Below are 114,491 nucleotides of genomic sequence, written 5' to 3'. Positions count from 1 at the left end.
TTCAAGACAAACTTGGGCTACACAGTCTCAAAAAAAGAAGAAGTAAGTTGTTCAATCCTGAAACCCTAGCTACTCAGAAAGGTAAGACCAAGATCAAAGTTTGAGGCCAGCCAGGGCAAGAAAGTCCATGAAACTCTTATCTCCAATTAACTACCAGAAGTTTGTTTTTTTTTTTTTAAGCCAGAAATGGAGCTGTGGTTCAAGTTGTAGAGGACTAGCCTTGAGCGGAAAAAGCTCCAGTACTGGCATACACATGCAAAAATAAACAATAACCAGCAAAAACTGGGCTGGGGGCATGGCTCAAGTGGTAGAGTGCCTGCTGAGCAAGTGAAAGGCTCTGAGTTCAAACTCCAATATTGGAAGGGAAGAAAGAGGGGAAAATGTAAATATATAAAGAATTCCCATCAAGTAAAAGTCAAATAATTTTACAGTGTATTGTGCAAAGAGCTCAGAGAAGTTCGATGGAGAAAGGTAAAAGACATGAGTCATCGTACGATATATGACAGGCCCATTATGACTACCTGGGAACATATGTGGGAACACAAAAGGATGCAAAAATAAAAAAGTCAGTGGAGAGAATAATGTGTTTTTTTGGAGGAGGGGCAAAGTCTCAGGATTGTCAACTGAATTCTCAGTTCTCCTGCCTCAGCCTCCCTAATACTAAGGATTACAGATGTGTGCCACCATGCCCCACTAAAAATGTTTTTGAGCCGAGTTCAATAGAACGTCAAAAGAGGGCAAAAGTTTTGGCAGAGAGTAGAAAGGTTGGCTTCTATATTCCATTTCTAAGTCCTATTTTTCCTAACCTAGAGAGTGGAAGTTTTCCTGGAAGCCTATATCAAGCTCACATTTAGTGTAATACCTCACGTATGCAACAAAGTGTAGTGGGCACAATGACAGCCAAGAACAGAGGGTACACTCAGAGTAAGGTACTTGATACTGAAACCACAAATAAAAGGACTGGGCAGATAGTGGTCATCATTTAGTCATAACATATAGTCCAATATGCCAAATTCAAAGAGATGAGGAACTACAAAGTTCTGGGGTGAGAATCACCTTAAAAAGATCTGAGCCATTTGTAGGAAGGAAACACCCATTCAGAAGCAATCTGGAAAGAAAGACCAATACCTAACCAATACCTAAAGGGGTTCCTGTTCTGGTCCACTGTCATTTGCACACCACCCTAACAAGAGTTCAGGTCCCAAAACAAAACAAAAAAAATCTAGAATTAATATAACCTTAAATGTCTGCCAAAAACATTATCTTGTTTATAAGAAAGCATTCCAGGGCTGGGAATGTGGCTTGGCAGTAGAGTGCTTGCCTAGCATGCATGAAGCCCTAGGTTCCATTCCTCAGCACCACATAAACAGAAAAATCTGGAAATGGTGCTGTGGCTTAACAGGTAGAATGCTAGCCTTGAGCAAAAAGAAGCCAGGGACAGTGCTCAGGCCTTGAGTCCTAACCCTAGGACTGGCCAAAAAAAAAAAAAAAAAAAAAGCATTCCACTATCAAATGAATCATAAGATAAATTTACTAATTAGAACATTCTCATCACACCCTCTTTTATATTTCCCCATTATGTATGTATTCAGTAAGAAGAAAATAGATTTGTTAAACAGTCTTTCCTGGGACTAAAGATAGCATGGTTTATAGTTGCATGGCAACAAAGAGCAACTGAAGATGACAAACGGGGGAGGAAAGAACTCTTAGCTGAAGTTTAAATAAATGAGAAATCATTGGAAAATGGAAAGAGGGAAAGGAGATGAAGTACTAGAGTGTGAAGAATACAGTGATAATCAAGACTAAGTAGGTAATGAGTTTATTGAGCACCTACTGGGTGTCATTATTAGTAGTACACAGTATTTAAATGCATCTTTTCATCTATGTGTACTTGGAGGAAGTGATGTGATGTGGAGTCCAGATTTTTCTTGTCTCCAAAGTTATGTAAGTAAAATATGACAGTCAAGAGCACATGTGAAGCCAGATTCTGGTGGCTCATGTCTGTAATCCTAGCTACTCAGGAGGCTCAGATCTGAGGGTCAAGGTCTGACACTAGCCAGGGCAAGAAAGACTATGAGACTCTTATCTCTAATTAAACACCAAAAAGCCAAAAGTAGAGCTGTGGCTCAAGTGGTAGGATGCCAGCCCTGAGCACAAAGAGGCTCAGGAACAGTGCCCAGGCCCTAAATTCAAGCCCTAGGACACACACACACACACACACACACACAGACACACACACACACACACACACACACACTTGCAGAGAGAGAACATGTATGAAAAATAAGCTAATTTAACCTAAGTTTTCTGTTATAGTATGAATATGGAAAAACTGTAAATGAATTAGAGAGTAGATACATTCAAACATTCAAAAAGACACATATTATTCTAGATCATATGTACAATTGGTGGTAACAATAACTGGTGACATAAGCTTTTGAGGACTTTCAGAGTTGAGCAATTAATTTCTTCTTTTTTAATAGTATTAGGGTTTGAACTCAGAACTATGTGCTTGCTAAGCAGGTATTATACCTCTAAGCCACACTCCCAGAAAGCAATTTTCTAATATAGGCCCAAAATAATAGATAAGCAAAACAATATTTTTGATAAAAAGGACTAACCTAAAAATAATCATTACAATGAATTAAAGATCAAAGTGTAGCAATGACATACATAAAAAAAGATACAATTTCTTCCAGAAAAAAATGAACTCTGCTGGAAATGTGGCTTAGTGGTAGAGTGCTTGCCTAGCATACATAAAGCCCTGGGTTCAATTCCTCAGTATCACATAACCAGAAAAGCCTGGGACAAAGAAAAGGAAGAGGAGGAGGAGGAGGAGGAGGAGGAGGAGGAGGAGGAGGAGGAGGAGGAGGAGGAGGAGGAGGAGGAGGAATATGCACAACCACACCCAGGTAAGCAACTGAGAAGGCATCTCACATGGATGCCCAGACTGACCTGGAACCATGATCCTCCTGATCTCAACCTCTCAAGTGACTAGGATGACAGGCATGTGCCACAATCACTAGGCTCTAAATAGAAATTTGATTGGTCATCCTTCTATTTTCTTTTCAAAAACCAAGTAAGTAAACAAGTTGAGATGGTGAGTGTATATATATATATATATATATGTGTGTGTGTGTATATATATGTGTGTGTGTATATATATATATACACAAATAAGAAATCAGTGATAAGAAAATGTTAGAGCGACGATGTAGATAGAGAAGTTTCATTTTCCATAAAAGCCACAATATTATAGTTGAGGGATGTTGCAAACAGCCAAGCACCTAGTCCTGCCATGGCCAAGAGCAAGGCAATTATGGAGACAAGAGTGTAGAACTGGTTTTGGGGTGCTAGGGGGTTTGGCGCCTGACTCCAGCAACAGACATCCAAGGTCCCACGAGCAGGGATTTTATTAATCATCAAACTGGAGAGTATGTGCAGAAAGCAAGATAGCAGTCTCTTAGAAGTTACCCAGAGTGGGGGTAACTACACCCCCTACATAGCCACTACATAGCAAGACCCTGGAGAGAGGGGGTGGGGAGAGAGGAGGGGGGAATAAAAAGAGAGGGGAGAGAGAGAAAGGAGAGGTGGAGAGGAAAGAAGGGAGGGAAAGGAAGTGAGAGAGAAGGGAGGGGGGGAGGGAGGGGGGAAGGAAAGGAAATGAGAGAGGAGGGAGGGAGGGAGGGAAAGAGAGAGAGAAGGGAGGAAGGGAGGGAGGGAGGGAAAGAAGGAAGGAAAGAAGGAAGGAAGGAAAGAAGAAAGGAAGGAAGGAAGGAAGGAAGGAGGTGGGAGGGAAGGAAGGAGGGAAGAAAAGAAAAAGAAAAGAAAAGGAAGGAAGAAAGGAGGAAGAAAAGAAGAAAAAGAAAATAGAGGAAGGAAGGTAGGAAGGAAAGAAAGGAAGAAAGGAAGAAAAAGAAAAGAAAGGAAGATTGGTGGAAGGAAGGAAGGAAGAAAGGAAGGAAAATAAATACCTTAGGGTAGTACACATTCATCATTGGCTAACCACCTATTCTTCTACCTCTCTCCCAAATCAAAAGTTAGCCCCGAAGTGCTGGCGTTTTCTTAAACAGCACTACACCCTCTGTTCATAGCACTCCTGGAAATCACTTTCTCAGTGAGACAACTGATAGCCTCCTGCTCATTTGAAAATTCAACCCAAATGTACCTGAAGTGCTGGGGGAGACATAACTATATGGAGCATCTGACAACCTCACAAGAGGAGAAAGAGTAAGCAGCGTTGAAATTTTGGAGTAAAGGAGCTTATTCAGCTGTCCACATCATTCTGATTTGTTTATGGGCTCTCATGGAGACTGACCACTTCACCATGAAGCACCAAGCAATTAAGACAACCAGAGCAGCCAAATATTACTTGGTCAACTAAATGGTAAAGTTGAAACGTGCATGCCATTATTATTGGAAGAATGCATGACATAAAATATAAGTATGAAACTATGTTTCATTAATGGCTTACCACAAGTGGAAGGTGCAGGCCTGGCTCTGCACAGCATGCTGACTTGGCTGGAAATGGACTGCTGCTGCATTATATCCCATTTACGATGACCCTGAAAGATACCGGGATGAGAAATCCTGCCAGTATGCAGAGCTTAGGGCAGTTCAATTCTCCACTTTCATGGAAGAAAAAAAGGGCTGTTATCTATTTACTTTGGTCACACTATCCTTGCTTCTCTATCTGATAAGGTAAATTAAGAAAAGGCCTACAAATGAGGCCCCGTCTGAATCGATGCTTTTAGAGGATTGGGAAGAGATGGGCCCAAGAGCACAGAACCCCAGCTACCACCTAAAAACCATTTTTCCTTTTTTTTGCTGCTAACCCACTAGATAACTCCTTTGCTACAGTTTTACTTTTAAATCTTTAGAGAGCAGTTTGTTGTAATAAATTATCCGCCCCAGGTCGTGTGTGTGTGCATGCACACCCGCCCGCATTGGTCCTGGGTCTTGAACTCAGGGCTAGGCACTGTCTCTGAGCTTTTGTCTCAAGAAGTTTTTATGCTCAAGGCTAGCACTCTACCACTAGAGTCACAGCTCCACTTCTGGCTTCATGATGGTTAATTGGAGATAAAAGTCTCACAGAAGCCAAGTGCCAGTGGTTAATGCCTGCAATCCTAGCTACTGGGGAGGAAAAGATCTGCGGATCTTGGCTCAAAGCCAGCCCACGCAGGAAAGCCCATGATACTCTTCTCCAATTAACCACAACAACAACAATAAATAACAACTAGAAGTGGCACTGTGACTCAAGTGGTAGACTGCTAGACTTTAGAAAGAACGCTCAAGAACAATGCCAGGCCCTGAGATGAAGCCCTAAGACCACCAAAAAAAAAAAAAAAAAAAAAAAAGGAAAAGAAAACAAACAAAAAAACAAGAGTCTCATAGACTTTCCTATTTGGCCAGGTTTGAATCATGATCCTGAGTAACTAATGCGGGGCACGCCCGGCCCGATGCCTTGCATCATTACAAGGCTGTTTTAGCTGGCCCCGCCTCTTTTTCAGCCTCGGATAGTGTGTGAGCCAAGATGGCCGCTGGTGGTGAACTCAGAGGCGGTCCTCTTAGATGTAGGCCGCCCCTTAGGGAGGTCCCTCGGAGCTCCACCCTGATGGACAGCTCAGGCATCAAGTCACAGCCCCTACATAGGTACACGTACCCCTCCACTTCCACTGCCCTCCTACCCATGTAAAAGAACAGCTTTTTGCTGCCATTAAACAAGTCTTAGCACTTAGCTCCCAGGCTGTCTGTGTGTTCTCTGTCAAGAGCGGGGCTGGGGCTGGGAATATGGCCTAGTGGCAAGAGAGCTCACCTCGTATAAATGAAGCCCTAGGTTCGATTCCCCAGCACCATATATATAGAAAACGGCCAGAAGTGGTGCTGTGGCTCAAGTGGCAGAGTGCTAGCCTTGAGCAAAGAGAAGCCAGGGACAGTGCTCAGCAGTGCTCAGGCCCTGAGTTCAAGGCCCAGGACTGGCAAAAAAAAAAAAAAAAGAGGGTGCTGGGTGGCAGTCTGTCAGCCCTCTTTTCCTCTTCTTGGCCCATCGAGGTGGGGCATGTTTTCCGATCTCTCCCGCAGGACAGGTGAGCTTGGGAGGCTGAAAACCCCCGACAGCTAGGACTACAGTTGTGAACCACTGGTACTCAGCACTAAATCCATACCTTTCCATAATCAGTCATGAGAAGCATATGCTGTTCTATGTTCATGCCTTTACTTCTCTGGAAATATATTTTTTATTTACTTAGCAATGCTAGAGATTGAACTAAGTCTCGCACATATTAAACAATCACTCTACTACTGAGCTACATTCCCAGTGCCTGGGAATTTTAAAGCATGAATGGTATGTTTAGTAACAAGAAAAAGTACATTTAAAAGCCAACTTGATGAAATAGAACTTACATGTGTATATAATTTTTATCTTTATCTTTTTAGCCATACTTTTTTTTTTTTGGCCAGTCCTGGGCCTTGGACTCAGGGCCTGAGCACCATCCCTGGCTTCTTCCCGCTCAAGGCTAGCCTCTGCCACCTGAGCCACAGCGCCCCTTCTGGCCGTTTTCCATATATGTGGTGCTGGGGAATCGAACCGAGAGCTTCATGTGTAGGAGGCAAGCACGCTTACCACTAGGCCATATTCCCAGCCCCTAGCCATACATTTTAATCCACTATTGCTATCAAAAATAAGTGTAAACAAGGCTATAGTCGTATATGTCTGTCATCTCTGCACTTGGGAAGAAGCAAAACTGTGAGTTCAAGGCTAGACTGGTCTACATAGCAAATTTTAGGCTAGTTTGGGCTACATAGACTGAAAAAACAAATGAGCCAAGCATGGTAGCTCACACCTGTAATCCTAGCTATTCAGGAGGCTGAGATCTGAGGATTACAGGTCAAAGTCAGGCTGGGCAGGAAAATCTGTGAGACTCATCTCCAATTAACCACCAAAAAAACAGAAATAGTGCCGTGTTTCAAATTGGTAGAGCACTATCCTTAAGCTGAAGTGCTCAGGGACAGTGCCCAGGCCCAGAGTTCAAGCCCCACGACTAACCAAAAAACTTGTGAAAAATAAAATGTTTTGTGTTAAAGAGTTAGTAAAGTTTTAAGATTTCACAATACAAAGTTAGGATTCCTAACAAATGGCTGATCTTCTTAATCTTACTAAAGCAAATGACTGTTTAAAATTCAAAAATAAGGAAAATAAATTCCTTGCAGCCAACATCTGATACAATTATATTTGTAAATAAACATGAACTATCTGAATTCCATTCTGAAATGTTCAATATATTATAAATCACAGTATTTTGGCTCCACCTTGGTACAATAATAGTTTGTAGTTCTAAACAATAGTTTATATTATGCAAATTTTGTGGTTTTGCATGACAAGAGATGACATAATTTTCCTCAAACTTCGTGAAAGTAAGCCTGTATAAGCTGCAAGTTCTTTTTAAACAATACTAAGGCTCCCTTATTAGCCTGATTTCCAATTTTAACTTCTAAATAATTTTCTCCAAAATTTATTTACCAGATATTCCAGGAGAAAAAGAACACTAAATATGTAACTATCCCTGTTATGTAATTATTGTTCTGAATTTGGCTATGCAAAATTTCAAGGTTGCCTGCCTAAGTTTGAAAGTATAATTTAGGGGCTAGGAATATGGCTTAGCGGTAGAGTTGCTTGCCTTGCATGCATGAAGCCCTGAGTTTGGTTCCTCAGCACCACATAAACAGAAAAAGCTGGAAGTAGCCCTGTGGCTCAACTGGTAGAGTGCTAGCCTTGAGCAAAAAGAAGCCAGGGACTGTGGTCAGGCCCTGGAGTCCAAGCCCCAGGACTGGCAAAAAAAGAACAAGAAGAAGGAGAAGGAGGAGGAGGAGGTATAATTTATAGAAGTCACAGTAGGGCTGGGGATATGGCCTAGTGGCAAGAGTGCTTGCCTCGTATACATGAGGCCCTGGGTTCAATTCCCCAGCACCACATACACAGAAAATGGCCAGAAGTGGCGCTGTGGCTCAAGTGGCAGAGTGCTAGCCTTGAGCAAGAAGAAGCCAGGGACAGTGCTCAGGCCCTGAGTCCAAGCCCCAGGACTGGCAAAAAAAAGAAAAGTCACAGTAAAATATGATTTCCTTACCTGAGTTATGTTTCTGAAAGCACTGTGGTAGGGAAATGATAAGGAATTTAAGTTGTTCTGGGAAAAAATGCTTTAGGTAGAACCCTAAGAAGTCAACATGGAGATAATAGTAAGAGAATATATTTTATGTAGTTACAATGAATTTTTATGGTTTACCATTCTTTGTCCCAAAGGTATTTTTCTTCTCTCACCATCTCCTTTCTTTTTTTTCTTTTTCTTTTTTTTTTTTTTGCCAGTCATGAGGCTTGGACTCAGGGTTTGAGCACTGTCCCTGGCTTCCTTGCTCAAGGCTAGCACTCTGCCACTTGAGCCACAGTGCCTCTTCCGGCCTCTTCTCTATATGTGTTGCTGAGGAATCAAACCCAGAGCTTCATGTATACAAGGCAAGCACTCTTGCCACTTTGCCATATTCCCAGCCCCTCTTTTTCTCTTTTACAGATACAATTTCACATAACTTAGGCATCTTTCATTTTCAAAATTAATTTGTATTATTTATACAAAATATCTTTGTTAATGAAAGGTAAACCCTAATTATGGATTATTACTGATGTTAATTTATTTAACAATAAACTACCTTTGTAATTGTTTCAAAAGTTGTAGGTTTATAACCTGCATCTTCATAAATGACAAAATATTCCAAACAAATATACTAAATTAAATAGATTATAAAAAGAAGCAGGCAAACAAACTTTAAAAGAATGTGACCAAGTCAAAATTTAGGAACATGGGACATGAATTGCATACTGGGGAAAAATGTCATTGACACAAGCATTCTCAGAATTCTTTTATGCATTTGTACTTTTTTTTTTTTTTTGGCCAGTCCTGGGCCTTGGACTCAGGGCCTGAGCACTGTCCCTGGCTTCCTTCTGCTCAAGGCTAGCACTCTGCCACTTGAGCCACAGTGCCACTTCTGGCCGTTTTCTGTATATGTGATGCTGGGGAATCGAACCCAGGGCCTCATGTATACGAGGCAAGCTCTCTTGCCACTAGGCCATATCACCAGCCCCATATGCATTTGTACTTTACAGACAACTGAGCCTCCAATTTTCTTTCTTTTTTTTTTTGGCCAGTCCTAGGGCTTGAACTCAGGGTCCGAGCACTGTCTCTGGCTTCTTTTTTGCTCAAGGCTAGCACTCTACCACTTGAGCCACAGCACGACTTCTGACTTTTTCTATATATGTGGTGCTGAGGAACCAAACCAAGGGCTTCATGTATATGAGGCAAGCACTCTACCACTAGGCCATATTCCCAGCCCCTAATTTTATTTTACTTTCAAAATTCTTGAAAATACTTTGCAAAATACTTTCCAATAGCATCATGTGTTTTATGAACATAAAATATCATAGAAAAAATGTTTAAAAGGTTGAAACACTTAATGTATAAAATTTATCTACTCAGTCAAAATTTAAGTTTTATTTTAAAGTAACAAGCCACATATTTCTAATTTCTAAGGGAAATTATATATAGTTTTGTATATACTATATTATATATTACATATACATGAAGGCAGAAGTATAGGCAGTAAACTACATAATTAAACATTATTGACTAAAAATTGTTTTTGGATTAAATATGAGGTTTATTCAACTTTAACTGTGAGATAGTCCTTGGAATGCAGGATTAGTCACATCTAAGCCATTTACTGAATCCAATCACATATACTAATACCATTTCATCCATCATAACCATTCAAGTAACAGTTTCCTAAAAATAAGCAGGGACATTTTCAATTCCTTGCTTCCAACAGAGGTTTATAATAGGTAAGAGTGGGCTGGGAATATGGCCTAGTGGTAGAGTGCTGGCTTCGTATAATAGGTGAGAATAATGAGCTAAAGTGGAGGTGAAAAATGCAGATGTTTTCAGAAACCAGATACAAGTGAACTACTTGTTAGCAGATCACGTGCCTTACTTAGAAATAATCTAATTAAAAGCATTTTTAAACTAAAGAGCTGGCCAAACCAAAGGCTTCCCTTCCATCAATAACCCTAGTCTAGAGTAGCCCTTTTTAACATAAGTAACTTGTGGTTTTTCTTACAGGAAAAATAGACAAACATCTTTACCAATGAGTTTTCTAACAACACTTTTGTTTATCTACATTACCTCAAAATTATTCAATCTGTAAGAACTGGTTGGAGGGCTGGGAATATGGCCTAGCGGCAAGAGTGCTTGCGTCCTATACATGAAGCCCTGGGTTCGATTCCTCAGCACCACATATACAGAAAATGGCCAGAAGTGGCGCTGTGGCTCAAGTGGCAGAGTGCTAGCCTTGAGCAAAAAGAAGCCAGGGACAGTGCTCAGGCCCTGAGTCCAAGGCCCAGGACTGGCCAAAACAAAAAACAAAAACGAGAACTGGTTGGACTAAATAACTTTTTTAGGGGCTGGGAATATGGCCTAGTGGTAAAGTGCTTGCCTTGTATACTTGAAGGCCTGGGTTTGATTCCTCAGCACCACATATATAGAAAAGCCAGAAATGGCGCTGTGGCTCAAGTGGTAGAGTGCTAGCCTTGAGCAAAATGAAGTCAGACAGTGCTCAGGCCCTGTGTTCAAGACCCAGGACTGGCAAAAAGAAATTTTAAAACTGAAAGTATATTCATAAGTCAAATAAATGTTAAAACTTTTCTTTCACTATTAATATGAATCCAACATTCAACAAATAAAAATTAGGCACTAGGTATATACAAAGGCATTATTAGTATTCTCTAAGAGATTTGTATTCATTTTTGTAAACTTAGCTATGTAAATTTATCATTTAACTACTAGGATTCTCTACCTCAAATACATTTAAACAAAGATTATTCACATATCTAATCTTTAAATCCTTTAAAACATTCGATCAAGAAAATTGCTATAAGTAATTGTGGGTTTCAGATAGAAACTACACCCACCACTCTGTTTTCAGCTCTAAGTCTTCAAACTTGTGAGGAAGTTACCATGATGTTCACACATCAGTAAACATCCTTTTATGTAGTAAAACATAGTTATAAGGAAATAATTTTATTATTTAGGTAGAACAAGAATGATTAGCTCAATTCTCTGGCATTTTTTCTCATTTCCCATTTGCTACTGAAGTATATGATTATTTCCAGCAATTCTATCTTAAGTTATATGCTCACACAAACTGAAAACTTATATCTACTCCAGAACTTACACATTATTTTTTTCATTTTGATAATTATATGGTCAGGTGTACATAGGCATTGTGCCTTTGTGACCCTCTCCTAAGAATATCCTCTTTTGGTCTCAATGTGTTACACATAACTTTTCATAGTAGTATGATTCATAACAACTAGTAAGTGGAAATAACCCAAATGCCAAAACAATATACAAATACAAGATTTAGCATATTCAATAATGTCATAAAAAGTAATGAAGTACTATTGATACAGTGTGACTTGAACGGACCTTGAAAAACATTATACTGAATAAAAGAAAGTCATCAAAATGAAAAAGCAGGCCACATGGTGGTACAAACCTGAAACCCCAGCTACTCAGAACAAGAGGATTTCTAATTCCAATCCAGCCTAGACAAAGTTAGTGATACCCTATCTTAAAAGCAGAATAAAAACAAATAAGCAAAAAGTCAGAGTCCAAGGCCCTGAGTTCAATCCTTAGTTGCACACATGCAACTATACTTTGATTCCTTTCATAGAAAATAGCCAATGTAAACAAATGCATCACATAGATTAATTTTTCAGAGGATAGAAGGAATGAGTAGGAAGTGACTGCTAACACACACTGTTCTTTTTGGAATGATAAAATACTCTGGAATTAGGCAATGGAGATGACTGCATAATTCAGTGTACATTCTAAAGCTACTAAATTGTGAAGCTTAAAATGGTAAACGGCTGAGCGCCAGTGAGTCACCCCTGTAATCCTAGCTACTCAGGAGGCTGAGATCTCAGAAGCACAGTCCAAAGTCTGTGAGACTCTTATCTCTAATCAACCACCAAAAAGCCAAAAGTAGAGCTGTGGCTCAGGTGGTAAAGCACTAGCCATGAGCACAAAAGCTCAGGGACAGAACCCAGGCCCTGAGTTTAAGCCCCAGGACACTAGCACACATGCACGTGCACACAGACACACACACACACAGAGTAAAATAAGGTTTGGGGTACAGTTCTGTAGTTGAATGAGTGTTTAGTACTCTATAATACGTGATATGTCAATAAAGCTATAATCTAAAAACTGTTGAGTTTCTAAGATTTCATATTCTACTGAAAATGTTATAGGACCCAGTAAACCAGTATACCCTATACTCTGTATACCCAGTATATACCGTGTATGTGAGAGTACCCAGTATATACCGTGTATGTGAGAGTAAGAGATAGAGAAAGAAGAGAAAGATAAGAGCAAATTATTCTAGAAGTGTTTTTTTAACCAAAAACTGTTTCAAAACATCATTTTAATAGTTATTAAGCAGAAGACAAAAACATTTTTAAATGTAAATATATTTAAAAAATTAAAACACCTAAGAAATGCAATCTATACACATGAAAAAGTAAAGTATTTATATGCATTATAAGTAGTAGCAATATTATCCATAAGCAGCAGTTAGTGTTCTTTTCCCTATATTTTGTTTAACACCATAGTGGTAGTTCATTAATTTTAGGGAAATTACATAAGATACATATGCATATTGTAACTGACAGAAGACTGTGTAATTGGAAAATTCCAAAAAATAATAGTACTTTTCTAAAACCACATTTATTATTAAACAATTTATTTTAAACTAGTGGATAATAAAATGAGCCTATAATTTATTAAGTCCAAGATATATATAATCAACTTGCACAAAATTACATATGGCATTTTAAAAAGTCTATTTCTAAAATATCAGTAATTCAGGCTATTGGGATTTCCACAGGAGATAATTTGCCATATTTATTTTTATGAAGAAAAGGTCTGCTTTAAGAAAATTACAGCTATGTTATTAAGAAATGCTACAGCATACTTTAAAAATCAAAATGGTGAAACATGTGTATCAGTATATTCTTTTATCGGTACCAGACGGATAACAGCATCTCAGAATATGATTTCAGTCTAACAATCACATTTCCAAATTACTTGGGCCTTTATTCTTTATACGTTACATGTATACCTTAGTGAAGAATTTTAATATCCATTATGGGAACCTATCATTGTGAGCATCTAATGATGTAAGAAATAAAGCATTTGGGTTGTCTAGTACTTTACCACAAATATAACTACTAACTCTACAAAATTAACTTTTACACATAAGCAAAATACTAAAAATTTCTGGTTTAGGAGAAAAGAAATAAAATATAGTGAATGGTTATCACTTTATCTCTAACTGTAAAAATCCCTTTTGCCTATATATTTGACCCGTCTTTATTCATGCAATTTAAGAGCCCTCAAAAGAATTTACACATCTTTATACAGAATTCACATCTATATCAGTAAACTGCCAGTCTCTATATTTTCAGTGTCTTATCAAAATATGGATAACAAAGTTCTTCACTCTATGAGGCAGGAAGATGTTTCCTAAGAATTTCTTTGGATGATGAAGATATAGTATCTGGGAAGGACACATCAAATTCTATTAGAAGATCACCACGTTGGTCAGGATTTTTTGGAAATGGCAGCCCATATCCAATAATTCTTCTCCTCATTCCAGGTTTCACAATATCACTTATTGACATAGGTATGTTTCTTCCATCCATTGTTGGCACATTAATTGAGCAACCACATAATGCCTAAAATGGGTCAAATAAAAAAATCAAATTCCAAAGCTTAGAAATATAAGTAAAAATACTGCTAGGTGGTAAGGGATAATACTATTAATGTTAATATTAACCTACAAAAAACAATAATTTTAACATTTCTTCCCTTTTTGAAAAATCCTTTCAGGAAATACATTAAGAAATATCACAAAAGAAAAAGGAAGGAAAAGGAAGAGAAGAAAAAGAAAAGTAAAGGAGATCTTCCACAATGTCTTGGAATGAAATGAAATATTCAAGACTGGGGGCTGGGGATATGGCCTAGTGGCAAGAGCACTTGCCTCATAAACTTGAAGCCCTGGGTTTGATTCCCCAGCACCACATATACAGAAAATGGCCAGAAGTGGCGCTGTGGCTCAAGTGGCAGAGTGCTAGCCTTGAGCAAAGAGAAGCCAGGGACAGTGCTCAGGCCCTGAGTCCAAGGCCCAGGACTGGCAAAAAAAAAAAAAAAAAAAAAAAAAAAAAATTCAAGACTTAGGAACTGCAGTAAGAGAAATTTAAAACTGGAAACTTCACAGTAATTGCACTACTACTACTTATCTGGAAAACTATTAAACATGTTTGTTTTAGACAACAAATGTTTACAAAGTGCCACACAATTCCTGACATGAACCAAGACCTCAAAACAAGGAATGCATAAGGAAGTCACAGAAACATACACACAAACTCTCAATTATAATACAGTGTTGGGACAGAGGGTGACAGAGATCTTTTGTGAAATAAAAGGTACCTGCATTATCCCTTTACCTTCTGGGAAAAGAGAATGCTTGAGCCAAGCACTGGACTAGTAGGTATGGGGCAAGTTAAAGAACAATAATGTTCCAAAGAGTTCAGACAAAGAAACAGAATTATGTAAGATGATACTAGCACCAATTCAGGGAAAAGAAAAATTTTAGGGGGTAGAAATCAAATTTCTCCACTTTATTTCAAATGTAAATTTTTACAGAAGAGGCTAGATAGAACCTTTACTGCAATTAAAGATTTAATTTCTGTAAATTAAATTCTGTAAATATTGTAAAATTAAAGAATTTTAAGTGCAGGACTGATATGGTCACATTTCATGGTTTATAACTGAATTTAAGAACTGGTACCATTTACTCTAATATTAACATTTAAATTGTTAATATAAGAAGTAAACCTAGAGTGTATAATGTAAATGGCAATCATGAAAAAAATAGTACTTCCTCAGAGAATTGATAAAATAATGTACAGTTGGCTCTTAGGTTCCTACTCAGATAATTCCCTAAGATTAATCAGCTGCATAAATCTATTTGTTCTCAAGACTAGTTAATACTAACTTACCTCCCGTAAACTAATTTTAGCAGTATAAATTATATTTGATCCATCTCTTTTAAATTTGGGGTGATCTTTGTCTTTAATAACAAAAACAATGTCTGCTGGAATATTATTTGGTGTTTCATCTCCTTCCTTTGGAAAAGTAATTTTGGTGCCTTCTTTCCACCCTTTTTTAATCTCAATGGTGAGAATTTTGTCCTCAGTTCTGTAACTCCTCCCATCAGGATTTAATCTTTTTCGAGAAATCTTCATCCGTTTGGTACAACCACTATATATTTCTTCAAGCGACACTCTAAGTTCATGAATAACTGGAGGATCTTGTTTGACACGGGATGGCCCCACAGAATTCCTGTCTCTTGGATATCCATTCATGCTGAATCCAAAGGCACCAAAAGGGTCTCCATCTATTTCCATCTCTTCAGTATCTCTACCACCAGCAGCCATTCGTCTTCCAAAGAAAATTTCAAATGGGTTGGAACCTCCAAAAAATGCTGCAAAAGTGGCATGAGGGTCTCCATGGAAGGTGTACCGGAAGGTACCTCCTTGTCCATCAGCACCTCCTGCTCCTCCTTTTAACCCTAAGATATAATCATTAGATTAGAAAAGAAAAAGAAACAAAAAGTTTGCAAGACTTGACAGTTAAACTTTCAAAAATAATAGGCTTTCCTAATGAACTTTGGCCAAGTTAGGTTGTAATTATTAGTAATGAAGAAAGGTCATTATAACTAACTCCAAAACAGCTATATGGTTTCTCACAAACCACTGTTAAATTAAATGTTAACTCTCAAATATTAGCTTTACCTCCCAGCCAGGTGCCAGTGGATCATGCCTGTAATCATCCAATTATCCACCAAAAGATGTGAAGCTGTGGCTCAAGTGGCGAGCAACTAGCCTCAAGCAAAAAAGCTCAGGGACAGTGTCCAGGCCCTGAGTTCAAGTCCCAGGATAGGCACCCCCCCAAAAAAAAAGTTCCTCGGAATCCTTAGCATTAATAATTTACTTCCAAATCTTTGTTTCATAGTAATTAAAAATAAATAAAATAAAATTGAGTCTTTTATCTTATAAACTACTAGTTGGCATACTGAAATATATAAATTTAAGTTTTTTAAAGATGTCACTGGAAGCCAAGCACTAATACAGCTCATGCCTGTAATTTTAGCTATTCAGCAGGCTGAGATCTGAGGATCAAGGTTCAAAGTCATCCCAGTCAAGAAAAATCCGTAAATTAAAAATTGAATTAACCACTAAAAAGCCAAAAGTAGAGCTGTGGATCAAGTGGTAGAGTACCAGCCTTGAATGAAAAAGCTAAAGAACAGTACTCAGGCTCTGCATTCAAGCCTTAATACTGGACATAAAAAAAAAAAGAAGGAAGATGTCAGCTGAAAAACTTCAATTATCAATACAGAATCTAACTTTTAAATTTAATATTTTAAAATTAGCGTACACTATTAGGATGAGGGGGTTTAATTGGAATAATCACATGGATGTAAACAGTATGCTGTGAACAAGTTCATCCCTTCTATTATACATAATTTAAATCTTTTAAGTACCATTACAATCAAACCCACAATCAAGAATATGTAAAGCCATATTCATACTACATAAATATTCAGGCCATCTTTTACTGTTTAAGAATTAAATAAAACTTGCTGTGGCAAAAAGGAAAAATCCTAACGAGGATATACAGAGGAAAAACAAATTTAAATATTAAAATAGCCATTCTCAATATAGATGTAAACTTTCTAGGGATACAATGCATCAGAGCACTAATTCAAAGCTTATAAAAACAAAACTGAAGCTAGGTCCACTCTGGAGGTACAGAATCAGGAGGATCTAGTTTGAGGCCAGTCTAGGCAAAAAGCGAGACACCATCTTAACCAATAAAATGGGCATGGTGGTATGTGCCTGTCATTCTGACTACATAGGAGGCAGAAGTAAAGAAGACATTGGTGCAGCCTAGCTTGGGCATAAACATGAGATCCTACCCCAATAGTAATGAAAGCAAAAACTTGCTAAAATCGTGGATCAAGTGGTTGGTTGGCTGCCTAACAAGAATAAGTCCCTAACTTCAAAACCCCATGTCACCAAGGGGGAAAAAAAAAAAAAAAAAAACTGAAATCAAGAGATGTAATCCTTGAGACTGCTTACTCTGTTGTGGTATGTAAAGTAGCATTTCCTACTGTGTACCAAGGAAAGGCTCTAACACTCTCAAAATAACAGTATAGTAATTTAGTGATGGTTTTATGGTCAGTGTTCAAATGGATTTAATTTTATATACAATTAACAAAATTGCTTAGAGCCTTAGGTGAATTCCTTTTAAAGCAAACAGGAAGAAAACCTAAATTATAAAACTGAACATTTTGAAGAGTTTAAACTAGGAGATCCATATATACCTAACAGCAGGTAATTTAAGGGGCAATAAATGCATATATTTTTGCATTGCTCAAACATCTAGGGCTGAAAAGGCTAATGAGCAATCGTGTTTATTGAATAAATAGAATTCTTAAAGTCCTAAACAAAAACTTAAAAAAAATCTATTAAGTATCCATATAGAGAAAACAAAGCAAAAACAATCCCATTATACATATACAATAATTTAAAATTCCAGGGGCTGGGAATATGGCCTAGTGGCAAGAGTGCTTGCCTCGTAAAATTCCAATGTACATAATTTTTTGTTTTCAAGACTTAGTTTTATATATTTCTTACTGTGTATTTAGCTTCTTCCATGAAAAATACATATGTATTATATAACATCTAACAGCCTCAAGTGATGTCTAAATTTTTACTTTTTTCTATTAATATCTGAAGAGAACAAGAGACCTAAAAATCTGACTTGTCAAAATACATATATTGAATGATATATGTACAATATCCAGTAAGTGTTAGGGAAATTCCTTATAAAAATAAATGACAGCCAGGAACTTGGTGGCTTACCCCCATAATCCTAGCTATTCAGGAGGCTGAGATCTGAGGATCCTAGTTCAAAGCCAGCCAAGCAGGAAAATCTGTGAGACTTTCATTTCTAATTAACCACCAAGAAGCCAGAAGTGAAGCTGTGGCTCAAGTGGTAGCCTTGAGCAAAAAAAAAAAAAAAAAGCTTAGAACAGCAACCTTGAGTTCAAGCCCCAGTTCAAGCCCCTTTCCCAAAAGAACAGTTTCAGTAATGACTTGAAAAAAATCTAATCAAAATTCACAATATTATAATATGACATGAATTATTATACAGGCATCAATTGTATTGTCTTAGCACTTGAAATATAATAAGAATGTCTTCATTCTTATTATGTGGATTTATTATGTGGATAATTCTAGGTAAGAGTCTCATAGACTTTCCTACCCCAGCTGGCTTCAAACCATTCCTCAGATCTCAGCCTCCTGAGTAGCTAGGATTACAGGCATGAACCACTAGAGCCTGCTAATTCTTAATTACATATAAGTAGGACAAGGTAGTTTTTCATATTTAACTACATTCCTTCTATCCAAAATGTTTCCTAGACACCATCATTACGTTGTGTGATCAGGAAATACACTCTAGAATAAAACTTAAATATTTTAATAATCGACATTATTAAAAAGCAATATTGGGGCTGGGATTGTGGCTTTGTGGCAGAGTGCTTGCCTAGCATGGAAGAAATCCTGGGTTTGATTCCTAAGTACCACATACACAGAAAAAGCCACAAGTGACACTGTGACTCAAGTGATAGAGAGCTATCCTTGAGCAAAAAAACTCATGGACAGTGCCCAGGCCCTGAGTGCAAGCCCCAGGATTGGGGAGAGGAAAGCAATATTAAATTGTTTTAAAAAATTTTTAAGTTATTGGAAACAATTATTTTTAAATGTTTAAATTATTAACAAATCAATCCACCCCAACTTGTGATCCAGAAAAAATATATATTTGTTGCATACCGCCCATAGGAATGACTTGGGCTAACTAGTTAACTTGACTAGAAGTTTATTAAAAAAAAAAAAAAAAAGCACTAGAAAAGAACTAGGTTTTTAAAGAAAAAAATCAATAAAGGCACATTAATAACTCTAAGAAAACCTAATGTAAAATCCAGATTTATGGCATGACTTCAGAGAGTTATAGAATGAGATTCTTTACATTTACTTCACAAAATTTCAATTGACTTTCATATTTTTAGAACACAGAGAGCTCACTGATTAAATATATAAACTAAGAGGAGCAAACACATAGAAATTAACATGCTGAATAAAGTTTGCTCACTACCTTTAAACACTACCTTTCAGTAGCTGAAAAATTATTGACTAAACAATAAGCAATATAATAAGGACAGCACAAACAAAAAGAAATGCTAGGGAGCTAGAGTAAATGAGGATGTATGTAAAAAATTAATCCTTTAATACAAATTTCTATTCACATGCAGTGATCATTCAGAAATAAACGTAAAACTTTTGGTGAAGGCAAAATCCAATTTTAAATGTCTGTGGTTCATGGTTTTTGTTTCTGAAATGGAGAAAATTTGTTTTCTTAAAAACAGATTGTTTAGCCATTTGTAAACATGGAATTCAATTATAGTAAATTTATAGAGTTGTACAACCATCACCAAAATCCATGTATGGAACATTTCCATCATTCCAGAGTTCTCTAGTTCTCATTTGTAACTAATTCTTATCCCTACCTCCAGCCTTTGAATTTCCCTCTTCTAGACATTTCATACAAATAGAATTATATAATATGCAATGTTTTATATATCTGAGTTCCTTCATTCAGCATACTTTGAGATTTATCCATGTTATAGCATATTTCACTAAATTGATCCCATTACATTAACTTATTCTACTTTATCCATACTAATTGGCAGTAGTTTTTAAATTGCTTTTAGTTTGGAGCCATTACAAATAAATGCTGCAATGAACACTCAGGTTCAAGTTATTGTGTGGGCACATTTTCTCTTTTATATATTTCTAGTAGTAGAATTGCTGTGTCATCTAGTAAGTTTAAAAGTTTGTAAAACTTTAAGAAAAAAAATTTTTTAGCCAGGTGCCAGTGGCTCCTGCCTGTAATTAATTAATCCTTGCTACTCAGAAAGGTGAGATCTGAGGAACTGGGTTTGAAGTCAGTCCAAGCATTAAAGTTCATGGCTTTTTTTTTGTGCTGGTCCTGGAGCTTGAACTTAGGATTTGGGCACTGTACCTGAGCTATTTCACTCAAGGCTAGTGCTCTACCACTGGAGCCACAGCGTGCGTGTGTGTGTGTGTATGTGTGCACTGTACCTGAGCTATTTCACTCAAGGCTAGTGCTCTACCACTGGAGCCACAGCGTGCGTGTGTGTGTGTGTGTATGTGTGCACTGTACCTGAGCTATTTCATTCAAGGCTAGTGCTCTACCACTGGAGCCACAGCGTGCGTGCGTGTGTGTGTGTGTGTGTGTGTGTGTGTGTGTGTTCTCAAGGACTTTTGCTGCCTGAACTGGCTTCTGAGATAGTCAGATCTCAGGATTATAGGCGTGAGCCACAACATGCCCCACTGAGACTCTTAACTCCAATTAACACCCAAAGTGGAGCTATGGCTCCAGTAGTAGTTTCAACCTTGAGTGAAAAACCTAAGGAACAATGGCCAGTCCCTGAATATAAGCCCCAGTACTGACATACACACAAAATTAAATTATTAGAGAATTTCATAATATTAACTGAATTAATAGTTCTCTTAATTCATAAATATATAAATTTAGCATTAACTCATACATTTCACAGGTCATGAATCTAGCCATTATTATTCCTTATTTCAAGTAAATTATTAGTGTCAGTGTTTTATTGCGATTGGAGAAACTTAAGGAACCAACATTGCATATGCAGGCACAGAACAAAGCTAAGAGAAAAAAAGGTTTTCCCACACTCTCATAGTGAATCTACAAATTTTGGGGGTTGTTTATTTGTTGTTTTTGGAAGTGTGTGTGTGTGTGTGTGTGTGTGCGCACACGCACATGCCAGTGCTCCGGCTTGAACTCGGGCCTGGGCACTGGGCTTCTTTTGCTCAAGACTAGCACTCTAACACTTGGGCCAAAACTCCATTTCTGCCTTTTTTTTTTTTTTTTTAGTTTATTGGAGAGAGGAATCTCGCAGACTTTCCAGCCCAGCTGGCTTTGAACCTCAATCCTCAGATCTCAGTTTCCTGAATAACCATGATTACAGGAATGAGCCACTAGTATCCAGCTTGTTTTTTGTTTTGGGTTTTTTTTTTTTTTAAGGGACATACAAGGGATTGAACCCAGTGTCTCCACAAGACAGATTAAGTGCTGTTCTTTAAATGGAATTTTGTTTTGCTTTGTTTTGAAGAATTTATGAGATACTCAGAATAAAGGGCAACACAAGGATTCTGGGTATATAGGTGACACTGAATTTTTTTTTTTAATTCACTCACTGGTAATGACCAGTAAACATCAAACTAGAGGAAAAAAGCATTTTAAGAAAGCATTTTAGGGGCTGAAAATATGGCCTAGTGGCAAGAGTGCTTGCCTCGTATAGATGAAGCCCTGGGTTCAATTCCTCAGCACCACATATATAGAAAACAGCCAGAAGTGGTACTGTGGCTCAAGTGGCAGAGTGCTAGCCTTGAGCAAAAAGAAGCCAGGGACAGTGCTGCTCAGGCCCTGAGTCCAAGGCCCAGGATTGGCAAAAAAAAAAAAGCATTTTAAAAATGTAATGTTAAACCAAGAAAAATGTAAATTTGAAGACAATTATCCTTAATAAACCTGAATCCTGAGAAACCAAAATGATAGGGCCAAATACATTACTTTAAAACAGTGGATATCTGTTTGTTTTTTCCATGAGAATTTATATTATCACCCATGATTATGGATTTCTTTACACAGTTACAAACTAAACCTTTTATGATGAGTAGTCAATTACAGTACATCTCAAAATTCTACTTAGGTTTGGAGATAAACCAAATGATGATATTCTTAATAGTTTAGCCATGGGGAACATACAAAATTTAAGTACTTATCATTTGCCTTCTTCAGCATTTATTTTGTAAGGATCTGGCATTGCAGATTCCCACTGTAACATAAACTTAACTCCTCAAAGATTATAAGGAGTCGGGGGAGGAAGGGAATAACCAAACTCTCCATACACAGTCATCCTCTAATTTGCTTCATCAAACTGAGTAGTCATTGTTTGACTCAATTTTCAGAATATACTTCTATTATCAATTTTTTATTTTTAAATGCATTGAACAAAGCAAAGAGATAACAAAAATGTCTTCACAGCTACAGTAACTTAAGAGACATTTGGGGGGAAAAAGAAAAAGTATCTTAGTCTTGATTTTAAAATTGGAAAATCCTAGGGCCTATAGGAATTTATTGTTGTTAATTAGTAATTTAAGATAGTCTTACTCTAAGGCTATATGTATATGAAGATGGTAGACAAATTTGATTAAAAATTCTGAATGATAAGAGAAGATTCTTAAATTACCCCAATATGTTCACTAGTTTCTAGTATCACAATGCAAGAAAGCAAAGTATGCCTGGGAGGAAAAAAAAAGTTGTCATGCTTTCCTCTATACCTAGATAGTCAAATTTCAAAAGGAACAGTTACCTTTAAAATAAAACCAGCAATTGTTCTAACTAGGTAGCCATTTTAGGTCAAAAACTGTATTTCTAAGATCTCATTTTCTTGGCACACAGTTACTGTTTACAATTGAGTTAAAAACTTGTTCTGGTATTTTATGACATCAGGAAAATTCTTTCCTCTCCAGGCAGACTGCCAAAAACAACTAGAAGCTAAATGCCTGTGCTTCTGCTTCTAAGACAGATGATTCTGTCTTGTTCAGAAAACAAGCTTTGCTCTAAAAAGGGGAAAAAAAATCTTTTTTGTTTTTGTGAATAAAGTATAAGCTACCCAGAATTTGAATTGAAATGACTGAAGATTCTCAATTCTGGCAGAAAATTAATTAGAAAACAGGTTGCATAAGACTTCTGACACCATTCATGGGTATGGAAATTTAAGGTGTTTTTTTAAAAAATATACAAAATGCTAACAAGTAAATCTCATGGTAGAAATGGGTAATGCAAACCAGTTAAAATTCCCTCAAAGCTAAATAAGAACATTTCATTCATAGATATGTATTACTCAAACAATCATAGATGAGAGCTTATTTTTACTTTTTATTTGCTTTCTTTTCTGAGATGTCTTAGAATCTAATTTAATGAAAATCAAAAGGTTGAGGAGGGAAAAAAAAAAGAAACAGAGCCAAAGAGGGACAGAAAGAAATAAACAGAGTACTTACCTTCCTCCCCAAACTGATCATATATTTCTCTCTTTTTAGGATCACTCAATACTTCATAAGCTTCTGCAACCTCTTTAAATTTTTCCTCTGCCTGAGGGGATTTGTTCTTGTCCGGATGAAATTTGAGGGCTTGTTTTCTGTAAGCCTTTTTAATATCTTCATCTGAAGCTCCTTTTTCAATTCCCAAAATGCCATAATAGTCTTTCCCCATTTCGAATGCCTTGAAGTAAACTTAGATTTCCCTTTGTAAAAGAAAACAGGGTCCCACTCTTAGCAAGACAATGATTCTGAGAAAAAGCAAGCGTAGTATTTTAAAAGTTAAAGCAAATTAGCAATTCAGCCTAGCTGCCTTTAAGGCAGTGAGCAGACAGCGTCTCCGCGCTTGATTCCTTCCCAACAACTCACACACAGATAAATATACACTACACCAGAGACGGCCTCCTTCTAGATCCTCCCATTTTCACTACGTGTCTCCGTACTTTCTAGAACAGCAAATGCTAATGGACGTCACTTTCCCAGCTGCCTCCAGTCAAAGTACTGAGCTATGTTTACTCCTCCTCCTTGATTAACTATTCATTTTCCTTCTAGTCTACCATTCTTATTTCCTATTTAAGAAACCAGCATGTCAGCACATAATGTAATAATTATATATTTACCCCACTGGAAGTAAAAAAGCAACAAAAATAACTATTATAGTCATTAAGCAGCTTACATTAAATTCTGTTACCAAGTTTTTGTACAATTAATGCCTGGAATTGGGCTGGGAATGTGGCTCACTGGAATGCTTGCCTAGCTAGCTAGCATGCATGAAGCCCTGGGTTCAATTCCTTAGTACTATACAAACAGAAAAAGCTGGAAATGGTGTTGTGGCTCAAGTGGTAAAGCACTAGCCTTGAGCAAAAGAAGCTCAGAGACTGTGCCCAGGCCCTGAGTTCAAGCCCCAGGATGGGGGAGGAGGTGGCTTCAATTTATTTTCGGTATTTTAATTTCAACTTATTTAATTATAAAATATGCAATATTGAAATATGAGATGTTTAAATCAGGAATTTCAACTAATTCGTCATTTTCAAAATTCCGGGGCTGGGGGTGGGAAGCAGGCTCTATCAGCAATGTGAGAAAGTCAAATTTCACTATCTTTTTCTTTTTAAAAAAATTGTTATGTCTCATATTTATTCAAATTATGTTGCATGGGAAAATGTAGGCATCTGAAGGTATGTAAATCTAAATGCTTTTATTTAAACTTAATTAAAAAACAAGATTGCAGCATATACTCTTAAAAACCTTCATAGAAAAAGGATTAGGAGAGGCTGGGAATATGGCCTAGTGGTAAAGTGCTTGCCTAGTATACATGAAGCCTTGGGTTCATTTCCTGAGCACCACATAAACAGAAAAAGCTGGAAGCGGCGCTGTGGCTCAAAAGTTAGAGTGCTAGCCTTGAGCAAAAAGAAGCCAGGGACAGGGTTCAGGCCCTCAGTCCAAACCAAATAAATAAAAGAATGAATGAATGAATAAATGGATGAGTGAATGAATGAGTGATATAAATACAATTTTAACTAGTGATTTTAAGTCCTTTCTAAAAAATTGGTGACACGAGAACATGGTAAATAGTTCTATATATAAGGGAATATCCCGGGGGGTGATTGAGAACAGCTATAGCCTGTTAATGTAATTTTATCAGGGAATTGATAAACTACTCCACACTTGTCAAAAGAATTGTCTTTGTGGTGATTAAAGACAATTAAAGCTTCTTTAAGGAAGTATAAAAAATAAATAAAATGAAACTTCAAAGTAAAAAAAAAAATTTTGGTGACATATGTAATGAATCTAGCCAACTAGTGTGCATTTATAAAAGCTTAGTGCCCAAATGGCATATTGAAATTCAAGTTACCTCAATTAAAACAGAATGAGACCACCACACCTATGGTTACTATTTACAGAGTTTTTGAACAACAAGAAAGTTAGGGAAAAAGCATTAAATTACAACATACTCATTCCTTGTAAGGCTTTAAGTGAGTGAACTTTAAATCTAGATATATTATTTAAAGGGGGTAGTAATAGTAAGAAATATTTCTTTCAAAACACATTTTCCTAATTATAAGTATATAATCATTGACAAGGATTTTGGAAACAAAAGAATAAAATAAAAATCATCCTATCAGATTTTGGTAATCCTTGTTAAATAATAGTTCACCTCCTAATCCTTTTTTTTTTTTTTTTTTTGCCAGTCCTGGGGCTTGAACTCAGGGCCTGAGCATTGTCCCTGGCTTCTTTATGCTCAAGGCTAGCACTCTGCCACTTGAGCCTCAGCTCCACTTCTGGCTTTTTCTATAAATGTGGTGCTCAGGAATCAAACCCAGGGATTCATGTATATGAGGCAAGTACTTTACCAGTAGGCCATATTCCCAGCCCCTCCTAATCCTTTTTCTATGAAGGTTTTTAAGAGTATATGCTGCAGTCTTGTTTTTTAATTAAGTTTAAATAAAAGCATTTAGTTTTACATACCTTCAGGTGCCTACATTTTCCCATACAACATAATTTCAATGAGTATGAGAAATACTTTTGATGTATTCTTATTCCCTGTATGGTTTTTTTTTTTTCCTTTTCCAGTCCTGGGGCTTGGGACTCAGGGCCTGATCATTGTCCCTGGCTTCTTTTTGGTCAAGGATAGCACTCTACCTCTTGAGCCACAACGCCACTTCCAGCTTTTTCTGTTTATGTGGTGCTCAGGAATCAACCCAGGCAAGGCAAGCACTCTACTGCTAAGCCATTCCCAGCCCTTTCTCATTTTCCAAGTCTTTCTCATTTCCCAGGCTTTCTCATTTTCAAATAATATTCTCATTTCTGTATTTGTTTTCCTTCAGTGCTAGAGGGAATCCTGAAGCCTGGACCTCACGCATTTATCTAAGCAAGTGCTATACTACTGACCCCTACCGAACCCATTTCCAATGTAACAATGGGGTGACAGAAAGAAAATGTCAAAAGTATTGTACTAAGCCCATACTGTAAATACCTCAATCTCTGTAAACTTGAAAAAAAAAAGTACTTCATGAGGAAATGAACATATATGTTGGAATATAATGAAAAGCTAATGGTCGTGTGTTAACTTTAACAAAATGAAAATATCTATTTCATGTGCCAGCAATGATGATTCAGCACTTCTTTCTGAACAGTACATCTTTGCATATTTTAACAGCTATGACTTCTTATTTCTCAAAATTCTAATTCTACTTTATGAACACCTTGGAATTTGAAATTTATAACACCTGTTTAGGCTTCTATATGTTCAGGGGCTTATAAGTTAGCATATCTTTTAGCCTCATTAAAAAATATCAATGTCAAAAGATTCTTTTCAAAACCAAAACCTCCAAGAAAATGTCAACATCAAAAGTCACTGAAAGACTACTACTTATAAAAAAAAAAAAAAAAAAAAAAAAACATAGCGTCAGCTGGCCACTACTGAGCTCACTACTATAATCCTAGCAACTAAGAAAGCTGAAATCTGAGGATCACAGAAGCCAGGCAGGCGGGAAAAGTCTATGAGATTCTTATCTTCAGTAAAGTAGCAAAAAAGCCTGTAGAGCTGTGGGTCAAGTGGTGGAGCACTAGTCTTGAGCAAAAAACAAACAAACAACTCAGGGATAGCAGCCAGGTCCAAGTTCAAGCCCCAGAATTGGCATGCCTCCCCTCCCCCGAGGCACTGTACTCTTGCATTCTCTTTTCCATATTGAGCTGTCCCCTCTAGTATGTTGAAAATCCATTACACAATGCGTGTACATTTAATTTTGGTGATCATGAATTGAATGAGAAGAATACGATATTTTGTTGTTGTTGCTATTGTGAAGGGAACTGTCATCTCTACAAATACCTATAACAAAAACAGGAAGTCTGTAAAGGAGACAATACAGGGGTATTGTACAAAACTTAATAAATGCTTTATAAAGTATGAACAACAGCAACATAAAAGAGTTAGGGGCATGTTGCACTGGCATGGTGTCTGCCTAGCATGTGCGAGGCCCTGGGGTCTATCCCTAGTACCCTGAAAACAAATCAAAACAAATGAATTTTTAAAATAAACAAAAACAAGGCTATAAGCTACTTAAAACACTGTTGAGAAATTATATAACCCTTGCCTTTTATTTGAGATGAGGTCTAGCTGTATTATCCAGACTGGGGAAACTCGGGGGCTCAAATGATCCTCTTTTCTCAGATTCCTAAGTAGGGCCTGACTATATAGTAGATGCATGTAACATATTCAACTATATTCTTACATATTTGCTGTCACAGATATGTATACATGTGGCAGGAAGCATGAAGAAACCAAAAACTATCTAGGATTAGAACATAATATTTTTTTCTTAAAGGCTGCTGTATTTTTTTAACAAAATATAAAATTGTTTGTATTAAAAAAAATTATTAGCTGGGGACTGGTAGCTCATGCTAGTAATCCTAGCTACTGCAGAGGCTGAGAGCTGACAAGTTTGAAAGACTCAGATCTTCAATTAATCAGCAAAAAGCTGAGGGTATGTGTGTGTGGCTCAAATGGTAGAACATCAGCCTTGAGTGAAGAAGCCAAGTGAGACCACAGAGCACTAACACTAAACTGGAAGTGGAGCTATAGCTCAATGTGGTATTGCACTAGCCTTAAATAACAGGAGCACAGGGATAGCACCCAGGTGCTGAGTTCAAGCCCCACAACTGACAAAAAGAAAAAAGAAAAACCATAGCAGGCATGGTAGTGTACATAATGCCAATACTCTGCTGGTTAATGCAAGAGGGTTGAATTTGAGGCCAGCCTGAACTACATTTGCATGAGAAAGAAAGAAAAGAAAAAAAAGGGAGGTTTAAAAGACAAAAGGAAGGGCTGGGGATATGGCCTAGTGGCAAGAGTGCTTGCCTCACATACATGAAGCCCTGGGTTCGATTCCCCAGCACCACATATATAGAAAACGGCCAGAAGTGGCGCTGTGGCTCAAGTGGCAGAGTGCTAGCCTTGAGCAAAAAGAAGCCAGGGACAGTGCTCAGGCCCTGAGTTCAAGGCCCAGGACTGGCCAAAAAACAACAACAAAAGGAAGAGATGAGGGTATACAAGTAAGAAGACAGAGGCAATCTCCCCCCCCCTTTTAAATGTTTACAATGTACACGATTCAAGTTCTTTTACTGAGGTAAAGGTATTCATATCTTTGATTAAAACAAATTTTAAAGCAATGACTTTAATCTTTCTAACTATATCAGAAAAGTTGAAAATTCATTAAAATTAATAGCAACAAAGTTTTATGAATAATACATTAGAGGGAAATGTGTTACTATTTTATTAAGACATGGACCAGAGAACTAAAAATTCTAATGACATTTACACCATTTAGTAAAGCTTTCTAACTTGGAACATTATTATTTTTTGGAACATTATTTTTTTATAAACATAGAGAAAATTTTGTACAGAAGAATCCTTTTTTAAAGCAACTACAGTTGAAGAAAATATATTTAGATAATTACAGGTACTAAAAACAGCATTTAAACTAAAAAAAAATCACGTCATTCAACTAACATCATTTTTTACTTTTGACTTTCATTCATACCTAGTACAAATAAGTTTACTATTTTTGCTTCTGTTTTTTCTTTTTTTTTTGGCAGAACCAGGATTTGAATTCAAGGTCTCACAATTGCTAGGATGGCATGCTATCACTTGAGCCTTTTTTGTTTTTGTTTTTGTTTTTTGCCAGTCCTGGGGCTCGGACTCAGGGCCTGAGGACTGTCCCTGGCTTCTTTTTTTTTTTTTTTGCTCAAGGCTAGCACTCTGCCACTTGAGCCACAGCGCCACTTCTGGCCGTTTCCTGTATATGTGGTGCTGGGGAATTGAACCCAGGGCTTCATGGATACGAGCCAAGCACGCTTGCCACTAGGCCATATTCCCAGCCTTTGAAGCCATTTCTTTAGTTTAGCTTTAAGAGAGAGTCTTGTGGAGTTTTGTTTTGTTTGGCCAGTCCTGGGGCTTGGACTCAGGGCCTGAGCACTGTCCGTGGTTTCTTATTGCTCAAGGCTAGCATTCTACACCACTTGAGCCACAACGCCACTTCCAGCATTTTCTGTTTATGTGGTGCTGAGGAATCAAACCAAGGGCTTCATGCAAGCTAGGCAAGCACTCTTACCCCTAAAGCCACATTCCCAGCCCTTCTTGTGGACTTTTGTGTCCAGGCTGGCTTTGAAATTTGGTCCTCTAGATCTCTTTCTCCTGAAGTAGCTAAGATTACAGGTGTGAACCATAGATGCCCAGCAAGTTTTTTCTTTCAATTCACAAATAATTTCTCAGTCTCTTATAAATCGGTAAACACATATTAAGATGGATACCTTCTAAAACCTAAGGTGAAATTACTATTAAAATTCAGATCATGAAACCAGTATAGTATCTGAAATCCCAACATTTAGGCAGCTGAGGCAGGAGGATCACAAATTTGAGACCAGCCAGGGGAATACAGCAATATTCTATCTCAAATAAAGCAAAATTCAGGCTATCATTAAAATATTCTAGAGAAAAAAACAACTTACTTTTTCCTGACAATATTTAATTCATTTTCTGCCAATACTTAATTCTCTCTCTCTCTTTTTTTTTTTTTTTTGCCAGTCCTGGGGCTTGAACTCAGGATTTGAGCACTGTCTCTGAGCTGCTTGTGCTCAAGGCTAGCACTCTACCACTTGAGCCACAGTGCCACTTCAGCTTTTTTTATGTATGTGATACTGAGAAATCAAACCCAGGGCTTCATGCATGCTAGGCAAACACTCTACCACTAAGCCACATTCCCAGCCCCAATACTTAATTATTAAATGAGTGATATTCAGGCCTGAATTTTATGATTCATATTAGAAAATTATGACTTCCCTTCTGTACTACTACTTCCTTATCCAGGTATAAGTGGATAAACAGGTTGTTTTACACCTTTTATTTGACTATATAACCTCAAATACAAATATGTTCAGTGGATACTACTTTTGCCAAGTTGGCACTAGGTAAGTTGACAGTTTAGTAGTTAAAGACACAGATTTTAGAGCCAGACTTTCTTAGTTACTATGTGACTTGGGGCATTTTCTACACACCTGTTTCCCCACATGTCAAATGAACACTAATATCAGCTTTGTCAGATTGCTGTGAGGACTGAGGTAAATAAGTGATACAGAATATATGATTACTCCTTTAAGAAGTTTATATAAACTTTTAAACAAATTGATAAAATTTCTATACACATAGAGCTATCTGAAGATAACTGGAGTTCAGAAAAACTTTATGCTTAAGTTTTGTTTTGTTTCTTTTTGGGAGTACAGAATGGATTCACTCTGATATTAAATGTAATTTATTAAATGTTTACTTATTAATACTTAAACATTAACTGTTATTAAAATGTCTTTTAATAAACTTCCTAATAACAACTCTCAATACTATCTTTTACAAAAAGTCACTGAAAAGCTTAGTAGAAAATATAAACATACAGTCAGCTAATATACTTTCCTACCATTCTGGAATCACTTAAAATGTATGTGCATGTTGGAACTGGGGCTTGAACTCAGCGCCTCACACTCTTGTATGGCTTTTTCCTCTCAGGCTGGTGCTCTACCACTTGAGCCACATCTATACTTTTATCATATGCTGGTTAATTGGAGAAAAGTTCCTCAGACTTGCCTATCCTGGCTGGCTTCAAATCACAATCCTCAGATCTCAGCCTCTTCCAAGTAGATAGGATTACAGGCATAGTTATCTTGGGTCTTGATATACTGGTATTTGATTATGTAACTTTATGTTCAAAGACCACATAGCCTAAGACAGTGCTATGCAACAGAAATATAAAACAAGCCACAAATGCAAGCCATGAATATCAGTTAAATATTTGTATAGATTTTATTAAAAAGTAAAAATAAATCCATGTGAAATTAATTTTAATATTTTTATTTAACCCATTAAGCATAAGACATGATTATTGTAGCATGTAGTCAACATACAAATGACCAACCAGATTCTCTATTTCCTGTTTGTCAGTCTGTCAGTACTGAAGATTAAACTTGGGGCCTCTATAAAGTGTTCTAACCCTTAAAGCCATGTATGCTCCTACTCCTTTTGCTCTTTTATTTTAAAAGCATATATTAGTTGTATACAGTAATTTCACTGTGACATTTCAACACACGTATACAATGTATCCCAACCAATCTCATTACTTCTATCACTCAATTATCACATTCCTCTTCCTTAAAATTAATTAAAAATAACATATTTTTACTGTTTTATTTTCATATGCACAAATAAACAAAATTGACCATTCACTCCCAATCATTCTCTTCTTTATGCCTTCTTCCTCAAACTGTGCCTACACTCCCACCCCCCACCCCCAAAAAAGCCTGTAACTCCTCCTTTTGCTTTTTTGTAAGTTTTGGTTTTCCAGATATGGTCTCACACTAACTCTGCCAGAATCCTATGTCCACCTCCTGAGTAGGTGGGACCACAGATGTAGATTTTCATCATGTCCAGCTTGTTTTAAAATAGGGCCTCACTAATTTTTAGACTAAGCTGGCCTCAAATTATGATTCTCCTGTTTCCACTTTCAAAATTGCTGGATTACAGGCAGGTACCACCATATTTGACTCTTTAAATTCTTTTGGGAGGACTAAACCTTTGAAATTCAGTGTATATTTTATTTATTTTTTATTTTTTTATTTTTTGCCAGTCCTGGGGCTTGGACTCGGGGCCTGGGCACTGTCCCTGGCTTCTTTTTGCTCAAGGCTAGCACTTTGCCACTTGAACCACAGCGCCGCTTCCGGCCTTTTCTGTGTATGTGGTGCTGAGGAATCGAACCCAGGGCTTCATGCATGCTAGGCAAGCACTCTACCACTGAGCCACATTCCCAGCTCCCCAGTGTATATTTTATACTTACACAACTTATCAATTCCAATAGTTATATTTCAGGGCTTAACAGCCTCATGTAAGCAGTACAGATTATCAGACTCAATTTTTCACACATTTCAGCTTATCAACTTAAGTATATCAAACATACCTCTCACATACACACTTAGGGGAAATAGTCTTAGAAAAAGTATAGAGAGAAGTTTTTTTTTGCCAGTCCTGGGGCTTGCACTCAGGGCCTGAGTGCTGTCCCTGACTTTTTTTTTTTTTGGCCAGTCCTGGGGCTTGGACTCAGGGCCTGAGCACTATCCCTGGCTTCTTCTTGCTCAAGGCTAGCGCTCTGCCACTTGAGCCACAGCGCCACTTCTGGCCATTTTCTGTATATGTGGTGCTGGGGAATTGAACCCAGGGCCTCATGTATACGAGGCAAGCTCTCTTGCCACTAGGCCATATCTCCAGCCCCCCCTTTTTTTTTTTTCCTCAAGGCATAATGCCACGTCCAGTTTTTTCTGTGTATGTGGTACTGAGGAATCGAACTCAGGGCTTCATGTATATGAGGCAAGCACTCTTGCCACTAGGCCATATTCCCAGCCCATACAGTTTCTTTTCTCATACATAGAAAAAGAAGATACCTTAACTGGTCAGTCAGAAAGAAGGAAGTATTTGGCCTAAGTAAAACCTGTAGGTGCTAAGTCAAGTCTTACAAAGGAAAATAAAAAGCAGCACCTGGGCACCTATGGCTCAGGTCTGTGCCTGCAATCCTAGCTGAGATCTGAGGACCGAGGTTCAAGGCTAGCTGGAGCAGGAAAGTCTGTGAGACTCTTACCTCCAATTAACCATCAGAAAACTGGAAGTGGCACTGTGGTTCAAGTGGTAGAGCGCTAGCCTTGAGATAGAGTTCAGGGACAGTGCCCAGGCCCAGAGTTCAAGCCCTACCACCGACCAAAAAAAAAAATAGTAGCACAAGAGTTAAGTCAGGGGAAGAAGATTGCTATTACTTAGCACTAGGCATGTTTGTTTAGCTCTCCTATTGTTTATAACTATAAACCTTTCGTTCACTTTAAATCAGCACCATATTTTTTAACTTCAAATTATCGCTAGGTTACGTCTATGAAGGCACAATTAAATTGCTGCTAAGAAGGTTTAAACTGGATCTAAACATTTAATTGGTAGCTACCAAAAATAAGTAGTTTATAAAAATAACCCAACATGTTCCATAGTTCCATAGTATTCACTAATTACTATAAAACTAGGCCACTGACTTCCTCGTTTCAAATACAATGAGCTAAAACTACTGACCACCTAAAAACATTCATAGATTAGAATATATATTATGAATACAAATATAAATCTACGAATAAAATTTATTTTTAAATGGATAGGTTTTGAGTTTTTAGTATTTTTAAAATACAACTTTTTTATTAACTAGACTAAATCAGTACATCAAGGCAAAACTTATAGAGATCCTAGTGTGCTATACTATTGTCTGTGTCATGAACAGTAAGAATGTGAAAATACAGTCCTTGCTCTCAAGAGGTTTATGTGAAAAATAATATAAAATAATACCTATTGTCTATTGGTTGTTTCCACCAGATAGGAATAGCAGACACTGCATGTCCTACAAAGTCCTAAATATTTACAGTCTTGTTCTTTAACAGGAAATGTCGGCCGCTTCCTGCTTTACACAAATTATTCTTGATGGAGGGAAAGGGCAATTAAAGGAAGTACTAAAGACAATAAAAATTTTTTGCATCTGGCAAAACTAGTTCTTATTATAATTTTACCCAGAAAATAAAGTTTTTAGACTGACTCTCAATTTGGGCATGCCTGCAAAGGGGAATGTATTAGAATATTTAGGTGATTTGGTGAGATGTTTATGGAAAAGTAGTGCATGGGTTATAAAAATGAAAGAAAGACTATTTTGTTCAGTCTGACTATTCCTAATTCACTACTTCTGGTCATAAATGACTTTGGCCATTTCCCCAAATCAAATTAAGCCTGACAAGCCAGGTGCTTGGTTGCTCACACCTGTAATCCTAGCTACTCAGGAGGCTGAGATCTGAGGATTGTGATTCAAAGCCAGCCCAGGCAGGAAAATCCATAAGACTTATCTCTAACCACCAGAAAACTGGACGTGGCACTGTGGCTCAAGTGGTAGAGTACTAGCCTTGAGCTGAAGAGTTCAGTGACAGAGCCCTAGCCCAGAGTTCAAGCCCTACGACCAACAAAAAATTAAAAGTTAAGCCTTACAGTAGTCAATTCTCATTATTGCCTTTCTTGTTATTTATATTCCATAAAATTGCTGTGGATGCTGAATTAGCAAATTCTGAATTACTATCTCTAAGGGAAATGCAAAGTTAAGTTCCTGACAGCTTTTGATTATATTTTTTATAAACCAATCAATACTTAACCTCTTTTATGTATTTCTATTTAAAGATATATTAATGATATACTGACATTAGCTTATGGCTAACAGCATTACAACTCATACCTGAACATGATTATCTAACATACATACATTCTCTACAAGGCACACTACAACCTGCTTATACTTAGGAATACTAGACAGTGCCCTGCACTATGCTTTGGGTCCATTTTAAACAGTGAAATCACCAAGAAAAGTACACACAAAAAAATAATGTGTCATGGCTGGGAATGTGGCTTAGAGGTAGAGTGCTTGCCTAGCATGCATGAAGCCTGGGTTCAATTCCTCAGTACCACATAAACAGAAAAAGCCAAAAGTAGTGCTATGGCTCAAGTGGGAGAGTGGTAGCCTTGAGCAAAAAGAAGCTCAGGGATAGTGCCCAGGCCCTGAGTTCAAGCCCCAAGACTACCAAAAAAAAAATAATAATAATGTTTCATAATAATGTTTCATTATGAAAAAGATATCTGTTTACCATAAAACAGCTGAAACAAGAATGCTAACTCCCCCTACCTTGTTCACCCTCAGGTTTGTACATTCAAATTGCTACTATAAACATGTATATCTGCAAATGAACCCGGATCACCTTGAGTATCAATTTGGAAGCAAAAATAAATCTTAGTGAGTAGGCAAATACACAAATATAGAATTGGCAAGCAACGACTGTAAGTCTTCTAAATGTGCCATGATCAATTAAAACTTTTGTTTTAGGGCAACAATAATATTAAGAAGTCAGGAGGTCTGGGGGCATTGCTCAAGAAACTGAGCATCTGCTTACCAAAGGCCATGTGTTCATCAATCTTCTACAAACAATCCTCATCAAATCCTCTACTACAAACAAAAACAATAATCAAAGTCAGGTGCCTTTGAAGTAACACTGGTTATTGTTAAAGCAACAGGGTTGTATTTATATAAGTACATTATCCTCTTCTCTACTCCAAGAATCCTTCATCTAGCTTACTTCTGCTTTTTTTTTTTTTTTTGCCAGTCTTGGGGCTTGAACTCAGGGCCTGAGCACTGTCCCTGGCTTCTTTTTACTCAAGGCTAGCACTCTACCACTTGAGCCACAGTGCCACTTCTGGCCGTTTTCTATATATGTGGTGCTGGGGAATTGAACCCAGTGGCACTCTTGCCACTAGGCCATATTCCCAGCCCCTTACTTCTGCTTTGAAACAGACTCTTACCTGTGCTGATTACCATCTTGACTCAGGTTCCCTTGGATCCATACTATTCTCAACTCTATCATTTATTATTCTACAAAATTGTTTACAACCACTGGGTTGTAACCTTCAGGAGAGTTCCTATTTTGTCCCCCCTCCCTAGAGCCAAAGAAACCTATTAACACACTGCTACTTAGTGGACCACTGGACCGTTACTGAATAAATGAACCAAATATATAGTAAGATAACTATGATACAACGAAATAGAAAAAGTAACAGAATCTGTAAAACTGCTAACCAACTAGATATATAAATTAGGATTTCTAGTTTCTGAATTGAACAAAGGGATGCAGAGCTGTGTTACAAATCAAAGTAACAAATATAAGAATAACATGTCTGAAAAAAAAGTAAGCATTATGGATATACCTACGGCTCTATTAATATTCCTTCACCTACTTCTATTAGGAAAAAAACAAATTTTTTTGCTTAGTAGCTTGGTGATGGCTCATGCCTGTAATCCTAGCTACTCATGAGGCTAAAATCTGAGGATTGTGATTCCAAGCAAGCCCAGGCAAACAAATCCAAGAGACTCATATCTCTAACCACCAAAAAGCCAGAAGTAGAACCATGGCTAAAGTGGTAGAGCAATGGCCTTGAGAAAAAAACGCTAAAGGACAGTGCCAAGGCCCTGAGTTAAAACCCAAGTACTTGTGCCCACAGCGCACACACACACACACACACACAAATATGTGTGTGTGTCAATGTATATATGTACACACACATATATATATTGCTTGTCTGCATTTCTCATTACCTGTTCCTCTGCCTAAGTCTCCCAACTAAAATGTAAGACCGTATTTTTCCATTTTAACGCCCCCCCCTCAAAAAAACATCCTAGCACAATAACATTCAATTGAATTAAATACAGATGAAGAAGTCTATGGTACAAAGATTCTAAAGTGGCTGGGCACCAGTGGCTCACTGGTAATCCTAGTTACTCAGGAAGCTGAGATCTGAGGATCGATGTTCAAAGCCAGCCAAGGCAGGAAAGTCTGTGAGATTCTTATCTCCAACTAACTAGCAGAAAACCAGAAGTGGCACTGTGGCTCAAGTGGAAGCGTAGAGCTGAAGAACTTAGGGACAGTGCCCAACGACAGAGATCAAGTCCCATAATCCACAATTTAAAAAAATTCTAAAGTGGAGATTGGAAATCCTGGCTGCTGGAGATAAAAGGTTTAGAAAGGGTCATAATACAATTGGTGTTATAAAGTGTGCAAAGGAACGGTTTTTGAAAAGAATCAATGGAAAACTTTGAGATGATCAGCATCTAAGGATCCTATCAATCAAGAGAAGAGAGTAATCAATAAAAGATCAATAAAATCAATCAAAAAAATCAATAAAAGAGAGTAAGTCATTAGAGACCATCTAAGTAAACCAATCATTCCTAACATCTTTCTAGCTATCCGTTATCTTAAATTTCTTTTAGGAATAGAGGAATGAACTCTAGGAATAAGTAAATATATTATGTATATATTTATATATATAAATAATTGCTGAAGTGATGTCTTAAACAAAACTTGATGCCAAGAGTAGGAGTTGAGGAGAGCACAAGGAAATAAAAATGTATTTATAACTCTGAACGCAAGAGGACTATAATTCCAAGTATACAGATGCTGTCAATTTTGTCTTACCAAAAAAAAAAAAAAAAAAGGGAAAGTTGAAATAGGGTGTTTGGCTGGGAATATGGCCGAGTGGCAAGTGTGCTTGCCTCGTATACATGAAACCCTGGGTTGGATTCCTCAGCACCACATATATATCAAATGGCCAGAAGTGGTGCTGTGGCTCAAGTGGCAGAGTCCTAGCCTTGAGCAAAAAGGAAGCCAGGGACAGTGCTCAGGCCCTGAGTCTAAGGCCCAGGACTGGCAAAAAAAAAATAGGGTGTTTGTTAAGAATGGTGATGATGTCACAAAACATTTATAGGTAGTAGGAATTGAGTAGAAACAAGGATTACTAAATTTCATGTGGGTACAGCTGAAATAACATGGTATTTATTTCATTTCTTCATAATATTTTATTTAGAACCTTTTATATATTAAGGCATACTTCTCTAGGTTCTTCTAACTTTTTTGTGCCAGTACTGGGGCTTGAATCAAGGACATCTCACTCTCACTTGGCTTTTTAGCTCAAGGCCAGTACTCTACTACTTGAGCTACACCTCAATTGACCAGCTTCTTTCTGGTTAACTGGAGATAGGTGTCTCACAGATTTTTTTTTTTTTCCTAAACTAGCTTTGAATGGGATCCTCAGATCTCGGCTCCCAGAGAAGCTAAGATTATGGTTTTGAGCCACCAGCACCCAGCCTCTTTCTAGGTTCTGGGATATAGTATAAATATAAATCTATGCCTCACATGTTTTGTATTCTAGAATAAGGCGAAATTTAAATTTTTCTCTTAATTCTGTTGGACAGTGATAATCTAAGAAAAATAAAATAGGACAAGGAAGTAGGTTGAAAATTTTAGATTGGTAATCAGAAATGCCTTCACAGAGAAAATGATATTTGTACTAAAACCTTAAAGGGGAAAACCCATGCATGTATGTGACAGAAAAGCCAAATTCAAAAGCCTGAAAATGAGGGGATTCCACTCATCCTTGATAACTGCAAGATGGCTAGTGTAGCTGATTCAGAATGATGACAGGAGGAAATTGAAGGAAGGGATCTGGAGATTGATGATGAGAGAAATAATAGGTGGCTAGATGACATAGACCCTTCTAGGTCACTGAATAGTTTGACTTGCATTCTGAGGGAAAATAAAGCCATTGGAAAATGTTATGCAGAATAGCTGGGATGGAAATGTTTGCCTAGCATGCATAAACAGAAAAGGCCAGAAGTGGTGCCTGTGGCTCAAGTGGTAGAGTGCTAGCCTTGAGCTGAAGAGCTCAGGGACAGTGCCCAGGCCCCAGAGTTCAAGCCTGATGACTGACAAAAAAAGAAAAAGAAAATGGTAAGCTTAAGATGCATGGGTGGGCTGGAAATGTGGCTTAGAGGTACAGTGCTTGCCTAGCATGCATGAAGCCCTGGGTTCAATTCCCCAGCACCACATATATAGAAAATGGCCAGAAGTGGTGCTGTGGCTCAAGTGGCAGAGTGCTAGCCTTGAGCAAAAAGAAGCCAGGGACAGTGCTAAGGCCCTGAGTCCAAGGCCAAGGACTGGAAAAAAAAAAAGAGTTTAGAAACAACTGAGGGGCTGGGAATGTAGCTTAGCGGTAGAGTGCTTGCCTACTACGCATGAAGCCCTGGGTTCGATTCCCCAGCACCACATGAAGAGAAAAAGCTGGAAGTGGCGCTTTGGCTCAAGTGGCAGAGTATTAGCTTTGAGCAAAAAAGAAGCCAGGGACAGTGCTCAAGCCCAGAATCCCAAGTCCCAGGACTGGCAAAAAAAAAAAAAGAGTAGAAACAATTGAAATGCACAAGGGAACAGCAAGCAGTTAAGAACTAATGAAGGGGCTGGGAATATGGCCTAGTGGCAAGAGTGCTTGCCTTGTATACATGAGGCCCTGGGTTTGATTCCTCAGCACCACATATATAGAAAACGGCCAGAAGTGGAGCTGTGGCTCAAGTGACAAGAGTGCTAGCCTTGAGCAAAAAGAAGCCAGGGACAGTGCTTAGGCCCTGAGTTCAAGCCCCAGGACTGGCAAAAAAAAGAACTAATGAAGTAACTGACAAGGAGTAAGGTCAGAAGTAATAAGATCGATAGAAAAAAGAAATCTTAAAGAGTAGAGGAAAAAATGTAGTATTTGGTAAACAAGCTAAATGAGTAAAAGATCTTCTTGAGAACGTTAATTCTGAAAATTTGTGTTTGAATTCTGAAGATTTATAGTGTTTAAATACTCTAGATAAGATCATAAAAGAATGACAAGCAGGATGACAATGACCAGCATTCATCAAATTATTTCAAATAATTTAACTTACAGAAGGAAATATTTAATAATCTACTTGATCTATTTGATCACTAAGCTTTTCCCGTTCCTCTTTTTAATCTATTACCTAATAAACTAAAAAACTATGAAATTATGAAACTACAGTATGTACATACTATACATTTTGTTTGAAAGCAAACAGAAAATCTTTGCAGTAACTCCAGATTTCATTCAGCATTCAGAGTAGAACATAAATGCTCCATGACGACTGGATATTCATTGTGTTTACTAATGTATCTTCAGCACCTAGCGCAAAGCTCAGCATTTTGAGAAGATTAAATAAATAAAAAGATTAGTAAGTACTACAGGCCAGACACATTAATCTCAAAGGGAATAAGGGAAGTAGCTCCTATCTTTTAAGAGTGTATCATTTGGCCAGCACCTATGGCTCAAGCCTGTAATCCTACCTACTCAGTAGGATGATATCTGAGAATCTCATTGGGAGCCAGCTCAGCAGAAAAGTCCAATTAACCATGCAAAAACTGGAAGTGGCTCAAGTAGTAGAGTGCTAGCCTTGAGCACACAGAGGCTCAAGGGCAAGGCCCAGGCCCTGAATTCAAGCCCCACAACTAACAACAAAAAAAGGGGAGTATCAGTGCATCATTTAAGCTTCAATGAATATCTTTCTTTTTTTAAAATTTTTTGCAGTCCTGAGTGTTATGCCCAAGTCGCGAGAAGACCACCAAGAAGACCACCGAGAGCCAGACGTTCCGAAATGCAAAAGCAAGGTTTTATTTGGTGGTCTTCTCGCGACTTGGGCATAACACTGAGGACCAAATTCTAGCAAGTGCTTTTTCCACTGAGCTTTTACTCCAATCCCCAATGAAAATTGTTTGATCTTTACATTGAAGTACATAATTAAGGAGCAAAGTTTTAAAGGTTCAAAAATACAAGCTGAGCCAGGCACTGGTGACTCTCCCTTGTGGCCCTCAGGAGGCTGAGAGCAGAGGATCACAGTTCAAAGACAGCCCGGGCAGGAAAGTCCCTGAGACTCTTATCTCCACTATCCACCAGAAAACTGGAAGTCACACGGGGGATCCAGGAGGTACAGTGATAGCCTTGAGTAAAAGAGCTTGGGGACGTGCCCAAGCTCTGAATTCAAGTTCCAACATCAACCAAAGAACACAAAAAAGGTAACAGCTGTCTGAAATAAAAGTTTATGTTAAGTTCCATTCACTTTTTTTTTTTTTGGGGGGGGGGGTTGGTCATGGGGCTTGAACTCGGAGCCTGGGCACTTTCCTTGACTGTCCCGGAGCTGTTTTGCTCAGGGCTAGGGCTCTACCACTTTGAATCACAATGCCACTTCTGCTTTTCTGGTGGTTAATTGGAAATAGTCTCATGGACTTCCCTACCCACCCCCTTAGGAAGGTATCCTCAGACCTCAGCCTCTGGACTCACTAGGGTTACAGGATTGAGCCATCAGAGTCCAGCTTTCCATACACTTAAAGAAAAAAGAAAAACCTGCCATTCTATCTTGAAAAATTATTTCTGTATCTTTAGTTGCTACAGTTAGACAATGTAGCATAAACAATGATTATAAGTCATAGAAAAATAGATCCAGAAGTTTTTGTCTAAAAGATTTAATTCATTTTTTCTCTCAAGTGTTCCTCCAAATACATTTTTTAAATGAAACAAGACTACTAATTTATGTGAAGCAACATAAAAGAGGGGTCCAATACTGGTGGCTCACATCTGTAAGTCCTAGCTGCTCAAGAGGCTGAGATCTGAGGATCATGGTTCAAAGCCAGCCTGGGTTCAAAGCCAGCCTGGGTATAGAAGTCTGAGAGATTCTAAAATAATCAGGAAAATGCAGAGATAGATGTGGCTCCTGAGACAAGTCCAACAAATGCAAGGTCCTGAGTTCAAACATTCTACTACTGAACTACATTCTCAGATCCCTTAGTAAGCTTTTACTAACATAAAAGTATTAAACAATACTGGGAAACCAGAGTAATAGCTAGTCTTTAAGTAGCCCTCTTTTACTTATTCATTTGCTTAAGTGCTATTTTTTATTTATATTTTTGGAATGATTTGGGTTGGAACCCAGGGCCTCTTGCCTGGAGCAGTCCTCTTTTAACAGGAGAGGAAAAAGATGAGGCCAAGATCTATGTATTCAGAAGACTTACTATAATCTAGCTCGTAAGCAACACTTAAGTTTTAGTCCCTCAAATATTTACTAAGAGCTCTTTGTACAAAAGAAGCAGTTTCAAACTTTGATGGACAACATAAAAATGATATAGTTCATTTTCTATTTTTTTAAACGGGAAGATTCCTCAAAATATAGTTCAGTACAGCTCAGGTATCTATATTGACAGTTCTTGGTTAGGAAACACTGTCAAGGCCTTGGATACAAACAGTTGAAAGTCTTGTTAAAATAAAAATTTTTCAGGGCTGGGAATATGACCTAGTGGCAAGAGTGCTCGCCTGGTATACATGAAGCCCTGGGTTCGATTCCCCAGCACAACATATGTAGAAAAGGCCAGAAATGGCGCTGTGGCTCAAGTGGCAGAGTGCTAGCCTTGAGCAAAAAGAAGCCAGGGACAGTGCTCAGGCCCTGAGTTCAAGACCCAGGACTGGCAAAAAAAAAAAAAAGTAATTAAAAATTTTTCACACATTTGGGCATGTAGCTCAGTGGCAGGGCTCATGCTTAGTGTGTGGGAGGACTTGGATTTGATCCCCAATGCTGGAGGGGAAAAAAATAATCAAAAATGCTTTGATACCTTAAAATTTCAGTGTTAGTTGCCGGTGACTCACACTTATATTCTTCCCTACTCAAGAGGGATGGGAATTAGGTACATCTTTGACCAGCCCAGGCAAAAAGGTCACAAAACATCCGCCCCCATCTTCCAATATCTGGGTACACTGGGATGTAAGCTAAGATTGGGAGGACTTCAACTCCAAGTCACCCTGGACATACACTCACGAACCTATCTCAATCAACAGCTAGATGTAGTGGTGTGCACTTGTCATTCTATCTGCATGGGAACAATAAACAGGTGGATCCTGTCCCAGGGCTGAGGCATATATACAATACTCAAAAAGTAAGAAAGTCAGGTGCCAGTGGCTCATGCCTATAATCCTAGCTACTCAGGATGCTGAGATCTGAGGATGGTGGTTCAAAGCCAGCCAGAGCAGTCAAAGTCTGTGAGACTCATCTTCAATTAACAAGCAAAAAGCAAGAAACAGAGGTGTGGCACCAACATTAAGAGGTGTGGCCAACATTAAGTGAAAAAGCCAAGCAAAAGCACAAGTCCTAAGTGCTCCAGTACCAAAACAAGTAAGAAAAATAACAGGGCTGGGGTATAGCCTAGTGGCAAGAGTGCCTGCCTCGGATACACGAGGCCCTAGGTTCAATTCCCCAGCACCACATATGCAGAAAACGGCCAGAAGCGGCGCTGTGGCTCAAGTGGCAGAGTGCTAGCCTTGAGCAAAAAGAAGCCAGGGACAGTGCTCAGGCCCTGAGTCCAAGGCCCAGGACTGGCCAAAAAAAAAAAAAAGAAAAATAACAAAGGCATAAAAGGCTGGGGGCAGGCCTCCAACGGTAGAGGGCCTGCCTAAGCAAGTTCCAAGTTCAACTTCCTACACTAAAAAATTACATATAGATGTATACGTATATATAATATACATTATGTGTATATGTAAAGCAAGTTATTTAAGCAATGATTCATAAATCACTTCATGAAATAGCTCTAAATTGAAAGGGAAAGAGTAGAGAGGAGTGGCTTCCACAGGATGAACACAGAACCAAAGCAAAGCAAGTAACTGATTGGTTAAGGTGGGACAGAAGCCTTATTAGTACCATTTCATGGCAATTCCTAGAGGTTCTCTTTGTAGTTTCTGATTGGTTAAGACTGAGTGATTAGATTTCAGTTTGCTTATGTAGGAACTCAGGATGCGAAGCCACAGAATGTAATGTCTTCCAAATTACTGTGCACAAATCTGTATGATTATCAGAAGTGCTACAGTCTGAACCTATGGCCTCAAGCATACTTGCCAAGTGCTCTGCCAGCCTCCATTTAATTATTGTTACTTTTTAAATTATCTTTTAGTCGTACAAAGGGGTTTCGATTCGACACGTCAATCTGAGCACGATGCATCTGGATCAGCGTTGGTCTTTCCATCACTCTCCCCACATATATCCTAATGCATGTAATTATTTTAACAGTTCAGAAATGTTTCTAGACCTTGAGTTACTCAAAACAACTAGAAACAAACTCTAAGTTATTAAAGTAAGCAAAAATCTGTGTTTTCTAGCCTTGTATCTCAGTGGTTTGGGTTTTTTTGTTGTTGTTGTTTAGTTTGGTGAGACAAGCTCACTACCAATGAATTTGGTCTCAAATCTATGATCCTCGTGCTTCCAACTCCAAAGTGATAGTACTACAGAGCTGTATACTTAGGTTCTGAATAGTGGTCTGTACTTCAGGATTAACCAAGAAGACTTTATTGAACAGGCAAACCAAGTCCTCTACCACAGAAATACATTTCTAGCACCTACCTGCATATTTACTTTTTTTTGTTTTTCTGGTGGTACTGGGGTTTAAACTCAGGGCATCACACTAGTTGGCTTGCTTGATAAACTGGCAGCCTACCATTGGAGCCACAGCTCCAGCTGTTTTTTGTTTTGTTGCTTATTTTCTTTCTTTTTTTTTTTTTTTTTTTTTTGCCAGTCCTGGGGCTTGGACTCAGGGCCTGAGCACTGTCCCTGGCTTCTTTTTGCTCAAGGCTAGCACTCTGCCACTTGAGCCACAGTGCCACTTCTGGCCATTTTCTGTATATGTGGTGCTGGGGAATTGAACCCAGGGCCTCATGAATACGAGGCAGGCACTCTAGCCACTCCAGCCCCTTGTTGCTTATTTTCAAGATGGATTAGAGAGAACTTTTCTGCTTAGGCTGGCCTTTAAGTGCCATCCTCAGGATCTCAGCCTAAATTGTTAGGATTACAGCATGAGCCATGGAGCGTAGGCCCTACCTTCAAAATGTTGTTGTTGCAAATAACCACTAAGAACACTGGAATAGGTTAGGTTTTACACACACACACACACACACACACAATTACATGTGTGGTGCTGGAGTTGCAACATAGGTCCTTGCTCCATGTTAGACAAAATGCTCTTCCACCAAGTTCTACTTCTAGTCCTAAAAAAATGACCCAAGGAGATATAAAATAAATGTGATCAAAAGAACTGATATTATTCAAGTGGGGGAAAAGGTTTTTTTCAATTACAAAATGAAGTAACCATAACAGAAATATAGATAACTCTAAAAATTTATCCTAAAAGTTATTTTTATTCTAATATTTATTTAAAATTATCTGCAGTGCTAGGAATTGAGCCCAGGGCCTTGTGCACACTAGGCAAGTGCACTACTAATGAGCTACATCTTCAATTCCTTAAAGTTCTTTAATAGGTGTGACTATAAAATAAAAAAAAAAAAAGATCAGCTGGAAAACATGGAACCAACCGAGATGCCCCTCAGTAGACAAGTGAATCAGGAAAATGTGGTACATATACACAATGGAATTCTATGCCTCCATCAGAAGGAAGACACTGCCTCATTCGTAGGGGAATAGGACTTGGGAAAAAAAAAAATCAAACTAAGTGAAATAACCCAGATCCAAAGAAATATAAACCCTATGGTGTCCCTCATAGGGAACAGCTAGTACATGAATAGGCTAGTCATGGTAGAAGATCAAAATACCCCAATAGCTACACCCATATGATCATATAAGAAGATGCCAAGTGAAATGAATTTCACATTACAGAAACAAGAGTTATACCACTGCTACAATTATTTTCAACATGCCATGTGAACTCGTACTATTTTTTTTCTCTTTTTCCTTGTCTGTTTGTTTGTCTGATTGGTTTGTTTAGTTTTGTTTCTCTTGTACTCCTTATATGTGGCTGTACCCTCGCTACCACTGTATCACATCTGAGTACCCTGGATACTGTTTATATGGGTATTAGAATTGGGGAAGGGAGAGGAATACCAAAATTGAGAGACAAAGAACAAAAAGACAAACCATTCAAAAAGCAACACTTACAAAACCATTTGGTGTAAACCAACTGCACAACTCTTGGGCGGGGGGGGGGGGGGGGAAGGGGAGGAGGAGATAGGAGGTAACAAGTAGAACAAGAAATGTACTCACTGCCTTTCATATGAATCTGTAACCCCTCTGTATCACACTTTGACAGTAAAGAAAAAAAAGAAAATCAGCTGGATAGTAAGCTAATCTTTCAAAGCATAATGAACCAAGTTTAGATTTTTAGCTAAGATATGCCTACTTTTAAGAGGATTTACACTAAAAACAGGAATTAAGTCAAGAAAAAATCTGACAGATTTAATAAACTTAAAAGAATCAGCAAAGTACAAAGGATTAAGAAGTGTGTGAACTCAGAAAACAGTTAAAGTGACCATTAGTTTTTCCACAATTGATGCTAAAGGATTCTGAATTGTACATTTAAATATAACTATTACAGTGAACTACATAGATTATCCTTTCCTGCGCATCGAATACAGATGAGTTCCATAAGAGAAATGCCTCCAACAGCATTTTATGATTTCTGAAGAACTCAAATCACCTAATGTCAAGGCAGGTAATGATTTTCATGTGGATGAGAGAAATCTAAGACAAGGCCCAAGCCCAAATTTAAAACCAACTGTAATTTAAAGGCAGTGTTTTAGTTTGTTTGTTTTTTTAAACGTTAATTCAGTCTGGGAATGTGGCTTAATGGTAGAGTGTTTGCCTAGCAAGCATGAAGCCCTGGGTTCGATTCCTCAGTACCACATAAACAGAAAAAGCTGGAAGTAGCCTGTATGGCTCAAGTGGTATAGAGTGCTAGCCTTGAGCAAAAAGAAACCAGGGACAGTGCTCAGGCCCTGAGTCAACACCCCAGGACTGGCAAAACAAAACAAAACAAAATAAACATTAATTCATTCACAACAAATATCTAGAGTTCCAAGACTATGGGCTAGAATAAATACCTATAGTTATCGGTATACTAAGGATTGATAACGATAGAGACAAAGTCCCTGCTCTCCAGCTTATACTATTAATGGAAGGACATTAAAAAGGAAACATGGACAACACAAAATAATTTTGGCAAAAAGAAGCCAGGGACCACTAGTGCTCAGGCCGAGTCCACAGCGCAGGACAGGCAATAAAATAAAATAAAATAACTAGTGAATCTCAATGAAAAGTAACTTTGTATATATGTTTGAAGTCATTTTTTGGTTTTCACAACTAGTAGAGGATAAGGATGCTACCAACACCTGTGGGTAGATCCCAAAGATGCTGCCAAGCATGCTAGAATACACAGTTACATAGCAAAACAAAGAAATATCTGGCCTCAAATAGCAATACTGTTGAAGCTGAGAAATCCTAGTCGAGAACTATTTCAATGGTTTTTATTTTACAATATTCCTGTTTCCAGGAAAATACACAAAAAAATAGAGGTTCTAACTTTCCATATTTGGAGGAAAACCAAACCATACTATTTATGAAAGTTTACGGGCAAATTATATCACTCTGCAGTAAATTGTGCTGGTTATCTGACTAGTGTATCAATCTATTAAAAGGCAAAAAATAAAAATTCAACTGCTGGTTTTAAAGTTGTTCGGCACATTTTATCAAAATACCGTTCAAAGGTTCAGCAATATTTGACTTGTATAGCTTTTGTAAATACAGCTATGATTAAATGTGTCATTTAACAAATTAATTTCCTACAAAAATGTAAAGGGACAGCTATAAACGCTGGAAACGATGATCCGAGCTACAGTCTTAAGGTGATTACAAAAAAAGCACGGGCCATTTCTATCTATATAACCACTTACTTAGCTGAGTTGCATAGGGCCTTGACCATATGGACACATTAAAGGTTACCAGGAACACTAAAGTACACCCTACAACTAGCAATAGGTAAACTACTTGCTTAGGCTAACTCACAGAAGACAAAAATGTTACAGGGTCGGCAAGGCTCATTTTACCTCTTGTAACTAAAATACCACTATGATATATGCAAGTTATAAACAATAATAAATCTAAGTATCCTATTCCTTCCTGGGTCTACTATTGTTAAGATGACATTTTAAAAAATGCCAGGGAAGACATTTCTGAAATTGTTTGGCAAATACAGTACATAACAGAAATTGCCACCAAAAAAAAAAAATCATTTAGTTCATTTGGGTATCCACTAGTGGCTTGGAGAAACGTCTTAAGTAGCCACAAAGATAATTCCGGTCAAGCCAACGAATGCTGTTTAATTATAAGGACCTCGACAGCGAATACCAAGGAAACACGACATCCCGTTGCTCAGTCTGACCAACACTGAATTTAAAACATCAAGTGCAGTCCCTTTTTTGTTTTTGTCTGCTCGCCCACCTTATTTTAAATGAAAACTATGAACACGGCTCCAGATCTAAGAGCCGCCTACGCTTGTGATAAATCCACAAATCTGACCGTCTAGTAGAACACAGGGGCACTTTACTACCCTGGAAATCATGCTGGGCTCCCACTAGGCCAGGCAGACGTTTCCCGGATCATCACGCGGCGCCCGGGCGCGCTTCCCTCAGGCCGGGCCGCGGCGCCCACGAGACTCTGTTGCGTGGTCGTCACGCCCGCCGGCGTCAAGCCCTGCCCTACGGATACACAGAAGGACCCTGCGGAGAAACCCTTCCGCACTCTCTCTCCAAGGCGGCTACAGGTAAGAAACTACAGCTCCCTTTTTCTTCAGGCTTTCCGCCACACAAGCCCAGACGCCGCAATCGCGACAGCCTCACTGGCCAATTGAAAAGAGACAATTACCCAACTTCACCCCCGACACCGCGCGGAGAGGAAGCGCCAGGATAAACCTTCCTCTCGCGAGATCTGTAAACAGCCCTCGCGATATTCGGCCTCCTCTCCTTTTTCTTTTTTTCAGTCCCACCCCAGTCTCCACCTCCACCCTAGCGTGGTCACCTCAGAAACCTCGCGGGATTTCCGTCTTCCATTCCCCGCCCCTTTACGGCACGATGGTCGCGCAAGAATGTGATAGATCCTCGACGGCCGCCATTTTCTTTCTTTCTTAGCAGTTAGCAGAGAGGAGATCTCCGTGAAGGGGGCGGCGGGTGGCTACGGGAGTGTAACCATGGCAGACTACTCGACGGTGCCTCCACCCTCCTCCGGCTCGGCTGGCGGTGGTGGCGGCGGCGGCGGCGGCGTGAACGATGCTTTCAAAGATGCGTTGCAACGAGCCCGGCAGGTGAGTGTGGACCGCGCGGCGGGCTCTCGCAGACTCAGTAATTGGGCGCCGGTGGTGTAGGCCGCTGCTACCCGTTTGCGCGTGAGGAAGCGGGGGAACAGAAGTGCCCTTGCTGGCCGGGGTGTCCGCACGCCTCTCCGCGCTGCGGAGACGACTGGAGGCCCGAGAGCAGATCCGCGGGACCCGACGCCCGCCGCTCAGACGCGGCCTTAAGTCTCGGGCCGGCTCCCGTGGCGCTGCCGCTCCGCCGGCAAGTTACCCTTGCTCCCCCACCCCCTTACTCGGAACCAACATCTTCCCTCCTCCCCCAGCGTGAAGCGCGCCTGCTTGCACACAATAGTATGGAAGGTTTGGGGCATTAAAGTTGGGAGGTAGTAACTGTGGGTTGTCTCTACCGGAGTCTTTTTAAAAAGCACCCATTAAACCACTTCCGGCTCTTTGGGGATGTTTTTATTATTTATTTTTTCCCAAATCAAAGCAGCTGTAGGGGACTATCGCTTTCACGTGTTCAAGGAAGGGACTTCACTTTTCCTCTGGGCGCGATTGGCGAGTCCTCGCTTCTCAAAATGGCCTCAGGCCCTTTATACTCGTGGTTTCAGTTTGAATCTGCCTCGGTTCATAAACTGGTCAGACCTGCCCTCTTTTGTACGCTGAGGTTGCGGGCTTTTTGGTTCTCGCCCCCCCCCCCCCACCCCGGATGAAATACTGTAAGCGGAGGGGGGGGGGAATACGTGGACTCCAGGAAACTGAACTCCGAACTTTTGCCTTTTTCGATTTTCATTTGATGTGTTCGTAATTTTAAAATGTATGGTATTGATAGGGACCTGAATGTAAAGTACAAAACGTTTTCCCATAGGACACCGCATACCATGCAAGGCATTTTAGACTACTATTAAGCGAATGGTAATTAGAAACCAGTTTTGATTATATTAGGAGTCTACTTAACTTTTCCTTTCAGTCACTTAAAGCATTACTGAGTCAGAATTCAGTTTGTAAATATAATGATTTAACATCACCCTTTTCTACTGGGTGACACATGGAGAAATGTACCTGCTCTTGATTATAATCCAAAATGTTAGCGGTAGTCTAAATAGGCTCATTTTGTGCCACACTATATATAGATACACGAAACTAAATTTGTGAGTTTATTTGTGGGATTCTATGATACTATGAAGGAACCAAATACAAATGAACAAAAGTACCAGATTAATACTTGGTTAGAGAGTAAAGAAAATACAAGCTGGGCGTTCGTGGCTCATGCCTGTAATCCTACCTACTCCGAAGGCTGAGATCTGAAGATCACGGTTCAAAGGCCAGTATGGGCAGGAAAGTAAGTGAGGCTCTTTTCCAGTTAATCACCAGAAAACCAGAAGTGGTGCGGTGGCTCAAGTAGTATAGCTCTAGCCTTGAACTGAAGAGCTCAGGGACAGCACCCGGGCCCAGAGTTCAAGCCCCACAACGGACTAAAAAAAGAAAAAATGCACTTAATTCATCCTCTTATACTGTAAACATTTGTAATATCTTGAGTCAGGTTCTGTACTGGATACCAGGGAAGTATTGTCTCAGCTTGCTATGGCAGTGTTGTTTGTGCAAGCAGGATGAGAAATGCTTTAGCTAATTAAAAAAAAAAAAAGAAGCAAAATGTACAAAGGTTTGAGGATTGTTGGAATGACCAGAACCCAAGAGTGAAGTTAGGGTGCATAGAAGTGAATGGGAAAAGGAGAATGGGAAATGAAGTGAGAAAGGGTACAATAAGTTCCAAACTCCACAAGACTTTGAGTGCTCAGCTAGCAAGCCTTGATTGTGATAATAGACAACCCATGTATATTTCTAATGTTTATGTACAAATCAAATATATAAGGACCTTGTTACTCATCATTGGTGAAATTGAATCATAAATGAAAAATTCATGTATACAGATGGAATTAAATATTCTGGAAGATACTTGATAAACTTTCCTTTTGAAGATAACTATGTAGAAAATACATGTTTTATGTAGGTAGTTCACATCCTTAGAGCTATGGAAAGCTTGTATATCTTCTTAAGCAGCCTCCAGTTACATTTATCAAATATTTACAGTCTTGTAGACCCGATTTTAGAATTGTGTTATATATACTATGCTAATGTGTTCATAATTAACAGTTTACTAAGATATGCAGTATAGTAGAGCCTTAGCTAAGCGTATTTTGTTATCATCCTATGTAAGTGTAGAAACTATTGCCCATTTATGCATATGTGGTAAATGAGGCATAGAATACTTGAGAAAATTTGGCAAAAAACAAAGCTTCCAAATTCATATCATAACCCCAAGACCTAAGGAAACATTAGGAAATAGACTTTTTTAGCATTTAGGTAATCTTCTGAGCATCAACTCTTTTGTTTGGTTTTGTTTTTTTTTTTGCCAGTCCTGGGGCTTGAACTCAGGGCCTGAGCACTGTCCCTGGCTTCTTTTTGCTCAAGGCTAGCCCTCTGCCACAGAGCCACTTGTGGTCTTTTCTGTATATGTGGGGCCGAGGAATCGATGGAACCCAGGGCCTCATGTATACAAGATGAGCACTTTACCACTAGGCCATATTCCCAGCCCCTGAGCATCAGCTCTTTTGATCATGGGGATCAACACACTAAAGTCAAGTGGCATGGTTTTATTTTTAATCTCCAAAAGGTGTTTTTCAGTTCTAATTCCGCTTTTGAAGACTAGTCATAGAAATTAGAAATGCTTGAAAGAAAGAGGGCGGAGTAAATGTTTCTTCATTCAAAAACTAGAGCTAGATCCAAGTGCAAAATGTGTTATTTCTGTAGATTAAAATCAAATAAAAGTAAGGGCCTGCCCATAATTCATATATGACTATTAAAATTGGTTACATTGGAAAGTTGGCCTTTCTGGATTATTTTTCTTAAAATTAGTCCTCATAGTAACCTACAAATGTATTCTGTACTGATCTTGGAGAATTGTTGATGAAATGTGTGTATTTTACTAAATCTCTTGATTCAGTATTCTGATTTTATTACTTTTGAATGAAGTATTTGATTTCCATTTGGGTTATTTTATCCATAAATAAGGCATATGTAAGTGTACTTTCTCTGGAAGTTCCTTGGAGTTTAAAGGGGTTCAGCTCCACAAATTCAGACCCTAAACCATTCTCTTGTTTTTTGGTACTATTTACTCTGGCCTCCAGTACTTTTCCTTTCAAAAACATCAGTACTGCTCAACTCTGGTCAGGGCATTTAAGCTCCTGTTGGACTACCACTTAAGTGGTCTAATAGATTTTTGAGGTGTAAAGGTGGAAAAGTAGTGTTGGGGGTGATTAGTATAACTGTCAGGAAAGAAGACTGAAATAGGTACTCAAGGATAAAAATAGGCTTTTAATTGAGAAAGTCCTTGAATATATGCTTACCCTGCCCAATTTCCTATTTAACAGTAAAATGGTGAGGCAATTGGGTTAATTCACATCAGGATTCCCTAGAGGGAATTTCAATAACCAAAGGTTCGATTTTTTTTTTTTTCATTTGGGTAACTTTCCACTCCTTAAAACGAGGGTTGATTGGTTTTACTTTTTGTTTGGAGAAACCTAGGGGCTTTTAACTCTAGGCTTTGGCACTGTACACTTAAGCCACACCCCAACCCTGAGGCTTTGTTCTTTCTTGGTTTTTGTTTAGTCCAATGCAAGGTATTACTTTCATTAGAGTTGCTCTAATTCCTGTTAATATTCTCAGGACATTACTTAACAGAATTGCAACTAAGCCATATCTTAACATATCAAAGATAACTTTGTTTTGAAGTATTTTTAACTATACCTTTTTTTTGGTGTGTCCTGGGTTTTGAACTCGGGACTCTGAGCTCTTTTGCTCAAGGATAGTGCTCTACCACTTACAGCCACAACTTCTGGTGTTTTTTAATAGTTATTTGGAGATAGGAGTCTCAGGAACTTTACTGGCCCGGCTGGCTTTGAACCTGCATCTTCAGATCTCAGCCTCCTGAGAGGCCAGGATTACAGATGTGAGCCACCAGCACCCGGCCTAATAGAAAAATTTTTAAGTGCTTTACATTCTTTTAGGTTCTAGTTTTCCAATGTCTAGCACACATTTGCCCTTTAAAATGCCAATTTGAATTGACCACATTTCAAGTATTCTGACTACATGTGGCTAGAATCGCAGAAAACTTTGACACTGTCCTCATCTATCTTCTGAGGAGGCTTGGGAGAAGATAGTGGAAAAGGTAGGATTAGGATCTGGTTTCCTCAAAACCATTTGCTCTTCTAAAGATTCTTAGCCAGTTACTCTTTTGTGTGTAAGTATTGGTGGTCATAAAAATTGTAGTTTTAGCTTTATAGTCAAATCCTGAACAGTACTTAGTATATGCACATGTTGGGTAAAAAAAAAAATGAAGTTTTGTATCAACTAGTATGTAGACGTTTGTTTTATCTTTAATGAGTATACTTTCTTCCCCCCTCCCCCAAGATTGCTGCAAAAATTGGCGGTGATGCTGGTACGTCGTTAAATTCAAATGACTATGGCTATGGAGGACAAAAGAGACCGTTAGAAGATGGAGGTAAGTTATAGCCATATTTAGTTGAAATATTTTCAGTGTATTTAGACATTGCTTTTACTATAAGATTCCTAAAATTGTAAGATTTGTATTAACTGGGAGACCTAAACAAGGTAAGTAAAATGTGAGTGAACCACAAAGTTTTTTTTCTAAATTAACCATTCATTTTACCTCTCTTGGGATTGTCTGATTGACAGTTTGCACAGACTTGATTATTCATACTTCTGAACACAAAATTTAAGTGGTTTAGGACACACTTCACTCACCTGCTCATACCTGAATGGATGTGTGCTATGCTTTCATTATCTTGTCATTTTAGATTTCAATTTGTATAAAAATTCTAAAGTGCTAGTCCACTAGTGTTTTCAAACTACCATTTGTATGTTATTTCTTGATTGTTTCCCTTAGGGCTTTGTTTTGTGTTTCAGGTTTAACTTGGACATGGATTAAAACTGAATTATAGTACTTTGTATTGGAAAAAATGATTATTGAAGCTTCTCTGCATTTTTTTGTTTTAGGGTTTTTTTGTTTTTGTTTTTTAAGGATTCTATTCTGACCAAGCTTATAGAATGTATTTGTAGCTTCTCACTAGGTGCACTTAGTTTACTTTTAAAGTATCTTCCACATTTATAAGTAAGGTTTTTAGTTTTTAAAAAAATGAGCTAATGGGCTGGGGATATAGCCTAGTGGCAAGGATGCCTGCCTTGGATACAAAGGACCTAGGTTCGATTCCCCAGCACCACATATACAGAAAACGGCCAGAAGCGGCGCTGTGGCTCAAGTGGCAGAGTGCTAGCCTTGAGCGGGAAGAAGCCAGGGACGGTGCTCAGGCCCTGAGTCCAAGGCCCAGGACTGGCCAAAAAAAAAAAAAAAATGAGCTAATGATGCTCCAGATATTGTATATATTCTTTTTATTTTATGTGTAGATGGTTCTTGGACAAGTCCAAGCAGTACCACACACTGGGAGGGAATGCCCTCTCCTTTTAAAGGCAGGAGTTTTTACCTGTGTTTAGTATGTAACCATGAAATAAACCAGTGGATTTTTAAATGGGCACAGTAATCTTTTTGGATTATGTGTGTGAATTTTTACTGCATAACAATTGTATACTTGCCACTTGAGTTTGTGGTAGGGAGGAAAATAATAGTACTTTTCAAGTATAGTCTGATGAAAGTGCATTGTATTCATCTATAGTGGATTTATATATAAAGGTAGGTTATATAGTTGCTTTTGAGTTCTTCTGAAGTTTCAGTATAGTAAAATGTAACCAAACAGTTTAGATTCAGACTGCCTTGTAGTTTTTTTCTTTTTCCTTTTTTGGGGGGATAGCTTTGTGGTCATAGTCATGTCAACTTTTAATATATGGAATTTTTACAATTTGGTAGTCTTCTCCCCCACCCCAGTCTTCTTAAAGTACCTACAATAGAAGCATCATTAGCCTTTAGCAAGTGATTTTTTGCTAGTAATGGAGCTAAATAACTTGTCCTGTATTATCCTAAAGTGGTCAGATTTGATAAAAATCAAAACTTGTAAATGTCTGTGCATTAACTTGGAGAAAATGAAAAGATTACTTTTCTTTAGATTGAGTCTGGGTTGAGTTCTGGCTATTTTAATTCAAATGATTCTGTCACATACTTTAAATGTTTATAATGCTATTTTTGCTTGAGGGAGGAAGCTTTGTACTAACTTTGAAACAAAATTAAAAGTCTCTTAATTTTGCAGATCAACCAGATGCTAAGAAAGTTGCTCCTCAAAATGACTGTAAGTATTATTTTAAATTATGGTTGTATTTTTTTTGTAGAAAGTTTAGTTGGTTATAGGCATTATAAATTGGTAGTTTTCATTATAAATATATACCTTTTGTCTTGTAAAAAGTTGATTTATGTCTACGTGTATTTATAAATACACGTTCCTGGGCTACTGTACATTTTATTTAGGTACTCTAGTTTTTAATCTATGCTTATACCACTTAAAGAAAATGTTTTATGGGGGGGCTGGGAATATGGCCTAGTGGCAAGAGTACTTGCTTCGTATACATGAAGCCCTGGGTTCAATTCCTCAGTACCACATACATAGAAAATGGCCAGAAGTGGTGTTGTGGCTCAAGTGGCAGAGTGCTGGCCTTGAGCAAAAAGAAGGCAGGGACAGTGCTCAGGCCCTGAGTTCAAGACCCAGGACTGGCAAAAAAAAACAAAAAACCAAAAAACTGTTTTATGCCATTGCTAATATATTTACCCTTTCACTGACTTCCTTGTTATTGTTAATGCTGATTTGAATAGTCTATAAAATTTTATTCTCCCCAATTGTGTTGTCTGCCTTCAGGAAAGATTTTTAGAATGTTTGATGTGATTGTATTTAATTAAAATTTTGGATTCTTATTTAATTTTGGTAGCTTTTGGAACCCAGATGCCACCAATGCATCAACAGCAAAGGTACAGTCAAATGCTTTTTAATGTTTCTTTGCAAGCCTCAACTGAGCTGTATTGTATTAACAACTAAGGGTGTTGTAATTATAGACATGTCTGCATGTTTATATATGTATAGGTTCTACCTAAAATGTTTTTTAAATAAGGACATTTGCCAGGTGGCAGTGGTTCACACCTGTAATCCTAGCTGCCCAAGAGGCAGAGATCTGGGGATTGTGGTTCAAAACCAGTCTGAACAAGAAACTTAACCACAAAAAAAAAAAAAATAGAACTGTTGCTCAAGTGATAGAGTACAAAAGCTCTGAGACAGCATCTACACCAAGTTCAAGCCTAGAACTGCACTAAAGAAAATTTAAATATCCTTAAATTTGGAAAGATAGGTAGACTTAGCTATGTTTTAGAAGAATTAAGGTGTACTAGAATAACATAAGATGATGTGTTTGGGGGCTGGGAGTATGGCCTAGTGGCAAGAGAGCTTGCCTCACATTCATGCAGCCCTGGGCTCCATTCTCCAGCACCACATATATAGAAAACGGCCAGAAGTGGCGCTGTGGTTCAAGTGGCAAAGTGCTAGCCTTGAGCAAAAAGAAGCCAGGGACAGTGCTCAGGCCCTAAGAAGGCCCAGGACTGGTAAAAAAAAAAAAGAAGAAGAAAGGTACTCACTGCCTTACATATGGAACTGTAACCCCTCTGTACTTCACTTTGACAATGAAGAAAAAAATAAATTGGAGGGGCTGGGGATATGGCCTAGTGGCAAGAGTGCTTGCCTCGTATACATGAGGCCCTGGGTTCAATTCCCCAGCACCAAGTATACAGAACACAGCCAGAAGTGGTGCTGTGGCTCAAGTGTCAGAGCGCTAGCCTTGAGCAAAAAAATTGAATACACAAAGTTTTTTTTTTTTTTAATGACGTATTTTGTACTCTTGAACTCCTTTGCTTCATGTCTCCATGTCAGCTCACCATCTCTTCTTCAAGTGATTGTGTGTGATATGTATTTGCAGTTCTTTATAATTTTTTAGTGTTTGTCCTGGGACTTTAACTCAGGACCCTGGGTGCTGTCTCAGCTTTTTCTGCTCAAGGCTGAGAGTCTACCATTTGAACCACAGCTCTACTTCTGGGTTTTTACTAATTATTTGGATATCCGTCTCATGGACTTTCCTGTCCAGGCTGACTTCAACCATGATCCTCATATCTCAACTTACTGAGTAGCTAGGATTATAGGCATAAGCTAAAAGTGCATTGCTCCTTATTTGTGATTCTTAGCTTAACCAGATATTAGGACATACTTCGGCCATGAATATTGTGTGCCTAGACCCTTAGTTTATACTCCATTAGGACGTTAGACTTCCATTTGCTTATATAAGGACATTATTTATAAACACATAGATATGTGCACTTACCTTTTTAAAAAGTATATGTTCCTGTAATTTCTTAGCAGATCTGTAATGACAGAAGAATACAAAGTTCCAGATGGAATGGTTGGATTTAGTAAGTGACCTAATTTTAAATTTTAAAAAACATAAAGCATACCTGTAACCTTCTAGCAAATAATTTCCTTCTTCTTTTTTAACTAGTAATTGGCAGAGGAGGTGAACAGATCTCACGCATACAGCAGGAATCTGGATGCAAAATACAGATAGCTCCTGGTAACACTTCTTTGGGGTTTCCTTCCCTTTGTTTGGTTTTGTAGTTAGCAAGATCAAACCCAATCTTGTTTTATACTCTCTTTAGATACACCCCTATACCTCTCTTGGTGTGGTCAGAGTGATTAGAAAACTTGGTTACTTTTAAGTCATATAATAACACTGGGTTAATCTTTTCTTGACCTGAAGTCTTCTTTTTTAATCATAGACAGTGGTGGCCTACCGGAAAGGTCTTGTATGTTAACTGGAACACCTGAATCCGTCCAGTAAGTATGCAAATGTTAAAAAAGAAGTTTCTAAATATGATAACGGTATATAAAATTCTGAACATTGTCCTTGTGCTTCATTACCACTAATACATTGCCCCCTTTTATTCTTTACTATTTGGATAGGGTAATATCACTGTAATTAAGCTAACTATCCTGCATTGCTAGTTTTTTTTTTTCAAGTAATTTCTATTAAGTATATAGACATGTTTTAGAATTCTCCTCCTAAACAAAAGTCACCTTGAATTCTTGCCAAAAAAATTCCTTAGAAGAGGTATTTACCAAACCATCTGCCTCTTTCTTTTTCCTTTTTTTTTGGCCAGTCCTGGGCCTTGGACTCAGGGCCTGAGCACTGTCCCTGGCTTCTTTTTTGCTCAAGGCTAGCACTCTACCACTTGAGCCACAGCGCCACTTCTGGCCATTTTCTATATATGTGGTGCTGAGGAATCGAACCCAGGGCCTCATGTGTATGAGGCAAGCACTCTTGCCACTAGGCCACATTCCAGCCCCAGTAACCATAAGTTTTATTTTACTTTTTATTTATTGCCAGTCAAGGGGCTTGAACTTAGGGCCTGGATGCTGTCCCTGAGCCTCTTTGTACTTAAGGCTAGCACTGTACCTCTTGAGGCACAGTGCCACTTCTGACTTTTTCTACTTAGTTTTATTGGAGATAAGAGTCTCACAGACTCCTGCTCATGCTGTGTTGAACTGCAGTCCTCAGATCTTAGCCTCCTGAATAGCTAGGATTATAGGATGAGCCACTGGGCACCAGGTTAAGTTTTATACTCTAAAGTTTCATCTTGAATATTTTTCTAAATTATAAACGTGAATATTCGGTGATTGCCCAATGTTTCCAAACTATTTTGGGGGGGGGGGGCAGTCCTGGGGCTTGGACTCAGGGCCTGAGTACTGTCCCTGGCTTCTTCTTGCTCAAGGCTAGCACTCTGCCACTTGAGCCACAGCGCCACTTCTGGCCATTTTCTGTATATGTGGTGCTGGGGAACTGAACCCAGGGCCTCATGTATATGAGGCAAGCACTCTTGCCACTAGGCCATATCCCCAGCCCTCCAAACTATATTTTTAATGTGGGGGGGGTGATTTGCTGAGGATCAACAAGTGTACATTCTACCTACCTCTGAGTTCTAGTCCCAGTCTCCATGACATTAGAAATAGAATACTCACCAGTTACCAGTTCACACTTAACAGTCCTAGCTACTCAGGAGGCTGAGATGTGAGGATTGTAGTTCAAAGTCGACCTGGGCGGGAAAGTCTGAAGCTCCTATTATTTCCACTAAACTACCAAAAACCTAGAAGTAGAACTGTGGATCAAGTGGTAAAGCACTGTCCTTGAGCAAAGGAAGCTCAGGGACAGCACCCAGGTCCTGCCCCAGGACCAAATAAATAACAAAAAAACTTGATTTCTACCTCATCCCCAAGCTGCTGTTTTATTCCTGTTGTCTTACACTATAGCCTTTAGACTGTGTTGGTTTGGTTTTCTTTTTTGGTCAGTTGTCGGGCATTCAGCTCAAGGCTAGGACTTTACCACATCTCAGTCTCCTGAGTAGCTAAGGTTACAGGCATGAGCTATCAGCGCCCACCTCTTGATTTTTTTTTTTAATAACACTTAGTGAATGCTATTTTTTGACACATGCCATTGTTGCTTAATAAAGTTAAACCAAAACGTTAAACCTTGTAGTTTGTCATAAGTAGGCCTTGGTGCGGGAAGTAATTCAGTGACCCTTGGACACTTTTAGACGTGTCAAAAATTCTACTTTTAGAAAAAAAGAAAGAATGAATATGGTGCACTTTATTCTTGGAATTTTAACTCATTAACAACAGGTCAGCCAAACGATTATTGGACCAGATTGTTGAGAAAGGAAGACCAGCCCCTGGCTTTCATCATGGTGACGGACCTGGAAATGCAGTTCAAGAAATCATGATTCCAGCTAGCAAGGCAGGATTAGTTATTGGAAAGGGGGGAGAGACTATTAAACAACTTCAGGTATTGATATATTGTAAAAATGATTTTTTTTTCTATATTTTGAAGCCAGTTTTTCTCTTCCATCTTGGTAATACTCATTGTCTTTTAACAGGAACGGGCTGGAGTTAAAATGGTTATGATTCAAGATGGACCTCAGAACACTGGTGCTGACAAGCCTCTTAGAATTACAGGCGACCCATATAAAGTTCAAGTAAACTTCACTTTGTCCTTTTAGAGATTGGGTGGGTTTGGGGGAAATGTGAATGGATAATGGAATGTTTTCATACATTTGTTTTTAATGGGTAACTCTTTGTAATTTAGCAAGCAAAGGAGATGGTGTTAGAGTTAATTCGTGATCAAGGTGGTTTCAGAGAAGTTCGGAATGAGTATGGGTCAAGAATTGGAGGAAATGAAGGGATAGATGTAAGTAAAAATTCCTTATCCTTGTATGTTACTCTTATTTAAAAAGTTTTCTTGGGGCTGGGGATATGGCCTAGTGGCAAGAGAGCCTGCCTCGTATACATGAGGCCCTGGGTTCGATTCCCCAGCACCACATATACAGAAAACGGCCAGAAGTGGCGCTGTGGCTCAAGTGGCAGAGTGCTAGCCTTGAGTAAAAGGAAGCCAGGGACAGTGCTCAGGCCCTGAGTCCAAGGCCCAGGACCAGCCAAAATAAAAAAAAAAAAAGTTTTCTTATTTTGAATAGATGGCCGTCTCCCTTTTTCTTTCTACTTTAGTATTTTTTGTATTTTACTACTACATGGCATACATAGCTGTTTATACTTTTGTGATTTAATGTAGATTAATATTCAGGAAATGTCTTTCTTAATACTTGCACTCTAAATTTGCATCAGGTACCCATTCCAAGGTTTGCTGTTGGCATTGTAATAGGAAGAAATGGAGAGATGATCAAAAAAATACAGAATGACGCTGGTGTTCGAATTCAGTTTAAACCAGGTTAGCATAAATATATTTAATCTACTGTGTTTTGATAGTCATTAGTTTTGATATTCATACATTTACTATTAAATCAACTTGTTTCCTTGTTTTTTATAGATGATGGAACAACACCTGATAGAATAGCACAAATAACGGGACCTCCAGACCGATGTCAACATGCTGCAGAAATTATTACAGACCTTCTTCGAAGTGTTCAGGTTGGATAGATATTTTGGTTTCCATTGGTATTTTTAATCAAATCTGAAAAAGCAGCTTCCTTATTTTTATATTAAGTATGCTTAATAAGTGCTTTATTATTCCTAGAATATTTAAAGTGCTATGTAAGTGAATATCTAAGTGTATATTCGCTCCAGTATTTTTATAAGTGAAACTGTTGCTGGGCGCTGGTATCTCTAACTACACAGGATCACAGTTCAAAGCCATCCCAGGCAGAAAAGTCTGTGAGACTGTTGGCTGCAGTTAACCAGCAAAAGCCAGAGCTGCAGTTGTTGATCGAGTGGTGAAGAAAAGTTTTAGCCTTGAACAAAAATCGCTCAAGAGTGCCAAGGCCCTGAATTTAAGTCCCAAAACTAACACAAAACAAAAATGGAAATCTTTACCTGATTAATTTTGTCAAGGAATTTCTAACATCATTTCTAAATTTATGACTCAGGAATATGAAGATTAGTTGTGGGAGACCTTAATCATTTTATTACGAAAAGATTTCTACACAGATTCCCACTCTCCTTTTCCTTCCTTAGGCTGGTAATCCTGGTGGACCTGGACCTGGTGGTCGAGGAAGAGGTAGAGGTCAAGGCAACTGGAACATGGGACCGCCTGGTGGACTACAGGAATTTAATTTCATCGTGCCAACTGGGAAAACTGGATTAATAATAGGAAAAGGCAATGTATTTTAAATTCTTAATGTTTACCACATTATTTAATGTTTCTGAACACTTTTCTGTTGCTATTATAATTCTTTGGAAAATATTTCATATTGGTATAGTAGTTACAATGAAGTTTCTGGCTTTTAGAGAAAGGAGTCACTTGTTAGTGTAAGGAGCTTTTGACTCAATGACTTGGGTGAGCCTCTGTGGCTCACACCTGTACTTTTAGCTACTTGGGAGACTGAGGTCTAGAGCATCACAATTAGAAGTTATCCTGGCCAGAAAGGTCCACAACATTGCTCAACTGAGAGTTCAGCTAACTAAGCAAAGCCTAGTTAGTGCAAAATCCTAAATTCAAACCTACCACCACCCTCGCTCCTGAACAAAAACAACTTTAAGCTTAATGTATTTAGGAGAATGAGATGTTTACTGTGACTTGGTTTAAAACAAAATGGAAAATCCTAATTAATCAGATGGGATGATGGCAAAACTGTATTTTAATGGATCATTGAATTAATTGTAGGAAGGGCCAAGTATTGGGGCTTGAAATCAGGTACCTTTTGGTTGGGGGGGGGGGAGCTCAAGGCTAGCACTCTACCACTGAACCAGAGCTCCACTTTTGGCTTTTTGGTGATTAGTTGGAGATAGTCTCCTGGACTTTACTGTCTGGGCTATAACTTCAAATCAATATTCTGGAGTCACAGCCTCCTGAATAGATAGATCTAGTTTGAGCCACTGTCTCCTGACAACTATTTTCTTTTGGGTAGCACCTTTCTTTATTTAAACCTTTAGGGAATTACTGTCTTCTGGTTTCAGGTGGTGAAACCATAAAAAGTATAAGTCAACAGTCTGGTGCAAGAATAGAACTTCAGAGAAATCCTCCACCAAATGCAGATCCTAATATGAAGTTGTTTACAATTCGTGGCACCCCACAGCAAATAGACTATGCTCGTCAACTCATAGAAGAAAAGATTGGTGTGAGTATGCCTTAAACTTGTTGTTCATACTTAGTCCATATTGCATAAACATAGCATTTATTCAAAATTGTACTATATAGTACCATGTACAACTTTAACTTTAACCTTTTATCCAGAATTTATATTAGCATGGCAGGGAGAAATGGAGAGAACCATTCTCTTTTATCAATGTGGGAAGTGGGAGTTAAAGGCTCAGAATTACCAAAAAAAAAAAAAAAAAAGGGCACAATAGGGGTTGAGCTCAGGGCCTAGGCACTATCCCTGAGCCTTTTTTGCTCAAGCCTAGCACCCTACCACTTTGAGCCATGGGCCTTTTCCAGTTTTTGAGTAGTTGGATATAAGAGTCTCCGGAGGACTTTTCTGCCCAGGCTGGCTTCAAACTGTAATCTTCAGATCTCAGCCTCCTGAGTAGTAAGGGCCTCAAGTGCCCTGCTGAAAAGTAGCCTTGATATTTTAAGCTAAGTGAATGCACTTAGTAACTTCTTTTGTTTTAAACCTGGGTGAGTGAGACCCACCCAAAACACTGGTAGCTAATAAGACTTCTTCCTTTTCCCTGCTGCCTTTACACATGCTTAGAGTTCCCATGTTTTTTGTTTTGTTTTGTTTTTTTGGCCAGTCCTGGGCCTTGGACTTAGGGCCTGAGCACTGTCCCTGGCTTCCTTTTGCTCAAAGCTAACACTCTGCCACTTGAGCCACAGCGCCACTTCTGGCTGTTTTCTGTATATGTGGTGCTGGGGAATCGAACCCAGGGCCTCATGTATACGAGGCAAGCTCTCTTGCCACTAGGCCATATCCCCAGCCCAAGTTCCCATGTTTTTAACATTTATGGGTAAAGCACATTTCAGATAGCCTGTATATTTTAAAAGGAGAAGGCTGAAGTAGGTAGACCCTCCTTTTCTTTATACTGTAACTAGGTTAAAAAAGCGATATGCTAAGTAGAGGACCTTATCTTCTTTTTTTCTGTTTACTTCCTGGTTTTAACTTCAGTCTGGCCCTTTGACTTTTCTTGAAAATAATACTTTCTTACTGCTTTGCTACCTATCCTTTTTTTTTAACCTATCCTGTTTTATCGTCTGGAACCCTAAAGGGCTTTGGTCAATTTTAATGTCCCCCACTCCTCCAATTTGTGGTATGTCCCCTAGGGCTTGAATAGAACTTAAAGGAAATAAAATTTTAGCACTTAAGAGCCACAGATTTAATTCTCACCTTTGATTAAAGGAGTTTAAATGCTTTGCCTTCATTTGTTAGACATAGAATGACAAACCTAATTCGGAATACCCAAGGTTAAGGCCAGTACCAATAACTCTTAATTAAGTCTGAGAGGCTTTTATTGGTTCCCAGTTTATTCCAGATGACAATTGTTTTTTTGTTTTTTTTTTTTTTTTGGCCAGTCCTGGGCCTTGGACTCAGGGCCTGAGCACTGTCCCTGGCTTCTTCCCGCTCAAGGCTAGCACTCTGCCTCTTGAGCCACAGCGCCGCTTCTGGCCGTTTTCTGTATATGTGGTGCTGGGGAATCGAACCTAGGGCCTCGTGTATCCGAGGCAGGCACTCTTGCCACTAGGCTATATCCCCAGCCCCCAGATGACAATTGGGATCTAGATTGCCTCACAAAAACACTTTATTATTAATACAGAGCTTAGGGAATCCAGATTGTATTATAAAACCTAGGGCACAGCCATTTAAGTTTTGAACCCTTTATTTGAAGTGACCTATTTAAAGCCTTTACTTTTTCAGGAACCCAGATTTGTTCTTCAGCATTAAAATGTGCCTTAAATAATTTCACCTAACTAGACCCACCAAAATTATAATTGTTGGAAAAATACTTAAAAAAGTTGTTTTCAAAGAGTTAGATAATAAATGCCTAGATTCAGACTTTAAACAATCCTTCCTCATCTACAAGTACTTTTCTTTTAACTTTTCCAGAAACATATCTTCCTAACTTCCTATATCTTTTCTACTTGAAAAATCACAGGTTTTGTGATAACACTTGTACACAACATAGGGAAAATAGCAATAATTAAATGCATAGTTATATGTTTAATTTGAGGTGTTTAACCTTACTTTGAGTATATAGACTATTAGCATTACCTACTGACATACAAGTGTTGATAGAGGAAATTGTCAATTTATTAAGGTCTTTGTATGTATCTTTGGAGAGTTAAAAACCAAATCCAATCTCCTCTACTGTGAAAATTTAGACTTTATGGCTTTTGAACTGGCTCTCAAAATTGTGACTTTTAGAAATGACTTCTACTTGACCCCCCCCCCCAAAAAAATGTATATATTCACACACATACATACACATGCATATATGTATTATAACCAAGGTTGGATATTATAGGCTCAGGCCTGTAATCCTAGCTACTCAGGAGGTAGAGCTCTGAGGATTATAAACCAGCTCAGGCAAAAAAAAAAAGTCCCTAATATTGCCTCTCCAATTAACCTTAAAAATACTGGCACAAAAAAGAAAGGCGTGCCTACTGCATATGGCCCTAAAGTTTTTTAACTTTCTATTTGGTTTTTGTTTGGTAGATGTGAGTGTTAAAAATGAAAGATGATTGGAACCCTTTGTTTTGTTATAGAGTATTGTGGACTTTCCTGCCCAGGCTGATTTTGAACCATAATCCTCAGATCTCAGCCTTTTTTTTTTTTTTTTGGTCAGTCCTGGGACTCAAGGCCCCAGCACTGTCCCTGGCTTCTTTGTGCTAAAGGCTAGCACTCTACCACCTGAGCCACAGCGCCACTTCCGGCTTTTTCTATATCTGTGGTGAAGAGGAATTGAACCCAGCCAGGGCTTCATACATGCTAGGCAAGCACTCTGCCACTAAGCCATATTCCCAGCCTCAATGCAGCTGATTTTTATGAATTTTTAATGTAGGGATTTTGCAATAGTTATTATAAGGAAAGGAACTCTAATGAAACTTGTTACTTAAAACATACTTGAGGGGCTGGGGATATAGCCTAGTGGCAAGAGTGCCTGCCTCGGATACACGAGGCCCTAGGTTCGATTCCCCAGCACCACATATACAGAAAATGGCCAGAAGCGGCGCTGTGGCTCAAGTGGCAGAGTGCTAGCCTTGAGCGGGAAGAAGCCAGGGACAGTGCTCAGACCCTGAGTCCAAGGCCCAGGACTGGCCAAAAAAAATACTTGATCTTTGGGTAACTTGACTATCACACCTTTTCTGACTTTTTTATGTCTTTTGGTATTTGACAGGGCCCAGTAAACCCTTTAGGGCCACCTGTACCCCATGGGCCCCATGGAGTCCCAGGCCCCCATGGGCCTCCTGGGCCACCAGGACCTGGAGCTCCCATGGGACCATACAACCCTGCACCTTATAATCCAGGACCACCTGGTCCAGCTCCTCAGTAAGTACTGGATTCATTCCGGGTTTTTCCTTAAGATCCTAGATTTTGACAAATGATTATTTATGTACATATTTTCTTTTCAGTGGTCCCCCAGCTCCATATGCTCCCCAGGGGTGGGGAAATGCATATCCACATTGGCAACAACAGGCTCCTCCTGATCCAGGTAAAGTATACTTACCATTAGTGTATTATCTATGTTATTTGCCCATCTACACTGTTGCCTAATGTTTCTAATGTTGATGCTGTATTTCTACAGATTGTAGCAGAGTGTAGCCACTATTTTTACCAAGGTTTGTAAGAGTATCCTGTGTAGTCCCATTTTTCTGGCTTGTTTTACTTATAAATTAATACAACAGTGCTAAAAGCTGCAAGAGGAAGTGTTTTAGATACCAGTGCTTTTAGATATGTATAGTGTGTGTGACTTTTTCCATGGAAGGATAGTGTATATAAAATTTTGAATTAAATAGTCATTAAGCTCTTAAAGCCTCTGATCTTATCTGTACTATAAACTGTTCTAGTACTTCTAATAGGACAACTTTAGTACAAATAAGGTCCAGATTTAATAACTATACTGGATATATTTAATAAAATATTTTCTGCATTCAGATTTAGATTTTATGTGTCCTATTTTTGTATTTTTTCATAGCATAGTTTTTATTTCCATCTTGGTCAACAAAGTGGCCTTCTTTGAAAAAAAAATACAATCTGTTTCAAAATAGGTACCTTAAATTGTGAATTGCTTTCTACATCTAGTATGTTAACTTTTGTTTTCTTGTGTGTGTCAGTCCTGGGACTTGAACTCAGGGTCTAGATGCTAAGCTTTTCTGCACAAGGGTAGCACTCTTACCACTTAAGCCACAGGTCCACTTCTGGCATTTTGAGTGGTTAATTGGAGAATCTTTGGCTGACTTTGTACCACGATCCTCAGATCTCAGCCTCCTGAGTAACTGGGATTAATAGGCACCTAGTTTAGTATATTTATTCTGAAGAACCAACGTAACTGATTTAAATAAAATTGTTCTACTAAATTAAATATTTTGGTATTGTTTTATTTAAATATGACTGTAATACATCAAATTTCAATGGAATTTTGTTCTTCAGTAATTCATTTTGTAAAATAACATGGCAATCAAATGACCACAACTTTTACTTATTCAAGAAATAACTTGAGTTGTGCTAGAATTTGGGTTTACAGAGATGACTTTGTGCCAATAGCAAATTTTACACTTTTGTTATTAACAGTAGAATAATAGAATAGCTTATAAGGTACCGAAGTAGTATAAAATATGACTTATAACAATATCTAAAAATTAATCTTATTAAAAATGGGAAGGCTTTTCTTTTCCTTTTGTAAGATAAGTAATGGAATGAGAGTCAATAATTAAAGCAGATTAAATTGGGTATCATGAATGTCACTATCTGAATGGATAGAATTGAGGAAAATAAAAGGAATATGAAGTGACTCTTTGTATTGTGATGTTTTCTAGTTGGAGTGGTAATAAAGTCACTGTAAGACCTGTCCAATGAATATTACTTCCAGCTTTGCCTTTGGCAGATACGTAACTTAACTCAGGTTTATCAACGTGTCAGAGTTGTTGGAGTCAGGTGTTGTTCAGAATATAATTGTATATTTATTGTCTGTAGTCCTCCCCTGAATCCCAGCACTCAAGAGGCTGAGGTGGGAGGGTTTTGAGCTTTAAGTCAGCCTCAGCAACATAGCAAGACTTTTGTCTCAATACAAAATAGCAAAAAGAAAATAATACGTACATATTTGTATAATCAAGAATTTATACCTTGAATCAAGTAGACTTTAGAGCAGTCTTGATCTTATAATTTAAAAACTAAAGAAATGTCGAAGTTTTTTTTAACTCCTCTCTGTTTTCTTAGCTACAAAATAAGTAAATTGATAAAATGTTAGAAATTTTTCAATACATACTAGTTACATGTAGCTATCAGACTGCCTGTCTTTGATGATTTACACATGGATGAGTAATTGCTCCTAATAAGTATTTCTTGCTAATGTTTATTCTGTTCATGTTGACATACATCTATCTGTAGTCTCAGCTACTCGTGGGAGGCGCAAGAGGGACGATCATTTGAGCCTAGGAGTTTGAGACCAGCAACAGAGTGAGACCCCCCATCTGAAGGAAATATCAAATGTTTGTTAATATACAGCTAATGATACAACACCACTGAGGCATGAATATGAAAGCAATATATTGAGCAGTTAAGAAAGGGTTGGAGACTTACAACCTAATTGCTTAACATTTTACCGCCTTAAACTTTCTTTTTCTGAGAATTGCTGTTTGTTCAGGAGTGGAAAATCGTTCCCATATAGACACTCTGGCTGCAGAAATTACATTCTATGGGAGGAGTACAGACTAATGGAGATGTGCACAGTTTTATGTAACATTTTTTGTTTATTGTAAGGGGCAAAATCAGAAAGAGAAAAAGACGTGGTTTCTCACTAAGAGGTCTCAAAATGTAATACATCAATTGCTCTATGAGGAGTGAATAAAGATGAGCCAAGTGCAGAAGAAAACTGGACATACCAAAAGCCCAGACATGAGCATGGTCTTTTCTGAACAAATACAACTATTTGTTCCAGCCCAAACCTGAGTATTGGAGAGATAGCAGTAAAAGGGAGATTATGCTTAAATGGAAAGGATAAACAAGGGAGTCCAGATTAAGACTGGTGCATCAAATTACAAATACTGTGAAATAGAATTAAAAGTGACTAATCTGTTTTCTTTTTCTAAGATTTGTATCTCTTCACTGAACATAAGATTGGAAAAAGTTCATTGCTGTAATTGTTTCTACCCTGTAAATCTCTTCCTTCAACTACCTGCCTTAGACCTTGTATTTAGTGAGTTTAGAAAAGGCAAGGACAGGATGTTTTAAGCCAGGTCTTCTGTTCATATTCCAGTTTTACCACTCATTAATTTTGTAGCCTAGGTAATTCTCTGAGCTTTGGCTTCCTGTGTTCAAACTGGTGATAACAATTAAGAAATTAGAAAAACTGAATGCTTCCCTTTAGTGGGCCCATGTACTAAAACTTTGTGAGGGTGAGTTAATTTTTAGTACGGATGTAAACCTTGAGCTTGTGTTTATTTATTCTAGCTAAAACAGGAACGGATCCAAATTCAGCAGCTTGGGCTGCTTATTATGCTCACTATTACCAACAACAAGCACAACCACCACCTGCAGCTCCTGCGGGTGCACCAACAGCAACCCAAACTAACGGACAAGGTAACTATGGTAACTAGAGCTTTATTTACTTATTTACATGAAGAGCATAACTAATGAATGAAATTTCTTTTTATTTATGTGAGTTTCTAATTTCAGTAAGTTGTAAGAGCAAGAACAATGCCCTCTTAATATACCCAAGTAGTCTAGCTATTTTATTCCTCATTTATCCTATTATGCTATCTCATATATGTCCATAACCATTGTTTCTGAAAAGAACTGCTGAAAACTAAACTGTACGTATGATTGCATATTACCCTTGAATACTCAGTATCTCCTGCTCCAAAATTAAATAACCATCATGAGTCCTCCAAATCAGTTAATCATAACTATAGCATAATGTGTCCAAATATATATAGCTCTGATTTTACCAGTTGTCCCAATATTCTCTTCCTCTGAATCAGGATCCTTTCTGATCATATACATTCATGTTCTAAAATAAAGAGTATGGGCATATTAGGTCCCTTTTACTTTTTCTTTATTGAGACAGAGTCCCAACTATGTTGCCCATGCTGCTTTCAATTATTTGGGCTTGAAAGATCCTCCTGCCTCAACTTCCTGAGTAGCTAGGATTACAGCTGTATACCATTGTGCTTTGCCTGTTGAGCGTTTTCATATGAACATGAAGTGATGCTTACTTGAGAAAATCTCAAATGATCAAAACACTAAGGTGTCTTGTATGTGAAGTCTTTCATCCCTGGAATCATTTCCATGACCATGATCATTTGGTCATGTTGGTGTCTTTCAGTTTTCTGTACGGTTTTCCTCTGAAGTATTTTGGGGGAAAGATTATACTAAGATTAGGCCACTGTGTTTTCATCAAGGTTTTACCTATCAGTCTTCCAAACGTATGCCTTATTAATTATACCACATCTGTTGCACTGATAATTAGTTGGTATTTTATCCTGTTCTTACATCATTATGGATTCCTGTTGTGTTTAGTAGGTTATATTTAACTTTTTCCTGTTATTCATTAGATTGGCCTAAACTGGAAGCAGTTGAATATTTTCGGGGTGATTCCTGTATAGTTTTACTTAAGCATTTTCTTATTATCTGGCTTGGTAAGGTTTATTTCGTGCTTCTGGCTTCCCACTATTTCTTCAAGGGATTCCTGATTTTTCTTCTTCAAGAAGAGATCACAAAAGTAAAGCAGTAGCAAAAAAGGACAGGAGCTAAAGGCATGGCTCAAGTGGTAGATTCCTTGCCTAGCATGCACACGACCCTAGATTCAATCTCCAACCCTGAGAGTGAGAAACAGATAGTATTTGGAGGCCAGACTGAAGTGTCATTGTTTTTGTGCATATTACACACACACACACACACACACACACACACACACACACACACACACACTTAAACCACACATAGACATCCAGATCTGAAAATTGCATGAAATCTTATATTCATGCAATTCCATTGTAATACTTCATAGTTCTTTTTAACCTTTCAACTTTACATATTTATAAATGGTGGAAACCCTGGTATCCTTTAGTTAATGTTAACTGCTCAATGAAACCAATATTTTATTGCTTGCCCATCAGATCTGTTCCTCCACCATTTTGTCTTTGGCATCAGCAGGGATATCAGTACCACATAAAACATTTCCTCTTAACTCACTGCACCATGATAGGCCACTGCCCACTTTTACACTCCAATAGTCCACATTGCTTTTTAAAAATTTAAATTGTCAGGTGCCAATTGCCCATACCTATTAAAAAATCCTGAGTCAGGGTTCAAAGTGAGACCTGAGCAGACAAATTCTGACTCTTCAACCAGCAAAAAGCCAAACGTGGGGATATGACTCAAGGGATAGGATGCCAACCATGAGAGAAAAGGCTGAATGAGAGAGCAAGTGCAGTATTCGCACCAGAAAATAATTTTTTAATCTTTTTGTTTTGTTTAACAAGGAGATCAGCAGAATCCAGCTCCAGCTGGACAGGTTGATTACACCAAGGCTTGGGAAGAATACTACAAGAAAATGGGTATGTTAATTATTTTATATGTAATAAGACTAATCTCTTAGAAAGTATACATTGTAGCAATTTTAGTAGTAAAAGCATTTTACTATCAAAGATGATTTCAAACCATTTATTAATTTTTTGTAATATTGAGTAACTGGACAAAATATTTGTGAGATATATAGTATTGAGCGTTACTATACTTTATTAAAAAATGTATTTACCTAATGGCTTCAGGTTAAATTACAGACTGTTGAACGAAAATTAGCTATGTGGTAGCATTTTTGTTGCAACATAGGTAAGTGACAACAGAAAAGTCCATAGCTTATGTAATTTGCATATATGGAAAATGAACCATTCAAAAGGCGCTCTTTTTGCTAGTCTTGGGACTTGAACTCTGGACCTGGGCTCTGTCTCTGAGCTTCTTTTACTGAAGGCTAGCACTCTACCATTGAGCCATAGCAACACTTTCAGCTTTTTCTGACTGGTTTATTGGAGATAAGAGTCTCACAGACTTCCTGCCCAGGCTGGCTTCCAACCAGGATCTTGAGCCACACCTCCACTTCAGGATTTTTGCTGGTTTTAAGTACAGTTCATAAAAAAACATTATTTGCTTTTCTTGTCCTTGCTATCTAGGTACCTGATATTTTTCTAATTGTTGAAACTTTTTCAGATCATGTCTCCTTATAAGATGAAAAATACTAAGTGGTTGACACTGTTTGAGGAGAATTATTTATTCACAGGAAAATAGAATTTTTGTAGTACATTAAATATTGTACCAAAATAAAGGGGTTTTGTGCATTTCTAAGGCTAATAGTCATAAATCTTGGTGTTTTTTTGTGCAGAAGCTTATGTGTTAGGCTACTTTTGGGAATACTGCCCCACAATAAGCTATTTTCTGAAACTATAAAGTTACTCTAGTCAGAAAAATCTGAGCCTCTTATCTCACACTTAGCCAACAAAAAATTGAGACTGGAGGTGTGACTGCAGTGGGATAGTGCCAGTAGTGAACAAGTTCAAAACCCAAGCCAAAATAATTCCAAACATCCAACATTTTCAGCATGTCCACTATTTAAATGTCTGCCTTCCAAGAAAATGTCCTGTACTTATTTTTGTGTGTTTTAACTTAATGCCCATTAAGTGCTCCTGTTCATTTGGTGCAGAAAAATCACTTTACTGTTCTTGAAAGCTTAATTTTTGGTTTGGTTTTGTTTTTGTGCTGGTCCTTGTGCTTGAACTTGGGTTTTAGGTGTTTTCCTTGAGCTTCTCTGCTCTAGGCTAGGGTCAACTACTGGAGCCACAGCTCCACTTACAGCTTTTTTAGTGGCTATTTGTGGAGATAAGAGTTTCATGAACTTTCATGCTAGGGCTTGCTTTGAATCTCAATCTTCAGATCTCAACTTCCTGAATAGGTAGGAATGCAAGCATGAGCCGCCAGCCCCCAGAAAAAGCTGTTTTGTGTTTCAGCGAAACTGTTCTTTGTGTCATTTTAGTATTATGGTGTGAACTCATCAAGCCTTTTATATCATGACCATTACATGTTTCCGTTTTCATAAGTGTTCATTGAAGACTAACGTTTAAAAACAACACATCAGTCCAAATGGACAAAGCAAAAAAGGGGGGGATTTCCTCCCTTTTCATACTCTCTTCTACTGTTACCGGTTTACCCTCTGAAAGTTTATATACAACTTAAAACACTTTTGAAAGTCATTTAGCGTAAGTTGATTGACTGTGGGATTGAGTCAAGAAATATGCCTGAATCTTCTAATTTTTACTCTGCTTAAAATGTGTGTTTGAAAAGCCTTTTTACCAATTATCATAACAAAGAAACAGCATATTAATTTTCCTTTCTTTCCTTTCTCTCTAGTTGCAAAGTAGTTTTCTGATACTAATGAGTAGTATGTACAGTAAACATTGAATGTGGTAGTGCCAGCACTGGAAATACAGAGTTTGATTAGTTTGAGACAAGCACTCTACCACTAGGCCATATTCCAAGCCCCAAGATGATGAGTTTGAGTATAGCCTGGACTATATATGGAGACGCTGTCTCAAAAATAAGTAAAAGATAAACAGGACTAATTCTTACCCTCTGTTTATATCATTATAACCTATACTTACAGTGAATATCGTTATATTAAAATTTAGGGGGTTTTTTTTAGGTCAACAAGGGCAGACACAAGATTATTCAAAGGCTTGGGAGGAATATTACAAGAAGCAAGGTATTGTTTTTACTAGAAATGAGATTCTTTTAGGCTTTTAATTGTAGTTACAGCAACAAAGTTCTTTTTTCTTAAAGGTCAAGCAGTTCCTGCTCCTACTGGTGCTCCACCAGGTGGTCAGCCAGATTATAGTGCGGCCTGGGCAGAGTATTATAGACAGCAAGCAGCCTACTATGCCCAGACAAGTCCCCAGGGAATGCCACAGCATCCTCCAGCACCTCAGGTATAATAAATTTGCTAATATAATGGTTCGTGCTAATCATGTTTTCTTGCATGTTTACTTTGTCTCTTTGGAAATGCATATGTTTTAACTTTTAAGTTTTTATCTGATGAAATATATAACTAAAGGAAGTAATTGTGGTATATTGTTTGGATTTTTGCTGGCTTTTGTTTTAAAATAATGCTTCTGGCATCTGAGTGCTGATTATTTCTACAATGCCTTTGATTTTAAAAATAAATTTTCTTCCCTCCAGGGATTTGCAAATCATGCAAGAAGCCACCACCATTTATATTAACCAGTTTTTCTTTCTTAAAGGATTCACCCCTAAATTAGCTCCATTTAAAGGATTTTCTTTAACTTTTTGTGTATTTCTTATGTATCTCTTCTGCACAGGGCCAATAATAAGAAGTGGACAATACAGTATTTGCTTCATTGTGTGGGGGAAAAAAACCTTTGTTAAATATATGGATGCAGACGACTTGATGAAGATCTTAATTTTGTTTTTGGTTTAAAGTAGTGTTCTTTTTTTTTTTGAAAATGTACAAAATATCTATCACTACTGATAGGAGGTTAATATTTCTGTGTAGAAATGAAAAATTGGTTTGTTTTTAGAATTTAGTGTAGATGTACACATTCCAGCAAATGTATTTGCAACTATTATGTGGTCAATGCTTTGTGATATAAATGTACTTTTTCAATGTATACTTTCACTTTTAAAATGCCTGTTTTGTGCTTTACAATAAATGATATGAAACCTCCTGTGTCGGTAAGTTGGATATATGGGTAAAGGATTTGTAATTGCTTAGCAATGATAAATTAAGATACATATACACAAATAATATAAGCTTTCCCCATGAATTGCTGAGTTTTTAAACACTGGCATGTTTTTCCCCCTTGCAGTATAGTGGTAGATTGGAGAATCTTTTCCACTTGTATTTGGCTATTTCAGCACAAGTAATCTTGATATCTTCATTTTTTTTCCTTTTGTTTGATTAAAAACTGCATGTGTGTACAATGATCTTTTAGCATACTTCCATTGCATTAACAGTGAAATTTCCTTTTATACATGACCACTGTTTCAGACCTGTACTGCTGCTATAACAGTTAACCTTTCTGTTCTTAATTTGGTAATTACTTGATTTCCAAGACGGTTTCAGCATAACTAATTTTAAACAGTTTTCAGATAGCGAATTTGGTAGTCTATTAAGAACAGCTTTTTCCATGTAAAGCAACTTTCTATGTATATAATATTAGTGTGTTTCTTTCTAAATTTAGAAAAGTGAATAGTATGCAAAAAAGATAGCTACATTGCATCTGCCATTGAAACCATTGGGGTATGGAAATGTTCAAGCTTTTTTCTTTTTTCTTTTCCTTTTTGCAGTATAGATAAGTTTTGTTTTATAAATGCACAAGTCCAGTCATTGAATCAAATGATTTTTTGTGTACTTGAAATCATTTTATTAATCTTTAACACTCATGCTGAAGTTCTGATATTTTGTTGAAATCCATTGTTTACTCTGCATATTTGTTGGCTCTTTGCAAATTAATGTTAGACTACATGCAAATACAGTCTGTCTTGCCATTGTCTGTTGAAGTGCAGGTTTGATCCAGCCAGTATAGAACTAGCTCTGTAGGGGTGAGGAGGACTGTGCTGTGTATCATCCTTGATTGTGTTCCTTCAAGGAGCATTGCACTGTAAGTACATCAGAATGACAAATTGATTAACTGCAACAGTATCTTTTTGTCAATGTTCCACATAATGCAAATGCCATATTTTGTGTGAATATTATGTTGGAATACAGTGCTAATATCTCGGAAAACCATAACTGCTTCTTAACAGAATAATACATAGTTCTGTATTTTTATTAAAGTGAGCTTAATGGGTAAGTATTTTTTATATGCTTTAGCTATTGCTAAAGAAAACTGATCATTAACAAAGTTGAATAGTATTGGTGCTCCTAAAATGCTGTTTTTCAATGTAAAATATGCATATCTTAATATGAAAAACTTGAAATGTGTAAGACAGAAGTGGTTTTCTGTTTGCAAATAATAAGCAATGTAGCACTTTTAACACCATTTCATAAATATATTGTTATTGGTGGGGAGCACCATTTGTTGTTTTGAGTATACTTTAAAGAAAGAATGTACCAAGACATAAATGTTGAGATACATATAGGGTGGAAAATAGCAGTACAGTTCATTGTAGATGTTTTGAAATGTTTTTGACTGTTTTATGTAATCTAGAGTGACTTCCCTTATCCTTATTTAGATCTTGATATGTAGTTGTAGTTTGAAGTTTAATAGGAATTTAGTTATGTTATCTTTAAGAGTAGGGTATTGACATGAACAATTTCAGTATTGCATGATACTGTTATATAGATGACCTTTTAGGAAAGTGGTGCATTTATTAATTGAACTGAAGAAATAATTCAGTTGAATTCAGTATCATAACACAAATTGGAGGCTGTTGATTTTGATTCATTTAAGGTTTAAAATCTTTATTAATTGCAAACAGTGCAATTATTTATACTTCACAGTGCCTTCCCAGACCTTCCACCTTAGGTTCTGCTGCAAAAAGCAACAGGTAAGCACAACCTAAGGACATATATAAATTAATATTTCAGTACATTAATGTTGTCCCTGTGAGGTTTTTGTGGTTGTGTACTCAAAAGCAATCTGCTACTGCTTCCCTAAAATGTATTTTGTTATCTATGCTACCATCTTAGTGGAAAGTCTGTTAAGTTGTTCCAACAACTGTTTACATTTCTGGGTAATGGTTTTTTGTTTTAATTTTTTTTCTTATTAAAACAAGAAAATGAGTAGATTGCTGCTGTAACTGAACAACACCCAAATCTTTTTACATTTTTTCCCCAAATGTAGAAATGTTAACAGTTGAGAAAGAACATTTACGTAGTTCTTGATCTAGGAAATCATTGTTAGAAACTTCAACAGCCTTCACAGTCTGTATGAATGATAGGACATTTTCTTTGCCCTCCAAACCTATGGTTTCTTTTTCCTTTTCTTATTTCTTTCTTTCTTTTTTTTTTAATTAGTTAATTCAGTAAGAATATTTGGGGGTCAGTTTGTTACTTTTTTTTCCTTAGACAATTGTTTTCATAAATTTTATACATGCTGAAAAGGAAAAATTAAAAGAATATTGGCAGTATGTTTTGATAGGGCATGTGTATCAGTGAAATGTTAACTGTATAGCAAATAATCTTTCATAGTCTGTTTAGCAACCCGTGTTTTTCTGATTTATATTTTAATAACTGACGCTGCATTTATTTTATGCCAGTTTAAAATGTTTGTGTGTTCCTCTAGATGACTAACTGGTACATATTTTGATTTAAGATAAATGTATTAAAGCAGCGTCATCAGTTTTTGTTTGTTCAGTTTCTAAAATGTGCTGATCCTTTTTTAAAATCCTGCTTATCTTTACAACAAAGAAAAATATTCAAAAATACTGCCTTCATTTTCACACACAGTGCTGAAGATGCTGCAAGCACCAAATCATAGCTCATAAAATCAGGTCCTGAGATAGTTACCCATAAAGAGGAATCCTTTGAGTGTATGCCATTGGTGAGCCGATGAGCATGGACCATAGAAGGGCTCAATGTAGAAGGTAAAATTGGCAAATCATAATTGAGAAGTATGAAATGTATTCCCATACATGATATGGTATAGGGTGTAATGTACCTGCTTTTGATCACTTCATTTTAAATTGCTTTTCAGTTGATCTTAAATGTTCCATGAACTGTTAAATTTCTTAAGTTATGCACCACATTTATGTGTATGTGTTTTGATAGTTAGGTATGTTATATTTGATAATATAAAAGTGCTCCTTTAACATTAAGAGCCTGTCGAGTTTTAGTTGTAGTTTGCATTTCTATAAAAGAAAACAGACAAATATTAATAGGTATTGGGGTATTGTTTCTATCTCATGAGAATTTTTATTTCATTACCATAAGCCTTCACTGACTATATAAGCATTTTTAAATGACATTAATCTTAGCCTTGAAGTAACTGGAAAACAGAAAAGGTGAGCCAGCTGTTGATTTGAATGCAGTGGATGCTAGGAGTGAGTGGTAGAAGAGATGGTTAGTTTAGATTGAAATTGAGCTGATTTAGCACTTATGTAACAATTAGGTGAGCTTTAAAAAAAAAATCTTAGTATGGTGGTACTTAGAATTCTATGGTTTGATGTTCCATAAGTGAGTATAGTTTTGTTGTTTAATTGTTGGAATTGTTTCAATACTAAAACGGGATATTTTTTAACTGATCATTTATTAGCATTTAAACATATGTTCTTAAATATCTTGGTAGTTAATGACTAAGACTGAGTTTGGATAGGAGTTACAGTACCTTCAAAAAGAAGCAGGAGAATATTAACAGGTTATAACATTTCATTTGCTTGGTTCTTTTGTCAAGAGAACCAATTGTACATAAAAGTTAGCCTGTTTAGAATAATGATGTTGAGTTAAGTAAGCAGTGAGGATGTCTTATTTTTGTTTCCTGCAATTTTGCCTCATTTTAAAATGCATTTCAGTAATACTTAAAGAAAGTTTTTACTTATAATCTTTGATCAGTCACTTCTTACACAATAGAAGAAAGTTTTGAGGGACTTTTAAATTGGTTCTTGAAAGAGGCAAATGAACCCTAGGGTTTTATTTTCTTCAGTAATACACCTAAAGCCAGCCTTTAAATGTATTTGCGAATATATATATATATTTTCTTATGCATGCTTGATGCATTTTCGTCCTGAGAAAAGTGTTCTCTACAGAAACTACCCGTGTGTAAAAAGAAGATTGGCTTAAAATGGCTACTGTGATGGGAACAGTGTCTTAGGGAGATGCAGCTTGGACTTGAGGTAAATTGAATACTTTACAAACTGTGGTTTAGAGTTTGCTTTTATGACATTGTAAAAGGGCACATGATTGCTGTAACTGTGTACTCATTATGATCCTAATAAAATAAATAAATGTACATTAATGAATATTATAAGAATGTGAGTGCTTTGTTTCTTTCGTAGATATGCTCATTGAAAGGAACCTTCTGTTTTACATTTGACTCAGGAAAACTTTACTGTGAGAAAATACTGAGGGTTTTTCATTTTCTAATTGACAACAGATGATCATTTGATTATGTGAATCTTTAACTTAGATTTTTCTTCTTTAATACACAACCTTTTTATGAGCTTACATTGTAAAATGAAATTGTCTTCCAGAAATTGAAAATACAAAACAACTCAATAATAAAACATGATAGCTAATTATTTACAAAGTTATTTAAAACTTAGAGCTAAAGCTGTGCTACTTTTTCCTAAATCTAATCCTCATACATCTTGAAACTTCTGCTACAAAATATTTTTTCCTTTATAAACTATTGATACAAAGTTTTCTCACTAAAATATGATTTGTTCAGACAGTATCAACACTAATTTGCCATATGAGTTATTCAGAACACTCAACAATGATTTCTATCAAATTTTGTCTAGCAAAACTACTTGAATTTTCGCTTTTCTCCATGTTTCTCCTTTCCCATGAAAAGAATGATACTCTTTGGTTCCACAACTTGTGAAACTACACCAATCAATTTATGTAGTACTAAAGGAGAAAAGTATACTCATTGATCAGTTTCAGGTTCAGTGCCAGGTACTGCAGGCTAATTTTAGACGTAAAAGCTCATAGATGGTCATTTTTTCGTGCAAAATAATGATATACTGCTATAAGCCTATGGGAAGTACATACACAGCCTCTTTATGTTATGAAAGAAAAATTTTGAATGCATTTCCCAATTCTCATAGGTACATTTTATTGACTGCGATTGCAAACCATGGTTATAACTGATAACTCATTCAGAAAAGAGATGCTTGGCTTTGCATGAGTTTGTGTTTTGAAGACTTTAAGGAAAGGAATTATGAAGTCAACACAGTGGCACTTCTGGTTTCCTTTTTGTTTGTTTTTTGGGTTTTTTTTGGCCCCGCCACAGAAAAGATGGATGTAGTAAGAAAGTTGGAGAGAGAAATTTCCAAGGGAAGAAGGAAGCCTAGTAGTCGTCAGCTAAAAAAGAGAAGAAGAAGAATGATTTTTCCCCCCTCTCATAAGGATAAAAAAAATTTAAGAGAATATAAGGTTAAAAGCTGGATTAATTCTTACTTTCAATGGTAAGAATACAGGTACTAGCTGCTGAGCCTTTACTATTGACGGCTTTACACATATACTCTCCTCCATCTTCTGGGAACGTTTCTGGTAAGTAAAGGCAGTAAGTTTCTCCTCTTTCAATGTATTGATAGTCTTCTCCATCTTGAAGTAGTTCTCCTTCAAACCACCATGTAATTTCTGGCTTTGGTTCTCCAGTTACTTTAACAGTAAACCTGACTGGCTCACTGTCTACAACTGATGTGTTTTTGAGTGACTTTTTAAACCATGGAGCTCCTGATCTTGTTTGCTCTTCATCTTCAGTAGTGGAGCCATTCATGATGCTACCTTCTTCTTCTTCATCCTCTCTTTTCTGTATGGAAATTGAAATACGTGTATTTGGTTTGACATAATAGAATTTCTATAAGGTAAAGATACAGAACATATACTTGCTACACAGTACTTTATAAAACATACCAGTGATTCGGAACCTATTAAAGCATTCCTCAGGTTTTAAGAGGATCCTTTACAAGTAATATGTAAGCCCGATAATGGTACCTTTTGTAGTGCTGCATCGATTTCTTTTTGTTCAAACTGCATTCGTAATAATTTTTGTTGTTCTATTCTTCTTTGTTCTTCTTCTTCTCTTGCCTTAGCCATTTGTTCAAATCTAGCTTTCATATTCACTTTATGAGTAAATGGAGCCTCACTTCTTTTTGCAGGCTTTACATCAACATCTTCTTCCTTCAGGAAAGTAGGGCAAGAAAGTAAAGTTGCTTGCTTTCTAAATCCAAGACCTAAAGTGTTAATAGTCATGTCATATATAGGAGCAAAGTATATTTGGTATGCACATTTGTACCATACCACAGTTGTACAGATCATGCCATTGGCAGAAAAACTGACGATAATTTCATGAAGACAGTCTAAATGTGAAGTTAAAGGTTAAGAATTGGAAGCCCTGGAAATAAAGGAGAGATTGAAAACATGTCATACTGTAAATGTAAGAATAGGCCAATCTGGTGACAATATGAAGTGAACAGTATATAGTTATCTTAAGTACTAGGATTTCTAAATTGCTTTAGACTTTGGTGGGTATGCAAAAATAACCCTCATCCTTCAAAGGAAATTGCTTTAGGGTAACCAATTAAATATGAGAAGTTAACAAGTTAGACAAGAAATGTACTCACTACTTTGCATAACCCCTTGGTACATCACCTTGACAAATTTTTTTTAAATATGAGAAGTTGACAATCTAAATTTAATTGGCTGCTTAAGGAAATCTTGATTGATGGAATATTTACAACAGTTTTGAAGTGCTGCACCTTTGTTCCAATGAAAGAAGTGTTAAGGTTATATAACAGCTTCTAAGCCCTGGTGATGACTCCATGCTTGAGGGCTGCACCCCCACCTGTCAAACTAGTTTCTTGTAGCCTGACAAGGGAGCCCTTGGTCCCCTCTGTACGTAGATAGCAACCTTGGTAACGGACAATTAAAAAGTGATCATAGTCAAATAGACTATAGAAATAACCATGATAGTAGTAGAAATGCCATGGTAACTTGGGTTGGGTTGACTGACTTATGATTGAGTGCTGGATTGGTTTAGCCTGCTCAAGCTTGCTTAGTGGTAATGGGAGAACATGGTAGTAATTGTTAAAAGTTGGTACTAGGTCAGTGTGAACACAGAATTCTGCTTCTGTAAACAGCTTGCTTAACCCATTTGTGGCTTGCCAGGGGTAGAGCATTATTAACCCTCCTGTATCAGTGCCAAATGACCATCTGCTGTCAGTTCCCGGTATCAAAGCCAAAACAGGTAACTGCAATGGTAAAATAGCCAGTCAGGGAAACTCACGCTGGAATTTCCCCAGTGTGCAGTTTGCAGTTACTTTGCTTTAAAAGTAGCCTGTGAAATCAAGGAAGTATCGCTCTCCAAGGAGCAGCCCTGGCCAGTCAGCTAGTGGTCTCTGCTTGACGTGAAATTTTGTTATACTTTGGCATTGTTCCTCTGATCACGGACACTACCATGTTAAAACTGGCTTGCTCTGTTACAAGGCTCATCAATAGTGAGATCGATTATTGCATGCACAGAATTTTTGTATGTCGTTTACTTTCAGGTGATAGAAGTATTCCTGGCTGCAGTTACCGTTAATATGTGGCACTAGAATGTTCCATTATCACATGTAAAGAGGCTAAACTAAGTTTACTTCAATTTTACACATAATGGAACTGGCTTTGGTTTAACAAACTTCACAACTGTGTAGCTCTCTCAAACCTGCTTTTAGGAAATGAGAACCTTGAATAGGTAACACGAACAAAAAAAAATGGAACAGCCAGTGGTTTTTATGCTCTTTTTTTCCTGAAAGCCAGTCTACCAAAGGAATTGTGTTGAGTATTGTTCTTTGGTACATTAAAAAAGGCATTGCTACCCTAGCATTGGAATATTAATTATATCTTCCTTGAGATTTGGTGGAAAAGTTAAATGTTGGAACTGCATTTTAGCTAGCTACTCAGTGAGTTGAGTATAAGTTAGGTGCAAAGGAATGGAAATGGAATTAATTGATATAGGTTACAAAGAAGGCCTTGAAAGAATATAGACAAAATGAACATTGATGTTTTCTAAAGAGGAAAATAGTCAGATTTGGGGCTAGGAATGTGGCTTAGTGGTAGAGTGCTTGCCTAGCATGCATGAAGCCTGGGTTCAATTCCTCAGTACCACATAAACAGAAAAGGTTGGGAGGGGCACTATGGCTCAAATGGTGGAAGGCTATCCTTGAGCTGAAGAGCTCAGGGACATCTCCCAGGCCCAGAGTTCAAGCCCCATCACACACACACACACACACACACACACACACACACACACATCAAAAGAAGGCAAGGTTAGTGATTAATTGCACAGAGGTCTGAATGGTATCTGTGATGTCAGCTGTTTTACAATCACATTTAACACAATGCTCTTGCCTAACCTGTATTTCAGACTACCTTTATCCCAAATGATTTCTAGCAGCATCTGGTTCCCTAGTGATGTTGGTATAATATTGGTGCCTAAGTTACTACTTGCTCAAAAGCAACCTTTTACCCATTGTGTTGAAATTAGGTCTATTTTCTCTTAGTTCCTCAGTGCCTGTATAGTGTATATCAGTCCAAGCCAACACAGTCATTCAAATATTGTGGGAAGGGACATTTACCTGAGAAGCTGCTCAAAAATCATGACATTGTAATTCTAATGCTTCTTACACTGAATTGTTGCTGTGACTTTCAGCAGAGTATGAAGGAATAGTAGAACGTGCCAATTGTTATTTTGACCTATTTTTGCCTAAATTGAACCATGTAACTTAACCATAGATTTTAATACTAAAGTTGGTTTGAAACTGGGAAGTCTCAAAAGCTCTTCAGATTTTATAATGTTAATGTTTATAGTTTCCAGATCATTATATACACCAGGGTTAATTGTAAGTACCAAAAGTTCAGAGTCTATGTTATTCCAGTTAAATTGTTACTATGCCATCATTGTTAAGTGTAAAAGCAATATACCTCGTGGAAGTTTTCGGCTTCTCGCTCCTTAATTTCAAGGTCATTTGCTCTCCTCCTTGCTCGTTCTTCTTCTATCTTTCTCTGTATTTCTTTTTCAGATAACTGTCCAATTTTTTCAAACTTGCTCTTGAGATTTTTAGCTTGAATGGAGCCACTCCTTTTTAATTTAATTAGTTCTTCATACTCACTGCTCAATCCAAAGGTTTCATTTTCCTCCTCCTCCTTCAAAATTGAGATTTTTTTTTAATGTCAGTGAACTACAGCAGTTACCTGCTTATCCATGTGTAAGATGTTCCAAAACACCCAAAGACATTTCTAAGTCCTGTCTGTAGTGAAAGCCCTCCTCTCCCCAAGCATTTTCCTTTCAGTATTACAGTAGGGAAGGAAAGTTCAAGAGACTCATCGCCAGTTCACCACCAGAAGATTAGAAGTGGTAGAACAGAAGACTTGATCAAAGAAATTGAAGAAATGGTGCCCAGGGCCTGTATTCATGCTGCACAGCCTGTGCCATTCCCCCAAAAAAATTTTACATAAAGCTCTATAGCTTCTCTTTGGCATATCCAAGTGGTCATCTATACTATGGGTCATTGGGCCCATTAGTAAGTATGCTATGGATCGCTTAATGACATCACTGCTCTCTTGAGACATTCAACTCAGTAACAGAAGGAATAAGTACTAAGTGACTAATGAACACTGTAGACATTCTGGGTAAAGGCATGACTAGTTTCACGTGGTTTGAAGCAAGACAGCAAATTTCATCAGGCTACATACAATGATAATTTTAAAATGTCAGAACTTTTAATTTTTTCAGGTTGTGGTTGAAAAACAATTGAAGGAGTGTTATAGTTTACATGATAATCCATCTCAAAAGTGTGTACCCATTTCTTAATTTGAAGCCCAAACTAAACACTTCTTCCTTAAACACTTTAAATTCACTGATTAAAGGTGATGCTACAAAGACATATCCCATTTAAATATTTTCTCAAGTGTGGCCAAAATTCCCTTTTCCATAATAACTTGCTAGAACTGAAACTGACATGGCAAAATTAATTTTTGCTAGGATGTTTTGTAGGAAGATTTTTGGTATGGGACGGTAAAGCCAGTTGGGCTATGAATAAAATATGAACTATAGTGCTGGCATTGGTGCTGTGTGGTCTGCCTAGTTGTTTAGACATGATTTTCTTCATCTTTAAATAGAGCCTAATTATCTCCAGTATTTCTACCTTTGATTTTATAGTAGTTATAAAGTTAGGCATCACCCAGTACTCTAGTAAATATGTGTGTGTATTCTCATATTCTTCAGTGGTGAAAAGGAGCCAATCAAAATTGGACTCCCGATTTTTACACTATTTCCCATTCCGATTTATTTCCCCAGACTATATCACCACTTGAGACATTCCTCCAAGGCCCACTGTTATTAGGCCTTTGCTATAATAAACCCTAAATATCACAAGTACTCCTCATATACTTTTTCTGGAGAAAATCTAGAGTTAAGGGCAAAATTAAAAAGTGTGAGAGGGGCTGGGGATATGGCCTAGTGGCAAGAGCGCTTGCTTCATAGACATGAAGCCCTCGGTTCGATTCCCAAGCGCCACAGAAAATGGCCAGAAGTGGCGCTGCGGCTCAAGTGGCAGAGTGCTAGCCTTGAGCAAAAAAGCCAGGGACAGTGCTCAGGCCCTGAGTCCAAGGCCTAGGACTGGCACCAAAAAAAAAAAAAAGTGAGATTCACAGTGGATGTAACGACATTTGATCAAGGAGTAAGGGACATTCATTTTACTATCTCCTTTTTTTTTTTTTTTTTTGGCTTAAGTGCTCTATTACAGCTTCACTTCCAGCTTTTTGTTGACTACCTCCTTTTTAGAACTCATAAAACACCAAAAAACTAGCACATTTTATGACACCACATTGGTTTGTTTGTTTTTTTTTTTTTTTTTGGCCAGTCCTGGGCCTTGGACTCAGGGTCTGAGCACTGTCCCTGGCTTCTTCCCGCTCAAGGCTAGCACTCTGCCACTTGAGCCACAGTGCCGCTTATGGCCGTTTTCTGTATATGTGGTGCTGGGGAATCGAACCTAGGGCCTCGTGTATCCGAGGCAGGCACTCTTGCCACTAGGCTATATCCCCAGCCCCTACACCACATTGGTTTTTAAATCACTAAAAGTTAATGACTGAATTAGCTACTCTTGGAATTAGGGTTCTGCATTGCTTGGAAACTCCCAGACATAGTAGGATGTTTGACAGCATAAAAATGTCTTGACCGTTACATACTATTATATTTCATGGTATTACATCTCAATAATACAAACTAGAAGTGTGTTTGCATACACTACATTTTCATTTAATTATACTATTATTTGGGGCCTGGAAGGAGAGGTTAGACCTTGTAATACTTTGCTCTAGCTTATTCATTTTATGTATTTTATTCATACATTTGTATTCTCAGGACCAGCTATACACAGCCAGGGCAGAGAAGTAAAACATCTTACAACCTACTGCCCCAAAATATGACAGACAGCTTCCAAGAGACTACAACCCCTGTTAGAGACTCATAGTTCATAGGCCAAGACATTTCCCCATGTTATGAAGCTAGGTCCAGGAATCTGACTGTTCCTATATATAGCCTGGAATTACCCAAGAGGCCACTAAAGAGCCATTGCCCTAGCCTTCCAATGTGCATGCAGGGATAGGATGAAGATGTTCACCTCAGAGTGTTGAAATTCATCTTGCAGTATCCTTCTGAACACAAGGTCCAATGAGTGAACACATTGCATATTCATGAGGCTGGCTCTGTGTAGTCAGTGCATGTTTGTTTTAACAAAAGAGTACCATACTAAGATACTTTAATAACAAAATTTCATCTTAGGATAACTTGGTAAAGTAAAATTCAAATTTTTGCCCATGAAGCTGAGGTATGGCTCATAGTTCAATATGTGCTTAATATGCATGAGACCCAGTGCCAAAATAAAAAGAACCAACTAGGCAACTTTCCAAGCTGTTAAAATATATTACCATCCATGGTATTCCTATAGTTACATTTTGATTAAATTTATCAGTGTAGGAGTAGTGGTTCATGCCTGAAATCACAGCTACTTGGGAGGCAAAGAGATGAGGATCCAGGGCTTAAGGCCATCTTAGCATAAGAACACATCTCAAAAAGACAAAGGGGTAGTGTTCAAGTGGTAGAGCATTTGCCTTGTCTAACACCCTAGTTCAACCCCCAGTTCTGGAAAATAATACAAATGGGTAAATTACAGTTTTCAGGACATCAGTTTGCAATCACTCTTGTTAATAAATCCAAAGGAATTTGAGGTTCTAAAAAATACTTAGGGAAGTAATATGCCAATTACTTGCAAACCTATGTACAATTTTGAAACAAGCAAGAAAGGAGTGAAGTGTAGAAAATGCATGTAGCTGAGCAGAGGCCTGCACTAAGTAGTTGTCTCTCACAGGAGTAGGTTGAGTAGCTTTTATGTAAATACTACTACTTGCAGAGTTACTCTAAGGAAATATAAGTAAAATACTAGCTTAAGTATAAATAGTTAATAAATGGGTATGTCTTCAAATCTTACCTCTCCCATTTCTTGTCTCAGTTGTTCAAATTCCTGTTTCTCCATTTCTAGTTTATGCTTTCGTTCCTCCTCTGTTCGTCGTCTTTCTTCTTCCATTTTTTGTTTTAACAATTCTTCAAAATTAATTTCCAGTTTCCCTGGTATAAGTGATTCTTGAGAGATGGTTTTACACAACTCTGAGGAGTCATCATCTACTACCTATTAAGTGATAACAATTCTGTTATCGTTTTTGGCCAGAATTATACATATTAAAAGGGATTCTTTCTTGTAACAACTGAGAATGCATGAATAGGGTTGAGGGCACTTTAGAGAATTAGGTAATTGTGATTAAATGACTCATTTAATATGCATTGGATAAGATTTAAATTTAAAGAATGACAGAAATGAAGGAAAGGCATCATAGAAAGGGGAGAAGAGAAAGAAGAGGACGGTGGAGAAGTGGAGAGGACTGGCTGCATTCCCACAGAAAGAAGACAGTACTCAAGGCCTTATGCTAGATATGCCAATTTACTCAGAATCTCTCTATGCGAAACTGAGACATATTCAACTGGTGTTACCTATGCGATACTTTAAAACCTATTTGCAGCTTGGCCTTGGTGGCTCACACCTGTAATAATTGCTACTCAAGAGGCTGAGATCTGAGGATTGTGGCTCAAAGCCAACCCAAGCAATGCATGAGACTTAATACCAGTTAATCACAGAAAAAGCTAGAAATGGTGCTGTGACTCAAGTGATAGAGGGCTAGCCTTCAGCAAAATGGAGCTCAGGCCCAAAGCACAAGCCCCAGGACAGGGAGGAAGGGGGGACCTATTTGCCATTCCTACCCTTGGCATAGATTCCTAGAAATAAAAGGGAATTCCTCCAAGTCTGATAAGCTGGATGTTAATGGCATACTTTAGTTAGGTTCTGTCTTACCATGCTTCTCCTTGCTTCAACAAATGCCTTCTTTTCTTCTTCTATCCTCCTCCTGGCTTCTTCTTCTGCTTTCCTTTTTTCATCTTCTCTTCTTTGCCTTTCTAGTTCCTCAAAACTAAGTTTGAGTTTACCAGGACGGTACTCTTTTAAAATACTTCCTGTGTCTTGGTTTTCCTCCTCTTCATTTACCTTATTGACCAAAGAAATGATTGAGTACTAAAAGCTGGGATTCATTAGGATAGGAGGAAATTTCTTTTTAAAAGATAGGAAGAGGGCTGGGAATATGGCTTAATGGTAAAGTGCTTGCCTCATGTACATGAAGCCCTGGGTTCAATTACTCAGCACCACATATATGGAAAGAGCCAGAAGTGGCACCGTGGCTCAAGTGGTAGGGTGCTAGCCTTGAGCAAAAAGAAGCCAGGGACACTGCTCAGGCCCTGAGTTCAGGCTCCACGACTGGCAAAAAATAAAGGCACAGACTAGCTAGCTAATTCATAAAGGCCAAATCCTCTTCCTTTTAGATGTCTCATGTCATAAATACTTGAATTGGGAGAAATTCAAATAAAGATGTACTCAAAAGTCTCAATACAGTTTTCAGATAAAGTAGAATATTTTAAAATGGTAATGGCCATACTAAATATTAACTCTTCCAGTGCATACTGTGTGTGTGTGTGTGTGTGTGTGTGTGTGTGTGTGTGTGTGTGTGTACTTAAATTGAGGCTTCAGTATATTAAGTATATATAAACTTTTCATGGATGTTTTAAAGCTATTAGCTATTGTACTTCTTCAACTAGATAAAAGATTATCGCCAGGCACCTGTGGCTCATGCCTGTAATCCTGGCTACTCAGGAGGCTGAGATCTGAGGATCACAGTTCAAAACCAGTCCAGACAGGACTTATCTCCAGAAGTGGTGCTGTGACTCAAGTGGTAGAGCCCTAGCCTTGAGCTGCAGAGCTCAGGGACAGTGCCCAGGCCCAGAGTTCAAGCCCCAAGACCAACAACAAAAAATAATAAGATTATTGCCTGCAATCAATTCATGCTCCATGGTTCATTGTTAACTCATTCAAATATTAATTGAAATGTACTATTTAATTAACAATATTTTTATTAAGTTGACTACAGGTGATATATAAAATATGTAGGTAGGCTGGGAAAATGGCTTAGTGGTAGAGTGCTTTCCTGGCATCCCAGAAGCCCTGGGTTCGATTCCTTGGTGCCACATAAACAGAAAAAGCAGGAAGTGGTACTGTGGCTCAAGTGGTAAAGTGCTAGCCTTCCTTGAGCAAAAAAAAAGCTCAGGGACGGTGCCCAGGCCCTGAATTGAAGCCCTAGAACTGGCAAAAAAAAAAAAAAAAAAAAGGAGGTAGCATTCAATTATTATTAACCAAAAGTAATAATATTTTAAATAAATGTTTAGAAGTTACAAATTTGTGATATATAGTCCTTCCAATATAATTAAAGAGATCTAACCAATTAATTGTGCTGATTTTAAGACATGTTCCATTTTTTAAATTCATTTTTAAACTCAAGGCCTTGGTGCTTGCACAGTTGGCTGGCACTTTTTATCACTTGACCCATATATCCAGCTTTGCATTTTGCTGATTATTTTGAAAATGTAGTCTTGGGCTGGGGATATGGCCTAGTGGCAAGAGTGCTTGCCTCGTATACATGAGGCCCTGGGTTCAATTCCCCAGCACCACATATACAGAAAACGGCCAGAAGTGGTGCTGTGGCTCAAGTGGCAGAATGCTAGCCTTGAGCAAAAAGAAACCAGGGACAGTGCTCAGGACCTGAGTCCAAGCCCCAGGACTGGCAAAAAAAAAAAAAAAAAAAAGAAAGAAAGAAAAAATGTAGTCTTGTAGATTTTCTGTCATACTGGCTTCGATCCTTGATTCTCCAGATGTCAACCCTACTGAGTAGCTACGATTAAAAGTGCAAACCACCAACTCCTGATTTTCATTTTAAAAAATTATTTTAATATGCCAGCCTTGGGCATGAACTCAGGGGTTGTCCTTGATCATTTTTGCCCAAGATTACCACTCTACCACTTGAGCCACAGTTCCACTTGCTGCTTTTTGGTGGTCGGTTGGAGATAAGAGTCCCATGCACTGTGTTGCTCAGGCCAGCTTTGAACCACAATCCTCATATCTGAGCCTCCTAAGTAGCTAGGATTATAGGTGTCAGCCACTAGCACCTGGCTTTATTGAAAAATTTCAGAAATATAATAATAGTTAACACTCACAGAGCATGCGCCCACACATATATACACCAAATGCTATTTTAACTGCTTTAATATTTTCAAATTGCTTGGTGCCAGTGGCTGGCTCACATTGGTAATCATAAATTACTCAGGAGGCAGAGATCTGAGGACTAAGGTTTGAAGCTAGTCCCTGCAGGGAAGTCTGAGACACCCTTATCTTCAATTAACCAGCCACAAATAGAGTTGGCTCAAGTGGGAGAGTGCCAGCCTTGAGAAAAAAAAGCTACGGGATAGTGCCCAGGGCGTGAGTTCAAGCCCTAGTATCAGCATACACACACTAATAATAATATGCTCAAATATTTGAAAAACTGGACTGATGCTAAATGTATATTGAAAAGACTTAAAAATGCCCTTCAACCATGTCACCAAGTGCATTGTTGACATTGTTGAACTAACAAATGAAGAGAAAAATAGGGTCATTGCATAACTGTTTTTGCATCTGCAAATATTAATGACAAAATGTAAAGCTTATCCAATAAAACGTTTCACATAGGAAATACTCAATTTTTTTGGAAGGGGGCATGGGTTGTGGAGTTTGAACTCAGGGCCTGGGCGCTGAAGCTAGGATTACAGGCACAGTACACAGGCACATGGCCTTTAATTTATTTTAATAAACCTTATCTAAAGCTAGCTATCATTTTTAGTATAAAGTGCAAGGTTTAAAGATACATACATATATATACATATGTATATATACATTATAATATATACATATATATGAGTACCATTTGCTTCCTAGCTTCTTCAAAAGCACGCCTCTCTTCTTCTAAACGTTGTCTTGCTTCCTCTTCAGCTTGCTTCTTTCGGTTTTCTTGTCTTTGTCGCTCCAATTCTTCAAAAGTTAGTTTCAGTTTTCCAGGAAAATGTGCTTCCTTTTTGGCTTCATTTTCCAGTTCATCATCCTAAGCAAAAATGATTAAAGCAAATCTCTTAGTTATGAAGGGAATTGCTTAACATGCTATTGAATTAATTAGGTTGATTCTTTAAAACCGAAAAACAATTACCATGACCAATGAAAGACACTTTGCCTCCTTGAGAGTTCGCTGTTGCTCTTCACATCTTACTCTTTTATCTTCATACTTAATTCTTTCTTTCTCTTGTTCTTCTTCCCCTACATCCTCAAAATTTTTCTTTGTTTTTCCAGATGTTTTATATGATTTGACAGGCACTACTGTTATAAGCAGTGAATCATCTCCTTCCTATTTATAAGACAGATAATTAGTATATATCTTCTTGGCTGGGCTCTGGTGTGGTCACACCTGTAATCCTAACTACTCAGGAGGCAGAGAAGTGAGAATCACAGTTAAAAGCCACCCTGGGTAGGAAAGTCCATGAAACACTTATCTTCAATTAACAACCAAAAAGAGAAATGGGGTTTGGCTCAAGTAAAAGAGCATAAGTTTTGAGCCAAAAAGCTCAGGGAAAAAGCTCAGGCCCTGAATTCAAGCACCAGGTCTAGCACACATACACATACCAAAAAAAAAAAAAAACCCCAGCATATACCTTCTTAATAAAAATTTTAGGTCTTAAGGAACTTTACCTCCATAACTGGTCAGTTTCATTACATTGCTGTCAATGATTTTATGAAAAACAAAATGTTATATTGTTACTAATTTAATAAATTCAATAATTCAATAAAACTAGTTAATTTCACTTAAGTCTAATGCTGACAAGGTTCAAGTAGCGTTCTATTTTCTGGATGATGGAATCCATACATCCCTGCTCAGGTAACAAAACTGTAGTACCATTTCCTAAAGTTAGCTCTCTGTGCACTAATCCCACAAAAGATAATATATATAAGTGAATCTACTCCAAACCAATCTGATGGCGGATACTTAGACATAAAATCATTGTTTCTTCTTATGATTCCTCCCCCCACATTTATAAACACTTAATACCACTAACCCTTAATGACAAAAGCCAAAGAATATCCAATTGAGTCACTTAGCATTTATAGTACAAATAAAACTCTCTAGCATATTATTCTGTTAAGATATTTAAGATGTATTTCAAATAATTGTATGAGTTATAGAATCTATTGTTGCTTCTTAACTTTTTTCAAAACAAAAAGAAGAGTTAAAAAGCATAACCCATTTCCCCAAAATAAAAAAAATTCCAGTTTATATGGCTATATAAGTTTTAAGCACACCATCAAATTGTTTGATTTTTAAATTTGTTAGATAAAAGAGGTTGACTGGCATTTCCTAATGTTAATACACACTGCATCAACACTGGTGTGTGAAAATACAACACAAAATCTCAGGAACTCTGAGGTAAGAAGACAGATGACTAAACAAGAAGCTGCCACTTACAAATGTTAGTTTTCAATGGTCTCAATTATTAGTTCAAGAAGTAAGAGGTAGTCTTGGAAGAGTATCCTAAACTAAGTATGGAAGCAAAAACATACTTTTCTTTAAAACACTAAGCCATAGTGTTTGAAAGTGCAGAAGGATGATTTTGCTTTTGCAAAACAGTTTGTTATCTTTATAATAAAACTGAAATAAAATCCCTTTTAATTTTTCTCAGAATAGAAGATGATTTGTGAATCAGATCATTTTACGTGAATGTTTCATTAAAGGAAATATCAGTTTACCTCTGGTGCTGATTCAGTTTCCGTATTGTTTATGTCCTCAATCTATTGAATGAGAATTTCATGTCATTACATTACATTGAATTTCTGCTTGTTGCTTTTAAATATACAACTAAACAAAATTGAGTGTGATTCCTAGTAAATTTTCAAATATGTTTTGAAATATTTTATATTGTTCCAAATTAGCTAAATATCCTTTTAAATGGAAATTCAGCCTTTATTAGTTTTTGCATTTTGATACCAACATCAATATCCACTAAACAGTATTTTTAGAAAAAAAAATTCCTTTGTAACTTTGCAAACTGAATAATGGATCAAATATTTTTTACTTTACTGTTAGCTTACAAGAAGCAGTTATTTTAATTAGCCATTTGAATTAAAATGCACAGAAATATTCCTCTATTTTTTGCCCCACCCAAGAAAAGGAAAACCTATAATTACCAGACAAATAATTTGCACGATTATATTCTTACAACATGAGTATATGATAAAAATAACAAATCTGGCAAAACATTTAAGCTAATTTAGAGGGGGAAATAATTCTGGAAATCTTATTTTTCTTCATATTTTGACCAACTCTGTGTTGAAAAGGTCCTATAATCCCAATGACTCGGGAGACAGACATGATTAAGGACAATTCAGGAAAAAAAAAATTAGCAAGACCTCATCTCAACCAATGAACTGGTTTTGGAGTTCCTCACCTGTAATTCCTACCTATGCAGAAAGCATAGGTAAGAGGATTATAGTTCCAGGCCCGCCCCTGCAGAAAAATGAGGCCTTATCTAAAACATAACCTAAAAAAGAAAAAAGGGCTGGAGGCCTGGCTCAAACTGTAGAGTGCTTGCCTAGCAAGGGCAAGGCTGAAGTTTACTGCAATAATACCAAAACAAAACTAAACAAACACAGCCAGAACTCACTTTGGCCATTATTCTTAAGAAACATTGCTAAATTTACATAAAGAATACTTAACAAACCAAAAACCAAGAGAAGATTGGTGATTTGAATAATGAAGGAAACATATTTGACAAAAATAACAGCCATTAGAAAATAAAATTTCAGGGCTGGGGATATAGCCTGCCTGCCTCGGATACACGAGGCCCTAGGTTCGATTCCCCAGCACCACATATACAGAAAACGGCCAGAAGCGGCGCTGTGGCTCAAGTGGCAGAGTGCTAGCCTTGAGCGGGAAGAAGCCAGGGACAGTGCTCAGGCCCTAAGTCCAAGGCCCAGGACTGGCCAAAAAAAAAAAAAAGAAAAGAAAATTTCAGAGCTGGATGCCAGTAGCTCCTGCCTGTCATTCTAGCTACTGAGGAAGATCAGATGCAAAGAATTATGGTTCAAAGCCAGCTAAAAGTAAGAAAAAAAAAAGTCCTGAGGCACATCTCCAAAACACCCAGAAATAAAGCTGGGCTGGAGATGTGGCAGGAGGTATGCATGTGTTAGAGCACAAGTCAGGTGATCCCAAGGCTCTGAGTTCAAACCTTGAGTACCAGAAGAAAAAAAAAGTATAACTTCAGGACTGGTGATGTAGCTCAGGGATAAAACACTGCCCTTGCCCAGCACTACCAGAAAGAAAAAAAAAAAAAATTCAGACTATTTTAATCTTATTAAATTAGCACAAGTTTGCAAGTAGTTAACTATTCATGCAACTAAAGGGAACTTGGATATACTCTGACTCATATTAGAAACTTGTTAAGTGTCTCACCTCACTTTTTTCTGTTTCAAGAAAGAAATAATACATTTTACTCAAGACACTTAATTGCCTGAAAATTAAAGTTAATCTAAAAATAGTTTATGGTTAAAAGTCTACCTTGATATTGGAATATTTATTTTTAGTAACTTTATTTATTTATTTATTTTTGCCAGTCCCGGAGCTTGAACTCAGGACCTGAGCACTGTCCCTGGCTTCTTTTTGCTCAAAGCCAACACTCTGCCACTTGAGCCACAGCGCCACTTCTGGCCATTTTCTACATATGTGGTGCTGGGGAATTGAACCCAGGGCTTCATGTATACAAGTCAAGCACTCTTGCCACTAGGCCATATCCCCAGCCCCTCCATTTAATTTTAAATAATTTCATTCAGAATAATTTGTGCACCACAATATAATTTGTTCAGAATACTTTGTCACAGAATTGTTACACTGATTTGCTATGTAAATGGTAAACATTTTGTTGAATTATGCCTCATGCTAAGGGCAATTTTAATGGACCTATAATAAAACAATTATAAAATATTTTGTCTTCAAAAGAATACTGATAACCCCTTACCTTACATTAATTTCTCAACAAACACTTCTAGAAAATACAGTGACAAACCTGATATCAGGAGTATAGGAAAGAGAAATATTAAATTAATCTTTTATATATTTAATTTTATTGTCAAGGTGATACACAGAGGGGTTACAGTTACATACGTAAAGTAGTGAGTACATTTCTCATCAAACTTGCTACCTCCTCTCTCTTTTTTCTATTAATTTAATCTTGATTCCAGCTTTCTTTCTTTGCTTTCTTTCTTTCTTTCTTTTTTTTTTTTTTTTGTTGTTGGTTATGGGGCTTAAACTCTGGACCTGGGCCCTGTCCCTGAGCTATTCAGCTCAAGGCAAGCACTCTACCACTTGAGCCACAGTGCCACTTCCAGTTTTCTAGTGGTTAATTGGAGATAAGAGTCTCACAGACTTTCCTGCCCAGGCTGGTTTTGAACTGCAATGCTCAGATCTCAGCCTCCTGAGTAGTTAGGATTACAGGTATGAGCCACTGGTGCCCAGCTTCCATTTTCTTTATCTTGTTATTACAACCATTCCAGATTTTTTTCAGCTTAGGGTAAAATGATTAAGTATATTTGGAGGTGTTCTTGGTTTAGGATTTTGCTATTCTATTTTTGTTTTCTGTTTTTTGCCTTGTTCATTGTAAATTATTACCAAAATAACCAGACCACTGTCTCACACCTATAATCCTAAATACATGAGAGGCTGAAACCTGAAGGATCTCAGTTAAAAGTCAGCCTAGGCAAGAAAATCTGAGAAACTCAAGCTAGAATTAGCCAGCAACAAAGCTGGGCTGGAGCAGTGGCTCAAGAAGTAGAGTGACTCTTCCACAGACATGGACTGAAGTCTTGTGACTGGTTAAGAAGGGGCTTCAAGATGTAAGTATTCATCATAGTAGGCCCATGCTATCATACCCTGAGTATTGATTGTAACTTTTAGGGATGATAATCAAGGTTAGAGGAGTCTGTCACTTGGAGAATGCCATGGGCATCCACATAGCTGATGGTTACTCTAGATGGTTTATGAGCCTTTCTTCTTATGCAGTAGGGAACCTGTACTATTAAATCACAGGTTATTGATTTCAAAGCTTAATAGAATTTACTACTTCAGTTCTTCTCTATTCTCATTAGGAAAGAAGACAATTATTTTCAATTTATGTAGGCTACATGTTAATAGATATTCTTGGAAACATTGTGGTAATGTTAGCACTCATCAGACTTGGATTTCTTTTTGACATTATCATGTATTTATTATTGTAAATGTGATGTCAGACTGTAATTTCTTCCTATGTGTTCTAAAATAAGAACTTCTCAAAGTTTCATGATGTCATTGTAAGAAACATAGTGTACTCTACCTTCCCACAGAATAAATGTTTGCCATTTCAAAAAAAAAAAAAAAAAGAAGTAGAGTGACAGCTGTGAACATGAAAATTGGGTGAAAACATGAGGCCCTGGTACTGGCAAAAAATAAAAGAAAATCATTAAATAAAATTAAAACCAATAGGGGCTGGGAATATGGCCTAGTGATAAAGTGCTTGCCTCGTATACATGAAGCCCTGGGTTTGATTCTTCAGCCCCACAGATATTTAAAAAAAAAAAAAAGCCAGAAGTGGCGCTGTGGCTCAAGTGGCAGAGTGCTAGCCTTGAGCAGAAAGAAGCCAAGGACAGTGCTCAGGCCCTGAGTTCAAGCTCCAAGACTGGCAAAAAAAATTTTTTTAAACCATTAACAAAATAACAAAAGAATTGTAATTTTTTTCAACAATTGCTGAGAAAATAATTTGTGCAAGGGATCCTGGGACCAATATATTCACACAGAACAAGTGATCAGAAGTTCAGGTATAGTATAGACTTTCAGAATCTCCTACTATGGAGCCACTTCCCAGCAATTTCTTTTCCTCTAAAGAAAACCAACTTCTTTTTCTTTCTTTTCAAGATCTCCTCCTGCCAATAGCTTTTCTTTTTCTAAATGGACAGTTTATAATTTTGCTTGTCAGAGTATCCTTAAACATTACCAGATAATAATACATCAATCTCTTTTCTCAAAATGTTGTTGGTCTTTGATTTTAGCATCTAATACACAAAGTATATCCACCTGTAATTCATGGTAAGATCTTATTTTAGAACTGGTTATTATCTTGGCAGTCACTTCAACCACTCCAACTCAAGAAACTTTTACTTATCATTCTTATAGATGAATTTGTATAAGTGGACTTTGTAAATATTAGGACTCTTCTTGAGGTCCTGGGAATATGACCTAGTGGTACGTGCTTGCCTCACATACATGAAGCCCTGGGTTTGATTCCTCAGCACCACATAAACAGAAAAAGCCTGAAGTGATGCTGTGGCTCAAGTGGTAGTGTGCTAGCTTTGAGCAGAAAGAAGCCAGGGACAGTTTTCAGGCCCTGATTTCAAGCCCCAGGACTGGCAAAAAAAAAAAGAAAAAAAAAGACTTCTTGACTGCTTACATCATATTAAATTTAAGCAGAAATGCTCCTTGATTTTAAAAATTAGACTTTACAGGCCAGTTCCAGTGGCTCACACCTGTAATCCAAGCTATTTGTGAGGTAGAGATGAGAAGGATAGAAGTTTGTGGCCAGCCTGTACAAAGAGTGAGAACCTATCTGAATCAATAAACCAGATGTGGTGTCAAATGACTCTGATTCTAGCTACATTGGAGTCTGTATATTGGAGAATCATCATATGAGGCCCAAAAAAATGTGAGATCCTATCTGAAAAAATGACCAAAGCAAAAGAAATTCAATTTTACATATTTACAAAATTAAATTACTATTACTACTCGATTCTACTTACATATCCTTAATAGGGAAAAAAGTTGATTAACCAAGATTCAGTGGCACTTTTACATGTAGAAAGTATTTGGAGTTATTAAAATGGCCTATTTTCATGCTATTTTATTTTCATCTATATGAGAAGCCTATGTCTTCATGTTCAAACTCATTTCTTCAACATGCACAGCTTTTTCTTTCAGAAACCACTGCCTATAGATTGCATTCTTAGGATTGAAGTGGGTCTAATCTAGAAAATAATCAGTGCCATGAAGTTGAGTAGAAGACTAGATATACTCTGTATATGTTTATCTTATTTATTTTATCATTTGTACTATATCACTACCATATGTGTTTATATGTTAATATGATGAAATATCTATCTAATATCTAATGTATGTAATAACCATCACAAAATATAATTCTATGCCTTTCCCAGTTTCACTGTAAAATGAATGATCATCTTTCAACACTGGAAGGGCAGTAGGAGAGCAGGTGAGCTCCTCCCTCCAGCTACCATTAAGGTACATTGGGCATACATCAGCACTTCCATCACACACGTGGCTATTTGCAAAACCACAGCTAACACATTTCCTGGGTGTGAAATATGACTTATACATTGTTTTTATGATTGCTTTCCTGTTTAGAAGGTAGTAGACACTGAAGGGAGCCTAGAAATAGATGTAAAGCACTTGAAGTATTGTTTTTAAAAGAACAGCATTAAAAAGTATTACAGTTGGGCTGGGAATATGGCCTAGTGGCAAGAGTGCTTGCCTCGTATACATGAGGCCCTGGGTTCGATTCCTCAGCACCACATATACAGAAAATGGCCAGAAGTGGCGCTGTGGCTCAAGTGGCAGAGTGCTAGCCTTGAGCAAAAAAGAAGCCAGGGACAGTGCTCAGGCCCTGAGTTCACGGCCTAGGACTGGCCAAAAAAAAAAAAAAAAAAAAAAAAGTATTACAGTTAAAAGGCCAGCATTGGGCTGGGAATGTGGCTCAGTGGTAGAGTGCTTGCCTAGCATGCATGAAGCCCTGGGTTTGATTCCTCAGAACCACATAAACAGAAAAAGAGTAGTGGCACTGTGGCTCATGTGGTAGAGTGCCAGCATAGAGCAAAAAAATCTCAAGGACAGTGCTCAGGCCTTGAGTTCAAGCCCCAGGACTGGCAAAAAAAAAAAGCCAATATTTTGCCTACCACTTATACATAGTTCATGTGTAAATGTTTCTAACATCTTTGTAATATTCTCAAAAGGTGGGGCTGGGAATATGGCCTAGTGGCAAGAGTGCTTGCCTCGTATACATGGCTCAAGTGGTAGAGTGCTAGCCTTGAGCAAAAAAAGCCAAGGACAGTGCTCAGGCCAAGGCCCAGGACTGACAAAAAACAAAACAAAACAACAAAACTCAAAAGGTTAAGAAAATAATAAACATGGACAGAATAAGAATTATGTAATAAAAGTCACCTCAGTATTCTGCCCTAACATGAGTACCTTCTGCCTGACCCTCTGGGTATCTGATAGTTCATATTTTCTTTTACGAGACTGTCTTCAGGTTAGCTGTAATTTATACATCTGTATTAAATTAGAATATTTTAATTAGATGACACACTGATTAGTTTTCCTTTGTACATACAGTTAGTTTCAGAAGTAAATACCAACTTCATATTCAGTGGTTACCTGTTCAGCCCTTTTTGCTAGTTCACGCTGTATTTTCCTCTTTTCTAACATATCCTGCTCCATTCTACGTTTTCGTTCCTCCTCTGTTCTCTTCCTTTGTTCCTCTTGTCTTTGCTTCTCCATTTCAGCAAATTTACCTTTAACAGTCCCTAAGAATACATTTTTAAAAAATAAGAAAACATTTGATACTTTACAATGTTCTTTTCTTTTGCAGTTTCATCTACAATTTGCCCCTCCCGTTTCTTACCTGTTAGCTTTGGGACATAAGCCTTTTCTGGTTTAGAAGATTTCTCCTCATCATCATCAGAAGCAAGCAATTCTTTAATCTAAACAGTTAAATAAGTTAATGTGAATGCATGCCTCCAAAATGACTTGATCATATTTCATAGGTCCGCCTTACTCTAAAGACCACAAAAGGCTTTTCCTATGTGAACTATAGGAAGGAAATCACAGTTCATAGACTGCTTAGCTATGATAAAGTTGGGTTTGGGGGGTGGGGGGTTGTTTTTGCATTTTTTGTCTCTGTGGGACTTGAACTCTGGGCCAGGGTGCTATCCCTGAGCTTTGAGACACAGCACCACTTCCGGTTTTCTGGTGGTTAACTGGAGATAAGAATCTCAGGGACTTTTCCTGCTTGGGCTGACTCCAAACTGCCATCCTCAGATCTCAGCTTCCTAAGTAGCTAGGATTATAGGTATGAGCCACTGGTGCCTGGCCCTATGATAAAGTTTAATTTACAAGTTAGGCATAGACAAAAGACTAACAACAGTAGTTACAAAATGAGGCAAAACAATTCATTTTAATATTGCTAAACCATGGTTAATGCAGGTAATGAAACAGTGGACAGTAAACCTAAAAAGAAGAGAAGACTTGTATATGCACCATTCAAATTAGCTTAACAATACAAAGGTATTTAGGTATAGTTTACATAACATGCTACTGTGAATAGACAATTAAATGACAAAGATGAAAACAAATATATGAACAAGAATAAAATAAATAATAACCTCCTGCTTTCTCCTGTTCCATTCTCTCTCTCTAATATACTGTTCTTTTCTTCTTTGCTTTTCATCTCTAGATCGCCTTTGATTTCTTTCTTCCCTGGCTCTCTGCATGGCTTCAAACTTATCCTTTATATCACCCTTGCCAAGTTTTGGCACATAGGATTTGGGGACAAGTTTAGATGAAGAAAGCAGAATCTTCATTAGAAGAAAATAGAGAAGAAAGTGAAAAAAGAAAAAAGACAAGTAGGGATTAGGCAAAGATAAGAAAGAAGCAATACTAAAAATACTGATTGAAATAGAAAATAGAAATGAATTTTAAATCTTTATTTTGACCATCACAAACCAATTAGATATTCTGTAAAACCTAAGTTGAAAAATTAAATTCTAGAAACCATGGGTAGAAATGAGAGAAGAAATGTTATTGATACAGAACTCTTCTTTAGAAAAGAAATCTCATTTTGTGTGCAGCAGGCCACTAAAGCTGAATGTCAGTAAAATATACAAGCCAAATCCTGAAACCTAAAAACAGCCTATATTTTATTGCCCTGTTTCATCATCAAAGATTCAGATTTGACATCACTGCTTCAAAGTTATCCAGATTAAGTTCAGTCAATAAGATGAAGCTGAAAAAATCCAAATGTTTAGACTTTGCAGTTTATAGCCTAAATCACAGATTACATTTTGCTGTTTTTTTTATATCTGACGCAAGCAAGACTGAAGGTCAGTATTTGATTCCCATTTGTGGCTTAGGTGCTCCAGTATCAATATATGCAGACAATGACTTAGTTATTACCACTGTTGTGCATTCATAACTCCCATGCTACAATATGTCAGTAGGCTGCATGATCCCAAGTTGAATGGGATGGAAGAGAAAAATCCCTAAAGACTTCCCAAGGAAGAGGGATTTATTTGGCAATTTCTTTCTAAAAGAAGTTTTACTAATAAAATTTCAGTATCTTAGAACATGAAACTCTTAATCATAATGATAATGGCAAATGATGTAGTTACCTGTGGTACCAACCTTTAAATCTGTGTCATTGACTAAGGGATGTGTGTTTCTGGGACTGTTTGTCTGTATATGAGCATGTGTGCTGGTCCTGGGGTTTGAACTCAGGACCTGGGCACTGTCCCTGAGTTTCTTTTGCTCCAGGCTAGTACTGTATCACTTGAGCCACAGCTCCACTCCCAGCTTTTTTGGTAGTTAATTGGAAGTGAGACCCCCAACAGACTTTTCTACCCAGGCTGGCTTCAAACTACAATCTTCAAATCTCAGCCTCCTGAGTAGCTAAGATTATAGGAATGAACCACTAGCACATAGTGACTATGTTTTGGTTTTTTATTTTACAAATAAAGTTTATGATTCTGGAGTATCAGCAACTGAGCTCTTAGAATTCTCAGTACCCACAGCTAAGAACCAGAAAAACAAAAGCTAAATCGTTCTACAGCTTCTGGGAGAAGGAGCCAAGAAGGACTCTCACCTGTGTGAATTATCACATTAACTCACTGTATAGGTATAACTGTATTTGCAAACTACTGAAACTAATTTCTAAGACTTATGAACATATTTAAAATTCTCAAGATGCTACCATCATATCACATCCACTATTCACAAACTTAGTAATGTTCCCCAGTAATTATCCAAATGAAATTACTGACCCAGACCAGCCATTATCTATACCTCTCCTTATTTTAGCCCTCAATGCAATGTTATTACCAAATCCTTAAATATGAAGCTGCTGCCAGATGACAGTTAACTACACTTCTCTTTTTCCCTCTCCTCCCTCCCTCTCCCTCTCTTAACCTTTGACACTTACCTCAGCCTTTTGGGAAATATCATTCATTTTTGCTCTGTGTGCTTTTGAGCTGATGAAGTTTTGGATTTTTTCGTACCTACAAAAAATTAATATTGTAAAAGCATTTTAAAGACTTTTTCTTTAATGTGTTATATATTTCTGCAAGTAGAAATACAATGTTAATATTCTAACAAACTTCTAAGTAATTATTTATTATCATCTGTAGCTTCTTTTCTCAAGATTTAGGTTGTAGAAAAGGTGACGGTATTAAAAGGTCCTAGGCTACAATCCTAGCTATTCAGGAGGCTTTGATTTGAGGGTGGTAGTTCAAAGCCAAGTTGGGCAGGATAGTTTAATCCAGAAGTAGAGTTGTGGCTCAAGTGGTAAAGTGGTTGAGTGCCAGCCTTGAGCAAAAAAAGCTCAAGGACAGTACCCAAGCCCTGGGTTTAGGCCCCAGAGCCATCACAAACACGTACACACACACACACACACACACACACACACACACACACACGAAAATATATGGCCCAGCACAGCTTGGTGAATATATCAAATGTACTTTTTTAAAAAAAGAGTATTTATTCCATAATTATTTGGTGTATTGTTCTATAAATTCCAAATAGTTAAGAGATTAAGATGGTTAGTCATGATTTAGATTTGTGTGTGTATGTGTTTGTACAAGTACTAGGGCTTGAACTTTGGGCCTGACTGCTGTCCTCTAGCTTCTTCACTCAAGGCTGGTACTCTATCACTTGAACCACAGTTTCACTTCTGGATTTTTGCTGGTGAATTAGAGATAAATCTCACAGATGTTCTTTGCCCGGGCTAGCTTTGAACCTCAGTTCTCAGATCTCAGCCTCCTAAGTAGCTAACACACATGATTAGAGAAGCTGGGAGTAGAACTAGGCAATACATTGCTTAGCATCCAGGAGATCTAGGTTTAATTCATAGTTCAAGAGCAAAAAAACAAAGTAGTAAAGATAAAACTCTGAATGAAAGGCAAGACTGAATATTGGTTTATCAATGAGAGTTTGGTTGCAATAAAAGATAGGACAACAAAAAGATAGTAAATTCTACTCAGGTTAAATGACGATGACAAAGTGTTCATCACAGTTTCAGAGGGAATATTGCAACATTGCTATAGGTTTCACACAATTCATCAGAACAGGTGAACTTTAGTCTATATTTATAGTGTAGAATTTTTCAGAGAAGATGTCAGTGATTCAAGCCAACCACTATGTCCTTCTGAATATAAAAGGGAGAGACAGATAGAAATCCTGTCAAGAACAAAGCCAAATCAGGTGGTAGAGTACTCCTGTCATCCTAAGCTATACAAAGTCTGAGATTGGGAGGATAGTGGTTTGAGGCTAGCACTGGCAGAAAAGTTCAGGAGACTACTTCTCAATCAATAGCTAATTATGGTGGGAGTACTTTTCATTTGATGATCCCAGTTCAAGGATGTACCTAGGCAAAAACAAGACCTTATATCACAAATAACCAGCACAAAAAGGGATTGAAAACATGACTCATCATTAGAGCACCCACCTAGCAAGCACTGGGCCCCCAAATTTTGAACTGAGCTTGTTCTACTGTCTGTCAAAACCACATGGATTAAGTTACATGTGGATTAAGATTTATGAAATTCTATTGGAGGTGAAATCATGATGATTTTGGTATGAAGCCAGTCAAGTTAAAAAGTTAGCAGGACTCCATTTCAAGTAATAAGCTGAGCGAGGTGATGTGATTCTGTAACCCCAACTATGTGAGAAGCCTTTGATAGAATGATCACAGTATGAAGTCAGCCTCTGGCAAAAATGTGGGACTCGATTTCCAAATTATTTAATTAATGGAAGGAAAGGAGGAAAGAAGGAGAAAGGGAGGGTAGAAGGGAAAATAGAAAGACAAAAAGAAAGGGAGGGAGGCAAGAAGGAAGGAAGGAAAGAAGGAAGGAAGGAAAAAGAAGGAAGGAAGAAGGAAGGAAGGAAAGAAGGAAGGAAAGAAGGAAGGAAGGAAGGAAGGAAGGAAGGAAGGAAGGAAGGAAGGAAGGAAGGAAGGAAGGAAGGGGCTGGTAGTGTGGCTCAAGTGTCAAGGTGTCTGCCTTGTAAGCATGAGGCTCTGAGTTCAAACCCCAGTACTGCCCCCTGCAAAGAATCATGGAATTCAAGAGCTCATTTTGTAAGAACCTTACAAATCATGTAGCCCCCCAGTGCAACCTCTTCATTACCATAAGAAGTGGAGAAGCCAGGGCACTGGTGCCTCATGCTTGTAATCCTAGCTATGCAGGAGGCTGAGAAGTGAGGATTGAAGTTCAAAGCTACCTGGGCAAGAAAGTATGTGAGGCTCTTATTTCCAATAAGCTACTCAGAAAAAAGCAGGAAGTGGTGCTGAGGCTCAAGTGGCAGAGAACTAGCAAAGAGGCTCAGTGACAGTGCCCAGGCTCTGAGTTCAAGCCCCACGAGAGGCAGGAAGAGCCACATGGTCAGCCATTTATCCGAACTTACTACTTTTTTTTTTTTTTTTTTTTGCCAGTCCTGGGGCTTGAACTCAGGGTCTGAGCACTGTCACTGGCTTTTTTTTGCTCAAGGCTAGCACGCTACCTGGAGCCACAGTGCCACTTCTAGCTTTTTCTGTATATGTGGTACTGAAGTATCGAACCCAGGGCTTCATGCATGCTAGACAAGCACTCTACCACTAGGCCACATTCCCAGGCCTATTTATCCAAACTTATAAGCAGCTGAATAGTCTAGGAAAGAACTTGCCTTTCAGTCTGTTGCTCATTCCACACTATCATTCACCATTTTTCCAACTGCTTTAAGTCCATGCAACTTTACAAGTATTTGTATCATACACAAGATTATAGTAAATCCAACAGTAATACTGCCAATGCCAACTGGCATAGTCATTATGAAATAGGCTTCTAGAAAAGGACTTACTGACCTGATCCAATCTTTCCAGGTTGGATATTAAGTGAGGAAACTCAAGCTCCACCATGGCTCAGTAGAGTACTATATATACTACTGTAGCAGATGGGACTTCTTTTGTGTTGCTCTGGGTACTGAATTCAGGAGCTGCACTTAGCCCCACTGAAAACAAAGCTTGCTTAAAATATGTGTGTCAGTGCTTTTAGAATTCCACTTCGCCTACAGTTAGCCTGTAATGTTTCATTAACTGTTCTTCATTTTTTAGGTATGCAATTAAACATTTCAAGAATAGCAAATGATGTGCAATCAAGAAGCGAATATGAAATCATAGTTCTCTATCATTTAAGTAACTATTTCTTTGCATTCATGTATTATCTTCTTTCCCAAGGAGAATAGAACTGTCAAGTCAGTGACAGCTTTAAATCGGCATCTCACTCAACTCAAGCATATCCTTTATCTCATTTTCCTTCTTTATATGGTGTTGAGACAGGGTACTTCAATATATTCCAAGCTGGCCTCCAACTCTCAATCCTCCTGCCTCAGCCTCCCAAGTGCTAGGATTACAGGTATAGGCAATCATACTCTTTGTCTCAATTTTAAAGAAAGATTTAATGGAAAGACGACTATATGTTACTACTAAATGTTAAAACCTAACTCTTACACTCTTTGGCAAAAAGCAAAACTGTTTTGTGTTCTTAAATGTGAATGTGCATTTTCATCAGTTTGGGTTTTTTTTTTTATTTGTATAAGATATATGAACTTAAGGCCAGGCACAGTGGGTCATGTGTACAATTCTAATTATCCAGAAGCAGTGATCCAGAGGTTAATGAAGGTTTTCCAAAATTATGCTAGTTGGGTACTAGTGGCTCACTCCTGTAATCCTAGCCACTCAAGAGGCTGAGATCTGAGGATCGCAGTTCAAAGCCAGGCTGGGAAAGAAAAATCCTAAGAGTCTTACCTTCACTAAACTACAAAAAAACCAGAAATGGAGCCATGGCTCAAGTGGAAGAGCATGAGCCCTGAGCAAAAAAATGCTAAGGGACAGCTCCCAATCTCTGAGTTCAAGCCCAGGACCAGCACAAAATAAGATGCTATAAAACCTTTCATAAACCCGATCACAACTCTAAAACATGAAATTATATCCTGCTTACCTATTTGAAATTATATTTGTCTCCTATGAATTCACAATTTGTCACTGAAAACTAGGAACCTTAATTTCAAATTGCTTTGACATTCTTCTGCAATAATTATATTAATAATTTGCTTTTACATGACTGTGATATTTCTCAACTGTGTCCCCAACGTTATGGTCATTAGTGGTAAGACCTGCCATTTCCCTCAGCATCCTGAGTGTTTCCCACTATACTCAAGACACAATGCAAACTCCATTCAGATTTGACTTAAGTGGATGAATTACAAAGAGAAAAACACTGTGAGATCCAAACCCAGCCCAAATAAATGAAAGGTAGCTGCCAAAGAAGAGCTGGTGATAATCAACTGAAGTAACAGAAAAGGAAATGGGATTAGTTTATGCTAAATTAAACATCATGACCACTCAGATACATAGGGCACAAGAAGTAGATAGGGGGACCTGGGCCCACTCCCCTTCTACAAAGGAAAACTGGATGCTACTGAGGACCGTCTCCACCCCCACCCCTACCCTGCTGAGGGGCAGGAGGACCTGGGTTCCTGCTGCAGACTGGTGGTGAGGTGAAGAGACAAAAGAATAGTAAGAGATGAAGTCTTTATGGCCCAGCTCTAGGAGTCACAAAAACACTCCTAAACTAATCAGGATTAAATAGAATTAATAAGAGATTCTAGAGAAGATTTTCTTACTTAAAATATCTTCCCTGTGCATTCTATAGTCCATACTTCAAATGAATAGGCAGTTTGTCTTGGTTACTCAGCTATGGTCCTGCCAAGCTTTAATTGACACACTGACAGTAACAATTGGTGTGAATGAATGCTCAGGTCTTCTTCACACTGCCAGGACACATGATCTACAAAGGACTAACCCAATACCTACAACACGTAAAGTCCAGGAAAGCAATGCTACACCAGCAGACCTCCCAGTATACCATATTTCAGACTTAGATCAGAGAACTTAGTCACATGTCTAGGAGTGTAAATAATCGAGACAAGTCATGACAAGTGGAGAGTATGTGTGCCCTATCTGGAGCAGCCCTTACTCTGTTTTAGCTATGGTTGCTGTGTAGAAATGTGGACCTAGTTTTGCCTATATCCTCTCAAGAGAGGACATAAATATATATTTTAATGCCAAATGCACCTATTTTAGGCATAACTATTTCCTTGTCAGTTTGTGGCCCTTGATCTGAATGGACCTTACTAATAACACCTGAGAGAGTCCACAGAAGGCTTATTTAAACCAGAAAGAAGGAAGTAGAATAAGAGTGAGAGAACAGGGAAGACTGATGAAAAAGGAAAATGGCTGCAGATTTCCAACCTCAAAAACAGGCTTTGAGAGCACCAAAGTGTTTGTCTTCTCACCTGAGAGTCAAGAATGAGAGGAAAAGGGGGCACAAAAGAAGCACTTCTTGGGCACTGCCTAGATGCATAGGGTGGCACATTCACCTGTGATTGTAGCTCAAAATCAGCCCAGGTAGGAAAGTTCATGAGACTTTTACCGCCAATTAACCACCAAAAGACTGGAAATGGCGGTATAGACCAAGTGGATAGAGCTTTATTTCTCCTTGAGCAAAAAAATCAGGGACAGGGCCCCAAGCCTTGAGCTCACGGCATACAATAACTAACCAAATAGAAAATTTGTCTTGGTTACCAGTCCACAGCTATAACTGACAAACCAACACTAATAATTTGAGTGGATGAATACTCGCCTCTTCTTCCCACTCCCAGGACCACAATATCCATGAAAGACTAACCCAACTCTACCTACTACATATGAAATTGGGGTCGAATGCTAAGCCAGCAGACTGCCCGTCATATACTTCAGACTTCTGTCTCCAAACAATTACCAAAACCCCAAAAGTGAGGTGAAGCTGTGGCTTAGGTGGTAGAGCACTAGCCTTGAGGAGAAAAGCTAAGGGACAGCTTGCAGGCCCTGAGTTCAATACCAACACACAGATACACAGACACAGACAGACAGACAGACAAACAGACAGACACATACACACCCCAAAACAAAAAGGGATGGAGGTGTGGTTCAAGATGGTAGAATGCCTGGCTAGTAAGCACAAAGCTTGAGTTTAAACATCAGTACCACCAAATAATCATCATCATAAAAATTTCTTTTTATTTTTTAGGGATTTTCAAAGAAATAAGTAGTAGGTTTTTTGCCCATAAATGAAGTCTATCCTATTAGGCCTCTTGTGTTTTAAGCATTCTGAATCCCAATTAATGTCTTCAAAATATCCATACTTAGATACCATTCTGTTCACAAATAGATCCCTAACCTCAATACTTCAAGTGAAATTTCAGAAGAAAAAAATACTGTTCAAAAGCCCAGATAAGGCCCTCCTTTGCTGATGCTAAATATAGTCATTTCTACATGACATACATTTTGACAAGCATCAGCTTTGTATGTCAAATTTTCAAAAATAGCACAGATTCCATTTTAAGGTGAGCAAGAAAAATTGCCATTTACTGTATTTCAATTGAGAATGGATTTAAAAGTGCAAATCTAATAAAAATGGATTATACTAATAATGTAATGAGAAAACTAGGTGCTAGAACTTTGTTGTGGTTTTTGCTTAGCTCTTCCAAGTGTTGCAGGTAAAATACAGAATCACATGCGTTGTTAGTTAAATCATTCCTCAGACACATCAGCCAAATAGAAAATGTCTCCAGTTAGGTACTAGATAGCTGTGCGGAAGAAAGACTTCTCCAGCTACAGTGGATAATCTAAGTTCACATATTAAATATAACTTCTTTAAAAGCTCTTTCCTTCTTTTCATTATTTTTTGGTAACAGTACCTTAAAGCTCTTTAAAAGATTTTCAGAAATGTAGTATTTTGAGCTTTCTTATGGCAGTGATTTAACCCATAAAAGTATATTATTGGGAAACTTACATGGCCCACTCAATAATGTGTGACTAAGACTGCATAAATATATAAGCTTATTAATCACACTGCCCAAGACATAGTTATGTGGTGACATGCAATCCTGGCCCCTGTTTTCTGAACTCATTAAACTTTAGCTGATGAATGATATTCCCGTGGCTTTAGTGAGAACTGATTTCTTATCACGGTTTTCCTTCTCTACCTGCCTACCCCCACCTCAAGGAGAGACATTTTGTTAGGACAAACTCTTTATGCTATTTTTATCTTCTTATCTCTCTCTCCCTCTCTTGCAACTGTTCACAGTAGGGCCTTTTGTACGAATAACATGAACATCGCAAACCATTGATATAAACAAGTCCAATTTCCAACTTGGTTATTTTTCTTACAAATTCCAAAGATCAGTTGTTGTTGTTGTTTTTAAGACTGGTTTCTAAAATGCATACAGCCTAGGAGTTCCAGGGTGGGGGGCGCCTTCTTCGTCCCCTGTACTCCCAGCTCCCCGCGGCCCCCGCCGCTGGCCGCTGGACCATCGATCGCAGAGAATTACTTTGGAGACCCGGCAGCTGACCGGCTGGTAAATCCGATTTCTCATCCCGGCCTCCCGGGGGGGGCCGATCCGGAATCATTTCTTTAAAATAGTGGAGCCCGGGACCACGCTGGATTTCAAGACGCCAAAAGGACAGGCAGCCCCCTTCCCCCAACTCCGCTCACCGGGGATCCTTGCCCTGCTAGAGTAGAGAAAGCGCCCCACGCCCAGCCGATTCGGCGCCGGGGAGCAGAAGCCTGGGAGCAAGCAGGGCAGGAATCACGCAGCAGCAGGAGACCCCGCGAGGCAGACCCGGGTGCGCATCCACCACCACCACCACCACTCCCCCACCCCCGAACGCCGCGCTCCGGACCCGGAGCCCTACATCCTTCCCTTCAGCCCCCAGCGTGCTCGCTCCCCAAAGCCGGATCGCGCCCACCACAACCCTTCTTACCCGCCGGGAACCGGTGAGGGGTCCTGGCGTCTTGCGCCCGGCTGAGGGGAGGGGTCCCTGAGCTCTGGCACCGCCGCCCGAGTCCCCGGAGCCCTGTGGCTGCCTCCTGCCGCCGCCTCCAGCAGCAAGTTTCCATAAAAGTCCTGGTGCGCAGCCGGGCCCCGCATTCCACACGGGCCCAGCGGCGGCTGCAGCTGTTCCACACCCCAGGCCAGCCCCCCGCCCCCACCTCCGCCCTGTCACCCGGAGAGGGCCGGTCAGGGGGGGTGCCTGCCAACTTTCCACCGCCCCGCGCCCGGGGTGCCGGAGCCGACACCCCCTAACCTCGGGCCTGCGTCCACCTCCGCAGGCTAGGGTGGGGAGGGAGGCCGCTCGCGCCGGGAGAGAATGGTGCCTTGGGGGTCCTCATTGCCACGCTGTCCCACGACCCCCACCCCCACCCCCCGTGGGCCCAGAGACCCGCGTCTCACAAAGCCTCCCTCCGTCCCCTAGCCAGCAGGAAAGTAAAGGAGCCCCTACAGCTTGTTCGCCTCTCAGGAATGGGCAGCAAGTGCCTCTTTTCTCAGCCTCTGTGGGGAACTCCAAAGAGGGTTGTTAATAGAGAAAAAGGTTGAAGGTGGAGGAATAAAATTACATATGCATATTCATTTTTACATCATCTTAAGAAAGCAAGTCCTCTCTGGTGTTGCTGTACTATATAAAAAGCCCTCTCACCCCCCTATTTTTCTTCTTTTTCTTTTTTGGCGGCACTAGGGTTTGAACTCAGGGCCTTGCACTACCTAGGCAAATGCTGTACCTCTCGAGCCACTCCACTAGCCCCCCTAACCCCCCCGCCAGCTTTTTTTTGGTGATTTTTGAGTTTGAGTCTTGATCCTATTTGGGCCTCACTTTGACCCGGGATGACAGGAGTGCCACTTCGTCCAGCCATGGGTTTCAGATGGAGTTTCAGGAAGTTTTATGACCAGACTGGCCTTGAACCAAATTCTCTGATCTTTGCCTTGTAAGTAGCTAGAATTACAAGCCCGAGCTATTATGCCCTACTCCTCAGACCTTCCTCAATGTAGATCAGCTGCTTGCTAATTAAACCCATTAAAAGACCCCATACTGACATATGAAATGCATACCCATAGGCTGTATGCCTACCAGCAAGAGAGCCTCAAATTTTCATGGCACTTAAAGAAAAAAAAACCCAAATTGCATGCAGACAGAGAAACAAGAACAAGAGTAATGACTTCCAGCTTGCACGGGGCAGACATGGCTCTAGTACAGGGTTGTTGAAAGGCCTTGTGCTCTTTCCTATCTGTTTCCCAGTCCCCATCCCTACACCATTTACTCGGGATGGAAATTCTTTTAAGAAGGAAGAAGAGTAAGCCATTCATTTCTAAATCACAGAAATGTAGTTTAATTTATTTAAATATTTAATGTAGCTTAAGTGTAGTTTTAAAGAGTGATTTAAATGTAGTTTAACACAGATAGTAGTAGGTGGTCTAGCATGCCTCTACCACACTGGTTCAATTCCCAGCACTAAGGCCCCCACCCCACAAAGCAGCAAGGGATCTAAAATCCCAGAAGATAACTCAGGAGGTTGTTTATAGAACAAACAAACCCTGGAGTGCTGGGTGAGTCCATATTCCATTGGAATATCCTGATGACATATCAAAAGATTAGCTAAAGAATTTATACTTCTTCATATGAAAGTAGAATGCCACCATTATCTGTGCATAATTTTTTATGATGCCCTACTATGGTTTCCAGCCAGTATAAACCACTGAGTGGTGTGCACATTTCTGGTACTCCCACTCCATGTAGTCGTGGCCCAGGCTTGGTTGAGCTGTCTGACCAAGAGAATATGGCAGAAGTAATACCACTTCAGGTGATAAGATCCTGCCTTCCCCAGGCACTGGTGCTCATGCCTGTAATCCCAGCTACTCAAGAGGCTAAGATCTAAGAATTCTGTTAGGAAGCCAGCCCAGATAGGAAAAGCCCAGGAGGCTCTTATCTCCAATTAGCCACCATAAGGTCAGAAGTGGAGCTTCAGAAACAAATGTTAGAGGGATGGCCTTGAGCAAAAAAGCTCAGGGATATTACCTAGGACCTGAGTTTAATCCCTAGGACCAATACAAAATAAATCAACCAGTCTTGCCTTCTACCTTGCTTTCTCATGCATTACTCACCCGGGAGAAGCTGGTTATTACATCTTAAAGACACAGAAACCTGGTTGAGAAATACAGTTAGTAAGGAGCTAAGGCTTCATGCCAATATCCAGCAATGAACTGAGGTGTCCAGACAACAGCATGCGAGTGAGCACATCTTGGAAGCAACCCTTCCAGTCTCATCTGTTTTGTATTGATATAACAGAATATCTGACACTGGGAAATACATTTTAAAAAATTAAAACCTCTACTGCCAGAAAAAATAATCACCTTATTAACTGACCACACCAAGTTCTCTTTCCAGGCATATTGGCTTATAATTGTAGCTGTGCATGAGACACTGATTGGGAAGATGACAGCCAGGGCTCAGTTAGGAAGACAGGCACAGTAGGATGGCCCTGTGCTCCCAACTACATGGGAGGCATAAGTAGGAAGATGTGGTCCAAGACCAGCCTGAGCAAAAATGCATGACCCTATCTGAGTTCAAGCCCCACCTAGTACTGAAAAAGCAAACAAATAGCAAGAGGTTTCCTGGGAACATGATTCCAGGGGCTGGCTAGCTGATCTGAAAAGTATTCTGGCAAGGGCCTCCTGGCTGCATCTCAGCACAGGGGAGAAACAGCCTTGTGCAACAGCAAGGAAACAAGAAGGCAGCCAGGGGCTGGTCTGTTCTTTTAAAACAACCTGTTCTAAGGGAACGAGTATCCTCTTACCTGACCCATTCCTGCAACACAGCATGAATTCATTCATGACCTCATTACCTTCACTAGGTCCTACCACCTCATCGCTGCCACACCGGGAACCAAGCTTAGAGGACATGAGTCTTTGGGGTCGGGACTGGGGGGAAGGGGGGACACGACAAGCCAAAATCGAAACCACAGCATTCAGCTCTAATCAAACCTTCAGATGACCACAACTTAGGAGAGTCTAAATGAGACCCACTAGACAAAGCTGTTCTTAGATTAATCTTCAGAAAATGTGGGATACGTTATTTCAAACTTCTAAAATCTGGAGATAATTTGTTATGCAGCAATAATGGAGATGAACTGGGCCACAGTGGCACACACCTGTAGTTCCAGCTACTCAGGAGGTTGAAGTGGGAGGATTCTTTGACACTAGGAGTATGCAAACAGCATTGGTCAATTTATCAAGACTTTTGTCACACAGAGAGAGGGAGAGAGAGAGGCAGAGAAGGAGGGAGGGAGGGAGGGAGAGAAAGAGGGAAAGAGGGAGAGACAGGGAGAGGAGGGAGAAAGGAAAAGGAAAGTAATAACATACTTGCTTTAACCTATTTAATTATCTATTTTATACCATTAAGTGTTTAGTTTTTTTAAGCATCATCAGCCTATATACCATATTATTGAATGCAGGTTAGCAAAGTTCTGGAAAGGTGAATATTTCAATTGCTTTCAGATGTCAAAGTGATTCTCTACATTCAAGGATGATATTTCATACACAGCAAATTATCCAAGCTCTGTAACTTTCTATTTATAAATGTCCTTTATGTGAAAGCCTCTGTGACACACATAAGGCACAATTCAAAGCAGAACACCGGGCTGGTATTTAATGTTGCCACTGCTTTGCTGTGACTTTTAAATAGAGAATAACCAGTGTCATAGAAGGAAGGTTTGCCTTTTCTTTTCCAGCCTTCCCTGACCACATAATGAAGGTTACTGTAGGTTACTGAAGGTTACTGTTTAGATGGAGGAAAAGCCAAAGCACTCCAGCAGACCAAAAGGCATGTGCCCCCTGATCAAAGATGTCAGCAGCAGAGAGAGAGAGGAAAGCCAGGTAAGAAGTGGCAGGGAAACACATTATTAGCCTCAGGAGGCAGGAAGAACAATGCAGGAAAAAGTCAACTCAGACATGGGTAAGAACAGTAAGAAGACAAGGGAAAAGTTATATTTTTTTCCTGGTAGTTCATGGTAAGAATTGGTAATATTTTGTATCTGACTTTTGGGCTCCTGCAGCAGAGTTCTCTGTGCTTATACTTGTGCTATGTCAACTCAACTAAGCGCTTTCCTTGCAGTGTCTAGGAGATAGCCTTGACCTCACAGTCAGACATACATTGTTTACAGTATGCAACACATCACCAAAAGGTACCATTGCTTTTTTATTTAGTTCGTAGAAATACA

The 114,491-nt window shown here is 38.3% G+C and overlaps 3 protein-coding genes across 14 annotated transcripts; 1 reads left to right on the top strand and 2 right to left on the bottom strand.

Annotated features, from left to right (window-relative positions):
- Nucleotides 1-12,550: 12,550 nt before the first annotated feature.
- Nucleotides 12,551-48,922, bottom strand: Dnajb4 (DnaJ heat shock protein family (Hsp40) member B4). Of its 3 annotated transcripts, none has more exons than XM_048351639.1 (4): nt 48,796-48,922; nt 23,402-23,643; nt 15,161-15,732; nt 12,551-13,834 (listed from the first exon to the last, which is right to left on the bottom strand). In XM_048351639.1, the coding sequence occupies exons 2-4, from the start codon at nt 23,610-23,612 to the stop codon at nt 13,601-13,603; spliced, it is 1,017 nt and encodes a 338-aa protein (XP_048207596.1). In that variant the 5' UTR covers nt 23,613-23,643; nt 48,796-48,922; the 3' UTR covers nt 12,551-13,600. The 3 variants fall into 3 exon arrangements, with proteins under 3 accessions (XP_048207596.1, XP_048207595.1, XP_048207594.1); XM_048351638.1 differs by lacking the exon at nt 48,796-48,922 and adding an exon at nt 48,329-48,590; XM_048351637.1 differs by lacking the exon at nt 48,796-48,922 and having other exon boundaries at nt 23,402-23,824.
- Fubp1 (far upstream element binding protein 1) lies at nt 48,886-78,743 on the top strand. Of its 8 annotated transcripts, none has more exons than XM_048351636.1 (21): nt 48,886-49,078; nt 53,537-53,627; nt 55,345-55,383; nt 56,015-56,054; nt 57,487-57,536; nt 57,623-57,694; nt 57,900-57,957; nt 59,797-59,959; nt 60,051-60,149; nt 60,260-60,361; nt 60,793-60,895; nt 60,995-61,095; nt 61,639-61,780; nt 62,581-62,741; nt 65,956-66,107; nt 66,191-66,270; nt 69,228-69,356; nt 71,261-71,335; nt 73,608-73,753; nt 76,288-76,334; nt 77,236-78,743. In XM_048351636.1, exons 1-21 carry the CDS (start codon nt 48,965-48,967, stop codon nt 77,264-77,266), a joined length of 1,995 nt encoding a protein of 664 aa, XP_048207593.1. In that variant the 5' UTR covers nt 48,886-48,964; the 3' UTR covers nt 77,267-78,743. The 8 variants fall into 8 exon arrangements, with proteins under 8 accessions (XP_048207593.1, XP_048207587.1, XP_048207588.1 ...); XM_048351630.1 differs by lacking the exons at nt 76,288-76,334; nt 77,236-78,743 and adding exons at nt 73,471-73,530; nt 74,144-74,768 and having other exon boundaries at nt 69,228-69,365; XM_048351631.1 differs by lacking the exons at nt 76,288-76,334; nt 77,236-78,743 and adding exons at nt 73,471-73,530; nt 74,144-74,768 and having other exon boundaries at nt 57,484-57,536.
- On the bottom strand, nt 77,907-110,391 carry Nexn (nexilin F-actin binding protein). Of its 3 annotated transcripts, XM_048351626.1 has the most exons (14): nt 110,204-110,391; nt 102,287-102,362; nt 100,476-100,667; nt 99,716-99,794; nt 99,469-99,617; nt 92,751-92,792; nt 91,162-91,356; nt 90,883-91,059; nt 87,897-88,085; nt 86,982-87,179; nt 83,416-83,637; nt 80,446-80,631; nt 79,906-80,260; nt 77,907-79,809 (listed from the first exon to the last, which is right to left on the bottom strand). In XM_048351626.1, the coding sequence occupies exons 1-14, from the start codon at nt 110,368-110,370 to the stop codon at nt 79,796-79,798; spliced, it is 2,241 nt and encodes a 746-aa protein (XP_048207583.1). In that variant the 5' UTR covers nt 110,371-110,391; the 3' UTR covers nt 77,907-79,795. The 3 variants fall into 3 exon arrangements, with proteins under 3 accessions (XP_048207583.1, XP_048207584.1, XP_048207585.1); XM_048351627.1 differs by lacking the exon at nt 92,751-92,792 and having other exon boundaries at nt 110,204-110,390; XM_048351628.1 differs by lacking the exon at nt 100,476-100,667 and having other exon boundaries at nt 110,204-110,389.
- Between the last annotated feature and the right edge of the window lie 4,100 nt (nt 110,392-114,491).

Source organism: Perognathus longimembris, chromosome 7 (genome assembly GCF_023159225.1).
Source record: "Perognathus longimembris pacificus isolate PPM17 chromosome 7, ASM2315922v1, whole genome shotgun sequence".
Taxonomy (NCBI): domain Eukaryota; kingdom Metazoa; phylum Chordata; class Mammalia; order Rodentia; family Heteromyidae; genus Perognathus; species Perognathus longimembris.
The sequence above is the reverse complement of the archived record's forward strand: the minus strand, read 5'-3'. Positions and strand labels throughout refer to the sequence as shown.

Bases quoted from the DNA above. Each gene is read 5' to 3' on its own strand.
- Nexn (XM_048351626.1), bottom strand. From the start codon at position 110,370: ATGCGGGGCCCGGCTGCGCACCAGGACTTTTATGGAAACTTGCTGCTG. The intron at 99,795-100,475 runs GTTATTATTTAT...TTAACTGTTTAG, and splicing joins GGAACAGGAGAAAGCAGGAG to ATTAAAGAATTGCTTGCTTC. The intron at 80,632-83,415 runs GTATATTGCTTT...ACTTTCCTGAAG, and splicing joins AAGCCGAAAACTTCCACGAG to GAAGAAGATGTTGATGTAAA.
- Dnajb4 (XM_048351639.1), bottom strand. From the start codon at position 23,612: ATGGGGAAAGACTATTATGGCATTTTGGGAATTGAAAAAGGAGCTTCA. The intron at 15,733-23,401 runs GTAAGTACTCTG...ATTATATCTTAG, and splicing joins TGATCAGTTTGGGGAGGAAG to GGTTAAAAGGAGGAGCAGGA. The intron at 13,835-15,160 runs GTAAGTTAGTAT...GACCCATTTTAG, and splicing joins CTAAAATTAGTTTACGGGAG to GCATTATGTGGTTGCTCAAT.
- Fubp1 (XM_048351629.1), top strand. From the start codon at position 48,965: ATGGCAGACTACTCGACGGTGCCTCCACCCTCCTCCGGCTCGGCTGGC. The intron at 49,079-53,536 runs GTGAGTGTGGAC...CCCTCCCCCAAG, and splicing joins CGTTGCAACGAGCCCGGCAG to ATTGCTGCAAAAATTGGCGG. The intron at 71,336-73,470 runs GTATGTTAATTA...GGTTTTTTTTAG, and splicing joins AGAATACTACAAGAAAATGG to GTCAACAAGGGCAGACACAA.